Consider the following 120,866-nt stretch of genomic DNA (forward strand, 5'->3'; position numbering starts at 1 on the left):
TTATGCAACTCCTCCCAATGGAGCAACAGGACGTTGAGCGTAATTGGATTGCAAATACCCCGGGCGGAGGAGAGGAAGTTCATTATAACTATTTCACCGCCTGGGCTAACGGCTCCTTTCTTGTATGGTTGGACGGCTGTGTACTTGGTTTGGGGCAATCACTACTGTGATTGATTGACTTAGGAACATCTCATACTCCTTAAAGTATCAAAAGTTCCTAAGTCAATCAATCAACAAAGTATTGAAACCAACCACACAGCTGCCTAGGGGCAAGTACAGCCGGTTTATCATTTGTCGCATGCCATTAATGAGTTAGGCAAAAATTCAAGTATATATTAAACGAATTGAAACAAAACTTAGAGTAATTGAACAAAACTGACTCAGTCTGCGTACTTCATAAATTTAAAACCGACCAAATGGCCGGGTGATAATGTTAACCGGATATGCATCCGGGCCAAAGAAAAAAAATAAATGTTGACTTACCCTACTCCTCGGTTGTTAAAGATACACAGATACACGGCACACACGCCAAAGAACACACTAATGGCATACTGCCACTGAAAAAAACTAAGTCTGCTCAGTCTGCTCGGGTTAAAGATACACATATACACGGCACACAGGCCGGAGAACACACTACTGAGTTTGCTCCGTCTAGGTTTGGCATGTTGGGAGGTTTGCTTCAGTCTGCTCGTGTTGGACCAAGTTAGGGTCAACCGGGGCTTGATCAGTCTGATCCCCCGCCTTCTCTTCTTCCTCGTCAGAGGTAACCTCAATGCCTTGTTCTAAGGTCTATTCCTTGAATGGAGGCGGTGCCTGCTCTTGCAAGACCTCAACATCATACACTATAGTGGCGTACTCGTACCTCAGGCGAAGATACTCAAAGTCAGAGTCTGGGTGAACAAGATCCCAAGCCAGCTTCAGGCGGGCCTCTGTATCCCTCTCATTCTCCGCCACCAGCCGGTTATGCTCCTTGGATATCTCCTCTTGATGAGAATTTCCCATTTGAACAATGTCAAGCTTGAGCCGGATGTTTTCGTTCCTGAGCTAGGTCTTCTCCTGGTCCGCCCCTTCCAAAGCCTTTAAATCAGACTGAGCATTTTTTAGTGCCAACTCTTTGGTGGCTTTGGTATTGGCTTCCTCCACTGCAGCCGTCAAAATCTTAATCAGCTCCTCCTATTTCAACTCCGCAACTTTAATCTCAATTTAACTCATGGTATTTTGATATTGAGCAGAGTTGAGAGCATTTTTGTCCCTCTAATTAGCATCATTTACCTCTTCCTGCTTCTTCCTAAACGGGGTCTTCAACCCATCTACCCTCACCATCGCATGTAGAATACAGTCGGTAAAAAGTGGGGTTAGAAGATAAGCATAAAGATTAAAAATACACTTAGGTCAAGCTTAGTTACCTCAGCCAGCAGGGCTAGGATCTGGTCAAAACTGACCAACTGCACTCCCAACACCTAAGCTTTCTCAAACTTGGTAATGGTCCTCAGCATCACTTGGCGAATTGCTGAACATCAGGCCGGCTGGAGGAGACATCTACACCATAAGAAGGATATGGTGAGAAAGCAGCATAGGCGGCACCTATATTGTGCTGGCTGCTGAGCAGTTCTCCAGATGAGATCGCTTGGGTTTTGACTCGCATAAAGTCAAGCGGCCATGGGAGTTGAAAGCAATCTTCCTTATCTTGATCCCTGGGTTGCGAGGTCCCACCCTCGTCAACCGCTGCAGTGCCGACTTCAGCATTGGGATGTATGCCACCCTTCGACGCCGTAGAGGTGTCCGACATTTTGCAAGCCTTCTCTAAGCTTTCACTCAGAGCCTTCAGTACAACCCGGGCCTTTCCTCCGGTTGTAGGCCTCGGATGGTCAGGTGCAGCTGCAGGGATAGATTGGGAGGGATTTTTCTTCCCTACCTTGGCCGGGGTTCTTCCCAATTTACCCCTAGACGGCGGCCGTTTGAACATTTTTTAGATAGAGCGGGGGATAGTTTTGCTCTCACTCTGCAAATAAGAGAAAAGGGTTATAACCGGCACAATGTAAAAAGAAAGGAAAGGTAGCCTCCAAATGGCAGGCAGACTTACCCCATCATCTTTGGCGTCTAACTCCTTTTTCCTCTTCTCTAACTGCTCCTTTCTGAGCAGGGCAGCTGACTTAGCTGGCGTCTTATTTGGATCCAACATTTTCAAAGTGTCCTATGTAGAAAAAAACCAGTTGTTAAAAGAAAAAAAAAAAAAGCAAGTATTGAGACGTTTGCAAAACGCGGCTGCATACGTTTTGAAAACATAGTGCTCAGGCGGAGAGAAACGCCTCGTCCTTTAGGAAGTTCGAATGGGGTACCCAGTTCTTTGGCACTATTATTTGGGTCCCATCGTCCAAAGGAGCAGTGGAAATCTTGAAGAACTTCGACTCCATTATTTGTTCCCAAGCATTGGGAGGAATGTGGGGGAGGGCACACTTCTTTCCGAGTAATACCGGATCCTTGTTATACCAACGTAAGGCCCGATTCATTGCCAAAGTGGGGGAAGAGATTAGATAAAACTTATCTTTCCAATTGGACAACTTAGACGGCTTATCCACGGTCATCATGTACTCTATATGCGTGGCTAGAGTGTACCACGCTCCCAAACCGCCTGGAGCCCAGCTCATGTAATGCATGTTAGCAAAAGCCTCAAAGCTTGGCTCAATATTCTGGAACTCACAGACGGCGATGTACCTCATGATATTTTAGGGGTGAGCTGCCAGACACCTAGCTCATACCCTTTCACGATTCTTCTTATTCCCCTTTGAAGGGAGAAACAGAGCCCGACTTTGATTGCCGACTCATAGCAGCCGAAATAATTGTCGGCATGATCAAGATTGTCCTCCCAAACCACTGTCGCCTCCACAAGCGGGACTCTTATCTCCCAATTCGACCCAACCGAGTATTTATCCTGAAATGCCTTGAAATTATTTTCCAAGGAAGCTACGTCCCTGGCGGTCATATGAGTTTCGGTAGGGTTGGACATAGACGGCGACTTAGCCGGCCCTTCAACTTCGTAGCCGGCTTCTGCCTGACCTGACCCAGAAGCTTCGGCCCCCAATCTTTGGGATGCCTCGTCATCGTCCCCTTGATTAGGGTCACTATGCATGGAGGCGGAGACAGACCCTTCGTCGTTTGACTCCCTTAATATCCCATCACTGGGAGTGGTTGGGGTACCCCTAGGCGAAGAACCTGATTGCTCACTTGATTCCCCATACTCCCCGTCTGGGGTTAACTTTATCAGCTGGCACTTCCAAAGTGCCCCTTCTCTTTTTTGGCTTAGTGGTCGTCTGTTCACACTTGCCATTGTGTCTTGCATAGACACAGAGACGGTGGAATTCAGGGATGAGAAAAGCAGGTCCATGCACCCAGAGACGGCACCCCTAATCCTAGACTCAGCCGTACAAGGAGACCGACTGACTACTGTCTTAGGCTGTGCCGTGTGTGTTGATGGTGAATCCATTTTATTTTGAAAAACTATATGCAAACGACAAAAGCTTGAAAGAGCTAAGAAAGGGAGAGGTGGTTACCTTGAAGAATTCTGAAAAAACTTCTCAGGCGGTGACCGATTGTGTCCATGAAACTACAGCCGAGAAGTTTTCTAGAATCAGCTACAGGCGGGGCAGAGCGTCTCTCTCTAGATTTTTAAGAAGTCAGATGAGAGATAGGAAGGGGGGTAACTTGCTATTCATAGAAGGTTAAAACGGGGGCAATTCCGTAATTTCCTTCACAGTAAAACGGTAATAACCGTTAGCTAATCAGCGGGTGGCGCCTGTTACAGGTGCCACGTGGCCTGCCACGTCACCCCTGTGAGGGGCAAATGTTTAGGTTAAAAATACCCTAGACACGTGGCCCAATCAGAGAGGGACACGTGTCCATTTTGGTTGAGTCCAACGTGGACTACTCCTTGGCTGAAACGTGTCAACCCTCAGATAACAGTTGGAATGACGGTCTTCAGGACCCAATTCCTAAGAACGCCGCAAAAAGGCGCAACCAACTAGGTCATCCTGACCTAATAAAGGGCACTTTTCCAATTGACCCTATAAATAGGGAGATTTCCCCCATTTTGGGGATACAATTCATTTATTAGAAACAGCCCTATATTCTCTAACATCAGAGAAAACACTTGATCTTTGAATCCGAGAAAATCTCACTTTTACCTTTTCCGCACCTTTTCATCTTCTACGACCAATACTAACTTGATCGTCGGAGGCGGAGCTCCTACCAACCGGAGTCTCCGTGTTTTGCAGGTACAGAGCGCGCGGGACCAATCTTGGTGACGTAACTCTCCCGAGGGACCAAAAACACCCAAAACAATTTTCATATTAATATATTACATACGTTCATTTAAATTTGATGCATGTTTATTTTCTTTGCATAATTTCATTACATGTTCATTGAAAGATGTTCATTTGCAATCTAATACAATATTAATTTTTGTACCTAAGCAAATTCATTTAGTTTATACTTGTTCATTCTCATATTAAAGGAGATATATTTGTTTCAATTTTTAATACTTGTTTTTATTGTGTTAAAGAAGGAAAAAAAATAATGTTATATTCTCTAATGTCAATTCAAGGAGTATTTTTGTGATAATCTTGCTTGCCCTGGCTGCCAGGGCAAGTCCGCCCTGGCAAGACGGAAGAAGGCTGAAACTAGTTTTCAAAAAAATGGAGAAATCTCATGTGCCCAGCAGACTGGGCAAACTCGCCCGGTCGGGCGCGAGAATCAATGTTTGGCTGGGCTTACTCGCCCAGTCGGGCGTGGCCTTGCCCGGTCGGGCACGTGGGATTACCGAGTTCTTAAGCATCTTTTAGCCTTCTTCTTGGATTCTTTTCTTATTCTCTTTTGATTTCTTGTAACCCCCACATTTAAGAAGATGATTATTGTTTTGGGTAATTTTTACCCAAGGCACGTGGGCCAACCAGGTGGTGACACGTGTCAGACCTAGATCAGTCCAAATTGGACTAATCCCCATTTCACACGTGTCATTCCCAGAATTTGGGAGAAAAGACGGCCTTCAGGGCCCAAATCTCGAGAAAATAGTAATTCGGCGCTGCCCATCAAAATTAGGTTAGAATGACCTAATCAAGGGAACATTTACCGATAACCCTATAAATAGGGAGATTCCCCCCATTTTGAAGACATCTACAAAATTATTACGGCATACCCTACATTCTCTCACATCAGAGAAAATACCTGATCTCGGAATCCTAGAAGATCTTACTTTTACCTTTACGCATTTGTTACATTCTCCAACGCGTTCTAACTTGATCATCAGAGGCGGAGCTCCTACTAACCGGAGTCTCCGTGTTTTGCAGGTATGGATTGCGTCGGACCAGTCTTCGAGCTGTAACTCTCCCGAGGGATAAAAACACCCAAAACATTTGGCGCCGTCTGTGGGGAAAGTACCTCAAAGATGGTTTAAGAGTCTGTACCACCGCCAGACCCCAACCGTCTTACGGTTAATGGGGAGGTCTTTACAGACCATGAAGACGACCACGATGTGGATGTCGAAACATATGTGGCCACTGACGGGTCACTCATTGCTAAACACATCCGTTCCAGAGACAAGCTGGAACGAGTCAACAATGAAGCTGGTACTAGCAAGCCTGCTGGACCACCGCCTGGTAACACCAAGGCGGTAGGAGGCCAGGGTCCAGTAACCCAAGACGAACTCATGAAATTCATGACAAGTTTCAAGGGTGAAATCAAGGACCTGATCAACAAGAGAACGGTTGGCTCTAACAAGGGTCAGTCGGCCAAGAAGACTCCTCAAGCTGAGAGGAGGAAGTCAGTTAGAGACAGGTAGCTTACTCCACATCCAAAGGATAAGGCTACACCTGCCATTGACTGGACCAAGATCCTTCTACCCTAGACGGGCAAAAGGAAGGTCATCCGAGCTGTTCAGCCGGATGGCAGCAAGAAAACCTTCTCCGATGCTCGACACATCATCGAGCACAACAGAAGCCAACAACTATCTGAGTTAGCCTCTACCTCGAGCTTTCCAGACAGCTTTAAAAATACATCCGCAAATAATTCCCAGTCCTTGCATGAGAGCCATACAGGCGGCAAGTCCGTCCATACTGGCCCTCAGATGATTGGGAGTGCCCCATACGTGCCTCAGATGCCATATGGGCAATACACCCCTCATTTCATGCAGCCGGCTCTCTTTAGAGGACAGGCGGCATATAATGTCCAACCCTTGCGTTCACCAAGGAGATAACCGAGGCGGCACAACCGGCCAAGGTTAAGAATGTTTTGGTTGGTGCCTAGGATGATACCTCCAACCTTAAGGACCATCTCATGGCCTACTCCAACCTTATGCACATGCAGGGGTTGGAGGATGCTATGTGGTGCCGATGTTTCCCAACTACCTTGAAGGGCATAGCCCAACAATGGTTCAGCGACCTGCTAGCTGGGTGCATTGATAGCTTCAGGAGGCTTGCCTTCCTGTTTGCCTCTAACTTCTCGATGAATATCCCTGCCAAGAAAACAAGTCTTGACTTGAGCACCATAAGGCAGGGACAAAGAGAAGGTCTTCAAGGGTTGTCTGACAAGGTAGCTTATACAAACTTTTTCAAGGGTCTGAAGGATGGGTCAACCTTTAAGTTTGACCTCGTCCGAAAGAGGGTCTTCACCCTCCAAGAGGCGTTGATAGAGGCGGAGAGCTTTATTCAAGATACCGACCTCTGCTCGTCCAACCATCAGTCAGACTCTAAGAAGTCTGACAAACAAAAAGAGAGTCAGTCTGCTCAGCCAACTCAGAAAGTTGAAGAGAGCAAAAAGAGAAAAGAAGTATGGGCGTTTGATGAGCATGATCAGCCGTCCAAAAAGAAAAAGAAAGAATTCAAACCGTACGTTCCGAGGTACGAGTTTAATAAAGACTGCCACTCCATCCTCATGGAGATAAAGGACCGGCTGACTATTGAGAAGCCGAATCCAATGAAGAGTTCCGTCTAGTCGTGGAACAAAAATAAATATTGTCACTTCCATGAGGAAGTCAGTCACGACTCCAACGACTGCTATAGTTTCAAGCGGATGTAAGACCGTCTGGCTGACAAGGGGGTGCTGAAGTCCTATGTCTTGAAGTCCAAAGCGACTGTCAAGATGAATCCGGGACAGTCGTTTAAGACTGTCCAGCCTACTATTAGTTCGGACACCAACAAGGATCCGGTCTACACCATAGCAGGTGGATTTTCCAGTGGTGGCCCGACCATCAGGGGCACCAAGGATCATCTGAAGAAAATGATCCACTTAGTTGATGATCGATAAGCGTCCACCAGTGGCACTTTCCCAAACGTCCTCATCACTGAGAAGGATCGGGGTAAAGTCCGCCGACTGCATGACGACCCGGTCGTCATTGAATGTAAGGTCGCCAACCAGCTAGTTGGTAAGATCCTTATTAACACTGGTAGCTCCTCTGACCTCATCAGCTACAAGTGTCTGTCCAAGCTGAATTATAAGCTGGACAATCTGCGCGACGTCTCCTATCCCCTTGTTGGCTTTGGGGGAAGGGTCGTGCCCCAATCGAGCAAATTGATTTACCCATCCGGCTGGGGCAGAAGGGTAAAGGGAGACATTTGATCGTCCGGTTTTTGGTGGTTGAAGAGCTGACCGCCTACAACATCATTCTGGGCCGACCCACTCTGAACGAGTGCAAGGCCGTCATCAACCTAGCTCTCATGTTACTAAAATATGAAAAGGATGATGGCTCTGTTGGCTCCCTGAACGGGGACCAAAAGACGGCAAGAGAGTGTTACCTATCTGTAGACACCCATTTGTGTCTCACCAAAACCAAACCCGGTGATGAATACTTTTCACGTCGAATCATAATCGAATGAAGTGAAAGTGTGGAAAGTCTAGTGTTGCGGTTAGTTTTTATTTCACTTCTTTCTCTCTGTTTTAGAAAACCTATTTTATGAAAATAGCCAATCCAGTTTAGTTTGGTCCATGGCAAGGGTCCAATAATAGTGTAGTTGGATTGGGCTCGAAAAGAGCTTTCCAATGATATATTATAAGCCCAATTCCGATGAATAATGAGGAAGTTATGGCCAAATTACTAATCTGGGCCCAGTTTGACCTTTATATGCGGCCCAATGATCTAGAGGAGGGTCTACTCTGATTCCTAATGCAATTAGGATTGATTATAGTCTTCTAGAATCTTTTAGAATGTTCTTTTGAATCCTAATGTGATTAGCATTAATAATTGAGTTTTATGAGTTTTATTTAGAATAAAAGAAGTGTTTTAAATGAAATTACAGTTTTACCCCTCGTACGCTTAATTTTATCAAAAATATGAAAACGTGTGAAAAAACTGTCTGCAGCGCCGCACCACAGGCTGTCGCCTACCAGTCGCGCGGCGACAGCGACAACGTCGTGTTTTATTCTTCTTGAAACTTTGATTCTTTTTTATCATATTCCGGCTGATTTTCGTTTTAAATAGCCTCCTTTAACCTCCGTTTTTAATTACCAACACTCATTAAGAATTTCTTGATACTCTCTCTCTCTCTTTCTAAACCAACTTTTCACAAACAAAATTCCGTATTCACAAGATCTAGACACACCTAGCCAAGTTCGAAGTTGCCTTCGCCCTAGACGTGAAAGGTTTGATATTTCTGAGGGTTTGGTCCCAAATCTCTATTTCAATTATTTAATTTAATTGTTTGATTTATTATTTTCCTTGAAGTTACTAACGTGTGTATTTTGTTATTAGAAAGAGATACGAGGCATCCAAGTAAGTACTTTAATTGTTTTATTGATATTTTGATATAGAAATCATGTTTAGGTTGTTATTTTGATTCCTAGTATCATGTTAGGATGTTTTTCCTAAGCTAGTATCTTGTTTAGGATAATTTCTAATATCAAGTATGATTAAAAGGATGCATCCTATTTTCTTTCCTAATATCATGTATCATGTTAGGGTTAAAGCTTTGATCTTTGATGCTTAGTGACATGCTAGGGTTTGTTATTAATCTTGTTAGTATCATGCCTAGGATCTTGCTATTAATATTATGCTTTAAAATGATTATTTTAATTATTATTGTTATTATGATTATGATTGTGATGATTGTTATTATGTTGCTTGATATTTTTTATTATTGTTATTTCTTGATCACGCCTTTTATGCATGTTTAAAGGGAATTTGTACTTGTAATCACGCTTAATAAGATAATTAATAATCTTGTTTAGGGTTAATTTGATTATAATTCAAGTGATCGCCAATAATAGTTTTGTTTGTGCATTAATATTCAACCAACATAGATAAACAAGTTTAGGGTAAATCTGTTGATTGTATGTTAGTCAGAAAGCGCACATGAATACGAGAAGAATAAAGTAGAGGCCTATTTTTAGGGCAGGTTCAATCTCTTTTAGGTTGGATTTGTACCTTCATCCCCGAACTTCCAGTCTTGGTTCCAGACCTATTGGAGTTGACGATCTCATGGATCGTTAAAGGGTGTAACCTTCACCCCGTGAACGGTTTACAAGTTCCTAAAACTTGTTGGCGACTCTTTTGCTCTAGCTTCCTTCCCTTTGGACGCCACCATGCTTAAGTGTATGATCACAGTGGGTTTCAAGTTTGGGGTAATGCTTGAAATATTCCCTACACTCTCAGACGTCAAACAAACGGTTGCTGCAGCCGGTCTGCCGAAGGAGCCAATAGACCTTGATGATATCAAGGACTCTGACCCAGGCCCACCAGCAGTCGAAAAGAAAAGAAAAGCTGATCAGCTGGTGGAGGTGAAGAAGGAGAAGATATAGCAATCACTGATCGGGGAACGGTCAGATGAGCTCCGATTCCATCCGGCTAGTGATCATATTGATATCTCTCTGGACGACAGCCGTCTAGAGCGAACTGTTAAGGTGGGGACGGCTGCCTTTGAAAGGTTGGGTGCAGACTTGCACCTCTTGCTGAAAGAATTCAAAGACATTTTTGCCTTTGAAGTGGAAGAGATGCCAGGCATCAGCCCGGATCTTGCTGTCCACAAACTCGAATGGTACATGGCGCATGTATGTAGATTACACTGACTTGAACAAGGCATGTCCAAAGGATAGTTACCCGCTTTCAAAGATCGACAGTCTGGTAGACTTTACAGCCGGGCATACCTTGATGAGTTTTATGGATTCCTACTCAGGCTTCCACCAGATACCCCTGTGGAAAAAAGATCAAGAGAAGACGGCCTTCGTCACTGATCAGGGGTTATTCTGTTATACGGTGATGTTGTTTGGCTTGAAGAATGTGCCGGCTACTTTCTAACGTATGATTAATACAGTCTTCATTAATCAGATTGAGAAGAATGTACAGACGTACATTGATGACATGATAGTCAAATCCAAGCAACAGACGGATCACCTTGCTGATCTCCTAGAAACTTCCACCACACTCAGGCAGCATAAGGTCATGTTAAATCCCAAAAAATGCATTTTTGGTGTTGAGTCTGGGAAGTTTCTGGGATTCTTGATTGATCAAAAGGGGATAGAGGTTAACCCCGAAAAGATACAGGTGGTAATTGACATGAAGTTACCCCGCACTATCAAGGAAGTTCAGAAGCTCACCGGTTGCCTGGCGGCATTGGGGAGATTCCTCAACTGGTCAGGTGACAAATGCCTTTACTTCTTCCAAGCAATCAGGAAGAAGACTAGATTTGAATGGGGGGATGATGCTGAGGCAGCCTTTCAAAAATTGAAAGAACATTTACACTCTTTTCCAAGGCTTGTTAGCCCTCTGACCAAGGAGACGCTTTACATGTACTTAGCCATCTCAAATCATGTCCTCAGTGCCATTCTCCTTGCTGAGAGAGACGGCATTTAGCTCCCGGTCTATTTCATTAGCCATGTACTCAGAAACGCTGAACTACGGTACCCCATGGTTGAAAATTTTGGTCTCGCCCTTTACATGGTGTTGAGAAGTTGAAACCTTACTTCTTGGCATACCCGGTTGTGGTCTACACAGACCAACCTCTCAAGGGCCAATGACAACCTTGGATTCATTCGGTAGGATGCTTAAATAGGCATCAAAATGCAAAGTCTTGAAATCACTTACGAACCAAGAAAGGCAGTGAAGGGTCAGGCGTTTGCCGACTTCATTGTTGAAATGACAAGGCCGGTTGTTCCGGACAATTCTGATCAGGTTTGGAAAGTGTATGTAGACGGGAGCTCTACTATGAACGGCTGTGGTGCAGGAATAATCTGTCAGTCCCCCGAAGGGGAAAAATTTGAGTATGCACTACGGTTCAAGTTCCAAGCCTCAAATAACGAGGAAGAATACGAAGCCTTGCTGGCCGGCATCCGCATGTGCAAGGCGGCAGGGGCAACAAAAATTGACGCCTACTCTGACTCTCAGCTGGTAGTTAGCCAATACCATGGTGACTATGAAGCCACCCATCCGGCAATGATCAAGTACCTTCAGGCGGTCAAAACTGAAGCTGGGACACTTGAAGAGTTTAATCTAAGTCAAGTGCCTAGATCTGAAAACAATCAGGCGGATGCACTCTCAAAATTGGCATCCTCCGCCTCCAGTGATGCGCCTCGGTCAGTCTTCTGGTAAGTTATGGAAAACGAAGTATCGCTGAAGAAGAGCCCATTGGAGTACTTGATCGAAGCTTTACTTGGATGGATGGCATCCGGGCATATTTGGCAGACGGCGCGCTTTCTGATTCACCCCAGAAGGCAGCCGTATTAAAGAAACGTGCTGCAAACTTTGAGATGAGAAATAGAGAGCTCTTCAAGGCGGGTTTCCTAAAACCTCAGTTGAAGTGTGTTACCCCAGAAAAGGTGAAAGATTTTCTCGAAGAGCTGCACGGGGGATACTGCGCCTCTCACATAGGCGGAAGATCTCTAGCTGTCAAGACCAGGCGGCAAGGTTACTTCTAGCCCACTCTTGAGTCAGACGCCATGGAGATGGTCAAAAAATGTGACAAGTGCCAAAGATTTGGCAAGATTATCCATCAGCCAGCAGCTGACCTGACAGCAATCCACAGCCCAGTCCTGTTTGCTAAATGGGGCATGGACATTTTAGGTCCTTATACGCCTGCACCAGGCGGAAAGTGCTATATTCTAGTGGTTATGGATTATTTCACCTTGTAGGTGGAGGCAGAGGCGGTTAAGAGCATCAAGACAAAGGATGTCATCTCCTTCATTTGGAAGAACATCATCACCCGGTATGGGGTATCTATGTCTATGGTGTTTGATAATGGCCCTTAGTTTGAAACGCCTCAGCTCAAGACTTGGTTGGTAGATCAAGGGATCTCACATTGTTTTGCATCAGTCGGCCGACCCCAAGAAAATGGCCAAGTTGAAGCCTTTAACAAACTCATCTCAGACGGCATTAAAAAGAAAATTGAAAGAGTCGGTGGTTTATGGGCTGAAGAATTAATTCATGTCTTATGGGCCATCCGGACAACTAAGGGGCAACTGGTGAAACCCCATTTCTCATGGTATACGGTGCTGAAGCCGTCTTGCCCATCGAGCATTATGAGCCGACTCTAAGAGTCATGCTATACGATAAAGAAGCAAACTGGGAGGCCATGCGACTAGCATTGGACTCACTCCCGGAACGCAGGGGAAATGCCGCCTTGCGTCATGAGATTTACCGTCTGAGAATGACCCGTGCCTACAACAAAAGAGAACACAAACGGACCTTGAAAGTTAGGGACTTTGTGTTACGGAAAATGGAGGTAGCCAGTAGCGCTAATGAGCATGGAAAGCTAACTCCTAATTGGGAAGGCCCCTACTGGATCTATGAAGAAGTGAGAGACGGCACCTACCGCCTGGAAACTCCAGACGGCAGGCGGCTGCTTAGACCTTGGAATGTAGACAACTTGAAAAAGTACTACTTCTGAGACTTATAAATTTTTGTAAATAAAAAGCCTCTCAATGAAAATTTGCTTTTTGTTTTCAATTCTACTATTTAATACGTGCGCAATGTTTAAAGTACCGCATGTGCAATGCACAAACGGTTGATCATCACAATTCTAAAATTAAACTAAGTTAAAAACTTAGTGGCTAAATTAATGTTCAAAAAACATGAGGCCAATGGCCGGATGAGACTTATTTTATAAATTCGTCTGCTCCAACATGTGTATGGCGTCCGGCGACGCCCATCCGGGTGGAATCGTTGAAAAGAGTATCTCCCTTCCAGGTAACAAAGTGCTCTATCAGCTCATACAGACGGCAAAGATTAAACGACCTAATTGGTCAACTCATAGCCGTCTAACCAAAATAATCTAAAGAACGACTAAGCTCACGAAACCGGATGTCTAACGATATCAGTCGGTTGCCGACTGAAGTTCTAACTTAGATTATTTCTCGAAATTATACAAGTCTACCCAATGGGGCAAAAAGACATCGGCTATAATTGGATTACAGATACCCTAGGCGGAGAAAAAGAAGTTAAGTACAACCATCTTACCGCCTGGGCTGGCTGCTACCCGCTTGAATGCTTGGACGGCTGTGTATTTGGTTTGGGGCAATCACTATTGTGATTGATTGACTTTGGAACATCTCATACTCTTTAGTTCCCAAGACAATCAATTATCAAGGTACTAAAACCAATCACACAGCCGCCTAGGGGCAAGTACAGCCGGGTTGCTATCTGTCGCATGCTCTTAAAGAGTTAGGCAAAAATTCAAGTATATATGTGCAAAATTTAAGTGCAAAAACTGAAACAAAATTTGAATCAAAACCGACTCAGTCGGTACTTTCATAAATATAACCCGGCTATAAGAAGCCGGGAGGAAATGTTAAATCGGATTACCATCCGGATAAAGGAAAATTAAGATTGCTAATTCAAACACACAAATACTCGGCACGCAAGCCGGAAAAGCAAACGGCTTTAAGCCAGACTAAAGACAGAAAAACCTAATTATTGTGCGGAGTCGGGACATCCTCCCCTGTTTGTTCAGGCGGTGGTTGAGTAGAGTTCACTTGAGCATCTTCTTATTTCTGCTCTTGCTCACCTCTGCCTGCAGCCTGAGTTGGCTCCTCTTCAACCTCCCGGTTAGCCCAAGCATGGAATGTCCCCGGGTCGGGTTTGCCCTCAACCTTGGCATTAATGACTTCATCAACATACTGATAAGCTAAGGCCCAGAGACCATACTCCTACCCCGAGCATAGGGTGTCCCATGACAGCTTCATGCGATCCATGCTGTCGGACTCGTTCTCTTCAACGATCCGCTCCTGTTCGCCCGCCAGGGTCACCTTGAAATTCACTTGAGCCTAGGCCATCTCATTCTTCAGGCGGTTGACATCCGAGCGGAGTTCTGTGTTCTCCTGGTCAACCGCCTCAAGCGCCTTGAGGTCCGACTGTGCCTTTTTCAGCGCAGCCTCAAAGTCAGAGGCCTTTTTCTTAGCAGTCTCCAACTCAGCCGTCAAGCGCCTGATATTTTCCGCTTGTTTCAGTTCAAATGCTTTAGACTCAAGTTCATTTATTGTATTTGAATAGAGAGCAACGTCTCTGGAGTCTTACGCCGCTTTATTCGCTCGCTTTACCTCAGTCTTCTTGCGCTGCTATGGTCTCTTCAACCCATCCACCCTCTAAATGGCCTATGATCACAAGTGGAGTGTTAAGAGCCCAAACGGGAAAATACTTGATGAAATTTTGATTTGAAGGGTCATACCTCAGACAGGAGGGCTGTAATCCGTTCAAGATTGAACGCCTCAATGCCCGGGATGGCGTCCTTCTCTTTCTTGGGGACTGCCCCAAGCATGGACTTGGCGTACTGTTGTACATCCGGCTACCGGGGGGAATCTGCATCACAACCAAGATTGGGTGAGTAAGTTATGCATAAGTGGCACCGATCTGCAAACGGCTCCCTGATGAACCCTCCGAAGTCTGCTATGAGTGAGACTTCACCCGTATGGGCCAGGGCAGCACAAACGGTGATCTGAAAGAACTAGCCATACCTTGCTCAATTATCTGTAAGCAGTCATCACCCACAGCCGTGGTAGAATTGCAAGCCGCCTTGGGCTTTTCATCCGCCTGAGGCGCCGCCGCCGCGCCAAACTTCTTGCATAGGTCAATCCCTAGGCCGAAGCCCTGCAGGGTGATGCTCTTCCCCCCGATGTTGAGACGGGTCTTCCCAACCGGTAGTTCAAGAGCCGTCTGAATCTATGACACCTTTTGAGACTTAAAAGAACTGTCGACAGTCTCATCCGGCTTGATCAGCTTTTGGAAGGATCGAGGAACATCCTACAAGACAAATGATTCAGTGAGTATACAGCCGGCAATGAGCCGTTCCTGGTAGAAGACTAAAAAGAAACTTGAAGTAAACAGGTCAAACGGTGAATACCTGACCCTTGGCGGCAATTTCCTTCCTTTGTTTTTCCGCCTTGTCCTTGCGAATTTGTGCTACAGACCTTCTGGGGGTTTTTTCTTCAAAAACCATATTCCTGCCCGTTTGTGTAAATCAAACGCCTGTTAGAACATACATAACAGATATAACATTAAGGGTTTAACGCAGCATAAGTACAGCCGGATACACATGGGACATACGCCTATCAAACATTGTACTAAGACCGCAGGCGGACAAAAACGCCTTGTCTCTCAGCCAGACATGCCTAGGAATCCAATTTTTGGGGACGCTTATAACTTCCCCGGTTGAAAGATAGTCGGTTGTAAGCTCAAAGAATCCCGCCTCTATGATTCTCTCATAGTCCTCGTCTGGGATGGCAGGGAATTTACACTTCTGACCTAGGAGGTCTGGCTTCCTATTATACCGCCTGTACTAGCGGTTCTCTCTATCCTTGGAGGAAGACACCAAATAGAAGCGCTCCTTCCAATTATCCCACTTAGACAGCTTGTCTAAGGTCATTTGGTACTTAGGATATGTGGTAAGAGTGTACCACGCTCTCCATCCGCCTAGGCTTCGACTGAGGTAATGCATGTGTGCAAAAGCCTCCCAGCCGGGGTGGAGCCCTTGCCATTCACAAGCGGCTATATACCCCAAAATGGTGACCCAAGAATTTGGAGTCAACTGCCAAACACCCAAGCCATATCCCCGGAGGATGGCCTTAATTGCATCGTGAAGAGGGAAGCGGAGACCGGCTAGGAAAGCCGCCTCATAGCTACCAAAGTACCGGTTGGTGTTCACTTGTTTGTCTTCCCAAGCAATAGTGCCTAATTCAGGCGGTACCCGGATGTCAAATCCGTCTCCTAAAGGGTACTTAAGCTTAAAATCGTCTAAGCCCTCCTCCATTGCAGCTCTATCTTTGGCTGACACGTGGATCTCAGCTGGGTTGTTCTTCTCCTTCCAGTTTTTGAATTCTTTTTCCTCACTGTTCTCAAGTAGAGAAAGATCATCATCATCATCACTAATATCCTCAGAGCTAGACCCTGAGGCGTGATTTCCCGCATCTCTTCTCTAGAAAACCTTTTCGCCGTCTGACCCTGAGGCAGACGCAGTTTCCTCCCCGTCTTCATTTTCGGAGCCAACTTCTTCAGACCCAGCATTGGAGGCGGCCTCCCCAACGTCTCTATCCTCATTTTCATCAAAAATCCCGTCACTTGGGGTCCTAGGGATCCCAGACGGGGAGTATTCCCCCGAATCAACTTGCATCTCTTCACCCTCAACCGGGGTTACCTCTTTAGACGGTACTTCTAATGTACCGTCTCTCCTTCGCCGTCTGGTGGCTGTTTGTTTGGTTCTAGCCATTATTTCCTGCACAGACACAGAGACGATCATTTTAGGGATGTACAAAATTGCTCCATGCACCCAAAGCCAGCACCCCCAGTCCTAGACTCAGCTGTACCAAGAGACCGGCTGACTACTGACCTAGGCTGTGCCGTGTGTGTTGGTGATGAGTCCATTTATTGAATGAAAGCATACAAACGGAAAAACTAAGAATGAGCTGAAGGGGGTAGAGACGGTACCTTTGAATCTGACTCTGAAAGGAGTCAAGCGTTGATCGGCTGTAGCAAATGGGTTGAAGGTGATCTTACTTGTTTGTAGCACAAGCGGTTGCTAAACCGGCTAGGACAGGCGGAGAAGAAAAGGAGTTTGTGTTTTAACACAAACGGTGTTCAAAGCTTCTCTCTCTAGAATTCTTTGACTTTCTCTCTCTAAAAGGTTTTGGAAACGTCCAAAAAGAGGGGGGGTAAAACCTGTATTTATAGAAGGGTAAATACAGGGATATTTTCGTAATTTTCCCGAAATGTGAAAATTAAAAATTCACATTAAAAAAAATGGTGGCTGAGTTACACGTGTCACAGATGTCACTTGGCGTGTCACGTCACATCTGTAAGGGGCAAATGTTTTGGGTAATTTTTATTTAAGCCACGTAAGCCAACCAGGTGGTGACATGTGTCAGACCTAGATTAGTCCAAATTGGACCAATCCCCATTTAACACGTGTCATTCCCATAATTTGGGAGGAAAGGCGGCCTTTAGGGCCCAAATCTCGAGAAAGCAGTAATTCGGCGCTGCCCATCAAAATTAGGTCAGAATGACCTAATCAAGGGCACATTTACCGATAACCCTATAAATAGGGAGATTCCCCCCATTTTGAAGACATCTACAAAATTATTACGGCATACCCTACATTCTCTCACATCAGAGAAAATACCTGATCTCAGAATCCTAGAAGATCTTACTTTTACCTTTACGCATTTTTTACATTCTCCAACGCGTTCTAACTTGATCATCGGAGGCGGAGCTCCTACTAACCGGAGTCTCCGTGTTTGCAGGTACGGACCGCGCTGGACAAGTCTTCGAGCTGTTACTATCTCGAGGGACAAAAACACCCAAAACAATTATGGTAATTAAATCTTCATCTTTATTCTTATTTATTCACCCCTCATTGATGCTTGAGATTCTTCTATGATCTTCCATGTTCTTCCATCCTTCTCTATAAATGGAAGATTCATTTTCTTATTTTATCCTCTTGAAAATACATCAAACACAATAACTAAACACAATCTCTATTGGGCAACCTTCCACCCAAAAATGCCTTTGAGTGGAAGTGGTGTGTTAACATTAGGGAACATGCCAACGAATACAATTGAGCACCGCGGTTGCGTCGGAATTTCGTTTTCAAGTCAGTGAATTTGTTTCACGACACACCGTACTCTTCTTCTTTTGTGAGATCAATTTTTCGGTCTTACTTAATATATTTTATACTATTTGTTCTACACTACTCTATTTCTTACAACAATTTGAAAACGAAATTATGTCTATTGCTAATAGTATTTTGAAGTCTCTTCCTGACCTCTCTAAGTTGGAACCTCTTGATGGTAACAACTATAAGAGATGGTCACAAAAGTTACTAATATTTTTTGAACAAGTGGAACTAGATTATGTATTGAATGAAGATGTCATTGAAATTGTAACACCCCCAAATCTCCCTCTACGGAAATACTAGTATAATATGTATAGTTATACCGTAGAGATAGACTTAGGCGTATTACCATCGCGTGATTACGCAACGTTACCAAACTTACTAAATAAAACCAATACTTTGCAGCGGAAACTTCAATACTCTTTTATTAAATACAACCATAAATAGTAACCATTGTCATGAGTACTCATAATTAAAGCACAAGAACCGACATTCCTAATCTAGATGAAGACATTCTCGGGACTCCAAATGCTCACATATTGACTTCACCTGAAATTAGTCAACACTGCTTACCATTAAGGTAAACAGGGCGAACCAAAACAAATAGGAAATACGTATTAGCAAAATATGCTAAATACGATAAGTGCAACATAATTAAATTCAATTTATTAGAAAACATGCTTTTTGTAGGGAATATTTCAAGCCATTAACCCCAAGCTTGAACCCCACTGTGATCATACACTTAAGCATGGTGGCGTCCAAAGGGAAGGAAGCTAGAGCAAAAGAGTCGCCAACAAGTTTTAGGAACTTGTAAACTGTTCACAAGGTGAAGATTACACCCCTTAACGATCCATGAGATCGTCAACTCCAAAAGGTCTTGAACCAAATAGGGTTCGGGGAGGAAGGTACAAATCCAACCTAAAAGAGATTGAACCTGCCCTAAATAGGCCTCTCATTCTTCTGGTATTCATGTGCGTTTTCTAACTAACATGCAAACAATAGGTTAACCCTAAACCTGTTTATCTATGTTTGTTGAATTTAATGCACAAATAAAACTATTATTGGTGACCACTTGAATTATAATCAAATTAGCCCTAAACAAGATTATTAATTATCTTATTAAGCGTGATTACAAGTACAAATTCCCTTTAAACTTGCAAGAGAGGGCATGATCAAGCAATAACAATAATAAGCATCAAGCAACATAATAACAATCATCACAATCATAATCATCATTATAATCAATCATAATAATCATAATCATAATAATCATAATCATGTTAAAGCATAATAATAGCAAGATCCTAGGCATGATACTAACAAGATTAATAACAAATCCTAGCATGTCACTAAACAATAAAAATGAAAGCTTTAGCCCTAACATGATACTAACATGATATTAGAAAAGAGTAAAAGGCACCCTAAACATGATACTAGAAAGCAATAATAACATCCTAAGCATGATACTAGGAATTAAACAAATTTAAACATGCTTTCTACAAGAATAGAGCAACAAGATTACATATTTTGATGCCTCGTATCTCTTTCTAATAACAAAATACACGCGTTAGTAAATTCAAGGAAAATAATAAAATCAAACAATTAAATAAAATAATTGAAATAGAGATTTGGGACCAAACCCTCAGAAATTATAACCTTTCACGTCTAGGGCGAAGGCAACTTCGAACTTGGCTAGGTGTGTCTAGATCTCGTGAATGCGGAATTTTGTAAGAGGGAAGGTTTAGAAAAATAATAGAGAGAGAAAGCTTCTAGCTTTAGAGAGAGAAAGATGATTGTTGAAGATGAGAATTGATGAATAAAAACGGAGGTTCATGACCCTATTTATAAGAAAACAGTCCGGAAATAAGTAGAATTTGATAAGGAATAAAACTCCACTCTGTCGCTGCAAAACCGACCTTGTCACCAGGCGACAGGGTTTGTCGCGTGGCTACAAGGCTTGTCGTGTGGCGACAGGCCTGTCGTTTGGCGACAGCCTGGATTCCTACGCGCTTTCAAACATGGAGTCCACATATGAATCAAAATTGATTTGTAAAGTCTGTATGAAAACTGAAATCGTATTTTTCATAAAATAATATTTTATTCCAAATAAAACTTTATCAAAATAATTATCAATTCTAATCCTATTAGGATTAAAGAGAACCTTCTAAAGAATTTTAGAATTAATTCCAATAACTTTAGGAATAATAATTAACATTGGGCCCTCCCCTAGATCATTGGGCCACATGTAAAGATCAAACCGGGCCCAGTTTAGTATTTTGGCCATAACTTCCTCATTATTCATCGGAATTGGGCTTATAATATATCGTTGGAAAGCTCTTTGTAAGCCCCATCCAAGTACACTATTATTTGACCCTTGTCATGGAACAAACTAAACTAGATTGGCTGTTTTCATAAAATAGAGTTGTTTTTGAAAACAGAAAGAAAGAATTTTAATAAAAACTAACCGCAACACTTGACCTTTCACACTTTCACCTCATTCGATAATCATTCGACGCAAAAGGTATTCATCATTGGGTTTGGTTTTGGGGAGACACGTTTGGGTGTCTACACTTTTGAAATCAATTCCAATAATTAAACCAATAATTACAATCCATGATTCAAAACCAATTCCAATAATTCAACCATTCCAATATAATACATTTTTTATCAAATGCAACGACTAAATAATGGCTAATGCAACGGCTACATACATAGCCGTTGCATCAGCATAATCTATTGCAATGGATGCTTCATACTATAATGATAGATGGGCCTAATGCCACGGCTACAAGAATGCCGTTGCAACAGGGTAGTTTGATCACTCTAATGCATCGGCTACCGAGAATTTGAGATATATGAAAATTTCACATAGGCGCCTTAAATTCATCAAACTTTCCTCCTATTATTTGTTCCCCTAAAATCTAGGGTAAAACCCTTCACGTTTTCCGAAACAATGAATCGGCGCCGTTTCTCTTTCTCTAGCTCCTCATTCCCACTCAACCTCCCACATTTCATCGCCTCTCCTCTACCTCTTCTGTACGCCGATGAAGAAGCCCAAGTCCCACTCTTTGTCTCTCGACTCCGTCCAAGTCATGGAATTTCCAATACGAAGCCGACGACGAAGCTGCCATTAAAATTGTTGTTGTAGAGAAGACAAAGAAACCCAAGTCCCTACTCCGTCGCCGATGAAGATGCCAACCACACTGGCTCTTTACTCATCTCTCGACTATTGATGAGTTATCACGATTTCTTGCGGTGTTACCAAGAAATTTTCCGGCTCTCATGAAGATTTTAAAAGGTTTCTCTCTATTATACTTCTTGATTTTGTTAACTGTGGTATTGGAATTGTTATGGTTTTTGAAATTTGCAATTAAATTGAAATTATCTAAACTGAAACATGTGATTTTTGTTAGATTGTTAGCGGTAGAGCGAAAAAATTAAATTGAGGGATGAAATTAGGTTTTTGTTTCCTGATCTGAGTGTTGCTTAATTTGGAGGGAAATTTGTTGAATTTATAATTTTTCAGTCAGTTATTAGTTCTAGGACTAATATGATTTGAAGTGCCCAAGAGTAATAGTCAACTGATTGCTTTTTATCTTCTTCTATTTGTGTTTAATCCTCTATAACTCTCTTGATTATTGTTACATCATGCTTGCCTGTGGTAGTGGGAACAAAAATTAGGCACTGATTATCATGAACCAATGCATAATTTATGTTAGTGTCCGCCTAACTAAATAGGCACACACCATCATGAGCTAATATGTAATTTCAGGTTTTGGCAAGAGTATGGTTTTCTTAAGGAGCTTAGGCCTTGACATGATTAACCTCCTAGAAAATGTTTCTATAGAATCTAGCAATCAAGTTGTGATTATCAAGAATTCAACTCATCTGATATGAACAAGTAATTTTATATTATATTTAATCAATCAAACAAAATGGAGTGATTTCTTTGAGGTTGATGTTTTAATTTTTAATTACCTACAAGTCTTGGTAAGCATGATGTATCTCGAAAATAATTCAGTCTAAATATTTTAATATCTATCTATTGTTTATGACATTAGAGAAAGGGAGTGAGTTTTTAAGAAAAAAGAAACCTACTTTGTATGTGATTATGTGTAGGCTTCCTATAACTATTCTAATGATGCTTATTTTAAGATAAGTTTCCAAAGTTTGTATATGTTAGTGACTTGAGTAATTGTCATGCAATAATAAGCTCTGTTTAATGTGATGATTTATTAGACCCTAGCCTTATCTTACACAATATTACCTGATGGCTTTGTACATATATTATTCATTGTGAGAGGTACATAGCCTATATAGGTGCCTTGCATGTTATTCATTTACCTTGAATGCTGCTGACCATTTCTCCATTCCCTATTCTGCTGGTCAACTATATTGTTGCAAGAGGTACAATTTATATATCTAGGAAGCAAATTGTTTTTTAGCATTTTTTCGAAAGATTTTGGAGAAATAAAGTTGTAGATCAGCTTTGGCTTTGGATGTTTGTGCCACATACAATTTTTTCAGCATTCTTGCAATTGGTAATACTTACCATTGATGCATGTGGTAATGATGATGGAAAAGTTCAGTAATTTTATCTATACTAGTCTTCCTCAACAAGTACTTCTCTAGAACCTAGTGGTATCATCCCTCTTTTCTACACTCCTAGGTGTAACAGTTCTAACACGATAGCAAGGCCTTTGATCTTAGTATTAGCATTAAAATGCTAGCAGGTTAGCTGTTTTTAGAGTAAAGCAGTTTTCACTTTCATCTGTCCAAATAATTTACTATATATAGGTAGAGTTTTGCATTTTGCTTCTGATAAGCTTGTATATTACGGGTGACCAACTAGCTATGGCTAAGGAAGGAGGTCGTCTTTTGTGTATAGGAAGAAATGTATCACTATTGGAAGAAATCCCTTTCACTACTTGACAAATGCTCTTGTGGGAATCAAAATTGAAGCATTTTAATTAAAATACTCCTGTTTAATACTCTTTCATTAGTCTTGGATTCATATTTCCTTTTATATAGGGGACTGATAATGCTCTCATTAGTGTTGGATTCATATTTGATTTTTTATGTATTGCCTACTATATTCCTCTAATAAATTGTGATGCAGTAATATAAGTTGATAGCTCTTGTAGTGCATTTTGGTGCAGCAAGATAGCATGCTCAGATTAAGAGCAGGGAATGAAATTTAGTGCCAGCCATTCAGAATTCAAGGTAGTGTTGGTTTATTGCTTAATCTAGTGCCACATCATCTCATTGTCCAAAACAAGAAACTAACTAAATTTCGTGCAACAATTAATCAGGTAACAAAATTTAATTTCTCTTTATTCTGTCTAGCTTTTTTTGTATGATATTGCCTTAATTCTATTGTAGCTGTTGTTGAACTGTTGCTTCTATTGTTGAAATTTCGTTGAACTGTTTCTTCTATTAATCTATTGCTTTATTGCTTAATTATCCTACAAATTTATACCTGCAAATTAAAGAACCTTACATCTAAGAATTTTATCTTGGACATAAAACCTAAGCATCACCATTATCTTAACCCGAGTTGGACTGTGTTTCCCTGCTGCTTATCAATCACAATATCTTAACCCGACTTGGACTAGGGACCTTACTGTTGGAGTTGAGTTGTCTTTTTTTTTTTTTCTTCTGAGTGCTCGATTCTTCTATAATCCCATTTTGATTTGTTTGTGTATTTTGTTTATCAGGGGATTTAGATCCATTGGATATGTGTAAACAGTGCTAGAGGTGGATACTTAAGCTGAAGAAGATGCTTCCCAAATTGTTCTCGAATTACTTTACTTGAGAAATTGGAAAAGCAAGCGAAAGAACTGATAATGCGGTCCAAAGAATTTCTGAAATATTGTTTGGGGGACAAAATGATTTAGTTTTAACTTTTAATTGTTTTTTCTTAGTTTAACTAGTGATAATTGAATTTTGTAATTTTCCTTATAGATAACAATGTATAAACTTTTTATTTATATTAATAAAATTCTAACTATTTTTTTTTATAATTCTGATTTTTATTGTATTATTATTATTATTATTATTATTGGCATTAGGTATATAGAACCGTGGCATTAGGGTATATGCATAGTGGCATTAGGTATAGGAAACCGTGGCATTAGGTATTATAACTAATGCCACGACAATAATGTTGTTGCATCAGGTATTGATCTAATGCAACGGATCATTGATGCATGCCGTGGCGTTAGGTGTCATATGCCGTTGCATTAGACCTATTGCAACGCTAGCAGATGCCATGGTACATAGCCGTTGCATTAGGCCTAATGCCACGGATTTTGACGCCTTATACAACGGATTTGGGAGTTGTAATAGGTCAAAAATGTAGTAGTGTATATAACTTAATAATAATTAATTTAATAAAACCAATTCCTTTAAATCCAATTCCTTTAAGTATCTAAATTCCTCACCCAAGTGTGCACACCCCCAAGCTAGTCTCCTTATATTGCAAGACTATTCTTGAGGAAAGACTCGGTCGTGCAAAGTCCAAAGTCTTATCAAACCAAATCCCCATAATGGGATTACTAACATGCTTATAAAGTTTTAATAATAATTATTCAATAAAACCTTTTGTATAATTCCAATATAATTCAAACTCCTTTTTATTAAATTCCACATGATTTCAAAATCAAACCTTAAAAAAATGATTTCAAAATTAAACCTTAAGAACATGATTAACAATTTAATTAATCAAGACATGATATAAAGTCAACCCTTAATTTATTTATTAAAACTAATCCTTTAAACATACTTTTATTTCATAACCCACAACTCCATAAAAATAATATCAAGATCAATTTATTAAAACACACATTAAAGTAATGCTTTATTTCATAAATCATAATTCAAATCAATTTAATTCAATCACCACTAAAAATCATATAAAACATGTTATTCAAACCAATCACTTTCGAAGGTAACTAGCCACCTAAACGTACCTCGATCCTTGCTTAGCAAAACCACACAAAAGAACTCTGGAACCTTGATTGAACACACCCTACAAATAAATATTTCCTTCGTTTCTTTATAGTTGCAACAATTCCCTAAAATGGAAATGTCACAACAGTTGCAACACACATAAAAGGAAGGTTTTTATGGTGAAAATTGTACTATTATATTTAATTAAAGCACATGACCCACTTTATTATAGTTCTAACAACCTTTTAACCCCATTTTAACTGTATTATAACATGTGAGGTCCACTTTTCTTAAATGCCGTGATAAAGTGTATGTTGCAACTATACAGAAACGGTGGAAGTATAACCTTAATCAATATAAGGTTAACAAATAATCACAACAATTAAATTAAAACCCCCCAACTATATGTACATGAACCTTTTAAATTATTTTCTCATAAACATTATTAAAAATCTGATTTTATTTAATTAAAACTAGTCATAATAATTTTTATTAATCCCCCATAATAATTATAATTAATTAAATAAGAGAAGAGAAGATGAAATGATAGAAAACCAAAAGAAAAAAGGAGGAGAGTGGCGGCAAGGGTGGCTGCCGGTGGTGGTTGGCGGTGGTAGGGGCGCCGGAGGTGGCTGGCGGCGGTAGGGGGCACCGGAGGTGGTGGTGGTGTACGGTGGAGGTGGTGGTGTGCAAGGAGAAGAAAGAAAAAGAAGAGAAAAATAAGAAAAGAGAATTAGAGAGATTTAATTAAGAGAATTTGTGTGAGTGTTTGGTCATAAAATAAAGGGGTATTTATAGGCTGATATGGGCATGAATTATGGTAGGAAAATGTAGGGAGAATTATGGCAAGAAAAGTTATGGAAATACTTGGAGAAGTGAATAAATAAATATGGAAAGTTTTGATATTAAGATGATTGTGCATAATAAAAATATGGAAGGTGTGTTGTCATGAAAAATAATATGGTAAGGGAGGTTACTTGGATAATAATCAAAGGAAATAAAGGGTAAGAAAATAAGATGATCAAATATTTAGGATATGAAAAAATAGAATTAAGGAAAATGAGAGATTTTAAGGAGATAATTAAAAATAAAAATTACCAAAATAATTCTCCCAAAAATCACCCAAGAGAGCCAAAAATATTGAGCTTCCTTAGCTCCAATTTTCGGACCTCTTTATAGTAATTTAAGAAGTTATTTTGCTAGTTTTTAGGAATTAAAAATAATTATGTAGATAATATTTATTGTATAAAATAATTAATTAAATAAATACCAATTATTCACCAATAAATTAAAATAAGTAAGAAAATTAGATTTTCTATACATAGAAAACCCGAAATTCTTAGCTATTATTTGGAAGTTTCGGACCTCTTTAATTAATTACTAAAATATAGTTTTTGCTTTAGTTAAAATATCCGAAATATATAAATAATCCGGTTTTTAAAATAAAATAAATGGATAATAAATCTTATCCAAAATCTAAAAATAATAATTAGGTTTCAAAATATTTTTGGCGCCAAAATTCAAATATCATTTTGGCTCCAAAATTCAAATAGTAAATTAATTTACTAAAATACCGTTTTATAAAATAATAATTAATTAATTAATTAGGAAAATACGTATGAAAATACAGGGTATTATAGAAATATTGGAGAAGGTGGAGGAAGCTACCAAAACCGCAACGGATCCTATTCCGGCGGCCATCACGAAAACTTTGAAGAAGAAGAAGGAAAAGGACAACAAGCTTGTTGGTGGTCATCTTCTCAACCATATGAACAATACTTTGTTGATAATTTCATTACTAGCTTAAGTTGATTTTTGCTTAATGATCAATCAAACTTTATATATAATACAAAATTTGGGATAAGAGATTTATTTACATAAAGAAAACTTAGTGATTTTTTCCCCTTGTTAAATGTTTTGTTAATAACATCTCTGAAGCACTAAAAAAAAAAAAACGAAAAAACAAAAACGGAAGGAGTATATACTAATTATCAATTTATCATATTATGAACCAATAAAACAAGTAGTCTTACATATTGATCATCAAATTACACCTTTTCCATGAGACTAGGAGGTTTAATAAAGAAGTTACTTACTTTAGATGTTAAGCACTGTTGGAAATATTGTTTTTTGGGACAATTGTGAGTGATATCTCCGTGACCCCGTGTGTATGTCTTTTTGACCAAACCACGTATATCTCCGTGATCCCGTCTTTATCGATGAACATTTCATTGCTAAAAGTAATTTTTGGTAAGCAAAGTGGCTTATTGCGAAATTCTTAAGAAAGTCATAGTGGTGGAAAAAATTCTTTACAAATTAACAAACCAATTACTATCTATTAGGCTCACTAGTCACTACACAACTGCTGCATAACCTGCTATATGCACCTTACGCGTCTTAGTAACTTCTGCTCATTGACATACTAATCTGAAAAAAGGATTATAAAGACACCACTAAACTATTTCAAACATTTGGAGCGAACCTAGCAATTGAAAAATAGATATTGGTGGCTTTTTGGTTCACTGACACACACACTAAGCAGAGATTAGTAGCACTTACAATAGATATTTCTTTGGTCTGATCTGTAGTCTATTCGTAGTAGAAAGTCATAGGATGAATCTGATTTTTGGAACAGAAAATATCTAGACCTCTTACACCAAAGGTTGGTACTGTATATTTTAGGCAAGTCACATCTTGGATGGAGTAATACATTTTCGATTTGTATTGCTCTTAATTTTTGTAAAATCTTATGCTTTAGTGCTTTGATGTTTTCAGTGGAAATCATACAACTGAATCTATTGCTGGGCTGTCATTAACAGCATGATGGAGATAACAAATGTTTCTGAATATGATAAGCTGGCAAAAGAGAGACTACCGAAGATGATATATGATTATTATGCATCAGGTGCTGAAGATGAATGGACGCTAGAAGAAAACAGAAATGCCTTTTCGAGGATTTTGTATGTGTTTCTCTTTCATGTAGTGTAGTAACCTTTATGGTCACTTGAATGTTTCCGTATCCTTTGTCATTTGACCAGTTTCAATTTTCAATTCAAGTATACTTTTTGTATCATTTGCAACTATAACTTACAGCTTTCATGTGCTAGGATATATTACAAACATTAGCAAATCGTTATTGTTAAACAACCGCATAGAAGATACTATATATTTGGCTAACTATTGCAATTTACTTATTTATTACACCCAATGGAATTCAGGTTCCGGCCTCGCATCCTCATTGATGTAAGTCATATTGACATTTCAACAACTGTCTTGGGTTTCAAGATTCCCATGCCAATCATGATTGCTCCTTCAGCTATGCAAAAAATGGCTCACCCCGAAGGTAAAAATTCAAGTCCTTGATGTTCTTCTTAATGTTCAAGTATTCTACTTTGATATGTCAATCTATGTTTTGGTTTATTGATGCTCATATGAAATAAACTAATGCAAGTCATACTAAATGTATCCTCAATCTGCGATTTGGTATATTGCTACTTTTGTTTTCAGGATTAGCTGTCAAAATTAATGCAAGGCCAGCAGAAACCTGCTGTTTTATAGCCTGTAGGCTTTAGGAATACATTGATTTATGACCTGAAATTAAAAAGCTCAATCAACTTGATATTTTATTTTAATTTAAAAGCAGTATTGGATCAATGCTTTGAATCAAATGCTCTAAACTAGATGCTCTATCATATATGAATATGATTTTGAAGATGATACTTTAATTAATAGTATTCACAGTCTGACACTCGTGAATACTCTAGTCTCACAGTCTCATGAGCCACATTTTATATTAGTTCCTTCTTTTTAAGTATATAATGTGGCATGTACCTGCATAAGGTGCATATATCTGACACCCCCCAGGGCATCCTCACCATGCTATTATTGTTTCTACTATGACATTCATTTTCTCAGTTTCCTCCTGAATAGTGGAGTGTTTAATTTCTTTGTCTAAGCTTGCTGTATAGATACTCTATGCTGAATTGAGTAACTGGAAGTACCTCCTTTTTTGAAGCGATCATTTTCTTGCAGGAGAATTTGCAACAGCGAGGGCAGCATCTGCTGCTGGCACAATTATGGTTTTGACTCACATTTCTTCCCCTATTTTTCCTCTTTTTCTGACCTTAAGTATCAAATTCATTCTTTGATTTGCATGTGCGATTATTTGATCCAGGCATTGTCTACAATGGCCACATCTAGTGTTGAAGAAGTTGCCTCAACTGGACCTGGAATTCGATTTTTCCAGCTTTATGTGAGTAGAAGTACAAAATAAATTGTAATTTAGTAACTCCAGCATTTTTTTCCTCCATCTTAAATTAATCTCCTGGCAGATAATTTTCCTTAATAATGTGTATTCTCCAAATCATATATGCTTATTAAGTATCAAAAACCTGTTTTCTGAATTTCTGGATTTTAAGTCCTCTTAAGTTTTAAGTTTTTGCCAAGGATTCATAATCTTAATATTCTTTTCATCATGTACATTGTGACAATCTGGACGTATATCAGAATGTCATCAAAATCCTTCTCTCTTTTTCAGCTGCTAGCCCTGATGTAATATGACTAATATCTTGTATTTTATTTTGTATAAATCACACCATAACATTGATACAAACTTGTATCTCCAACTTTGGGTTCATGGTGAAGAATATTTTCAGTGCAAAAATGCAAATATATTAAAGTCTTAATTTCTGAGTCTGTATGTAAAATTTGTCTTTAAGATTTTTCCAAAACAGTGGTCAGGCTGATGATGATTGCGTATATCCAATTAATCAAGGTAATGAAAGACAGAAGTGTTGTCGCACAGCTGGTTAAACGAGCGGAGAAGGCTGGTTTTAAAGCTATTGTTCTCACAGTTGATACACCCAGGATAGGTAGAAGGGAGGCAGATATCAAGAACAGGTAATTACATAATTTCTAGGAAAATTTGACATTTGCTATCGGCGAAATCACCTTGCTTCACATTTACTACCGGTTTAATTTTTTATTTTATTTTACTACCACCCAAATCCCAAAGTTATAGTTATTGCTACCACTTAACGGATTCCGTTAAGTGGGACCCATTATTTCATTAATTAATAATTTAATTTATTAAAAAAAAAAAAAAAAAAAACTTGTTTGAAAAAATTCCCAGCCACCTCCCCCTCCCCGTCAGCCACCATCCCTCCTCCATGTGCTGGCTTTCGTCGTTCGTGCCGACGCCTAAATGCTCCCCCGACGCCGGCGAACTCCACCTCCACCATTTCCCAAAGTCCACGCTACCTGAAACCACCCCCGAAACCATCCTGAACGGGTGAATTCGAAACCCTAAAACCCGTTTAGGGTGGTTTCGGGGAATGGGTTTAAGGTATTGGTGCTGATTTTTGGGTGGGGGAAAGGGAGGGGGGGTCAGTTCAGGTTGGGGAAAGGGGAAAGAGGCCGTTTCCGGCTGGGGGGAAAGGGAAACAAATTTTTGGGTGGGTTGTGGCTGGTGATCTCGGGGAGAAGCCGAGAGTTTCGGGTCAGGATGAGGGATCGCGACGGAGGGCATTGAGGGGGGATTCCATGCGCAGCCGCTGTTTGCGTCTGTCGCGTCCTCTTCGAGTGGATGGTACCGTTTTTGCAGTGGTGTGGTGGTGTGGGTTGGACAGGTTGATCATGGTGGTTTTGGGGCAGCGTTGATGGGGGAAAGGGATGGGTGAGGTCGCCGGCGCCGGAGGATCGTTTACGCACCGGCGTTGATGAGGAAATGGAGGTTGGAGTTGGACGGTGGCAATGAGGGTGGTTGAAGATGGAGCGGTGGCTGAAAGGTGGCAGTGAGGTGGCTGGACGGTGGTTGGACCCCACTAATGGAAATGGTATGGCATAAGGCAAAAGGTAGTAATATCTAAAATTTTGGGATTTGGGTGGTAGTAAGATAAAATAAAAAATTAAACCGGTAGTTTATGTGAAGCAAGGTGCTTTCGCCGGTAGCAAATGTCAAAATTTTCTAATTTCTATTGTCTTTTTGCTTTATTTTCTTCAGTGAAAGGAGAAAATTGTTAATGCTATATTAAGTTCACTTCTATGAATAGTAAGAGTAAACAGTTGAGTATGATCTTACAGTTAATATCCCTTGCAGATTTATTCTCCCACAACACTTGACATTAAAGAACTTTGAGGGGCTGGATCTTGGTAAGATTAATCGGGTGAGTGAAAGTAAGACATCAAAGCAGACTACTGGTAACTTTTCAAGTGATTCAAAATAACAGTCCCATTCTTTTTCTGGAATGAACTTGCAGACAGATAACTCTGGATTAGCCTCATATTTTTCTTATCAAGTTGATCGGTCATTGAATTGGAAGGTAAATAACAAAATAATTTACCCTTTTGTTTTGCTCTTTGCAGTGCAGATTGTTTTATGTGTTATCTTTCCCTGTGAACACCTTTTGCAGGATGTAAAGTGGCTTCAGACCATCACCAAGTTGCCAATTTTGCTGAAAGGAGTGCTAACTGCTGAGGATGGTAAGTAAAGTGTATTTGTAAATAATTCGTACGGGAGACATGATTTCTATAATATCGTGTTTGTAAGGCCTTTATGTCAGTAAATTATCTTGTCTGCAGCGAGACTGGCAGTGCAAGCAGGTGCAGCAGGAATCATCGTCTCCAACCATGGAGCTCGACAACTTGATTTTGTGCCTGCAACCATCATGGCTTTGGAAGAGGTATTCAAACTTAACCTCCATGCACTTGATAAATCTGAATATCTTTAGATCTGGATTTTTTTTCACTTTGCTTCTGATTTGGAAAAGCTCCTTTTGAATTATGTAATAAGTTTTTGATAACCTACACTAACCGATAAGCAATTAATGGTGGGAAAGGGATTTCTAACTTTACTAAAAAAAATTGTTGCACGGACGCACATTTTTCTCTGCATCCCTCTTATTTCTTTATTTGTGGAGAGTATTTGCACAGAAGATTTTCTAAAATCGAGTGCAGGCATGTTTTTCCACTTCAAAGCTCCCCAACTAAATTAATTAACTCCCAAAAATCTGCCACTTCATATTAGTGCTATCTCTCATCGTTCCCACAAGCATAGATTAGAATCAATAAGCTGGTTGTGCTTAACTCTCTAATATTAATAAAGTTGTAAAAATGAATGTTTTAAGTATATTTGTCATTTCACATGTTCAAATGACATCAGAACTACAGATTATCAGGTAATTATACCGAACACTTTTGTGTACATAACTGATACAACTAACCAGCCAATGCATGATTTCTAGTACAAAACGTCTAATGCAGCTATCTAACCAGCCAATGCAACCATCTACTCGCTAATTACAAAATAAGGCCATTAGTACAGTTTGACCATCATGTCTATCAATGTAGCAGAAAATCATTGAAGCTCTGAATAAGGAAAGAATCATATTTGTATTATAAATATAAGAGTACTTGATATTGTGGTACGTTGTGGCATACCTGCATATATTCCTCATTGTTGCATATGGCAGATTGTGAAAGCTGTGGAGTGTCAAATTCCTGTTTTCTTGGATGGTGGTGTTCGTCGTGGCACAGATGTTTTCAAAGCATTAGCACTTGGAGCTTCTGGAGTATTTGTAAGTGACTTTTTTTATTATCTTAGTATTCAAGTTTCCAGTAACTTGGATCAATAGTAAAATGTGCTGCAGACATTATTGATTTTCACATATATCAGTTGATTGAAAATGCTGTCAATGAAATAGGCTTGTGAAACTAGTACCTGCACTTTGAGTATTATAACTCAGAACACCTACTAGTAGTTATCATCCAAATTCAGAAGTTCATAAACTCTCTTTAATTTGTTTCCAGATTGGAAGGCCGGTAGTTTTTTCATTAGCAGTTCATGGAGAAGCTGGTGTGCGAAAAGTGCTCCAAATGCTCCGTGATGAGTTTGAGCTCGCCATGGCGTTAAGTGGTTGTCGAACAGTTGAGGAAATTACTCGTAACCATGTCATGATGGACACCGAAACTCCAAGAATCTCTTCCAATCTATAAGTCGCTTGAAGTATAATCAGCGACTTTTGTAAGCTAGGATTTCAGGATCAAGACTCCCATTCAGAATTTCAGATGTACAAGGATTCTAGACTTAATTTATAAATAAAGGTTGCACAGCAAAATAATGTAACGATAACAAGAATTAATTGGTGACCATGTTCAATCTTTTTACTACTGTGCAATTTTGTAAGTTGATAAGTTTGAATTTTCGTGAGTATGCAATTTTGAATCGACAAAGTATCTTATCTATATGCAAGTAATGCAACACCTTTACCAAAAAGTTGGGGGAATTATATAAAGTTTGGTAGTGGAAACAACACAAATTAGTAGACTTCGTACAAGTGAATATATTTGGTTTTTTTTTTTTTTTTTTTTTTTTTTTTATGAAAGAGTAAGAGCATTGAACATTAGGAGATCCTCCCTATTAGAGAAACATCTAATTAAATTTCCAAACACAAATTTTTAATTAAGTCGGACTTTTATTAAATTACTGTATAATGGGTTAATAAAAGTATCCTACAAGTATTTAAAGTTACTTTTATATTCTACAAAGATTACAATTTCCCTAACATAAATTTTACGCCTAAAAAACACTTATAATGTATTAGAATAATCACATTAGCCTTAGTAGCATATAGACCGATAGATATTATAGTTATGATAATATTTGTCGCAGATTAGGATAATATTTGTATCCTTATCATACTAAGATTACGAGTCTTGTAAAACTCTATATATATTGATCAATGGTACACGCTCCACATTGAGGAGCTTCCCGAAATCTAACATGGTATCAGGCATAACGCAAAATGTGTTTCAATGCATTATAATGAGATTCATGGGGACGGATCATGCATAAAAAGACACACCTATTGTACCACATAGGCAATATTTGGCCTTGTGAAAGTTAGATACTAAAGAGCATCTGCTAAACTGCGATACAAAATAGGATCCCGAAAGGGTGGTCCTGCATCTGCACTAAGTTTGAACTTAGTGTCAACTGGAGTAGCTGCAGGTTTACAAGAGCCCTAACCAGCACGCTCTATAATCTCCTGTGCATACTTAAACTGTGAAAGTAGCAAATAAGAGGGAGTACGGGTCACCGTAATCCCTAAGAAATAGTTCAAAGGCCCCAAATCTGACACAGGGAACTTAGGGCATGTTCACTTCAGCTTAATTTCAGTTCAATTCATTTCAGCTCCTAATTTCCTTTTCTCATAACATATTCATTTCAGCTCTATCAGTTCAATTCAGTTCAGTTCCAATCAATGCAGTTCAGCTCATTTCAATAAATGTGAACAGGCCCTTAGTTTGTAACTAAGAAATAATTCATGCTCGTAACTTGTCAATAGAGGTGGCTAATATAAAATCATCAACATAAAAAAGCAAATATGCCATATCATCACCTTGTCGGAGAATAAAAAGTGAGTTATCACTCTTTTTTTTTTTTTTTTTTTTTTTTTTAAAGAAAAAGTGAGTTATCACTTTAGGCAATGACAACCCCCATTTTAATTACATAATTCGCACGTCGTTGGTACCAATCTCGAGGATCTTGTTTTAAACCATACAGAGCCTTACGAAGCTGACAAACATAATTGGGGAACCGCCTATCAATGAACCCCGGAGGTTGATGTATATAAACAGTTTCCAGCAATTCACCATGTAAGAAAGCATTTTTGACATCTAATTGATGAATGGACTACTTCATAGCCATAGCTAAAACAAAAAATTCTCTATCTTAATGTGGGAAGCTAAACGTCGCCCTCGAATATCTAACTAACGCCCGCAAAATAAAATAAAATAACAAATTTACCCTTAATTTATCAAAAAAATTACCCCCATACTCTCACTCCTTGTTCACTCTCTTAAACATAATTCTCTCCCTAAACAACAACAACCACCACCACCTCTTCATACTACCCACCACCATCATCACCACCTCCTCCTCTTTTAACCACCAACTCCTTTTACCTCCGGTTTCACGATCTACACAGCCGCAGTAATGACGAAGAAGGACAAAGGGAGGTCGATCGCCGGAGAAAAGGTTTGTTTTATTTTTTTATTTTTTGAAATCGCAGGCAAATGCCCGGTTTTTTCGGACGTCCTAGGCTCAAATGCCCAGTTTTTTAGAACAACCGCACGATTGTTCGCACGAATTAGGCGTTTGAGCCTAGGACGTTCGAAAAAACTAGGCATTTTCCTGGGTTTTAATTTTTTTTAAATTCATTTTTTTTTTATTTTTCGCTATTGTTGTTTATTATTATTGTTTTTTAAAAAAAAAAATTCACAACTTCGTTAGTTTGTTTATAGTTTAGATTTGTACTAATTTGTGTTTTTTTTTTGTTGCAAATCGAAACTCAAGAAAACGCCTAGGATTTTCAAAAATCCTAGGCTGAAACGCCAATTTTTTTTTTTGAAACATTCTAGGATATTCGAAAAAACTAGGCATTTCAGCTTGGGGTTTTCGAAAATCCTAGGCGTTTTCCTGGGTTTCAAATTTTTATAAAAAAATTATCGCAACGTACCGAGTCCATACGGTTTCAAATTTAAAAAATTTGTTTGATTTTAAAAATCACGGTGGTTGGAATGGTTGACTGATGAGCGTTGGTGGCCGTTGACCATTAGAGAGAACGGTTAAAATTTTTGTGTACGGTAAAAGTGTGAAATTGAGGTAAATTTAATTAGTTTTATAATCATTATTATAAGGATAAATACGTTATTTTATTTTATTTTGCGGACGTTAGTTAGATATTCGAGGGCGATATTTAACAACCCCCATCTTAATATATCAACCAAAAATTTGGTCTAAATCAATTTTGTACATTTTTTCTTAACTTTTCCGCATAACAATTGAAAATTAATCTTAAAATTATATGCACATTGACTTATACTTCTAAAAAATGTTCAATAACTACCTTATTGTGAATTCAATAATCATCACAAAAAAAAAAATAAAAAAATAAAAAAATTAAATGTACAATACATTTTCTGTGCGACAAACCACCAGTATAGCTATTTGCAAAAGAACAAAATAACTCCAATAACACTGACGGAATAACCCTTATAACACTAACGGGGTTACCTCAATACAATAAATGGACAACCCCTATAAAACTAATAAAATAACTCCTATAATAGCTGGATACATAGTGTGGCCAGCCACATATAAGAATTAATTACCATATAAAATTTAACTTTTCGTATTTAAAATATAATTTTTGTTATTAAATTTTTTCTAATATCATTCTGTAAAATATATATCTAGTGCATTGGACGGGCACACTCTAGTAGGTAATATATGCTCAGTATATCGATGGAGACATAATATTCTTGAACACTAGAAATTATAGTACTAACCCATATCATGAAACAAATATGGGCCATATCACATAAAATTGTCCACTACATCATCACACATTCACACCGGCCTACATACTCCATCAATCGATCAAGAAAGGTAGTTAGGTAATCTTACCAAAGGAACCAAAAAATTACTAGAACATAGGAGTGTCAATTCAGATAATCGAATCGGGTCTAATATGATCAAGATCGGGTAAAAATTTAAAGTTAACTCATACTAAATTGTTATGTCCACGCGAGTCCAAATTTAAATCGGATATTTTTTCGAATCGGTTTCGGATCAGGTCGGGTTACGTAGAGCATTCGAAGCCTCTTAATTGGTAAACCCTTTGAAAGGGCAAAAAGGGGTTGCTAAAAACCAACAAGTCAATCTATTTTGTCAATTACTAAATAGTATCTAATTTGCTTGGACTAAACAAGTTCTTAACTTCAAATTAAAGATGGTAAGGAGATGTAGCTTGGATCCGATGCTTTCGCTTTTCGAGAAATTGTCTCAACGATCTCGAAAGGCCGGTTTGTGGCAATCTTTGAGATTGTTGCGATGCGATTGTAACGTTGAGATCTGCTCTTCCTGTTGTGGCCGGAGATTTACACATTCCTTCTGCTGTTTTTCCGCTTGCTAGATTTATTACACATTTTGCCTGAATAATAGACACAAATCTAGTTAGCTCATTTTAGAGATGAAATTACGTGGTAATACTTTTGAAACATATTGTTCACATTGATAGGTTTTCTAGATCACTTCATAATGTCACCTATTATAGAAAGAATGAAATAATTTCTATGCGAGAGGAGCATAAAAAAATGCAAAGTGTGTCGTACACCCAACTAACTAACCCAAAGTTTTATTTGATAATTAAATAAAAATCAATCATCAAAATGAGAACAAAATGTTTATATATAGGCATGTATGTCGTACACCTGACTATATAACAATCTCTCCACCTATAATTATTGATATTGACATACGTTCATGTAACAAGAGTATACTCTCACAATGGGTGTGACTAAATTACTTTTTGTATGCCAAAATCATTTCCGAAATTTCTTTTTACCTTCCCTTTGTCTCAAGATCATAGGCCCACATAATTAATGTAATGTTACTCCCACGATCTCTTTTCCATAATTAATTATTTCTTCAGTTCTTACTTTATAGCACTATTTGGACTTTGATTTCACTCTATTCACGTATTCTCTTTGGACCATCTATGTAGTTCATTAATAAGGAAAATTATAGTGAGAGCTTGTCAGATTTATTCCAATGTATACTTTCAAATAAAATACAGTTATATCAACGTTTTATAAATATTTTTATACAAAAGACAAATAAATTAATTGATGCCATACAGTATCTTGTTAATTATTTTTATTACTTGTATGTATAAGATCAAAAGATAATTAAAAATAATATCAAAAATACAAAAGTTCATATAAATAATAATATAGTTTTAGACCCTCTTAAATTTTTATTGTTGAACTGAAATTATTTTTACCGAACTAAATATATTTTTACTGATTCTCTATTAAATTTCTTCTTTAAAATAATTTATTTTTACCGATCAAACTGAAATTATTTTCACTTCATTTAACTTATTTCTACTAAATAAAAATTATTTTTGCTAAAGTGAAATTACGAACGAATTATAAAGTACTCTCTCTTTCACGAGGTTCTTCTTGATTGCATTTAAAGATTTGACCATGCATATCTTTAAACTTATATCTAGAGGTGTCAATTTGAGTACCTAAGTCGAGTTTGGAGAGGTCAAGTCTATATTAAAGTTAAATTGGGCCAAATTATTTTGTCCCTTTAAGTCGAAATCTGAAGCGAATTTTTATTTAAAGATCCGGTCATCTTTTGACACACCTACTTATATGGTTACATCTACAAGTATAAAATCACAAAATGTACGAAGTATTTCTAATTTCAAGATCACATTAAAAAGAATATAACAATGTTTTGAGTACGTATTAATGTTTTCCATTATACAAGTTTGTAAATTTTTGGGACTCTTGCCACATGAATTGAAGAGTATATCATGGAACAACATGAGAACAATTATACACAAGATCTCACATGATAAAGAATTTCATTACTTGTTGCATGGAATATCTAATTAAATTCATGAAATTAAATTACTCTTTTATCATATGAAATACTTATATTGCATGCTTCAAAAATAAATAAATAAATAAATATTTATATTGCATAATAAGCAACCCGATCCAACCCTCAGAGTGTGTACACCGAATTTACACCATGCAATTGAAAATATTCCAATTAGAATATTCAAACAAGAATCAAACTTCATTTAACTAATAAAACCCCATTCTTTAAAAAAATAAAATAAACATAACAACCCCATTAATTTTTTTTGTATAAAAACATGAAAAAACAGATAAAAAGAATGGTAACATAAAATAAAAAATAAATAAAATAAAATACCTGAGCTTCAGTAACATCACAAACACAGATCTTTCCATTATAAAAAATGGTCATTTGTCCTTCCTTCAAATTATCTCCAATAGAACCTCTGTTAATTAAAAACAATTAGTTAAGTAAAGCACATAATTAATCAATAATCACATTTTACATCTATCTTCTAGAGAGAGAAAATATAAGACAAAGAGAGAGAAAGTGCATACGTGGAGATCGTAGAAGCGGTAGAAGAGATAGACGTGGAAGAAGGTGATAGGCCAAGCTCAAGATTACAATCCATTCTAATTTAACTTTATAAATATCTTGATTAAAATTTGTTTAGAGTATAATTTTAGAGTGAGAAAGAAGGAAAAATGAGGAGTGAATATAAATGGAAAAGAGGTTGAAAGTTAGGCAGAGTTATATATTATAAAAAAACATGTGGGAGAATGGAAGGTTTAGAGAAAAGAGCACGTGAAAAATGAAGGCAAGTCTGGCTACAAAACACAACACTTGTTTGCTTTGTTGCATGTTTATTCACACACGTGCCATCACTTGTCGACATGCAGTGCCCTCGTATGCATCATTTTTTGACACGCACTTAACGTTTATGGATTTCAAAAATTCGAAAATTTAGACTTTTTTTTTAGGGAATAAGAAATTTACTTTAAAAGGCATGCCAACTAGAAGTGTTAGTTGGGGTAACCTGGAGTTTCGGTTGACCTACAACAATTCGGATATGTTCGGATCAAGGTTACTCTTTTAAGTTTTAACCCACTTTGATTTGGGTAAATTGTGGGTCAAGGTCTGTCGAATTAGGTTTGGGTCAACTTTAAATCGGTCCTATTTGATTTGGGTAAATTCAGATCAGGTTTAAAATAGATTTGACCAGGATAATTTTGGGTCAGATGACTTTGGGTTAGGTTGATTTCAATTCGATTAAGTTTAGTTTGATTAAGATAAGGTTGATTTAGTATTGGTTCAATTCTAATTTCTTTGCTTGCTTGTGTTGACCGTGTATATTGATATGCTTGGTTGATTGCCTTAACCATGAAAATAAATTTTTGGTAGGAGATTAGACCAATTTAGCTAGCTTGAAAGAGTAATTATAGTACAATCGGAACCCTCAATTGATCCCCAATGTTGTTATCTTATTTAGATGGTTTTGGTTTGTTATTGACTTGATTAATATGTACTTTCACAAGGTCATTTTTATCCTATTGGTATTGTTTGCTTTTTATAGTTTTTCCACTGTAACTCATAAGTCAAAACCCATACAAGAATCAGACTTGTCATAAATTATGTGTCTATGATCTTCTTAGTCCTTATGGGATCGTCCCTTGTCCCTTGTTCGCTTGCCCTTTCTACCCAATAGAGAGATTAAGTTATGTTTTTGTTCTTGATACCACAATTTTACACTCTCATTTTTCATAATTATCTTGCAATTAGTAGATTTTAAGAGCATTATAAAACATTAGTATGTAAAAGGTTTTTTTTTTTTTAAAGACTTTAAAGACGATGAATAGAACAAAATTTAAATATGATTGGAGAAAAATAGACAATATTTTGGAGATAGAGAATTCAGAGATGAGAAATTGAGTTTCGAATATTCCAAGTTCTAAACACATAAAAATTGTGTGTTCAGGATGTGGTTAATAATCTAGGCTATTAAAAATCCCTCAAAAAAAATCTAGCCTATTAAAAAATCTCCTAAATAACTAATACATTGGCCTAGATATATTTCCAGTAACAAATAAAAGTGCACTCCATTTTCAATAACTTTGCATTTTTGCAACTACTTATTAGTGATCGATCATTTGTGTAATAATACAATTGTTCAAGCTATCTTGGATCTTGCTCTTCTTTTCTTGCAAAAGTAATATCCCTTCAAAGCAGAGGAGGATCTTCCCAGGGGCCATTCGGGGCCTAGACCCGGAGAAATGATATTTTTTTTTTTTTCTTCTTATGGGTAGTTAATGAACTTAAATAATCTTATTTTACTCATAAAATATTGGGATATAGTGGTTAATTTTAAGTAATAAGAGGTAAAATATTCAAATTCCGACCCCTCTTATATTTTTGGCTAAGATGATCTACCACTGGTTCAAAGCAATACCTTCTTTAATTTTAGCCATCCAGCATATATATTGTCGAAACATATATTTAATGAACATTATGATGATTTATTACTCCATTCCAAAAAAAAAAAAAAAATTTTTATTACTAATATTAAACATATTTCTTGGGGTAATTTCAATTTTCCAATCCAATAAAATTTCATTTACTTATGAACAACTACATCAATCCTTCGATACATTCATTCTTGACTTCAATATCGAGAATTAAATCAATAAGTGGACTGTATAACTCACAGGACCATCAACTCAAAACCAATAAGAGATAAAGTCATTTTAGATATTAAATTTCTTATTTCATATTTTTTTTTTTAAAAAAAAAATCCTAAAAGGACACTAAAATTCATTAATTAAAGTCATACAACATCTACAATTGATATATAACGATAATGAAAACAGATTTAACAAAATCAAACAATGAATTAATCGGAGAAGTGCTAAGAATTCAAATACATAGATATAACAATTCGGCATATTCTCGATTCGTTGTTTCATACAATTTTTTGAGTGGATCCGTCAACGCTTCAATATTTTGTGAGGAAAAAATTTCTTGTTGTGATGATTTTGTAACCTAAATTTGAGCAATAATCAATCATAGCCCCGTAAAATTGGAGACCCTATCAAACGCAAATAACACCTTGTCTTTCAAAGGAGCTCGAAAAACCTTTTCATTCAAAGGAGATCGAAAAAACCTTATATTTTGAAGGAGATAAACCCTTTCTTTCGAGGGAGATATTATTATAACCTAAGAATTAAAAGAAAATTAAAAGAAACAAATAATTGGGGCTTTTCACCGGTGACATCCGATGAAAATCCCTTCAAAATTTACAATGGAGGCTGGTTTAGGAGGGAGAAGAGAGAGAAAGGAGGCTAGGGTTTTTTCTTAGAAAGTTGAATCTACGAGTATATCCTTATTTTCATCTTTTAGATAAGCTTGGAAGATATGCTTAGCTTAGTACGTATTCCGTATATCTTACTTTTTTCCCAACAAAAAATAGAGGTCATAGATATTAAAATGGTACTTAAATAACGTTCAACACTCAACAAATTGACACTTTTTAATTTTTATTTTTAATTTTTTAAAATAATGTAGTTGGCATTCTTTATCATACTAAGTAACACAAGCTACTCATCATGATCTATTTAAAGAAAAAAAAAAAAAAAACTTTAGCTAAAGCAACAAAATATTTAAGCTTTACTTTCAAAATGACGGCACTAAGCAAATTATTATATATCTAATACTAAAAGAAGAATATTATTAACACATTATTTAAAATTTTCAAAATGGGACAAGTCATATAAGTAATTATTAAGTGTAAACAACTTTGTCACAAAATTCTTTTTCACAAAACAAAGTCGGCAAATATAATATAAAAAAGAATGAAGTTTATACTTTAATACGCATGACAAAATACTATGTCTATTATTTGGTATCAAATTTGGTATGGTTTGATTCAATAATTTAGACAAATTGATCGCTTTTGGAAAGTTAGTAACATAAATAAATTGTCAAATTTCATACACACTTTTTTCATGAAATCCAAAGTGACTTGCTTTGTTCCCATCGTAAACTATGATTCATGTTCATATAATTGACATTTTTCATGTGTTTTGGAGGTGAGACATTACCAAATTGTGGGGTTTTCATTATTTTGGCCTACCAAATGTTTGTTTATTGGATTATCGTTTTCCATTGAGCTTATAACTGATTGTCTTCTTTATTAGCTGTCGACTTCAAAGCAACAACTGATGAGTATAAGATTAAAAGACATGTGAAAAATTTAAAACACATACTCGTTTTAAATTTCTATCATCTTACAAATAATTGTTCGGACTTGAAGTGATGTTATTGTTGCATTATTGGGTGGCTAATTGCTTCGTTTTAAAAACACAATACTGTACTTTAAGTTCTTTATTTTTTTTATTTTTTTGTTTGTTTCAAAATTTCTTCATAGTTTAAATTTATTTTATACTAGAATTTCATAATTAATACATTTGAACACTGAAAATGTACGTATTATCAGCCTTATCATCTCTGCATCAATTTGGTTGATTAGATAACAGAAACTTTGTATCTGATATTGAAAATCATGTTTTAATTGTAATTTCGCACCAGAGGAGCATGGAAGTTGTTTTATCAAATCTCTCCTGGATGAAAAATGGCATCAAGCACAACTCATGGAGCATCTTGAAATGGAGGCACACTCAAAGCCTCTAGAAGAAAGTTGGTTCATGAGTCCTATAACTAACCCAAACGAGATAGATCATCTAACTCGTTCTGGGCGAGTTTATCAAACACAACCAAATGGATCTTCGACCACTCAAAATCAAGTTCAAAATCCAATACCACCTCCGCCTGAGGTGGAAGATCCATTGGTCAAACAACTTCGCCAATCTAAGGCGAATGTTAGCATTTGGGAACTCCTAAGTACTTCTAAAGAACATAGGAATTCTCTTATGAATGCTCTAATGGCTTTGTCTGTAAGTACAGACACAACTCCACAGGACCTCGTAAGCTTGATTACTAGCGAGAAATCCGACAAATCAATCACTTTCACTAGTGATGATTTTCCTTCAAAAAACACTACCCACAACAATGCATTATACTTAACTGTGGGGTGCAAGGGATTCAACATCCCTCTTACTTTAGTGGACAATGGGTCTTCCGTAAATGTGTGCCCATTACGAACTGCAAAATACTTAGGCCTTAATCTAGAAAAAAGATTTTCAATCAACAACACAAAGTATTAGGGCCTATGACAATTCAAGGAGATCGGTGTATGGAACTGTCAAGCTACCAATTAAAATAGACCCAATACAAAAGATGGTTGAATTTCATGTCATGGACATTAAACCTACATTAAACCATCTTCTTGGACGTCCTTGGATACATGAGCTTGGGGCGATACCATCCTCGCTCCATCAAATGATTAGGTTGAACTACCAAGGTCTTCCTATGATTATACATGCTTCCCCTCTCAAAATAGTAATAAATGATCAATCATTTCTGGAAATAAACCATGATAATGATGAAGAGGACATGTGGGGATTCGCCACAGAGGCAATTTGCACACTAGAAATGGAGGAAAGCCTTGAGGAACCGTTCAAGCTTGATCCATATTCACCCCAATAGTAAACAACATCTTATTCAAGAGTAATTACTTTCCGAGGATGCCTTTGGAATTAGGAATAAAGAAATCTCTTTTACTTCCTATCATAAAGAAAAGCTTCTATTTTGGATTGGGATATAAACCAACCAAAGAATAACTCGAGTCTCACGATGCTAAGATCAAAGCACGTAGAGACAACAATAAGAAAGGGATAATCACTTTACTCCCATCCTACAATCAAACCCTTAATGGTCAATTCATTAGGGAGGGAGAGGATTACCCATGCTATGACTTTCCAACCATTAGTTCTAGAAGGTATCAAGAAGCCTGGATTCGAAATATGCCACGACTGCTACTTCTTGAATGACGATTTCAAAATCGTTCAATCAAAACACCCAACTCCAAGGTGCTATGATGGGCAAGCATTCAAGTTGCTATTTGGATTAGAGCAAAACCATGTTGCTACAATGACTAATCAGAACGCCATCCAAGATGAAGCTTTTGACCCAACCTCGTTGATCACCCCTTTTAATGAAACTTTCGAGCATGGATGGAGGAAGACTTTCAAGTGGGTTAACTATAAAGGTGAGAAGCTGGAGATCACCACAGGAGAAGGGGAGATGTTTGAATAATCTGATGATGAGTTTAGTCTAGACTTTAAGGAAGCTGAAAGTTTAGGCGTTGTGGCCATTACTGAGTCTTTATTTTCTAGTTCTAAGGATGAAGATCCCAAAAAGGATTCTTCTCTTAATGTACTTTCTTTTTATTTCAATAATATGAGCTATATTTCCGAGTATATGCCTTCTCTTGAATCTTTTGAATGCTATAACAATCAATCTAATGAAGATGATAATATTAACAAATAAAATGAATTAATGAATGAGCGAGAACAAAAGAATCCTATAATTGAAGAAACTGAAACCATTAATATAGGAACTAACGAAAATAAAAAAGAAGTCAAAATTGGCTTAACTTTAAATCCGAAAGAGCGATCAATCCTCATATCGATGCTTAAAGAATTCGAAGACGTATTCGCTTGGTCATACAAGGACATGCCTAGAATAGATAGGGAAATTGCGAACTATACCATTCCCTTGAACCCTACTGCTAAACCAGTAAAGCAAAAACTTCGACGAATGAAACCTAGTGTCGCTTTGAAATAAAAGAAGAAGTACAAAAGCAATTAGACGCAGGCTTCATTTGCGTATGTAATTACCCAGAATGGGTAGCAAACATCGTCCCAATCCATCAAAAGGATGGACGAGTTCACATGTGTGTCAACTTTAGGGACCTTAACAAGGCTAGCCCTAAAGATGATTTTCCTCTACCTCATATTGACATATTGGTAGATAACACGGTTGAACATGCGATGTTACAACCAAATTATAATGGCAAAAAAAGACAAAGGAAAGACATGCTTTATTACCCCTTAGGGTACATATTGCTACAGAGTCATGTCATTTGGTCTAAAAAATGCAGGAGCTACGTACCAAAGAACGGCTACGACTCTCTTGCATGATATGATGCATAAAGAAATAGAAGTGTATGTGGATGATATGATCGTGAAGTCCAAAGATAGAATGGGACACATAAAAGCTTTACGCAAATTCTTCACTCGCATAAAAGAATATAAAATGCTTGAATCCACAAAAATGCGCCTTTGGAGTAACTTCCGGCAAGATACTCGGATACGTAGTAAGCACACGTGGTATTGAGATCGATCATTCTAAAATAAAGGCAATTGTTGATATGCCTCCCCCTAAAACATAAAAAGAAATTAGGGGGTTCCTTGGTAAACTACAGTACATTAGTCAATTTATCAATAAGTTGACGATGACTTGTGAGCCAATATTTAAAAAACTGAAAAAAGAGGAAAAACATGAATGGGACGATCAATGCCAAGAGGCCTTTAAGAAAATAAAAAACTATCTCAAAAGTCCACCAATTTTAGCACCACCAGTACCCAAATTACCTCTTAGGCAATACATCACAGTTACAGATACAACCACAGGAGCCATGTTAACACAAGAGGTAGAAAAAGTAAAAAATTCATCCAATATGAAACAAAATATAGCACCTTGGAAAAAACAAGTCTAGCATTAGTGTGGGCAACTAAAAACTACGACATTATATGCTACCCCACACCACTCATGTGATTTCGCAACAAAATCCGATAAAGTATTTGTTTGAACAACCACCTATACAAGGAAGAATATCCAAGTGGTTGGTAATGTTGGCCGAATTCGAACTAAAATATATTCCTGAAAAATCAATAAAGGGAAAAGTAATATCCGATTTTCTGGCTCAACATCCTATTCAAACAAGTCATGCAGAAACTACTCATCTTCCGGATGAAAAAATTCTCATGACACAAGATGACAAGTGGGTAATGTACTTCGACGATGCATCCAATCAAAAAGGATGTGGTGTAGGAGTGTTACTCATAAGTCCAGAGGGAGCACATACTCCAATCTCTGTCAAACTAGACTTTGAGGTTACTAATAATGCCGAAGAATATGAAGCGTGCATTATTGGACTAGAAGCAGCAGCTAGCATAGGTGTGCAAAAATTAGAGGTATATGGAGATTCCAGTTTGATAATAAATCATATACTTAAAAAATGGAAAATAAAGAACTCCACAATGATATTATACCAAGCACACCTATAGCAACTCATCGAGCATTTTGAATATATTGACTTCATATATCTCCCAAGGGATGAGAATCAATTTGCGAATGCGTTAGCAAAATTAGCCTCAATGATCAACATTCCAGATCACTTAAATATGATGCCATTATGCGTTGATAGAAAAGAAGAACCAGCTTATTGTAACGCAATAGAGGAAATAAATGACATCGAGGGAGACAATCCTTGGTATGATCATATCCTCCAATACATTACTCATGGCACATATCATGAAAATACTTCATCTAAAGACCAGCGAGCTTTGAGAACACTCGCAGCCCAATATGTTTATTAAATGGTCAATTATACAAAAAGGGACTTAATGGTCAAAGCTTATTGTGTATAGACCAACCCGAATCCACACGCCTTTTGTAGAATACTCACAAAGGTGTTTGTGGACCTCACATGAATGGAAAAATGCTTGCTAAAATAATCTCACGACACAGGTACTTTTGGTCCACTATGGAACATGATTGCATACAATATGTCAAGAAATGTCCAGAGTGCCAAATTTTCACTAATTTACAACACCTTCCATCATCCGAACTATATAACCTAACTTCCCCTTGGCCTTTCTCGACTTGGGGAATTGACATAATTGGTAAAGTTTCTCCAATAGGAGCAAGAGGACACGAGTACGTACTAGTAGTCATTGATTACTTTACTAAGTGGATTGAGGTCGCTTCTTACGTTAACATCACTTCTAAACATGTCGCAAAGTTTCTCGAACGAAACATATTTTGTAGATATTGAGTTCCACACGAACTATTTAGTGACAATAGATCTCAATTTAAAGCAGAAGTTAAGACCCTCTTAGCTCGTTATAAAGTAAAACATCATCACTCATCTCCATATAGACCTCAAATGAACGGAGCTGTAGAGTCGACAAATAAAAACATAAAGTCATCATTAAGAAAATGGCAGAAAATTATAAGGACTGGCAGAACAAACTACACATCACCCTTTGGGGTTATAGAACATCCATACGAACATAAATAGGGGTAACTCCATACTCCTTGGTTTTCGGAATGGACGTAGTTCAACCAGTTGAACTAGAAATACCATCCCTACGCATCGTACTCGAAAGTAAGCTACCGGAAGTTGAATGGGTACGAGCGAGGTATGAAGAGCTTTTATTTCTCGATGAACGACGATTAAAAGCTTTCATACTGTACAAGTCTAGCAACGACGCATCGCACGACACTTTAACAAAAGGGTACAACCCCGAAATATTAAAGGTGACTTTGTACTAAAAGAGGTTAGGGGTCCACCAACTGATTCGATAGGGAAATTCAAACCTAATTGGATAGGACCATACCGCATAATTGAAATTCTATCAGGAGGAGCTGTTAGATTGATGGATATTGGTGGCGATGAAATTCGCCAATTAATAAACATTGATCGACTTAAAAAATATTACATATAAAAATCCGGATAAACTCGTTCATTCATTAACAATCATGTCTCTTAGCATTCAAATAAAGATTTTAAGTGTATGCGCTTTACCAAATCACACGGTAAAGCTCATAACACTTGGCGGGGGTAATTAAAAAAAAAAAAAAAAAAAAAAAAAAAAAAAAAAAAAAACATACCCTTCAAAGTGTTCAGATTTTTCGAACATTACGAAAAACTCTTCACACTTGGGGGGGTAATAATATGATTAAATTTTTTTAAAAAAAACACTCGTAGCACAGGTGTCGTGCGCAACTACATTAGTTGAGCGCGACAGGCACGCGCAACCTTCGACGTTGCGCGCGCCACCTGATGACGAACTACGAACCCAGAATTTTACGCTTGAATAAAATTTCAATTTTTAATAACGATAAAATAAGGGCGTTTTTCAAACAATATGTATACTCGGAAAACAATAAAATTAAACTTTGATTTAAGTTATTAAACAAAGTTTAATTAATTTTTCATTTAATTCCTACAAGTAGGATTAAAGAAAAATTACAAAAAAATAATAATATAATTTTTTGCAAAGAACTACGCAAAGACCTGATTTCGTAATACGAATACGTAGACAATCTTTATGATTTGGTCATATAAAAAAAAGAGCTCATTTTTACTCCAATCAAAATAAAAAAAAAAAAACATTATAGAATTAGATAATAATTAATTAAAAAAACATAGTAGTGATTACACTTTATTCAAAATAAAATTATTCTTAAGCTACTAATATTGTGTAACACTCTAAGGTTTTATTATTTCCTCAATCGTCACAGTTGATGGAGGAGTAGTTTCCATCGCATTACTTTCAACAGCCTTAGAGCTTTCCCCTTCGCCCTTCTTCTTAACCCAACCATTATTTTTCAACTTAGGAATTAGGGCCTTTTCAACTCTCTTTCCTTTGTCCTTAGAATTTGTTGGAAACTTTTTGCAAGTGTTCGATGAAGGTTCCTTAATCTTCACGCCTTGTTGCGCGGGTTTAGGAGGAGCCTTCCTTTTAGGTTCCCTTGAACGAGCCTTGGATGATGAGGAGATGTCTAACTTTCTTCTCACTCCTTTGTTTTGGCCATTAGGAGCAGTAGTAGTGGCCGAATGCGTCGAAGGCTTGGGTGGATTGCGAGCCGAGGCGGCTTGATTTTGTGATCGAGCCTTGTTTAACTCTCCTTTGTCTGTCGCATTCATCCAAACTTTATAAAAGGAAGATAGTACAATGCTCGCCGTAGGATTTTGCACTACCCACCTAGGAAGACTTGACCAATATTCCATCCAACGGAGAATTCGTTCAGGTTTAAAGATCACATCCTTAGGGGCATCACAATCCTGTGGGGGAATAACTTGTTTCATCCCATATTGTCTCATCACCCTGCAAGGAAAGATGTAAGTGGTAATAGAAAGGCCTAAAAACCTAATGTAGGGACAATTAAAACTATTCCCAATCATACTACTTATGTTCCACCAAGGAATCACGAAGCGTATGTTAGGAACCCCATGACAGAAAAAAGATGTCCATTCTTTTTCATTCTTATGTTTGTAAAGAATGCAACGACCAGGGAACGTTCTCACTCCGTTAGCCTCAAGATTTTGTGGTTGATCAACAATTCGCAAGCGATCCATGAGCCAAATCTGAAAAAAAAGAGAAAAAAAAATTTAATTTGCGATATTACACCAGCAGGTGGCGCACGCATCACAACTAGTCGCTCGCACCACTCACGCGCATCTCAGAAGATTGTGTTGGTCAGACCAGTGCAACTTTATGGTTGCGCTGATGTACGACGTACAAAAAAAAACGTACGTGTAATAGGAGTGGATTTCCCGTGAAGCCGTTCTCGTTAAGGTCTCCTCTAAGGTGATTCAGGCAAAGAAGAGTTTCCGCCAAAACTAAGGGAGCAGGTGAGTGACACCCCTTTATTTGCTCCACTATGGACACCATGGAATAATCTCCATACTCTTTACCTGTGCTAAGCAAACAATTGATAACAAGACAAAAACATAAATCAAGAATTTTAAAACGTTGTTTAGTCAAGTTGTCACGAGGGGTGACGAAGTGTTCAATAAATTGAATTAAATTCACGCCTTCTACTGTCCCAATATTGGCCATATCATTGTCATTCAAGCTAAAAAATCTTTGAAACATAGGTTTGGAATCTGACAAGTTAGGGGCATATGTCAAGGGGAGAGTATTTGCAGGGAAACCTAGTAGAGCCTCGAACTCGTTAGGTAATAGGAAAATTTCATCCCCTTTAAAGAGGAAAAGATGGTGGTTTGAGTCCCAATGATTAACTGCAGCATGGAGGAAATCAAAGTTTATATTAAGTTGCATATAACTTAATAGGGGGTCGAGGTGGTATATTTTAAAAGCTAATTTGTCCTCAGTTGAAAGGGAAGTGACCCATTGTTTCAAAAGTTTCTCAAAGGTTTTTATCATTGTTCAAACCAATAAAAAAAAAAAAAAAAAAAAAAAAAAAAAAAAAAGGAGAAGAGGAACGGGTAGAAAGAGAACAATAATTTTCCTGATAGTATTACTAACGAATGCATGTGAGATGATCAAAAGCCTACACGAAACTACGTTAAAATAGTCCCAAATGGGGCGATTTTTCGGCAATTTTCGGCCAAAGAAAAGTTCACCCGCAGGTGGCGCACGCATCTCATAAATTGCACGCGCCTGCTGCGCGCAACCTATCCACATGCACGCGACAGCCGCGCGCAACACATCCATTTGCGCGCGCCTTGTTATGTCGTGACATGTTGTTTAGTTTATTTCCGTATTTTGGACTACGAAATAGTGGAATATCAACGAAATCTTATGACTAATCCATACGCTTGCCTTTGTTAGTCTTGTTTCCTTTCTTTATTTTTTTTATTTTGTTTTTCTTTTTCTTTGTTTCTAACTTCCTTTTTATTTCTTTTATTTCCTTTTTATTTCCTTTTAATTTCTTTTTCTCCTTTCACCTTTTTTCCTTCCCTTTTTTGGTGTTTTCTTTTCGTTTTTCGTTTTTCTTTTCTTTTTTGTTATTTTTTCGAGGGGGTAAGTTGGGAACCCTTTCCCTCCCTCGGAAATTTTTTTTTTCGATTTAAAATACTTATGGAAATAAAAATATGATATATATACAAAAATGTGTGTCATATGTACAACAGTAAAAAAATATATAAACATGTACATTTTTCCATAAGCAAAAAAAATATATAAAATGGAAGTCAGGATGTTCGGCTACTCCCGAAAGGCTGCTGTACATCCTGCAAAATCCAAAACAAAGATTAATACAAAAAACGTGTAATAACTTTGATAAAAAAAACAAAAAAAAGGAGAAGCAAACAAACTTACTGCGACCATCCGATGATCACGGCATGACAAAGCCACGAGGGCTCTCCGATAAGCAGCTCGAAAAGCACGCATAGTCCTCACCATGCCATTCACGGTCTCTCACGGAACCTGTTCCAAAAAAAATATACAAGGACAGTTATCAAACAAATGTATATGATATATATAAAAAAAAATATACAAAATAAACATATCGACTCAACCGTCCCCGGTACAAATGGTATGTCCTTATCCTCCACCGCTGGAAGAATCTCATGAATTACCAACCCAAAAGCGTCGGTATACGTGATCTCCGCCGTGGGAGGCACCCAACTACCCAGCTCGACTCGCTGAAACTACGATAATAAAAGAGTCAAGAATCCGAAAATAAAAAAGTAAAATAGAGAATAAAAAATAATAAAGAATACTAACCGGAATGGAAGCTGGAAAAGGAGTCAAGCCTAGATGCAACAAACGTCGGGTAAGATACACCCGGCAACACCAGCTGCTTCGCTGGATAACCAAGGATCTCTTGAGCTCGATCCTCGATAGAAAGCAGGTCCGGACGCAGCATCCGGATCGGAGGATCCGCAAGAACCAAAGGCTCCTCGGACGAAGACTGCCAGAGAACACGCTCGCCTAAAAACCAAGCGTCTATCCTTTGGAGCACAGAGAATCGCTGATAACAGGCCCGGAAATGGCATCGAACCATGCCTGACCGGACAGCCTCAGGGACACCGACGATCAACTCCAAGGATGGAGATCGATCTACAAAACACAACCATATGAGAAAATCATTCTAAAAATATACATATATATGAACATGTATGTTATCAAAATACTCACCAACGCCCGAGTCGCCGAAAGAATCCTCAAGCAAAAGTCGCCGGCTGAAGTTGCGCGTTTCTTCCTAATCATGACCAAACGATGGCCGATAGGAAAACGAGCCTCCCCAAGTATCCTGGGGGCTAAGAAAGGCAGGTACGAGTACCCCTTAGCCTAAAAGAAAAGAGAGAAAATAATAAGATCAAAAGGCGAAAATGGTGATTAAGATAAAAAGATTAAGGAAAATACGCACCTCGAGGATACGACCGTGCCACTAAATGGAGATCCGAGGCACCTCAGTAGCTGCCGCGGAATCCATCACCCGGGTCGCCTTGCCCATAGCTGTAAGCATATGGGCATACGACTCCTTCGCCCAACTCAGATTACCTACTTGCCCCAAATCACTAAGGAAAATAAGTAACCCGATAGCGAAACGCTCTCCCCGATCACTCAAGATAGTGACGGAAAGAACGTGAGCAATATATATCCGAGCTAGCTGCTTAGGTGTACACTGCCGATCAACCTCGTCAGCCGACAGCTCGTCGACAAGAATCGAGTACGGACAAGACTGCGCGTACATATGAAGGGCCGCCGCAAGACGGTCCCCCACAAGGTCACGCAGTCTCTTGTCTGACCCCTTTACGGTCTCCATAACTACAGGCTTACCTCCGAAACGAAAGCCCGTAATTATAAAGAAATCGAAAGGGGTCACCATCATCTCTCCCCATGGAAAGTGGAAAGTGTTGGTGGAATCCCACTAAAACTCCAGCAACCCATGAAGGAAAGCTGACGATGCAGGCTGACTCGATAGATCCTGAAGAGCCACCAGCTGGGGGCTGATCCCCGAACGCTGCACTATGTCCTTTACCACATTGGTTAAACTCTCGAAACGACCTCTCAAATCGCCCGAGCCGTACAACTGCATGCTAGGCTCGCTCTAAAAAAAATATATATATACAAAAAATACGGTTACGACTTTGAAAAGAGAAGAAACGATGATAAAAGAGACGGAGACGCGAAAAGAACTCACTATGCCGCGCCAACTCCGAATCGAAACGTGATGGTTTGGGTCCCACTTAAGGACCTGAGGGTCCCAGTTGGGAGGAGCCTCCAAGAGACCACATCCTCTTGGCGACGTCAATCGGACCCGACGCGTCGCTCTCAAACCTCCTCACGAGGACGTGTCACCCTCTTTCGAGGGCGAATTGCTTCGTCAGGCACGGGTCCTCCTAGGTCCTCCTCAGCATCGACAAACGGAGGAGAATCCATGCTATAACAGATAAAGTTCCTTATTAGTTTATCTTTTTTTTCTAAAAGATTAATACACGTGTTCTAGACCCATTTTGGCAGCATAACAACTGCCAAGAGGGAAAAACACAAAAATCGAATTCCACCCACGCTTGGGAGCTACGATACCTGCAGGTAAACTCAGTAAATGGGGGCTTTTAACACCCACAAAAGCCATCCTATACCAGTTTCAACTAAAAGTATTCTAGAGATTATATTTCTAAGTCTCGAAGAATCAACTACTTTTAGACGAATAATCATAACAAAAACATAATTATCGTCTACCAAACAATCTTGAGGTTCGAACATGGCAAAAACAAGCTAAATGAAAACTTCGCGCCATTTTTTCAAATTCAAAATTTTCAAAACATGATTCATGAGAGTAATAGTAGTTCTAATACTATAATTTACTTCATAGTCAACAAGTATAACCAAAATGAGCAAGTAAAACAACAGATTCGAACTAAAATACAAAGAAAAAAGTCAAGAACGTACTTAAACAAAGAAGTGCTCGTACAAGGTTCAATACTCAACTATTTTTCATGAAATTTGTTGCAAAACACTCCTTATATATAGTATAACAACATGGAACAAACGATTTCAAGAACTATAGAGCAAAACGGAAACCCCTAAATTCGAATTTTGGGGTTTTACGGTTCGAAAATCACCCAAATTCAGCCAAAAAAGAACAAAAATTAGTGAAAACTTACATTAGATTATGGAAAACATGAATAGGGGATGAGATCTACTTCCTTTAGCTTCAAAAACAAAAGAAATTCGAGCTTTTTAGAGAGAGAAAGAAGCGAAAATGGCGAAGGAAGGAGAGAGAGAGCGAAAAGAAAAAACGCGCCCAACGATTTTCTTTTTGCTGATTTAAATGTCGTGCGCAACTTAATCAGTTGCGCGTGACAGCCCAGCGCAACTCAGAACGATGCGCTCGCCTGGCCAGCGCGACCCACTGAGTTGCGCGCAGATACTGGTCACTTAAAAAACCGGTATTGAGATTTTGATCCGTTTGATTTATTTTTAACGGTTTTTCTCGTTGTTAGACGTAATGGCGCGCAAATTATCAAAATCTTTTTAATTTCTTTGCATTTTGTAGTTTATTTTCTTCTTTGATAGTTTTTTGCATTATCCTGCATGCACACCGTGCTTTGTGCCTACCCTAAGCATACGTTTTGGACGTTTTTCGTGAGCGTGTCTTAAGACGTTCCGTAGTAGTACTTTACGTAAAAGCTCCCATAGACAGGTTTGTCATTTTACTGTACTGACTTTAGAAATGTCACGTTCTTTTCTTTCTTTTTGGCAGTCACAGCAAAAAGGATGGCGTTATCATATAGCGTAAAATTGTATGGCGTAGGTGTTGCGTAAAATTTCACCTCTTCCCAGCCAACGTGATCTACCTCTCTTAGCTAAAAGGTAGAATTTATTTAGGCGTTAGCCAAACGAGTCGACTGGCGTGCCGAACCATCGGACAAGGCACATTCTCGATTGGAAGCAAATACGGTAGTTAGTGAGCTTACTAGCTTACCAGACAGTTAGGATGTCCGTCCACCCCCTGTATAAAGAGCGACGTGCGATATCGCATCTATTTAGACATGTGCCCCCAGTCCTGAGACACGTATTTTCATCTTGTTGACAAAACTGCTGAGAGAGTTACCGATTTTCTTCCCTCTCACTGGATTTGGATACATGCCTCCAGTCCTAAGACATGTATTTCTATCTTGTGGACATCGAATACTGCATTTTGACAAGCGAGGGTCAAGGACTTTATTCATGTGTTAGGCTATGAATGCCGAAACACCTCCTCTTTTATCATCTTTTAAAACTTGTTAAAATCAGGCTAAAGTTTCAATGACATATCGAGGGACTTTAGACCAACGATGCTATAATTGAGAGGATATCATCCCCTTTAATCCTTTTTAAACCGATCTCTTCTCATGACTTGACATCACCCAGGACAGCCTTTACTTGTAAAAGCGTTCTACATTTGCAAAGGAACAATTTAGATTCTTTAGCATGTTAAGACTAGAAAATGCTTTTTCTAGCCTTAATAGCTACTTGTCTCAAACACTTAGCTAATCAAGGATAGTTTCGACATCCTTAACATTACTGAAAGATTCTCTATTCTTAGGGAACTTCGTAGAATGAGTCTCGGATTTATTTCCTTGACTACTTTGATCCTCGTCTATTCTAAGACTCGATCAAAGTGGGGGCTAACTGTAGACATCTACTTTTGGCCTCCTATCCCGGCAGGAAGTGCTATAACGATAAATAAAACATCTTTGTGTTGGATCAACGTGAAGAATGCTTATGGACATCTACTTTTGGCCTCCTGTCCGAACGTATCGAACCTTACGTTAAAGAATATGTTGCGACTCTTCCTAAATTGAAGAAACTTCAATTACATGGAGATTTTGATGTGCTGGCTAAAATCATTAGGGGTTGCCCATTATTGGAAGATTTAAATCCGTCGATAGGTTTTAGTAAGATTGAGCAATTTTTGGATTTATCGGCTCATAACATCAAGAGACTGGTTATAAAAATGTGTGTATATGATTTTCGAGCATATGATCTACCCCAACCAGGAGAAAACCTTGTAATTAATCTGTCAAAGCTCGAATAAATGACTTTACATGTTCCTCGTTTAGCACTTGTTCGTTTTGTTGGGTATTCTAGTGCATTAACAAAAGCAGATATTAATTTTTGAACTGAGAAAAATGATAACCTTAGTTGTATAGCAGGACTTGCGCAGTTGATTTCTGGAGTGAGATCTGTTGGAAGTTCTTGATATAAAACAAGAGTGTTGGGAAAAATAAGAGAGAGAGAGAGAGAAAAACAAATGAAAGGGGAAAAGTCCCACATTGATTGGGGAGGAAGGTTTTTCCTTGTTTTTATAATGTAGTGCTTTAGCACTACTTAGTTGAGTGAGTTGGAGGTGTGTGTTACTCCACACACACACGCGCGCGCGCGCGCCGAGCCGAGCCGGGTCGGGTCGGGCTCGGGCCTCGGGAGTTGGGGTCTTGGGGAATGCGATGCGCGGGCGTGGGTCCTTGTTATCTTTTTGGAGAAATTTTATTTCCCTTTTCTTTGTTAAACAGAATATTCCTTTTTTGTCTGTTGGGTTTATTCTTTTCTGACTGTTGTGAGAATTAATCAGCCATTAATTCCTTGATTGTAGCTAACTGATTAATTCCTTGTTTCTTGCCTCGGTTGTTGACTGACCAAATTAATCTGGTCGTTTTCTTGGCCAGATTCTTCCCACCTTTCATGCTTTTCGTTTTTCCTCTTCACCCTATAAATATTCGGTGGTTTTCTTAGCCAAAATACACAACACAATCAGTCTTCTCTCTTCTCTAAACTTATCTAAACACATGTTCTTTCTGTTCTGTTTTCTGGGCAAGTATTCTGAGTTCCAGTCGGGTTTGTGAGTGCACATAAACTCCGGCGCCGTGCTTATCCTGTAGGGCGACCGCAATTGTCTACTGCACCGGGAGGTAGCGCGGAATCGTCTTTTAGGTCAGTGGTTCTCCACGACGCGGCTATTGTCAGTTTGGTTCACGCATCAAGAGATAAGTTAATTCTGTTTTATTGCTTATTAGTATAACAATCTAAAAGACGACTATGGCTTCCAAATTCCTTGTTCCTGATATGTCTAAACTAGAACCTCTTGATGGAAAGAATTATAAACGTTGGGCTGTTAGGATGCATTTTTATTTGGAGCAGATTGATGTTGCATATGTTCTTGATGATATTGTTGAACCTGTTGATAAAGATGATTTGTCTGAATCTGAGATTAAGTTTTCTAAGGATGATAGAACTTGTAAGGGCATGTTGTTGCATTATATGTCGAATAGTCTTTTGGATATTTATATGGGTTTTTATCATGCTAAGGATATTTGGGATGCTTTAGAGAAAAAATATGGAACTGATGATGCTGGTACTAAACGTTATTGTGTTAGTAAGTGGTTAAGTTTTCAAGTTGTTGATGATAAGCCTATTATTGATCAGATTCATGCTTATGAGAGTATTTGTATTAACATGGTTGCTGAAGGTCTGTCTATTTGTGATACTACCCTTGCTATTGTTCTTATTGAGAAACTCCCTCCCTCTTGGAAGGATTTTCGTAACCAACTCATGCACAAAAAGAAAGACCTAACCTTAGAGGAACTTGCTGCCCACCTCAAAATTGAGGAGGAAAACCGTATCAAAGACAAAACCCCTTCTGTTTTTCCTTCCTCTTCTTCTGCCAAAGCCAACCTTGTTGAACCCAAATCAAACAACCAGTCCAAAGACAAAAACAGTAACCTTAAGCCTAATGGGAAAATTCAGAAGTACAAGTTTAAGGGAATCTGTTATGAGTGTGGTTATTGTTGCTGTTGTTTTAGAAGCTAACTTTACAGGTAATGCTGCTGAGTGGATTGTTGACACTGGAGCTACCAGGCACATCTGCGCCAACAAGGACATGTTCACTACCTATGACAAGGTTGAAGGTGAAAATGTCTTCATGGGCAACTCAGCTTCTGCTTCTATCCAAGGCAAAGGGAAGATCGTTTTCACTCTCACTTCTGGAAAATTGCTTACTCTCACTAATGTTTTGCATGTTCCAGAAATGCGCAGGAATTTAATTTCTGGCAGTTTGCTCATGAAAGCTGGACTGAAGCTCTCCTTTGATTCTGATAGATTAGTTCTTACTCGCAATGGGGAATTTGTGGGGAAGGGCTTTTGTAATGGGGGGCTTTTTACTCTTGATGTTAAAATTGACACTATGAATAAGAATGCTAGTACTTCTTCTGCTTATATTGCCGAGTCTATTGATTTATGGCATGCTAGATTAGGTCACGTTAATTTTGATTCTGTTAAAAGGCTTAAACACTTAAATTTGATTCCAAGTTTTTCTAAAACTGATTTTTCGAAATGTCAAGTTTGTGTTGAAGCCAAATTTACTAAGAAGCCATTTAAATCAGTAGATAGACAGACTGAAGTACTAGAACTTGTTCATAGTGACTTAGGTGATTTTAATAATCACGAAAGTAGAGGGGATAAAAAGTATTATATTACTTTTGTTGATGATTGTTCACGTTTTTGTATGGCTTATCTTCTCAGGTCTAAGGACGAAGCTGAGGAAATGTTCCTCAAATATAAAGCTGAGGTAGAAAACTAGTTGGACAAAAAGATCAAGAGGGTTAGGAGTGACAGGGGTGGTGAGTACAACCCTGACACTCTTAAGGCATTTTGTGAGCAACTTGGCATTATTCATGAGACGACGGCTCCCTATTCACCCGAACAAAACGGTATAGCTGAAAGGAAAAATAGAACTTTAAAGAATATGATGAATTCTATGCTTATTAGTTCTGGGCTTCCTAATAACATGTGGGGGGGAGGCTATTCTTTCTGCTTGTCATGTTTTGAACAGGGTTCCTCACAAGAAGCTTGACAAGACTCCATACGAAATATGGAAAGGTCGAGCGCCAAACCTGAAATACTTGAAAGTGTGGGGGTGCCTAGAAAAAGTAGGCATACCTAGCTTCAAGAGGGATAAGATTGGTCCCAAAACTGTTGATGCTATTTTTATTGGCTATGCTTATCAAAGTGCAGCTTATCGTTTCTTTGTTAAAGGTGCTAACAATTCTTATGCAGGTGGTCATATCATTGAAGCAAGAGATGCTGAGTTCTTTGAGAACATTTTTCCTTTGAAAATGTCTCCTTCTAATGATAGTGAATTGCATGCTAGTAGTTCTGTTAGTTTACCTATTGCTAATGCTCCTATTACTAACGATGATTCTGTTTTGGAGCCAAGGAGAAGCAAAAGGGCAAGAAAGGAAAATAGTTTTGGTCCTGATTTTATTACTTCTTATTTATCTGAATCTTCCTTAATTGATGATGATTTTGTGCATATTTTTGTTTTGGAAGATGATCCAAGAACCTATGATGAGGCAATGAGGTCAGTTGATGCTGTATTTTGGAAAGAAGCAATCGATAGTGAATTACAATCAATTCTCAATAATAACACTTGGGAATTGGTTGAACTTCCTAGAGGTTGTAAGCCCATTACTTGTAAATGGATCTTTCGGAAAAAATTAAAGGTCGATGGATCCATAGACAAGTATAAGGCAAGGATAGTGGTAAGGGGTTTTACTCAAAAGTTTAGCATTGATTATTTTGATACTTACTCCCCTGTTACTAAAATTGCAACCATTAGGACTTTAATTGCTCTTGCTTGCATTTTTGGTCTTGTTGTTCATCAAATGGATGTCAAAATTGCATTTTTGAATGGTGACTTGGATGAGGAGATTTACATGGTCCAACCTGAAGGGTTCGTTGTTCCAGGACAAGAGGAGAAGGTTTGTAAGTTAGTCAAGTCATTGTATGGGCTTAAACAAGCTCCAAAGCAATGGCATGACAAATTCGATAAGACTATGACTGGTAATGGTTTTCATGTTAATGAAGGTGACTCTTGTGTTTATTTTAAGCATGATAGTCATGGATGTGTAATTATTTGTCTTTATGTGGATGATATGTTGATTTTTGGGACTAACTTGGATCTTGTAAATGAGACAAAACAGCTTTTGAGTTCGAATTTTGAAATGAAAGACATGGGTGAGGCAGATGTGATTTTGGGAGTAAAAATCAAGAGGACTCCAAATGGCATCTGTCTTAATCAGTCACACTATGTTGAAAAACTTCTTAAAAAGTTTGACTCATTTAATGTCGATCCAGTTAAGACTCCCTATGACCCAAGTTTCCACTTAAAGAAAAATAATGGTAATCCAGTTAATCAGTCTGAATATGCTAGAATTATTGGTAGTGTTATGTTTCTTATGAACTACACTAGACCTGACATTGCTTATTCTGTTAGTAGGTTGAGCAGGTACACTCATAATCCAAGCAGTGATCATTGGATTGCTCTAAGGAGGTTGCTTAGGTACCTTAAGGGTACTATGGATTGGGGTTTGCACTACTCCAAATTTCCTGGAGTTTTGGAGGGTTTTTGTGATGCCAACTGGGTATCCGATAATGATGAAGTTAACTCCACTAGTGGCTATGTCTTCACCCTTGGGGGTGGAGCCGTATCCTGGAAATCTTGTAAGCAATCTTGTACTGCTATGTCTACTATGGAATCTGAGTTTATTGCTCTTGAATTGGCAGGTCATGAGGCAGAATGGTTGAGGAACATGCTTGCAGATATTCCACTGTGGGGGAAGCCAGCTCCTTCACTTGCACTTCATTGTGATTCGAAAGCTGCTATTGCTGTTGCACACAACCATGCCTATAATGGGAAGAAGAGACACATCCGTCTGAGGCATAAAGCCGTCAGAAATTTGTTGTCTGAAGGGGTGATATCACTGGACTATGTTAAGTCCGAAAAGAACATTGCGGATCCGTTAACTAAAGGCCTATGTAAAAAACTAGTTTTGGAAACATCGGAAGAGATGGGGCTAAAGCCCGTTGTATGAATTGTGAAATAATGAACTCCTACTCACTATGAGTTCAAAGGGGAACGTTATGTAATAATTCGGAAGCACATTTTTATTTTATTTGTCCATCTCTAGATGTTTGTTTTGTGCTTAGCTATATATGAGAAGGAGGTTGAGCATACGACTCTTAATGAACCCATATCCATATTTTTGGAGGTGTGTTGTAGCTCACACTTGATGGAGTTCACCTACTTAGGTGTGGAAGTGTGGCCGCTTCCTATGAGTATTTCGTGGGCTTATACTCTAGAGCACCTATGAGCATCCAGGCTGGACGTATGGCCAGTATAATGCGTCATCTTTATTCGCGGAATTTCAGAATATTATACATGTTCAATTGTGTGGCTCAAAGTGACAGGTCCCTAACTCCCTATTGAGTTCAAGACGAAGGTCACTTGTTAGGTGAGGGATCATAGCTTGATGTCCACTATGTGTTAATTCAAGTCGCGAGACATTGACACTTATGCAATTGTTTTGTTTTGCCCAGAATTCATTTTTCCTTTCTTTCTTTTTCATATATTCGAACCTGTGGGGGATTGTTGGAAGTTCTTGATATAAAACAAGAGTGTTGGGAAAAATAAGAGAGAGAGAGAGAAAAACAAATGAAAGGGGAAAAGTCCCACATTGATTGGGGAGGAAGGTTTTTCCTTGTTTTTATAATGTAGTGCTTTAGCACTACTTAGTTGAGTGAGTTGGAGGTGTGTGTTACTCCACACACACACGCACGCGCGCGCGCCGAGCCGAGCCGGGTCGGGTCGGGCTCGGGCCTCGGGACTTGGGGTCTTGGGGAATGCGATGCGCGGGCGTGGGTCCTTGTTATCTTTTTGGAGAAATTTTATTTCCCTTTTCTTTGTTAAACAGAATATTCCTTTTTTGTCTGTTGGGTTTATTCTTTTCTGACTGTTGTGAGAATTAATCAGCCATTAATTCCTTGATTGTAGCTGACTGATTAATTCCTTGTTTCTTGCCTCGGTTGTTGACTGACCAAATTAATCTGGTCGTTTTCTTGGCCAGATTCTTCCCACCTTTCATGCTTTTCGTTTTTCCTCTTCACCCTATAAATATTCGGTGGTTTTCTTAGCCAAAATACACAACACAATCAGTCTTCTCTCTTCTCTAAACTTATCTAAACACATGTTCTTTCTGTTCTGTTTTCTGGGCAAGTATTCTGAGTTCCAGTCGGGTTTGTGAGTGCACATTAACTCCGGCGCCGTGCTTATCCTGGAGGGCGACCGCAATTGTCTACTGCACCGGGAGGTAGCGCGGAATCGTCTTTTAGGTCAGTGGTTCTCCACGACGCGGCTATTGTCAGTTTGGTTCACGCATCAAGAGATAAGTTAATTCTGTTTTATTGCTTATTAGTATAACAAGATCCCCTAACCTAGATAACAATGCTTTGAAGGCTTTTAATAGCTTAGAGTATGACGGTGTTCCTATGTTTGATAAGTTATCCAATCTAAAAATTAGTGACTTTAGTGTGTATAGTATTAGTCATAGCTGGAATGATGTGGTGCTTTTACTACGATGCTGTCACTCTTTAGAGGTGCCCCGAGTAGAAATATCGAGAGAAAAAAGGGATGCACTCGAGCATTGGCCTTCTTGTTATAGCCCTTGCTGGACTCGGTTAAAGAGGATAGATATAAGATACAGACTCATGCTGATTTTGAGATGATAAAGTACATTTTGAAGTGCGGAAAAGTGTTGGAATTGCTATCGGTTCATGTTTCTATACAAGGTGATGAAGCAAAAGTCGTCTCAAGGCAAGAAAAGGTGTTGTGTAAGAAAATCTTCCGCCTCCATAATCCCTCAGGCTGTGAGATCAAATTCTGTGGTCAATATGTCTCCTCTTCAAGTAAGTAAGGACTTTTCCCTTGTCGTTGAAGTATTCGCTTGGCACCTTGGCTAAACACAAAGTAGTTTATCATTTGACGATCTAATGCCTGGGATGATCATACTCAATTCGTACCTAGTAGAATTTCAGTGTTCATGGGTAAATCTTTTGGTTCATCATTGTTACTTTTAACTATGTACTGAGGACGTTCTTTATATTGGCTATATTTATCATTTTATCTTGAACTTATATATCTTGGTTTGGTAAAATAGTTTGCTCAAGTAGTCTATCTGTTTCCTATGAAATGAGCCAAGGATTACTTGGTTACATTTAAGCTTCTTGTCAATCGAGACACTATTCTTGATGGTGCAGTGTAATGCTGCATACATCAATCTTTAGTATATTGATACAAATTCTAAACTGATAACTCTAATTTGTAACAAATTCATTTTTGGTAATGGCCTGATGCATTCAACTTCACCTTTTATTTTACACTATTCTCTTTAAATGATATACTTATGAAATCAGACGCGTTTGTGTCCTAGTCAGTTTGATGAAACACCTGTATTACTTTTACACTGTTTTGGTTAAGCTTGATACAATGCTTGTGAGCTGTAAGAATCTGCTGGATGAAGCAGCAATGCCTATTTTCTTTATCCATAATTTGAAGTAAGAACCACACAAAAAAAGTTGGAATCAACTGCATGCCAATCTTCTTTATCTGTAATTTGAGGTAAGCATATTGTCCATTATTTTTGGCTACGAGACTCACAGAATGAATGTTCTGTACAATTATAAAGCGTACTTAGCAGAGAAATGCTCTGTACTATTTTGCCTTTACAGAGGTGAAGTTCTGATTTCTCTGTACTAGCATCACTAGATTGATTAAGATTAAAGAGCATACCCTGATTACATAGAGTGTGAAATTTGTTTTTTTTTTTTTTTCACAATGATTGTTTGAGTTATTTCTGAAAAAATGGCTGTAAATTTTCCTTCACTTACCAAGTTTTTACTGGCTTGAATATAACTCAAGAAGACCATCTCCCTTGTAAGTTGCAGTGTCTTCTATGCTCGGCCCTTGAGCTAATTCTTTTCTATCAATCTCTTTTGGCTAACCGATTTAATATCAAGCCATATGCTATATTTACTGTCGATAGTTTTTTTTTTTTTTTTTTTTTTTTTGTACAGCCTGATTTCTCTAAAAGCTTGTACATTCCGTAGATAGTTTAAACTATTAGCTGTCTCTAGAAAGAGGATGGATGGGAAAATAAAAAATGCCTGCCAAAATATGGCAGAAGAGTTTGGAATGCAGAATTAGTATCACTGGTTAATTGGTTATTAGATGCATAGATTTTGAAGTACCAAGCGAAATTGTTTATCAAGAATCCTTTTTTGTTTTTTGGCTGATAAACGGAATCTTACAGTCTTGCCGCCTTTGGAAGGATACCAAGCAATGCCTTCTATGTAGAGATCGAATTTAGTGGACGAATAATTGACATCATTCCCTTGTACTAATGCCTGATTAGATATTTACATTGCAACATTAAGAAAGGATAGATGTCATTAAGAATGGAGGACTTATCTCTGAAACCATTAGAGCCTTGTCTCATTCATTCACTTGACTGGTGAAGCTCTGCCTTCAGATAAGCTGTTAGTCTGTTTCTGCAAGGCATGGGCACCACCAGATTGCAAAAATATTGACTTCCAGATTTGTAGAACCTGTCTTTAAGTTAATCGATCGATCCCATTTTTAATGGGACTTGTATGGTTGTTGATGTTTTCATTAGCATTCGGTCCAAAATAACCCAATATATATAATACAATGTAACTATGTAAGTGTTCAAGCAATCCAGGTTCTTTATATTCCTCAAAAGGCAGGGGTTAAGTTGAAACTCTGGATATGTTTTACAAAAATTCTCAACATGTCTGCTTCTTCTGGACTACGTTGGCTTCATTTATTCATTTCATCAATCATTTTATGTAGGTTAATCGTCATCTTTTGTCAAAAAATGAATATGAACCGGCCTAATATAGAGTGGATGAAACATTGTAGTATGTTTAGACTCTGGATGCATGGTAGGCGTTTTATAGATGGATACGAGCATAGATCACGATTCAAGATTTAGTCATTTAGACAATTAAACAATTACCTACCTAAGGCCTATTTATTATGATTTATGAAATACTTTGTTGTGAGCTATTAAATAAAAACCCTACATCAAAAAAACAAAAAAAAAAAAAAAAAAAGGGATCTTATAAGTGTACAGCTAAAAGAATTTTTTTTCTTTTTATTGTTTGTAGCCTGTTGGAGCCATAAAGGGTAGAAGGGCAGACTGAGGTGCAAAGGTGTGCTCTTTGGATACAAAAATGGGCAGTATGCGCGCCGAAGTAAAGTTGTGTTTATGCACCTGCAAGAACTGCTCTTGCCTAGTGCAACTCCACGAGCTGATCTTTGCCAGTGTTGAAATTATCTATGCATTGAAGTATTGAACAGAGTATGTTTCTGAAAACTTTCAATTTGAATCAGTTTGATGCTACCGTTCAGAAGTCGAATGCCTTTTTTTTTTTTTTTAGGCAAGGTCGAATGCCTATTTATCTAAAGGAAAAATAACCAAATTATGATCAACTAGTAGTATAAAAGCAGTAGTCCAGGATTTTCTTACCATTTATTATATTAATGTTAATAAAAATAAAATAAAAATAAAAAAATAAAATAAAACTTTGCAGCTAGTGTGCCTTTTAGTATTATTTATTTATAGAAGGTTTTTTTTTTCGAATTCCGGCATGATAGGGATAATCATTCAATTTTTGTATTAGTAGAAGGTTAAGGTATAAAAATTCTACAATATTATCATTTATTTATAGAAGATTAAGATTATAGGCGGAAGCTTAAGTAATTTTAGGCTTTTAGCAAGTGTAAATCTGTAAAAAAAACCTTACAAAAATGCAAAACCAAATACTGTAGCTTATGAACAGTAGCATGTGGTGCTATTACTTATGCGCCCCTGAATTCAATGAATTGCCAATTTTACCCTTTATTGTTTCTGTTTCTTTGGTGGCCTGGCTTTTGGCAGCTGTCTCAGCCAGTTGTCTTCTTTCTCTCTCTTAACTCTTAAGTCTTCTTCCTTCTTCTCCTCTCATTATCTTTCTCTCTCCTCCCGTTTCTCCTCTCACTCTCTATCTCCTCCATTAGAGCAGTTTCTGAGGTACAAAACCAAAAAATTTATGGTTTATTTCTGGAGTTCATCTCTTCGATTAGATTTTTTCTTTTATTTGACTGAATTAATTTTTGTTTATTTCTGGGTTTTTTACGCAGTTGAATTTTTTGGGTGGTTACAAAAATTCTTCCCCTTTTCTACGATCTAGATTTTTGTTTTTTATTTTTTTTATTTTCTGCCTTTTTGTTGTTTTAATTAGTGAGGATTTGGGAGATTGATGATTTTCATCAAGTTTTTTTTTTCTTCGTAATGCAGGTTCAGGTGATGGTAATTTGTGCGTGAAAAATAACTTCCTCAGCTTCAATGGACAAAAAAATAATCAGTGAAACCAATAATCAGTTCCGCCCCCATTTGCGGCTCCCTTCCCTACAACAAAGGCCTCCTCCGAGTAGGTACCCAAAATCAGTAATTGGTACTATTCACAAGCTATTGGTGCCATTTACATGCATAGATACCCAAAATCAGTAATTGGTACTTGATTTATCTGTTTATTTTTTTTGAAGAAGTCTTTGGTTAATTATGGGTTATTGATTAAGGAATTATGGGTTATGTATTAAGGAATTATGGGTTAATTATGCCGAAATTTTGTTACTAGCATTTGGCAGAGTTGAATTTAATTTGAGTATGGAAGCAATTGATTAACACTTACCTAGCATAAATTATTTGCTTAGGAATTATTTTGTGGGTATTACCTTTTTTTTTTTTTTTTTTGGTATTTCTCAGTGTTGGCTTCTAGTTATGCCTAGGAATTATTTTTATTTCAAGTATAGTTGTTCTAATTGCATGCTATTATAATAATTTTAAAAACATATACATGTTTAATTTTTCACGCTTATTATATGTGATTTCTATTTAAAGTTGATGCAATTGAGTTAGTCTTAGTATTGAACCTTAATTTTATGAGCTTGGAGAATTTATGCTCTATTTAATAAAAATGAAAAAAATTTAATAATTTGAATATAGCACCTCGTATTAACAGGATTGAACATTTAAAGATACAAAATTGAATATTTACATATATAAATATGAACATACATTTTACATGTAAATTAAAACCAGAAAATTATAAGATGACGTCATTATGATAGAAGGGGGTCAGACAGAGCTACCTACATAGGGGTATAGGTAAAGATTTGTATGTTTAGGCTAGGTAAATAAGCCAAATCTCATTAGAATGAATCCTATAAGGTCATACTATGAGGTATATATTGAACATAAGAGGAAAAGCACATAAGAGGAAGTACCAAAGAACATATGAACATCATATTTGTTGATCTCTTTGGTTGCTACAAAAAACTTAACAATGAAGAAAAAAATCATTCGTTTTGAACTTTAATCGAGTTGATTTGACCTGCTAACCTAATCTATTACCAACCTGAACTCAACCCACATCCGAATTTGGTCGATTTAAACTTAACTCAATATCGATTAAACCCAAACTGAACTTAAGGTGACACCAATTTGGCCCTAGTTGAACTCAAATCGATAGTAGTTTGACCCGAGTAGAACTCAACCCAACCTAAAATTGACCTGATAAATGCTTGATTCAATCTGATATGTTTTAAACTGACTTGATATTGACCCAACTTGATTATAATCCAACCTGATTTTTACCCTACAAAATTGCAAACTAAACTTAATTTTAAACACAACCTATTACTAACCTTTCTTTAATTTATTGAAACATAATTACTCCCATTCATGTTATTGTTTCTTTAATAGTACCCGACCATATGCGGCTATCATCTACTAATCTGTCATTAGTTCATTACATATTGTTTAACTTATATAACTAGCTATGACAAGTCATTGATAATTTGATTTTAATTTGGCTTTAAGTATTAATGACATGATCGAAAAATGACACTTGGATGACCTGGTAGTGACTCAATAATAACAATGTACTCCTTCTGTTTTTATTTTTAAGTGTCCCCATTAGGGTGTGTGCGGCATTTTAGGCAAAATAGTAAAATAATGTATTAGTGGGTATAGTTAGGAATAAAAAATTTGGAAAAGTATGAAATAAAGATAAAAGAGTACTAATGTGAGTGGAAGAAATATTACCTAGTATGAAATAATGGTGGAGTCAAAAGAAACATAAAGAAATAATATATTCCGTATAATGTAAGTGGATTTTTAAATTGAAAAATTGTCCGGAATAATCCCACCTTTGGGGCATTCGCTATAATCCCGGTTTTGGGTTATTTTTAATTATCCCACCTTTAATGCCAATCTTCTTTAAATGGTCCCAACCGGTAAGTTAATGTATTATGGCAAGTTACCTGACACGCGGCCACGTGCGATTGGTTTAAAAAAATATAAAAAATTAATAATTAGAAAGAAAAAATAAAAAAAAAACAATTAAATATTTAAAACTACCCCACCAGCTGCTCAAGCTACCTTCCCCCCGCATGACTCCATGGCCACCCACTCCCACCAGCCCGAACTCATGCCTCCCCCCGGCGCCGGAGCGCCGCACCAACTGCCATCCCTTCTCCCCCTTGAACCGTCGAATTTCTTCCCCTTGAACGAACCACCAATTTGATTTAAAAAATCTTTCCCCATCCCGATAGATCCCGACCTTCCTCCCCTTCCTCATCACGTTTCCGGCTCCCCCACTTGCCTTGTCCTTTTTCCAGCCCTATCCCCTTTCCCTCGCCCCGAATTCAGCCCCCTACCTTCTCACGCTTCGGTTTCAACCTCCGTTCCTACACCTTTATTTCGATCGGTAATTGTCGTGGTGGTTTATTGGCGATGAAAGAGGGTAGGGGAGGTCGGCGAACGACGATGTGGAGCTAAGGTCTGGTCGCGGTGGGTTTGCCAACTCTATGCTTCATCTGGGCCGATGGTTTGGGCAAGGAGGTGGCTGAGGTGGTGGTGGAGCTAGTATGGTTTTAATTTATTTTTTTTTAGAAAAAAAGTTAAAAATAGTTAATTAACAGCTAATTACTAATAATCATTTCTTAAACAAAATTAAAATTAAAACTTGTTTTTTTTACCAATCAAGTGTTGACATGTATAAATTAAATTTTTGTAAAAAATGTTTACCTACTCCACCAGTTTCGAGTAAAATGGGACCATTAAAAAAGATCGGAGGGTAAAGATGGGATTATGTAAAAATAACTCAAAGGTAGGATTATTTTTAGCGGACGCTCCAAAGGTGGGATTATTCTGGGCAATTTTTCCTTTAAAATTTGGTAATGAGACACTTAAAAAACGAAGGGAGTAATAACTTAATAATTACACTGGTTTAAAATAACCTTTATTTGAATGTTGAATTTGGATAATAACCTGAGCCAAATTCAGCCAAACCTAAAAAAAGATTTGGAATGAAATTGACCAATACTCGTATACTAATCATATTAACCTTATCGTAACCATATTGAACCGAATTGAGGGGGTGTTTGGTATGGGTTTATTATAGGGAAGGAAATGAAATTAGATTACCGTTTCCGTTTGAATCTGTTTGGTTAATCACTAAAGTAACAATATCCGTTTTTTGGTGGTAATCCATTCCACCACTTTATTTCCGGTGTATACGTTACTTTCTTCTAACCTAAAAAATCATCACTCTACCTTCTTCTCTCTCCTCTCATTCCATAATTCTCCAAAAAATTCCCAAATTTGATCGAGCAAATCTCCGGATTTTCGCTCAATTTTCTCAATTTTCCTACCTCAAATTTTCTCAAATCAACAATCTTAACACACAGGTTTGTTATGTATCAATTTTTTTGTTAAGGAAACCCTAGATTTTGAATTAGTGTTGAAATTAATGTTAAATTTGTATAATTTTGATTTAGATTTTGATTGTTTGTATTTTTTTTATCTTGAAATGCATGGATTGCTATTTAATTTCCCTATTTTCGATTTCATAATTACCTGTCATTTCTCTTGTTCAATTTCTAGGGTTCATAGTCTTAATATGATATCAATTTCGTCGCTTTTTGGTTTGAATTCTCTACTTGCATGTTCGATTGGAATTTTCTTTTCTCTTTCTTAGGGTTTATATTTCTCAACTTTCGTTGATTTTATGCTGAATTTATTGGTATATATTGCTATTATATCCTGTAATTGTTGTGGTTAATTGGTTTAGGGTTTAACCAATGGGTGCCCTGTTAAGAATTCTACTCCTGTTAACAGTCATAATGCTTCTTCTGGTACTAAGCGGGTTGTTCCTATTGCTAACTGATGATTGTTGCTGCTCTTCTTTTTTTTTTTTTTTTTGGGACAGATTGCTGCTCTTCTTCATGATACTGCTGTTGGCCCTAATTTGATAATTGTTGCTAACAGTCATATAATTTCTATTGTTGCGTTTATTTGCTGGTTATATTGTGTTGTTCTCCTAATTTTTTCCCATGATTTTGGTTTACTTTTGGTGGGTTGATTGTATAGTTGGGGATTTTTCTGGATTTTAAGTGCATTAGGAAGTTGCTTATTTAGAATTTTGATTTGGGTTGGTTATTTTGCTTGTTAATTTGCAGCCTTGGCCCTTCTGCTTGCTTCTGATGTCGTGTCTTCAACTGATGCCCCCCTCCCTTATGCAGCTCATCTACTTCTGCCCCCCTTTTGCTGCTACCTTGTTGCTTCCCCCTTCCCTTCTGCTATTCCCCTGCTGCTGCCCCTCTCCTTTCTGTTGCTTTTTAATAATATTATGAAATATGGGTAGTATGGAGAAATCTGGTGCTTTTGTGTTGTTTTTTTTATGTGCGTGTGTGGTTCAGTTTGTAAGCTAGGTTGTCGACTTGTTAATATGGTTTTTTTTTTTGTTGCTTTGTTGTAGTGGGAGATGCAAGTGAGTCGTTCGTTGATGCTATGGAAGATATGGACCGAGAGATTGCTCTAATTTTTGCTGTTTGACTCCAGATTATTGGGTGTTTGGTATGATTATTGTGTGCTGCTACTATTTTGAGGCAGATTGTTAATGTTGTTCATGTTTGTCATTTCATGGGTGTGACGTATAGGGATATAGTGATTGATATTTTCATTAAAGGAGACTGAATTTGTGAGTTTTGATGATCCTGCTTTTATAGATTTGAAACTGAATGAAAATACTAGTATGTCATCATCAGATCATTCAAAGGTGCCAGATCTTGCTGCTATGAAATGCAGAAAGAATAACAAGTTTTGGAAATGGTTTTTCAGGCCTCAAAATAGTTCTGCTAAATTTGATGATCATGATTTTAAGTCTTGAATAATTTGTGTTCTTCATGTAAATCATTTATTTATTTCCTAGTTTCTATATTCTATATCCTTCAACAATCAACTGGTTTTGTTTTATATCATTAATTCTCCTGTTTCATCTTGTGAATGCATGCTTGTTCTGTGCAAGAATTTCATGAACTTAGTTTTTTCATATTTCACTTATTACATAGTTAGATTGCATTGCTAAATTGTCTACAGCTTGCAGTTCAGGTAGGTGAGCAACTGTGCAGGTGCTGAGCAAGGATAGTTTACTTTTATGTTATTATTGAATACTTGAATATATAGTTTGAATCATACAGCAGAGAGATTATTCTGAATCTGAACTCTTAACTCTGAACAAATAGTTTAGTTCAGAAACTAGTATATGCATAAAATGTATTAATCTAGTTGTATTATCTCTTATATGGCAGACTCATAAGAAAGCTAAGGGGTTGTTTGGAGTTCCATTCATTCACTATGAAACTCGTGAAACTCTTGCGGTGATATACGCAAAAGACAAAGCTATCGGAGATGCAAGTGAGTCGTTTGTTGATGCTATAGAAGATATGGATCAAGAGATTGATAAGCAACCATTGAATGTCGAGAGTGATGAAGAAGATGATGTGAATTCTACTCATTCTACAAGTCAATCCAGAAAACGTCCCATGAAGAAGTAGAAAGTTTTGTCCTAAGTTGTTATTGGAGATAATGTTTCAATGGTTTTTGAATGCTTTTTTTATTATTTATTTTTTTAATTTGAAAATACTAGAATGTCAATGCTTTTGTAATCAATAATTTATGTGACTCTGCCTATATCTAGCCTATGATATATTATGGTAATCAGTTCAAAATATATATATATATATATATATATATATATATATATATATATATATATATATATATATATATATATATATATATATATATATATATATATATATATATATATATATATATGTATGTATATTATGGTAATTAGTGTTACTCTACATTGTATAATGTATAATGTATAGCAAAAGTTAGCCAAGATAACAAAAAATAAAAGGAAAGTTATTTGTTTCCAAATTATTTATGCCAAACAAGAGGAAAGGGATTGGTTATAATTGTTTACGTTTCCTTATTAATACCAAACAACTAGTAAGGGTAACACTATATACTACCCTTTCCCCTCCTAATTTATTTCCATTCCCTTACATTTATTAATTTGTTACCAAACGCCCCCTTAGACTTAGAATGTATTGTGGTTATGATGATCTACGTAGTAGTAGTTGGAATGATGTGGTGCTTTTACTACAATGTTGTCCTTCTTTAGAGGTGCTCCAATTAGAAATTTGGAATCACCTAAACAAAAGGGAGGCACCCAAGCATTGGCTTTCTTGTTGCAGCCCTCTCTGGAGTCGGTTAAAGAGGATAGATATAAGATATATTAGTGAGACTGAAGCTGATGTTGAGATGATAAAGTACATTTTGAATTGCGGAAAAGTGTTGGAATTGCTATCTGTTCATGTTTCTATACAAGGTGATAAAGCAAAAGTCTCAAGGCAAGAAAATGTGTTGTGTGAGAAAATCTTTCGCCTTCATAATCCCACGGGTTGTGAGATCAAATTCTGTGGTCAATATGTCTCCTCTTCGAGTAAGAACTTCATTCCTTGTCGTTGACGTCGTAGTATTCGCTTGGCTCCTTGGTTAAACACAAAGTAGTTTATCAGTTGACGATCTAATTCCTGGGATCGATGATCATCCTCAACGCATACCTAGTAGAATTTCAGTGTTCATGGCTAAATCTTTTGGTTCATCAGGTGATAGTTTAAAATATGTAGTGAGGACGTTCTTTATCTTGGCTATGTTTATCAGTTTCTCTTTACCTTATATCTTGGTTTGGTAAAATAATTTGTTCAAGTGAGCAAGGGATTTCTTATTAGTTTCATTTCGGCTCTTTGTCAATCGAGAAACTATTCTTAATGGTGCAGTATGATGCTGCATATCTCAATCTTTAGCATATTGACGTGAAATCTGAGCTGATAACTCTGCTTTCATTTTTTTAAAGGCCTGATGCATTCAACATCACCTTTTATTTTACACTATTCGTGGTGGAGTAAGTTTAAATTAAATGATAGAGTTATGAAATCAGACGCGTTTGTGTCATAATCAATTTCATGAAACACACTGCAATACTTTACACTGTATTTAAAGGCCGGGCTGCTTTATCTATTCATGGGTTTCCATGAATTTTAAATGTTTTTTTAGCTTGATATGAATATATGATGCTTGTGAGTTGTGAGAATATGCTAGAATTAAACAGCAATTTTGTAATTAGTAATGCATCAAAGATGTTAAATAGTAATGCATCAATGATGTTTAAAGTAAAAACCACACAAAAAAGTTGGAATCGACTGCATTAATTAGTTATGCATCTGCTAGAATTAAACTTGATATTCACAATGATTGTTTGAGTTGTTTCTGAAAAAATGGTTAAAAATCTGCTAGAATTGATGAGTATTTCTTGTTCTGATTTTGTCTGTTTAGCGTTTACTGCCACTTCTTTCTTGGCCCCTTGAATGAAAATTCTTTATTAAAGAGAATTCTGAACATTTCTGCATCTTCAAACTGTCTTGGCTAAGTTGGCTTCATTACTCTATAGAAAGCAAGGATCTATTAACCTCAAACTGAATAATTTCAGCAATTTTCGGCTGATAAAATTACAAGTACAACTCTCAAGGACTGGCTTTTATTAAGACTGACTGTTCATATTGTTTATCGCAGAGTGTTCTCATTTGGCTTGCTCAAATTGACTTGTGTAAAACTTTAATTAAATTGTGTCTTAAGTTGTTCAATTACTCGTGTTGGCAAAAGATTATTACTTAAAGCACCTATACTTTTCAGTGGAAGTGCTGGCCAATTACCAGATGTATAACACCTTTGGTGTCTCTGACTACATCACAAGACCAAGCAAAGTATATCGCAAGCATGTAATTAGAGGAGGACAATTAAGAGTAATAATATGGGTGTAATGTGATTTTAGCACATAGCAGAATTGTTATTCAAATCAATCAGTATATGAAGGTTAAGTGTTTGAATACAGACTCTTGGATTAATAAAAGTAAAATCATCCGCCTTCATAAACAGGTTGTGAGATTAAATTCTCTGGTCGATATGTCTCCTCTTCAAGTAAGAACTTCATTCCTTTTTTTTCAAAGTATTTGTCAGCGCCTTGCCTAAACAGAAAGTAGTTTATCATCTGATGATCTTGGTGATTAATGCCTGGGAAGATCATACTCAATTCATACCTAATAGATTCATTGTTTATGTGTAAATCTTTTGGTTAGTTTGGGACATTCTGTTCTTTTAGTTAATGTGTTAATTTAAGAATAAATTTATACTATATAGTGATGACATTCTTTATTTTGGCTATATTTATCTTTTTTACTTTACCTTATTATCTTGGCTTGGTAAAATAATTTGTTTAACAAGTCTCCTTTGTTTCCTATGAAGTGAGGGATTTCTTGGCATCATTTGTTGGTGCAGTGTGATTCTGCATACATCAATGTTTAGCATAATTTTATTTTTACTGAACTTAAATTATTTTTGCTGAACTTAAATTATTTTTACTGATTTTCTATTATAATTATTCTTTAAGAAAACTAAATTTTACTGAACTGAACTTATTTTTACTGAACTGAAATTATTTTTACTGAACTGAAATTAATTTTACTAAACTTAACTTATTTTTATTGAACTGAAATTATTTTTACCAAACTTATTTTTTTTAAGGTGAAATGAACAGGGCCGTAATTTTGTCAGCTAAATACAGAAGGAAATACTAGAGCCTTATGCTCCCTTTCTGTAAATTTGTTGCACTGGTTTGCATTTTGAATTATTTGGTGTTACAGAGTACTTTTGATTATTTTTGTTTGATTCACTTCAGTTTTTTTCCAACAAGTAGACAATAGTTGTATTAGTACAGAACAATCCATCTGTTATTCATGATATGAGCAATGACATTGTTCATTTTCTTCCAACAAGTAGACAATAGCTGTATTAGCCTTGCAGGATAATGACTTTAAACATGTCGTAGGATTAAGTATAGAAAAGAAGTACAATCAACTGATAGTTAACAAATTGCTGAAAAAGTTGTACATCATCACATCTCAAAACTCGATCAAACTCTACATTAATGAATTCCAAAACTTTACAAAGAATATAAATATAATCCTCTAAAAGGTCAATGAACAACAAAAAAAATCAGCTAGCAGATACATTCTTCTTTAATCTTCTAAATGCTAATAGGCTAATAGTATCTTAATTTGTCTAATTTAGATAGTATGGAGATGTAGCTTTGATCCTATGCCTTCGCTTTTCAAGAAATTGTCGCAAAGATTTCTTCATTGAAAGACCATTTTGTGTTTGACTACATAATTGCTCATATTGTAACTTTGGTGAAATTTGGTCTGCTCCGCCTGTTGCCGGAGATATACACGTTCCTTCTCCCATTTTTTGACTTGCTCGATTTATTATACATCTTGCCTGTACAATACGTTAAACACGAATTTAGTTAAATCATTCTAAAAATAATTATTACTTTTTACTCATCCATTCATATATCAGAGCAGGCTCTTTTAATAGTTTCTGAGTTTATTAAAAATACTACCTTGTTTCATATTATTGTGTAACAATGGGTATTTTTGTGAGATATAAAAAGTCCAATCATTACACATAAAACAGAGGTAGTAGATAACTATATAAAAATTACCTGAGCTTCAGTAACATCACAAACGCAGATTGTTCCATTATAGAATATGGTCAATTGTTCACGCTTTGAATCATCAACGTTAGATCCCCTGTTCAGATAAATCACAATGACATAAATTAAACACATCCATTTAAAGTAAAAGACAAAGAAAGAGAGAAGATAAGATACATACGTTGAGAATGTAGTAGAAGAAGATGAGAGACCAAGCTCCAAATTACAATCCATCTTTTAATTTGTTTCTAATTTAATAAATAATTTCAATCCAATTTATATGCAGAAAGAAAAAAAGAGGGAGAAAGAGTTTGAATAAAAATGAAAAGTTATGATTTATAAATGTTGAAATATATGACAAGTTTAATGAGGACTGAAAAAAGAAAGGCGGTTGCAAATTGGATTAACTTTATTTATATAAAGATGCGAGAAAAGCAGGAGTTTGAGACTTAAGAGTTGTTGAGAAGAGATTTTATAATAAAAGAAGCCGCAGCTTAAGTAAGATGATGGGGTTGGGAAATTAAATGTGGAAAATAAACACGTGAAAAATGATGGATTATGAATATTAGGATTATGCATGTTGTGCGGCACACCGAATTCACTCTGCATATACAACATTACAGATTTTGTTTTGTCGACTATTACGGCGGTACTACCTTATTAGCTGTCGTCTCGTTGACATACGGTATTACTCCTTCCGTGTTTTTAATAAGTAATACACTTTAACCAATATATGATTTAAGGCAATTTAATTGATTTAAATAAAATAAGAGGTAAATGAGGTAGTTGGAATATTAAAAAATTATAAAAGAAAAATAGTAGAGTTCATAGTTTATTGAAAGGTAATGAATATGAGAAGAAAGATATAATAAAAAGGATAGTAATGGGTTAAGGTGGGCACCATGAAAGGAGAGATATAATATTTAAATGTAGTATTTTACCAAAAACGAAAGTGTGACACTTATTAAAACACGAAGGGAGTATCACAGTTTAGTTTTTTTTTATTTTTTTTATTTTTTTTTATTTTTAGGAATGTTAGGTTATATATATATATATATATATATATATATATATATATATATATATATATATATATCAATGCACGTTTTATATCATTAATTATACTTTACTGAAAGTTACATTATAAAATACTATTAATATTTTGAACATGATGGATCTAATTAGACTACTGCATCGATTAAAAAACTTGTGTGAATTATGTAGAACTAGATTAGATCCCGAGCCATGCACGATTTTTCACACTTTGTTACGGAATATCAATTTAAAATTATATTTAAATATAAAAACTAATGTGATCCAAAATCTATTTTTATTTTATTTCAAATCAAGCAACTTAAAATATATTTTTCATCTTTTATGACTACATATTATATTTTTTATTCAAACTTTCTTTGGGTTTGAACCTTGATGACATATTTATTTTATTCTTTTATTTCACATTTGATAATTTCCATTGACTAATTAGGATAGGTTCAGAAATATATATATTCATGATTTTTTTTTTATAAATAATCATTATACAATTAAAAAGTAATTAAATATATAGGAATTTAAAATATGGTTAGATATCTAAGTAGGTAAATATAAGTATTATTTTTTGATTTTTTTCCTAAATTTTGGAAGAAAATATTTTGCATATATTATATATCTATTTTTCAAAAAGTTTTTTTTTTAAAAAAAAAATATACAAAGGACACACCAAAAATTGACACGTGTCATTGCTGGTGTGTCTTTTAGTATATAGTTATTGATTGATTGATTGATTGATTTCAAACGTGATGATTTTGGAATTGAAAAAAATATTAAGCACGGAGTATATCTCTTTTATTTAAGTCGAGTGTGAGGTGCTACTTTTTTTTTAACACTAAGGACCTGTTCTCTACGGCTTATTTTCAGTTCAGTTCAGCTCCAATCAATTCTGTTCAGTTCTGTTCCTAATTTCTTTCTGTCATAATATATTTAGTTCAGTTCAGTTCATTTCAGTTAATCAGCACAGGCCTTAGCTTTTATATGTAGCTAGTCACATGGTGTGGACAGCCAAGGTAGCCAATAGGCCCAGCTGACTCATATATATATATATATATATATATATATATATATATATATATATATATATATATATATATATATATATATATATATATATATATATATATATATATATATATATATATTATATATATATAATAATAATAATAATAATAATAAATACTTCACCTATTCACCTTTTTCCCCGTAAAAACCTCAATTTCCATACAAAAACCCAAAAAATCTTCCCTTTCAAAACTCAATCTTTGTCTCTTTGACTTTTGACTTTTAATTTCTAAAACAAAATTAAATTTCCTCAGTAATTATCTCTTCTAAAGACTAATTTACCTAATATAATTATCTACAATTCACTTGATTCTTTAACTATTTTTTTTGGCAAAATTGAAGGAACAATTTATACTTTATCGGAATCAATTACGATGACGATTCAATCGATATTAACAGACATTTTAATTTATATATCAATTTCAAGATAAAGCCTTTCCCACAAAAAGGTTTTGGTTTGTTGTTTTATTGAAGTATTATTAAAAGGGTTGTTAAACACCGCCCTCAAATCTCCGAGTAACGCCCACAAAATAACCTAAATTTACAAACTTACCCTTACCCTTACCCATTTCACTCCACTCCAAAAGCTTTCAAAATTTTCAGCTAAATTACAAAACAATAAAAAAAAATTGATGAAAATCAAAGAATGTGAATAATTAATTTTCTTACAAAACAACGATTAGGGGAAAACAAAATCAAAGATCAGAAGAGATTGGGTTTGTAAGCAAGCTTCCCCCCACTTTCATCCTATTTTCAGGAGAGAGAAGATTTCAAAGAGTATTTTGCTTCTTCCCAATACTACTACCACCACCTCCTCCCTTTACTTACAGAATCACCACCACCCACACTTCAAAAACATCCCAAACTGTAGATTCGCATCACCGTGCGCGAAAATGTCGATGCAGTTTAAGGGGAAGGCCGTTATGGAGGACGCCGGCACGCCAAAAGATTTTTTTATTTTTTTTTTTTGTTTTTCTGAAAAGGGTGAAAACGCCCAATTATTTCGAAATCTCTGGGTGAAAACACCCAGAAATTTCGAACCACCGATGGAGGTTCGTAATTTTTAGGCGTTTCATGTGGAACCGCCCAAAAATTTCAAGCCACCATCCAAGAGTCGAAATTTCTAGACGTTTCCTACTCTGTTGTGCGAACATAATGGGCATTTTGCCCAGAATCTATTTTTTTTTACTCCCAGAATTATTTTGTAGAGAGAAAATGAAAGAGAGATTACAGACGCGAAACGGATGAACAATGCCTTCCAATCTCCAATGCCTGAATTTGAAAATCAAAAATTGGGAAAACTCAACATCATCGTATTACATTGAATATTGTTAGTGTTACTGTGTTAGTAATAATATTATTATTATTGATTATTGTATTACAGTATTATTGTGGTTGTTAGTAATAGTATTATTATTATTAGTATTGTCTTTATTATTGATTATTGTTTGTTGTAATTGATTTTGAAAGTTATGGTTGTGAACTTGTGATCGATGGTTGTTGCTTGCCTCGTTGGTGGCTGGTGACCACTAGAGAAGTAGAGAGGATAGTCAAAATATTTGATTAGTTTTATAACAAGGGTAGAAATGTATTTTTAGGTTTTAAATGCGGGCGTTAGTTGAAGATTTGAGGGCGACGTTTAGCTTTCCACATTATTAAACTTAGTAATATGAATATATTGGCTTTATAATTTGTAGTACTGTACTTAAAAAAATAAAAATAAATAAAAAAATCATTTTATAATATAATATTTAAAACCTTTCAAAAACAATCCTTTAGAAAATTTAAAGGCCCAATTTTTATAGTTAGAACAGGGCCACCAAATTGCTGGAGACAACCATGGCAGCCACCATAGGATTACTTGGTTAGTGTTATAAAGGTTACTTAGTTAGGGTAGAATTTGTTATGTACACAGGAATGTACCGTACACCCGGGTCATTTGCTCATTTAATCAACAAATGTGCAAATAATTATTTGTTCATTTGTTGATTAAATGAGCAAATGACCCGAGGTGTATAAAACAGACTTTCCAATTAGGGTTATAAGGATTACTTAGTATTATAGGGGTTATTCTGCCAGTGTTGTAGGAGTTGCTCCATTTTTTACAAGCGATCTCAAGGTGTGACTAACCGCACAAAAAATACTTTTTTTTTTTTTAAACATAACACCACCTTCCCTAGCAAAATTTTAATATTGGAGTAAATCAAAATTTATTCACGTATAATTTAATAAAATGTATGGTAATAGCAACCATTGAAGACTCAAAGCTAAACCGACATTGAGATTCAAGTTCTCAATACAATGCATAGAGCATCATTGGTGCAAGTCATTCACTACATTTACAGAAGATTCAGAAAAGCAATTTATATTCAAGGCATGGTATGCATTATTACTTTTCAAACTATTATTACTTTTCAAACTTGTATCCATCTCAAAGTTTAATAGCTCTAAGTTCAATTCATATTTAAACCAAGCAAAAAAACAGACATGACTAAAAAAAAAAGTGCTTTTTAAGATGATCCTAAAGATTTCGACGGCATTTAGACCCTGTATCTATAAACAATGTTTGGAACTGCTACAGATGATAAATCCAACTAAAACTATTTTGCATAGCTGCCAATTCTAAGAAAAAAAACTCTGCATAATCATAATTGTTCCTAATAGAAGCCCCTAACCTTTATGCTTCTGCTGTAGATTTGTAAGGATATACTAAGTATATATTAAGCACAAACATTACATTGCTAGAAACACAACTTTAGGTTTACAATCGCGCTTAGAAATAGTTGTGCTGCATATGAACTACTGAATTTGAGGCTTATAAGACCAAAAGTTAGCACCTTTGAAGCTATGTGCAGTTCAGTTTATCGTTACATACTGTATCATTAATCCTTCCCCTGTCCTTCAAACCCACCCGGTAAAATCCATCCTCCATTCTCCACACTGCCCTTCCAAATAACCCTGCACCCTACTTGCTTTGTTTTTGGAATAAAATCTGGATGGTCATAGACTCATAGGTTACCACGAGGCTTTGATGTATAATCGAAGAGCATACATGTGAATTATATAATAAACCTGACCAAAGAGTATGTTAAGAATTACAAGCAAAAGTTACCATGTACATGAAAACTTACAACTTTTGCTCATACCTCATTACATGCCATTTCATCAAGTTTCTTATGTTTGATATGCTCACCAATAGTGTCCGAACAATGTCTTCAATGATCTAGATTCATCTCCAATATCCTTTTCAACCGCAGCATAACATAAAGTTTCACACTTTCACTCTCCTCCAACTCGGCTAAACAGGGTTGAGTTTAGTTGCTTATCCTTCCCACCTACACATGATTGCAGCACAAGATTAAAATAGAATAACTACAAACGCAAATTATTTTTAAAAATGGCATCTCCTATTTAGAGCTACTCAACTTCTAAGCTACGTAAATGATACAGTAAAGATAAAATGTGGTACCTTGTAGCAGTTATGACCAAGGCCATTTTGCATCAGTCCAACTAAATTGATGATCTATAACATTTCTGTCTTCTCTGGGGCACAAACTTGTTTCAAAGTCCCCTGCCTTGCAGCAATTTAACTTCTTGTCACGTGATACAGCTTCCTCTCTATAAGCTGGATTATTATACCTAGGATGTTGGACGAATGAAACACTTTTCCACCAAAGCTTAAGAGCCTAGCACATGAAGAGAGTAAAGGAAAAACATACACTTGTTAGATCATACACACTAGAGCATTTTACTCCCGGTTAATGCTATTTTTATTTTACCTGAATGTTCATTTAAGAGATTTTAAAGCAGATGGCCAATGTATGAGACTTTAAAACTTTAAAAATCAATAATATGATCATACTTCATCAAAAGAATGATTTATTCAGATAATGTGTGAGCTGGAACGAGAATAGAAATAAAAATGCCAGATATGTGTAATTTGAATTCGCAAATCTATCTCAAAGTTTAAATAACTACATTTGATCCTGCCAGAGTGCCAGTAAATGAACAATCCTACATGGACTTTTGATAATGTGGGTCCACTGGAATGTTACATACATTACCACTTATATCACAGTACCACTAGCAGAATACTTGTGTAAACTATGGCATAAAACACTTGGGAACTGCGAAACATTAAGAAATATGACTTGAGTTTCAAAAAGGGTGCTTTGAGTTTTTGACTTTTCAAAATCAGTTTAAACACAAAATTTTACTTGTAGTACAGGCTTTCGACGCTTACACATCTTACACAACCTAAAAAAGCTTTAGGCTGATGGGCAAGCTCCCTCCTGTCGCAACAGTGCGGGCATCAGAGCATAACTTAGGATATGAAACTATACTGTCTCATTGAGTCCTTTGTTATTCTCTAGTCCTCCCTACAATATCATGGATTTGTGATTGATCTCTTTAATCCCTAATCACTAAGATGTTTCTATTTCATGGTTTATATAACTCTTATGGTTTTAAAGCCACAATATGTTGGGATTTTATAGTAGACAACTTTAATAACTAATTAAAGTTAAAAGATTATGGAAACTGGAAGGTCTAGAAGATAAGGAAAAATTATGAAGCAGTATACTAAGGTCATCATCTCACTCTGAAGTAATAAGAAGGTTTCCTTCATTCTGATTATCACCTTCCCTTAATAGTGTTGACTGGCAAAGGGCTAGATAAATGATGTATCATAGATGCATGTATGCGTTGGGCAGGCCAGTGTTTGTATGCTAATTTCATTCGAAGCAAGTTCTTTTTCTAGATATCGTATCTCAATGATACTGAGCTTGCTTCCTGAAATCAAACTTATAAAAGACAAACACAGAAGTTATGAGGCACTCTTTACAAAAATAGACATATATTGATGAGGTCGTCAAAAGTTTGATTATTCAAAGATGAAAGGGCATTGATGCTCTTATGGATAAAGAGGACAAGATACACAACAAAATGATTCTGACAGCATGTTGTATGTATGTATGTATTGGTGCGTACACAACAAAATGTTTCCTACATCACAAGATTCATAGGCTGCTACTAGAATAACTTGAAAATAATCAATGGAAAGGCATAAAGAAAGTCCAGACATATATCAAAAAGCCCATGAAGAATTTGGAGTTTCTTGAATACTGGAGATGTGGATCATAGTTGATGATGATTTTCCTGATGAATATCTACCAGATTGTACACTCCCTCTTGGAGGTTGAGTACTCTACTTGAATGGTGTGAAGAGGTAAAGAAGAGTCATTTACATGGTCCAAAGTTTTTAGCTTCTCACAAAGCTACAAATTATGTTTCATTATTGAAAAAATTATACATAGATGTTCAATTAGTGGAGTTTGTTAGTAGGTCTCTCAAGATATGTATTCAGTGATACTGATAACACGGTTTATAAATATTGAAAATAATAATTTGACTTCATACACTAGAAGTCAATAGCTTAAGTATATGGCAGAACCTTTCATGGAACTCTGCTAATCATGAAAACAATCATACTAATTTATTTATCTTCTGTACTAAAAGATTTTGATAAGCTTGTATCTAGTTCTATCTTTCTTGTGTCATACATGTTTGTAGTCTGTACAAGGAGGTTAAAACTCTTATGCAATGAACCAATGATTTAACTAAGGTATAAGTAGACAGATTCAGGTGTTCTGCACACTTTAAAGTAAGCTTGTATTGCTCTTGCACCTTGGAGCTACTCCTCTGTTTCCAACGTTTGGAGCCTTTTAAGAATTTAAATTTGTTTTTCATCTCTAAATAAGTTTACAGATGATGTTGGTACTATTTCTCATGGTCCTTTGTACATACTCGGGATAATGCTATAATGGACCCATATTATGTTGACTGTAGGACAAACTCAACCTCAATTTGGCATTTGCATTAAAAAAATTACTTAAGATTCATTGTTTACGAGGTTTCAGCATGACTTAGATATGGCCTAGGCTATTGCTCAAGCTCTACCATCTAAAAAACATTTTGTCAGCATGAGTCTACTATGTGTCAATGTCAGCCAAACTGTCATTTGTTTCAGACTCAAGGAATGCTTGATTCCTTCAGCAAATATTTTGATCTCAACACCCAATTTGTTAACAATAATTTCCACAACGGACCTATGTTACGTGAAAGGCCTAAAGTAAGATTAGAGCAATCACAGTAAGTGGTAACAATGAGCTAACTCCATTTGTGCCCATCAAGCTTATGAGCTAAGGTGACTAATTCCGTTTCATCAGGGAAGCTCCATTCACCAATGCTGGGTTCCGTAGATACCCAGAAAAGCTAAAGCCCATTCTACAGCTTGTTAATAATCCAAGCCCAATTAACTGCTAAGCCAAAGCTTCAGTCACTTTCAATCAAATGTGTCGGACTATAGTTATTCTTCCAAATGATGTTCTTAGATACTAGGAAGGTTGAAATATCTAATTCTGAAATCAATTTAGTACTTCCTCTGCCAGACCCAAGCAAATCATGACTGGACCACTACGATTCAAAGTGTATCTTGAAAAACATAAATAGTAATGCAAAAAATATCCTTAAACAACTCGAGCAATAGGATTAGGTTGAATGGCTCAAATTAGAAGAAGAAAAAAATGTTGCTTCCCTTGGAAAATTATCACTTACATGCCAATATATCCAAACTGCAACTTTGTGCGGCATCAACCAGAAGAACAATAATTGATCAGCTTCCTTTGAGGAACTCACTCTTTGCACTCTTAATATAGCACAAAAATGTTCACCAAGATCCGGGTGATGAACAGAGATAACAACTGACAAATCATTTCCAGGTGCTGTTGCCTTGATTTTCCAACTCCCTTGCATGTCCTGCATGATTTCTTATTAGTCATTTATTTTCTTATCAGTTCTAGTATGAGGAATCCAGCTGATGACACCAAATAGTCGAAAGTATATCTTTAAAGAAATTGAGTAGAATAGCTACAGTTTACTGTTTGGTAAGTGAGTCACCATCAGCACAGAAATAACAAAATCATCTGCAATGCTGAGATACAACAGCTAAAACTTATGCATTCCTAAAAGACCTCAAGCTAATGCAACAGCAACAGATTTTTTCAAGTATCATGATACTGATTTATAATTGATTCTGCTCTTCAGACAAATACTACGGTATACTACTGCATATGAATGAGACATCAAAATAAAACAAATACCCAATCATAAATTTAAGTTTTAAACATTCAAAGAGCTCCATTGAGTTTATTAAGTTCAGGAGACATTAATCCTTCGAGTCCAGAGATATAGCTCTGCCAATGCACATCATCAAGAACAAACTGTTGAGTAAAAGGTCTACTCATACAGCACATCATCGATTAATTAACCTATCTCCCACAAAACTTTTTCTCATTAACAGACAAACTCATCCAAGGGTTCATTATACAAGAATAATAATCAAATTATACAGCAATTATTGATTTGTAACAAGCACATTCCATATATATTGTACAGAACATAAAGTATTATCTTTAAGAAATTCATATAAAAGCCAATAGTCTTACCTACAACACAATAGTCCATTCAATTGTAAGAAATGAATAAATCAAGATGTCAGTAAGCAGTAACCTCCTCTAATATTTATCTCAGGGTTTATTTAGAAAAAGTGGTTCCAAGAAGGTGACTCACAATGAACAGCAGGAATCTGAAAGAGGTTCCAAATGCCTGCCCATTTTTATTTTTGAAAAGTCAAGGAATAGTTTATTTCTCCACCCTATATGGGCTACAATGCTACATTTTAGGCTATAGTTTTCTTAACACTTGGGGACCCTAACAGATGGTGCTTCAACCTATACTCTCACTACTGTAAGGAATTTCTCATGTTTGTGCGAAAGATTATTGTCCCGCATTGGAGATTGGTAGGAAGGTAACTAGCATATAACTTTGTGGGCTAATCCTGCTATATTTTGATAGTAATAGAGTATGATAGTTCTTGTCTAAATGCAAGGACCTCTATCTAAGTATTATAGAAACATGTGCATATCTCTTGAGTCTTGGCAAATAAAATGAATGATGTTTTGCACACTTACGAATTAAGGGAATGTCATACCATGAAAGGGCTAACATGTAATGCTTTTGCAACCACGTCCGAGCTTGGATTAAAAACAAATGTTACTCTTTCTCCCCAAGGTGTATTAGTTACCTAGACAAAAAACAAATTTATCAATATCACAGTAAAATTGAAACCTGATAAACTATATTGAAAGAATCAAAAGAGTAATGCATAAAGAATTTGAAAGGTGATTCGATCTCAGCAATCATCTAATAAAACAGTTGTATTTGAGATTGATTCATTACCTCAGCAATACACTTCTTCAAGTTAGTAGAAGAGTTTTCTTGGTCATAGCAGTAGTATAAACTCAACGGATTCTGTTCATATCCCACACTAGGCGGTATTGTTAAGAGAAATCTGCAAAATAAAGGCACTGTATTTCAGAAATTTATACATAAATTAGGCCTAATATTCTTTAAATTTTCTAAATTGATGTTTTAAAAGAAAATTGTTGGCATATTGAAGAGTTTTTCATCCAAGACTCCAAAAACAGCTGAGTTTTTATAGAATGAATGTAGATACAAGTTATGAACAACAAACTACTTCCTCCATATTGAAGCTACTGAATATGCCTTACAGTATCCTCCTTGAATAACAGAATATGCCACGTCAGCTCAGATGGTTATAACTGATTGTTTCTGGAAGCTTCACTTACATAACAGATTTAGTCACAAGTTTGTTATGATTGCTGATGTAATAAGCTAGTATATAAGCTTGTATTCTGAGCTCACACTGATGTAATGCTCATAATTCTGTTTTCCTCTCTCTAATCAATAGATTTCTCTCTTTCTTTCTCTCTCTAAAATTCTTGTTCAACAAGTTTCTGCAAACTTCATCATGGTATCAGAGCCGAAATCGGTCATTTTCTGAGTATTTTGATCATCTTCCGCAACGTTTTCAGGCATTTTCTTCTTCCTTGATCATCTTCTTGATTCGATTTTTTGTGTTTTCATTGCCTGTTTCTGTTTTTCTTCATTGAATTCTTCATATCTGCTTCTGTTTTTGTTGGATTTCTGCTTCATTCTTCAATATGGAAGGCCAGTCACACAGTTTCTCTCTTAATTCGAATCCTGCTAGTGTTTATTTTCTGCATCCTTCTGAAAATCCTGCTTATCCTCTGGTTTCTGTTAAATTCAATGGTGATTGTTACAATGAGTGGCAACGTGGTATGATCATTGCATTTGCTGCTAAAAATAAGCTCGGCTTCATAGATGGAACTCTTCCTAAACCTCCAGCATCAAATCTGCTTGAATGTCAGGCTTGGGACAGGTGTAATGCCATGATTATTGCTTATATTCTCAATTCTCTTGATCCTGGTATAGCCAGGAGTGTTTTGTATTTTAACACTGCTCGAGAAATCTGGAAGGATCTTGAGGATTGATATTCTCAGAGTTCAGTAGCTTCAATATTGGTGATTTAAGGAAGTGATTAGACTATATAAACGAACGAAAAAGGCTATAAAACGTAAACCGCAATAACTTATCACTTTTCTTTCATATTGGTGGTATAATTTTATCAATTAATTCGTTCGTTTACCTAGTCTAATATTTTCATCAAAGTGCGTGCCAAATTAGTACTCCATATATCAGAAAATCACACTGACAATTTTCAAAAGTAAAATAAACAAATAAACAAATTGACAACAAATACTTAAATCGAAAACCGCGGTAAAATGCAAATGAGAAGAATGAGTGAGTAGTTTAAACTTACACGGGGCCAGTAGTCCCGGCAATGTTTCGAGCCTCGTCAGCTGATAAATGGTTAGAAGACGGCGAAAGAGGCGAGACATCAAGATGAATGAGTGCATAACGAACGTTGTATTTAAAAGAGTGGTGGACAGGACGGCGGCGTTCGTGCCAAACAACTCCTTCGTAAAGAATGATGCCGTCGTCGTCGGAAGGTAATGCCCGACGGAGGAGGAGGCGGAAGGGAAGGAGGAGTGAAAGAGCAAAGGAGATGATGGAATTCCAAATGATGGAGCCTAAGAAATAGAGTAACTCCATTTTTATGAAATTGTGGCAAGTTTTTTTGGTTTTAGGCGGGGAGTTTTGCTGGTTTCGGTGGATTGGGTTGAACTAATGATTCTACCCAAGATGAGTGGTGAGTGGTGATAAGCAAGTCCACGTATGTTTATTACTCCCTCCGTTTTTTTTTTATTTGCATCACTTGAGAATGCACAAAGTTTTAGGAGAGCAATAAAATATTGTGAGTGGTCGAATAAATTATTATAATAAATAAAAGTGAGATGGTGATCATGAAAGAGAAGGTATGTGAAAAAAGATAGGTATTTTTATTATTTAAGTGGGGACCATGGAAGAGAGAGAAATGATAAAATAATTTGAGTGGGGTTTAAAGTAAGAGAGAGAAATGATAAAATATAGTATAAAGTTACTAAATATAGAAATGATACATTTAAAAAAAAAAAAAAAAAAAAAAAAAAAAAAAAAAAAACCCACAAAAGGAAAGTGATGCAAAAAAAAAAAAACGGAGGGAGTATTACTCTCAACTAGTGTGTTATCCGAGCTTTGTTCCGAATGGTACTTTGAATACATCTTTGTGTTTTTTTAAGTGTTTACTTAGGGTCTGTTCTCATTTACTGAATTGAGCTGAGATGAACTGAATTGTTTATGAGATAAGGAAATTAGGAAATGAATTGAACTGAAAGTTGAAGAGAACAGGCCCTAAGATGGACATATAATTTTAGACAAATTAATTGACTTAAGTAAAATAAGAGGTGAGCGGTAATAGTGGGTTTTGATGGGATCATGAGAGGAGTGAAATATATATATATATATATATATATATATGTATGTATACTTGGAAATGCTTAAGTTTTAAGAGAGTAATGTTTTTTTTTTTTTTTGGCAATGGTGAAAATAGGATACAGATATCACCCAAATCTCCTCAAGTTAACTACTAGGAGATGGGCTTTGGCAACACTAGTTCTAGCAACCTTAATGCAAAAAAACAAAGTCTCTTTTACTCGCTTCACGAACTATGTTCTTAGCTATGTTTTTTAATTCCTCCTCCGCGCTTGAGGGGTGTTGCAGTGCCTTCACAGCAGCCATAGAGTCCGTTTTATCACAACATTTGGATACGCTTCCGGGACTTCCTTAATTACATTTAGAATTGCTAATAATTCTGCCTGATCTGAGGTAGAAGCAAAAACCCTTGCCGCTTTTTGAAGGTGCTGATGTCTGCTTGTTTCTGCTATCCACGCTGTTGCCGCTTCCCAAGATACCTTGTCGTTCTTTCTTCTTTCTTCCAAGCTGCGTCTACACAAACTGAGAGGAAGGCCCTTCCAGTTGCCTCCCTGTGCTCAGAAGGTCACCTTGGGGTTACCATGGGTGTAATTCCCCTTAGGCGAGCTGTCCTCATTCTTGAATTTGATTGCTTGATTCCATCTTTTGACGTGCGACTGTATTGAATCCATCACTGAGATTGGATTAACACTCACGCCCCTAAATATGATTCCAAATCGCCCATAATGTCACCACGAACAAGGTGATATGGAACGCCCCAGATTTTTTGTCCTGCATGAAGAAGCTCAGAAAGTTAGTGACCCAATCCCTGCAAGATAGAAAACCAGGGTTAGCTGATAAATTGCCCAACGGAAAAGCCTTCCAGATCCTCTGAGTTACTTCACAAATTCGAAAGAGGTGATTCATGGACTCCTGTTCTGTTTTGCAGAGGGAGCAGAGGTTGTCTTTTGTAATCCCTCTCTTACTCAAATTGTCCCTAGTGGGAATAATATTTTGAGCAATTCTCCATACGAACATTTTCCACTTCGGCAGGAGGTCACACTTCCAGAAGGTTTTCCAGAAATTGGTCTTTAAATGAGTCCATGATCGAGCACCCTCCTTATTGATAAGATACCAGTAGCCTGACTTGGCATTAAAGTCCCCTCTTTTGTCAAGTGTCCAAGTGAACTCATCTAGGAGAGTAATGTAATATTGTGAGTTGGTGAATAAATTATTATAGTAAAAAGTAAGATGATGACTATGAAAGCAAAAGTATGTGAGAGAGGATATATATTTTTATTATTTAAGTGGGGGCCATGGAAGAGAGAGATTTGATCAAATAATTTGAGTGGGGTTTAAATTAAGAGAGAGAAATGATAAAACATATTACAAAATTACCAAATATTGAAGGAATGCATTTAACAAAAAAATTATTCTTAAATGAAAGTGAAGCAAATAATAATAATAATAATAAAATGGAAGGAGTATTAAAATGTACTTCCTCCGTTTTTTAATAGTTGCAACACACACTTTTTCACGGTATTTAAGAAATGTGGGGTTCACATGATATAATCACTAGTAGAAATGGAGATGCCCACCGGTTCAAAACCCCCATTTGCCACCGGTTTTGAACCGGTGGGCATTTGAGGGATGCCAAAAATAAAAAAAATGCCACTGGTTCAAAACCGATGGCAATTATGTGATTTGGCACCGGTTAACCGGTGGCATTTCTTTATTTTTGACACCGGTTAACCGGTGGCAATTATGCAATAAAAAAATAAAAAAAAATTCATTTTTTTCAATTAAAAATCAGGAGACACTTAAATATAATCATAATATACATAAATTACATATATATTCATCAATAAATTGTTAATTTACAATTAAAAAAAAATCGTCCTTTGAATTGCTTGAAAAAAATAACAAAAAATTAAAACAAAATTGTAAATTAACAAAAAAATTAAATCTGAAAAATTAAAACAAAAAAAACCACCCACGACCCAACACCCAGAACCCATGACCACGAACGAGCCACCCCACCACCCACCTAAAACCACCCCACCACCCACCTAAAACGACCGAACCTCCCCACCAACCACCTAAAATGACCGAACCACCCCACTACCCACCTAAAACCACCACCTCCGCAAATAACAACCCAAAAATTAACAAAAACAGAAAAAATCGAAAAAAAAAACACACACATACCTTCATTCGACCACACAAAACATTGAAATCGGGTTTACGAGGCCAAATTCGACCATGAAAACTCTAAATCTAGAGTTTTCATGGTCGAATTCGACCTGAAAACCTATATTTTCATCACGAGGAGGGCGACGGTGGTGTTGTCGGAGGGCTTTGAGTGTTGGCAACGATGGTTAGTAGTGGTGGTGGTGGTGGGGTTTGAGGGGAAAGAAGAGGACGGCGATGAGAGAGGAGATAGAGGGGTGAGACGAGAGAGCATGAGAAGGATGGAGAGGAGAGAAAAGGAGAGAGGAGAGAAAAGGAGAGAGGCCGGAGAGAGAAATGAGGGGTAGGGTTAGGGTTTTATAAAGGGGGGTGTTTTTTTTATAATAAAAGGGCACCGGTTCAAACCGGTGGGATTATTATTTTTCCCACCGGTTTTGTTTGAACCGGTGCCAATACCCTCCCCTCAAAATCCCACCCATTTTTCCCCATATTTTCCCCATCGGTTTTTAAAAACCGGTGGCCTTAGCTCGGTGCCAATCTCCATTTTTCTACTAGTGAATACACTTTAAAATAGGGTGAGTGGTTGTTAAGAGTGTAATATAGTGGGTCATGTGCTTTAAATAAGGGAAATAATATATTTTTCCCCCAAATAACTTTCCATTTAAGGTGTGTTGCAAGTATTGTGACATTTCCATTTTAGGAAGTGTAGCAAGTATTAAAAAAACGAAGGAAGTAATATTTTTTTTCCAAAAAAGAAGTGTATCATTATTAAAACATGGCCACATTTGGTAAGTGTACACTTATTGAAACACGAAGTGAGTAATTTCTTTTTTATATTAGACGCTTAAAAAGACTTTTTAATTTTTTTTTTAATTTTGAGTAAATTAGAATACAACTAGGTTAGGTCTCGTGCCACACACGGTAATTTTTAATAATTGTTTCATATTAGCACTACATTTAGATATAAAATAAAAATTTGTCTAAAATATTATGTTGAATTTATGAAAGCATGTTAGCCAATATATTTTCTTTAAAAATACCTTTGGGTAATACATACCTCTATGTGCACCTGGTGAATATAAAAGGTGATAATTGGCAGCTAGCAAGACATGATTTTAAAATACGCATTTGTTAATATGCATATATGTTTGTATATATTTGATTTCAGTAATATATTGCATTGGTATCATTTATTAACCAAATAAATTTCTTAAAATGTATGACATTACAAATTATGTTGAGAATCTTTTTTTTTTTTTTTTCGGAAAATTTTCTTTGGTGAACTCATACTTTTTAATTTTCTTAGTGGTAAACAAAGAAAAAAATTATTATCATTGGTAAACTTTAATTAATTATAATTATTCAATGGTGAACTTAATGATATTATAAGCTTAACTCTAGTTAACTAAAGGCTTAATGACTAATTTAACCCTAATAACTTTTCTCCCAAAGTTTTCAACCCAGAAAGTATTGCCCAACAACCAGAACCACCACCCACTCAAATCGCCCTAAACCCTAACTCAGCCACAAACACCACCGTCGACTTCCCTACACACCATCGGCGGATAGCCCCACCGCCGCAAGCCCAACCAAGCCGCCGGTATACTCCATCGCCCCACCAGCCCTATCCCTTGATAACTCCATCGCCCTTACCACCACTGTCGCCTAACCACAACAATTTCACGCCACCACCACTTACCATAGCAGCATCATGACCACTGACACCGAACTCACCTTAGCCCAATCTGAGACGCCGCAACCCCGAAATAACTTGGCTAGAACCGGCACCCTAGCCTAACCCGAGACGTCGCAACCCCGAAATGACCCTCCCTGACTCTTCGCCCTTAAAACAGCCGAAAGCAAAATTGTGATCTTCCACGCAATTCAGTTCAACTTCAAACCCCACCGCCAAATTCATCGGCGACACTGCCTCAAACGCCCTTTCCTCATCTTCTCCACCACATAATTCTTCTTCATTTCTTGCAATTTTCAATCAATTTACGCTAATTCACCAGCCCTCGATTAGTCAATTTCGACCCGATTTCAATGGTTGGTACAAGGGTAGGGGAAAGGGGTCGATTTCGCGATAGTTTGTGCGGCGGGCTGAAGGAGTTTGAAGGGCTGGGTTTTTTTTGCGATGGTTTGAAGGGTTTGGGGTGGTTTTCGAGGAGGGGAAAGGGGAAGGAGAAATGCGGCAGGAGTGGGGGAGGCTGGCGCACCGACGAGGGAGGGCTAGATGCCAGCGCCAGTGTGGTGGGGGTGGGGGGGAGGTGGCTGCCAGTGGTGATTGGGTGGGAGCTTAGGTAAGGATTAAGGAGGAAGAAAGAGAGGAGGAAGAAGATGATGATAGGTTGTTTTAAGTTAGGGCATTTTAGGAATTTTAATTTTTTTATAAAAAAAAATATTAACCATGGTTAAGAAATTACATCAAATCATCATTAATGTTACCATTGGATTAGTAAAGATAATTAGGGTTTACCAATGATAATAATTTTTTTCTTTGTTTACCACTGAGAAAATTAAAAAGTATGAGTTCACCAAAGAGAATTTCCCTTTTTTTTTTGCTTAAAATTTAAAGTTGTTATTTTTTTTTGGAAGGATACCTCTAATCTTTTATTTTAAATAATTTTTATAATATTTTATATTCAAATTACTTTTGTGGAGCTTCAATTCTAATATATAATTAAATAAAAATAATAAAAAAAATATAGAATCCTTGTTGTAATATTTGACACAAATTCTATAAAAAAAAATCTAATTTATTTTTTACTTATGTTTATATATGTTACAATATATTATGGAAATATACATCAAATCTTTTATAATCTTTTATATATGTATAAATTTCTTATCTTTTATTTATGTATTGTATAAGATTTGTTTCCAAAATATTTTCTTTTAAAAAATAAAAAAAAAAACTAAAGGCACACCAGATGATGACATGTATCATTGTTGATGTGTATTTTAATATATAGTTATTGATTGATTAATGATTGATGACAAGAATAAATTATTTTGGATTTTTTTTTTATTCTACATTTTAATACTTGTATGTATGTATATATAAATGTGAATTAGTAGAGCATGATTTATTTCTAGCTAAAATGGTAATACATGTAGTTTTCATTCAACAAGGTTTTTGTTGAATGATGATGTGACGTAATATTGGTGTAAGCAGGGGCACACGTGATTGTTGAATGATGATATGGCATGATATTGGTGTAAGAAGGGGTATACGTGGCACATAGACTGTTTTAAGAATGCCTTTTAATATATAGTACAAATGCGGGTGTCTAATTGATGCTTGATTTGGCATTAGGTCAAATTCAATCCTACATCAAAAACTCCATTAATTAAATAGTGAGAATTAATCCCCTTACATAGAATATTATTTTTCATATAATAACCCAATAAAACATACTGGTCGTTGATGGGTTGATGTTGCAAACTCTAAACCCTTTCAGCAAATCTTCCAAATTTCATTGATTAAGCTTGAAACCTTAAATTAGAAAGAGACAAAGAGAGGTGTCTTATTTCAATCAATATTGTGGTGTGAATTTCAAGGGGAAAAAAAAAATACTCCTGTTGAATAGGAAATAACCATAAAACAAAAAAGGAAAGTAGGAGAAAGAAAGAGGTATAGATAAAGTGATTACTCCTTTTGTTTGATAATATTAGTAAAAGGGAGATTTTTGGAATAAAGTACATTGAGACCATTAAAATACATTAAGACCATCCTTTTTTGGAATAAAATACACTTATGCCATTAAAATATATTAAGACCATTTTTTGGAGGATTAAAATTGAGGGTAATATGTGAAAATAAAGAATATATGTGAGAGATGAAAATTAAAATAAAGTAGGATTATCTTTTAAAAAGTCCAAAAAAGAAAGTGGGACTAACATTCTGAAGAAGGGAGGGGATTATAGAAGAGAATAGGGTTATAACTTATTGGAATGAGAGAGTGTTAAAGACAATAATGGCAGATTTAGAAAAAATATTTAACGAGATTAAAATACATTTAATAAATTTTAGGAAAAATTGATTTTAATAATCCCACCTTTGGCCGGTTCGCTGTTAATAATCCTACCTTTGGATTTTTTACTAATAATTCCACCTTTATAGGGCATCTTCTTTTATTGGTCCTTCACCTGTTTGTAACCGGTTTTGATAGGTTAAGATGTTACGTGTCACTTTATAATTGGTTGATTTTCTTTTTAAAAAATAAAAAAAATTAAAAATTAAAACATAAAAACAAAAAACCAGCACATTCCAACCCCACGCTACCATCCCCAATCCTCCCGGCAGCCCTCTTTCCCCACCCCTTTCACCCTTCCGGTAACCCCTCCTCACCCACACCGCCGGAACCCCCATTCCCATCACCACCTAGCGAAAACCGGCCCCTCATTCCCTTAAAAAATTAGATTCATACTGCAATTTTGATTTGTAAAACTGCTGTAAAGTTCCATTTTACTAGTTATAATTTGATTTTTTTATTGTTCTTCTTCATTTGTTTTTACGCTGATTTTAGAAGATTAGTCATCTTAGATCTACCTAATTTCAATCATTTCTTTGTATATACAGTATATTTTAGCTCGAAAATCTGAAAATTAGTACGGAGTAAATGAAAAATCTTTGATTTTCAACTCAATTTCAGTTTCAATTGAGTTTTTTGAGCTCCATTAATGGAGGTTTTAACGATTGCGCAATTTGCGAGTCTACCGAGTAGCGTGTGTTCAATCAATTCTCATTCATCCAGGGCTGTTCGACGTCGGGAAAGGGAAGAGAGATGACTGGAGGTGGGGAAAAGAGGAAGGGGCTGTTAGTGTGGGAAGAGCTGGTTCCGGCCGCGTGGTTGGGGAGGAGGGGCTGCCGGAGGGGTGGGTGTTGGGGTGGCCGTGGGGATTGGGGCTGTTGGGGTGGGCTGGGTTTTTTAAAATTTTTCATTTTTAAGTTTTTGTTTTGTATACAATTTTTGACCAATTACTTAGTGACACTTGTTCGTTACTTAAATAAAAAGAAAAAAGAGTACCTAATGTATAGGTTACCGGTCAAAAGGGTCAAATAAAAGAAGATGCCTTATAAAGATGGGATTATTAGATAATAATCTAAAGGTGGGATTATTAACAGCGAATCGGACAAAGGTAAGATTATTAAAATCAAATTTTCCTAAATTTTAATGGGGTCATCATTTGATTAAAAATATAAGCTATTTTTATAGGAAAAAAAATTAATTTGATAAGTTTTTTTTTTATTATTATTATTTTTTATTTTTTATATTTTTAATATTTAAGTGGGGCCAAGGAGCCCACTAAAAGCCCTTGCATCCGCCACTAGACCGAAAGGCATAATGGAGGCTACTTGATGCCAATGTGTTTGAAAGGTGAAAATAAAACCCCACCCTCGTTATCTTAGCAAAATACCAAAAAAAAAAAAACCTAAGGTTTAGCTAGCGGGTACTCATCTAACTCAAGGGTGGCCCATGACACGCCCCAACAGCCACAGGCCAGCACCCTTATTTTTTTTACCGGGTTGGGTAAGACCCATTAATTTTGAAAAAAAGAAAAAAATAACAGCCTTAAATTTAGCGGGTTGCAGGTCGAAAGAACCGGTTTGAGTACTCTGTACTTTGGAACACCCTCACTTACACACAGGCAAAACTTTAAGGCGCAATGCAAGAGTTACCAATTTGCATAGAATAGTGGACATCCAAAAGTGAAACTAACTGTGGATTGTGAAGTAGTTGTTGGTTTGTTTGTGGAATTTACTCCTCCCATCTCTCCTTATATTCACATCATCCGAAAGTGTAAATCCAAGACATTGTTGCTCATACGAATAGGAATTCATAATTGAACATTGTTAAAGAGAAGTTAATAATCGTGTTGATGTCTCTTCTAATCAGAAGTTATCATATTTGAAGTAGTCCCTAGATATTTTCATGTCATTTTATTGGAGGACCTAGGTAGAGTGGATGGCTTGTCTTAAAATGGTCTTGAAAATTATATCTTAGTTTAATATTTTTTTTAATTGCTTTCTTTGTTGTTTTACTTTCTTGTTTTTGATTTGTTTGTTTCTTTAAGTCTAGCTTTCCTTTGTTTTGTGGCTTGCCCCTCAGCTTCACCAAAAATAAAACCTACGGAGTACTACTTTGCTTTGCTACAAAATGGCTCGGGATTCTGATTAATAAAACAAATATTCTAGATTAGTGTATTAACCACTCATTATTCCCTAATAATTTACTGAATGAATAAAGTATTATGTTGTGTTAGGCCCTATTATATTTACTTTTTTTTTTCCTTCTAAATAAACAGAAATTATATTTATTAAATAAAAATTATTTTTACTGAATTTAAATGATTTTTTACTAAACTAAAATATATTTCAGAGCGTTTTCTATGTGGTTGGCCACATCGTGTTGCCCGATGACACACACCAAAACACTTCTAAATGGGTAATCTCTAAGGATTGAGTAACCCCTGACCGATCGAGTAATCATTGACTAAGTAACCCATGACCGACTGCGTAACCTCTAATCGATCGAGTAACTCTAGACCTAATAAGCCCTGGCCGACCGAGTAACCCATGGCTGACTGAGTAACTCTATACCTAATAACCCTTAACCGACTGAGTAATCCCTCACCAATTGAGTAACCCTTGACCGACTAAGTAACCCCTGAATAAAGTAACCCTGACCACACGGTGTGTGCAGCCACATATGAAACTTTGAATTATTCTAAACTTAATACAAATTACTCCCTCAGTCCCATAATGTCTTGCTTAACCAAAAACACTGTAATTAAGGAGAATGGTGGAAGTAGGGGAATATTCTATTGAAAAGATAAAAAGTAGAGAATATTGTATGAAAAAAAGAAAAAGTAAGTAATGATTTTCTGGGTATATGTGTATTTTGTGTGGGAAAGATAAAAAAAAAATAAGTAATGATTATATGTTATATTTAGAAATAGGCACAATATTTTGGGACACTAAAAAATGAATACAGGCACAAAATTATGGGACAGAAAGAGTACTATTTAGTCTATTTTAAGTTATTTTTATTAAAAAAAAGTTACTATATATCTATAAATCTTGCGTAAATAATAATCGCTAATGTCATCACTGTCTATGTATCACTCTCATATTAAATTTTTTTCCCGCCTAAATGCAAGGATGATTTAAATTTGTTTTTTCCTTTGTTTTTTAGCTACCCTATTTAACATTACATTAAGAAAAAAAAAATTATACGGCTTCTACCTTAAAAATACCACTTTATCATTCTTATCTTAGGAAAGTGAACTAATTTTTAGTGACACAATAATAAATAACCTCTTACACTCCGACTTCCGTCCTTTCCAATATGGTTTCATCTTTCCTTGGGTAGCAAAGATTTCCATTATCTCATTTCCTTAAATTTTAAGTATTTCAATGTGCTCCATTTACTCAATTCTTAGCCTTTATTTTTATTTTTATTTATTATTTATTTACTTGTATTTTTTATGAAATTTTGTCAGAAAAAATCATTTATGACAACTTTTTTGTTGGAAAAAACCTTATAAATTAGTTTTGGCAACTAGAAACCAGATTGTAAAGTTTTTTGTTGTTGAGGACAACCTGAAATATCTAAGCACTCAATTTACCACTAATTTCCCATTAATTCTTCTAGTTACTCTTAACTATCACTAAACTATTCAATAATTAAGTTAATTTATAAAATAAAACAAAAAAAAAGAACAAAAACCACCATCACCACCACTAGCCAGCCACCCTTTCCTTCTCACCCTTGATATGTCTATTTTATATAATGATTTACCCTCGTCCCTTGGTCATAATTAGGAGTATTTTTGGCTCTTTAGAGCCACTTTTATTACTTGTGTGCTTTCTAGTGTTTTCGTAGTTTTGGTAGCGTTTTGTAGGAAATTGCATATTTGGAGCTTTTTCCCGGGATTATTTGGAGCAACTACGAGCATTGGAGGAGCACGACCATCTTTCATAGCCCAAGGCCGGTTATAGTTATCAAACCGGTGATTAAGGGCTCGACATAGGAGAAGTTGAGGCATTGGACCGAGTATTAAATCCTCGAAGAGGAAATCCTGATTGGGCATACAATTGAAGCCCAATCGAAGTCCTAAGATGGTGCCCAAGTAGCCTTGCCCGGTCATGTATCCTCGCCCTAAGGCGCGCCCGACCGGGTGGAGTGGAAGAACAAAGGAGACTCCTTGCCCTGTCTCGCGCCCGGCCGGGCACGAGAGATGCACTCAGGATGAAAAAGGGGGGCCCGGGCGGACGGTGCTTCGCCCGACCGGGCGCGTGTCTTGAAGCTTGATTCCGACGATTTTCTTACTTAGATTTTAATTAGGATTTTTATATTTTGTATAAATATGTTTTAGTTGCTTTGGTACAATTATCTCTCTTTCATTAGTTTAATTTTCTCTTAAGCTCAAACTTCTCTCTTGTTTCTCTCTCTACAACTCTTGATTTAATTCAGTTCATTATTTCCGTTAACTTTGGTAACAATTTCTTCCCTTTTTATTTCAGTAATTTATTTGTTTTTGTTCATCATGTTTTGCTTATTGCTTTGATTAGTTTAGATTTAATTATGTGTGAGTAGATTATTTTCTAAGGTTGTGGGGATCCATAAATAATATAAAGGGGTAATTTATTATTGTTGATTTGTCAATGCTTGATTAATTTCCTATTGATTGATTTAATGCTATGCAATTAGATTAGGCCTGGTTTAATTGTATGAGTTTTGCAATATTGATTCGAGATTCGACATATGAGAATTGATGTTTAGGCTTAGTTTCAATAGGCAGGTTAATTTATAAATGGTTAAGTCAAGATTCGAAAGATGTGATTTAATACCTGTAAATTAATTCTGTGATTGTAATACGTAGCGAAAGACCTTTATGATCTGATTAATTAATGCATTGATTATTATGTTTTACCCTGGAATATTATTTATTGGTGAACCTATACCCTAGGCTTTTATTATTTGATTTTCTCCTAAAACTTTAATCTCCGTAGTTTAGTTCTTTTCATATTAAGAAATTGGTTACCTAATAATTTAGATTATTTAATTTAATTAGGAATAAATCGACTCGTTTTCCTGTAGTTCGACCCTTCTTCCCTATCTACTTTAGTTAGAGGATTTAGGAATTATTTTTGATAAGGTGATACGACTTTAGCCTGTCAAAATTTGGCGCCGTTGCCGGGGAAACGGTTTTATTTTTATTTCTGATTGTTTTCTTGTAGTCTAGATTATTCTCTCTCATCTTAGAGAACGCAAGTTCTTTGAGACAAATTTCTCATATTTGTTTGTTTAGTTCTGTGTTTATGCCCAAGGGTTCTAGATCTGGTTACATTCCATTCGATCCTGAAATCGAACGATCTTTTCATAGACAGAAGAACCTTTACAGACAGGTACGAGACACTTCCGAAGGTAATCCAACTTTGGAACCCCCATTTGATTCTAGCGATTCGGAAGTTTCTTCAGAACCTGAATCAGAGATGACGGCACCACCACCTCCTCCACCTCGCAAGCTTAGCGATTATTCGCAGCCGTCCCTGACGGATTTTCAACATCTTACTCCTAATTCGGCTCTTGATGGAGTGCAATTCGAGTTCAAGCCCCAATTCATCACGATGATTGGAAAAAAAAACAATTCAGTGGAATTAAGGGTGAAGGCCCTAATCTTCACATTGTAGATTTCTGTTAGTATTGCAATAATATCAGGCAAGCTGGGGTCACGTAAGACCAAAACAGGGAGATTCTTTTTCTCTTTTCTTTATGTGGTAAAGCTAAATTGTGGTATAATGGATTGAATAGAACTGCACTTGGTATTACTGACTGGGAAACTCTTGCTTTGAATTTCTATAATAAATATTACCCTGCAGAAAGAACAGCTTTACTGGGGAGTGCAATTCAAAACTTTGCCCAAGATCTAGATGAAACTCTATATGAGGCTTGGGAAAGGTTCAAGGATCTGCAGAGAGAGTGCCCCCATCATAATTTAGCACAGTGGCAGTTAATCCAAGCCTTTTACAATGGGATTAGAAATTCATCCAAAACAATTTTAGATTTCGCAGCTAATGGTAGATTTATGAATCTAAATGTAGATGATGCAGGTCAGGTTATTGAAGAGATGGTGATTCATAATTCCCAATACGGGAATCCTAGAGATTTTGCAAATAAAGGTAAACATAATGTCGATTCAGTATCCTTTTTGCAAGCTCAATTAACTTCTATTAGCCAAAAATTAGATAATCTTAGTATTGTTATTCCTTCTTCCATAGCTAATGTTTCTGCTGTTAATAATTCTAACGAAGCTTTTTGTGAAAATTGTGGAATTGTAGGACATTGGGAGCAAGATTATAGGAGCTCCATGGAGCAAGTTAATGCCTTCCAAACCTATAGGAAAAATAACCCATACTCCAACACTTATAATCCTGGCCTCCGGAACCACCCATATCTTTCCTACCGGAGTACCAATTTGCAAAACCCTCCACCTCCACAACAACCACAACAACAACCACCACCACAGCAGAAATATTACCATTCTAACTCTGGTCAGGAAACCCAATCACAACCCTCTTCATCTTCTGACCCTGCTTTGTCATAAATTAGAGCGATGTTATCAAATATGCAAAAGCACATGGAGAGTAGGGATGCGCAAATTGATTCGATCCTAACTCATAATAAAATTATGGATAATCAAATTGTGCAGATTTCATTTACCCTACAAACCCGTCGGTAGGGAGCCCTACCATCACTACCAATCCACCCTATGGATCATGTCAATGCAATTACTCTAAGGAGTGGTTCATACTATGATGGGCCTCCTATGCCCAAAGATGATGAACTTGTTGCTAATCCTGATTCTCTTGTACCAAGTGCTAATGCTACTAACCCTACAGGGCTACAAGAGAAAACTAATTCTTCTAATGTTTCTTTGCAGGGTAAAACTCAGGACAAAGTTGGAGATGTGCAGGACCTAGTCATCAAATTTCCATTCCTAAATAGACATTTGAAGAGTAAGTTTGATAAGCAATTTGGTAAGTTCTTGGAGGTTGTGAAAAATTTACAGGTAACAGTTCCTTTCACTGATTTAATCACTCAGGTTCTTGCATATGCTAAATTTGTGAAAGATATTTTGACTAGGAAAAGGGCCTTTGATGAGTTAGAAAATATAGCTTTTACAGAGGAATGTATGTAGGAGTTTATAGGTACTACGCAGCGGAAATAAACATGAATCATATTCATACAGTACCTAATCCAAGGATCTAATGCATAACACATAAAGAACAAATAATTGTACCTTTGAAGCGTGATTCCACGTGCGATCGAGCAAGAACAAAGGGAGATAAAGAACCCCAAGCGTGATTCCTCTACTTGGTCCACGGGCACAAGTTAAGACCTCCACTAATGCTAGTTAGTTGCAATTGAAACCTTCAATTGACCTTCTACGGAGAAGAGCGACAAACTAACCAATAACCACCACGAACCACCATCTATGGGCGGCGGCCATACATACGTGAGGGGAGAGAGAGAGCCGTGAGTAAGAGAGAGAATTAGGGTTTTGGGATTGGTTGCCTTGATGTCAAAATTCACTGTGTGTGAATTATGACTGCTTACTACAAACCCTAGGCATGGATCTTATTTATAGATCTCATCTCTAAATAAGAGCCCATGTCAAAAGCCCAAAACCTAATTCCAATCTAACTATGCTAGCCCAATCCAATTCATGATTAGTTAATTGCTCATGAGGCCCATTAATGGGCCTCTTACTTGCTTAACCCAATACCCTTGTGTGTGACCAATATAGGATCCATTCTAAAGGGCTTTGGACCATTTGACTAGCCCAAAGATCATCTCTCATAGTCTAGAAATAGAGGATGACGCCCCAATAGAATGAACTTATTATCTCCATAATAGTGATCCTTGATATATCTAGTAATTGCACTTTTCGAAGACATAATTCCTTCAATCTCCCACTTGTCTGAGACAAGTGCGCAATATTCAAATTCCTTAAGTCAATGTGTGTCGATTTGATAATATGATTGCATCTCATGTCGTGATCATATTAATCTACAAATCTTTCTTGAAATCTGAGTTAGAATTACAAAACAAATGGTTACAATGTAATCCATTTGAGCACGGCCATGCATTTTCTGAATTCTCCCTCTTCAAGGGGCCAAGACACATTCCTAATTAAATAGGTAGACTCAATCCAATCTTATGGCAACCAAAGCTCCCACTCAACTCATGAAGTAACCGGGAAACATCCTTTATAATCTCCAGTTACGGCCAGACATTTGAATGTACCACAGTTAAAACAATCATTGAATGAGATCAATGTTCCACTCATGTCAAAGGAATCCACTAATATATCCGGAAGCTCTATACTTGAACTTCAAAGTAGGTCTATAGTTCGATCATGCATCATTCATGCATATCCATGTGATTGACCGAGCAACACTACGCTCCTATAGCCCATGAAACTGCGCTATCCAATCAATCATAACATGCTAGTCCATTATTGGAAATCATTTATGTCCAGTTTAATGATTCCGAACTAGGAACTTAAATAATATATGAATTTAGTTCACCTGTGGGGTTTCATTCAAAAGGTCATCAACCTAGTGAGCCCATCAATTCATAATTATTTTGGACATTTTATTTAATCTTGAAACCACGATTAAATAAGATTGAAACTTTGTTTCAATTGATAAACATAATTCTGCAAGCTAATGTATTTACTTTTGTAATATGCTTTCTCAAAACATACACAACTAAAATTACATAACTTGATTCAATCAAAAAACCTTAGTATGACTCTCATACCTTGGTCATGGAAGGGGTTCAGTAAGTAGAGTTCATGAGACATTCTCATAAACATGAACTTTGCAATTTCTAAATCTTATAATCATTTTTATCTCCATACACTAAGAATTTTCCTTCGCCCTTTCGCAAGGAACTTAGGAATTTCTAATTTGTATTCCAACGTTACATTGGATTTCGATTGAAATCTATCATCACTTGTTCTTAAAACACGTGAATCAAATAGACGAGTATAGTCCATGGTATGCATGATGCATCCTTTGCAAATTGCATAAGGATCATCACTCAAAGTCTTAATTTCATCAATCCTTTCTCAAGGTATTGAATCATTAAGCAACGTGCCATGTCACAAGGGATTGAAACTCTTTTCAATATAATGTTGAACCTTATAAGAATCTTATCAATATAAGCTTCTTAACCAAAACTCAAACATCCTTCGAGACCTATCTATATAGATCTTGAATCCCAAATGTACCCATCTTCTTCTCCAAGGTTTTCATACAAAATGCATTAACCATTACTTGACTATTCAAGCAACAAATAATCGCTCTTTGTACTAGACCAAGAAGACTTCATAGCTCCCACTAAACATCTTGTACACACAAGACCTTTTCTTCATTTTACAAGAACATCAAACGATTTGATTAACTCGCAAAATTAAGAACATTAACTCCCTGATGCTAACTACAATCCATTATGGATCTTCTATGCATCCCTAGGATTATTGGATCTCCAAACTTTTGATTGTATCATATACAAATCTTATTTCATGAACAATTTCAAGAAAGTGTTTTGAAATCCATCTACCTAATCTTATAAGGTAAAAATCACTAAAATATCTTTAATAGATCTTTGCAACATGACTAATGTAAAGGTTTCATCGCAGTCATAGTCATACTAAGAATTTTTTGAATCCCTTAACAAGTCTTTGCTTTAGTTAGAAAACGTTTTTCTTTCTTGTCTGCTTTGCTTATATTGGGTTTCACCCAATTTAGGCAAATTACTCAATTGTCATACACTTGCTTACAGACTTAGGATCTATTTCAGATTTCCTGGTTTTAAACCACTTGGAGTCATAACTTGTCAAATCATCTTTATTACTTGCATAATCATAATGTTCCAAAATAAATATTTTAGAACTCTTAGTCAATATGAAATCATATTTCTTTGGCTAAGTTTTACATATGCTAGTCATCATTGTGGGTTTGATGCAACAATTGAAACTCATACAACAACTTTGTTTAGTTTTCAATGAGAAACGACAATAGAGGATGTGCACTTGGAATGTACTACCTTCGACACATGGTTATTAATCCCATTACACTTAATGAGACCACGCGTTGTCATTTGTAACATGAGGTGAATGATGCTCACATTGTTGCTTTTATTCGATAACTTCTCAAATTTCTTCGAGATTTTCGAAATCACTTTTCTTGAACTCTTTCAAGGCTCTCGAACTTTTCGAGATTCTTATGCTCCCACTTACCTTTTGAGGAGGCATTATTTATCATAGGGTGAACCAACCATGGTTTGAACCACGTTTTTTTGTTGCTTTTCTCAAACTCTTTTGAGATTTACACTACTCCCACTTGACCTTTTGGAACAATTTCCATAAGGGCACCTACTTGAGCAACAAACATTTTGTGCTAAGTATGGTTGTGTAGTAGTACCCCGTGCTCTATATAGGAATCGAACGTGCATCAAACGGTTTAATACATGTTTTATTCCTTGCTTTGTAGAAAGACTTAATAAGAACTTTTCTTATCCATATCACATATGAAGCCTTTGCTGCATTTGATTTGACGTATGTAGTTTGTTTAGTTTTGTAGCTTTTCTTAAAAGTATATCCCTTGAACAATGGTTGGAAGATAGGTAATTTACATCCATTATCAAATTATATCTCATATAGATTGATAGCTTCCTTCATAAACACTTCACAAGGTTTTCTTTCGGAGTTTGTTGTAAAACGATTTCACAACTCTTGGATGTTTATCAATGTCTTGGCTTAAATTCTCATTATTACGATCATATCGCAATATTTTGAATGTGTTGCCAAGTACATGTCTTGACTTAAATTTTCACAATTACAATCATATTGTAATGTAATCATTTTCTTGTCAAGTTGATATTGAACTTCATACTGAACATTTTGAACTTTTCAAAATCTTCACTCTTATGCTTCAACCAAGCACAAGTAGTGATCGTATCACAAATGAAGTTTCATTGTCCATCTCTAGTCTTTGAACCTTTGGTTTTCTTACATCGATATGTATTCGACCTCGAGTTCGCATCATCATTTCTCTAAATGGTGACTTAGTCATAATTTCTCTAGTTCTACTTGTAAAGTTGCAACTTTTGCTTCCAAACTTGTAGATTTTACTTGTGAAGTAGCAACATTTGCTTCTAAACTTGTAGATTTATTCCTCCTTTAGCTAATTTCTTCCTTTAGTTCAACCAAATTGTGCAATGAATGATCTAAACAAGACATCATATGTCCAAGAAGTAGCAATATGCTAAATCAATTTCTATAGTATACTTCTTAAATTGGAACATTTCCATTCTTTTACCTTCCAACTATATGAGGTAGTATCTAATCTATTGGAATTGGTCCATTTAATTTGAAACATTTGTTGTTCATAACAACTTTTAGCATGTAAGTAGTTCTAGGTTTGAGAAGTAGCAACTTGTTTGCATTTCTTTGCCTATAACTTCTTAATGCAATCCTCATATATTCCTAAACCTTTCCCGTTTGAGCCACCTAGAACATTTCTCTTAGGTTCAAAATGATACCTTGCTCAACTACTTTAAGCACTTTTCAGGATTCTGCTAAGTCTATTCTATCATTATTTATATTTGAGTTTAATTAAGCATTAAACTCTATATAAAGTAGATGAAGAATACGTCATTTGATCAACTTTTGATCATGGAGATTTCCAATCATTTTCTTACATTCAATCGTATTCAAGATAAGAGATTTTATTGGATTTTTATACTTGTCTTTTGGAGGATTTGTACCTCCCATCTCATTATATCCCTTGAAACATTTTTCAAAATGAAGATGTGTTGGTATTTTACTCAAACATTTTGAATAAAACCAACCTTAGACATGTGACATGAATTTCTAAAACTTGCGTTTTAGAACAATCTTAGCAAAATTGGAATATAGGTTTATGGATTATCTTTTAAACTTTTTGAGAACGTTTCTCAACTTTATTTTCAGTCGAGGAGATTATATATAAAAATAAAATTAGAACGACATGTTACTTATAAGTAAACGCAAAATTCAATTATGTTTAATAAAATTTAAAGTACCATAAGCGAATTAAATTGGTAACTTTAAAACACTCTATTCAATTTAAGTGATCCCAACTTGAATTAAGTGATTCCAAGATCCTTTATTTGTGCAATAATTAACCAGAGTGAGGCTCTGCAATCAACCATTACATTTTCAAGGTGAGTAAACTCTTTACTGATTACAACTCTTGTAATTCTTGGTTGAATAATTAACCATCGCATGTTTAATTATTACTCTTAGCTTCAAGGTTCTAAACGGTTTAGGTAACCTTGTTGAATATAACCAATTAAAAGTGTAGAACGTGATCTACCCCCACTTCCCCAAGATATATTATGACGCTCTGCTGAGGCCGACCCATCACAAACGATCAAGGTTTTCGTCGGATTTTTAATTGGAAAAGCTGCATCAATATTACTGGGATCTAGATTTATTATGTTGTGATTATATAGTGAACTCTAGCGCATCATCAAGCAACATAAATAAACCTAAATATGCATAAAATACTGAATGCATAAATGAGACATAGCATGGCCCCTAATCCTAAGAAAACTAATAAAGTAAATGCTCCCACTTGAATCATCATGGATCGCATCCACCTTGCTCCTTTGGGCCTTCACTTCATGGGCTTCTTGGATTAACTGCAACCTGTAATTCTACTCTATTCTATCTACTACTTAAATAAAATAAAATAAAATTACAAAATACTTTATCGGTTCGTAGACCGTAATAAGATTACAAAAATACATCACGATGCGCAGATCATATTTAGCAATCTACTGGGCCATACTAGTCATTATATAGCAATAAAACAACATCATATATTATAAAATTGCCACATAATAAATCACTCATCATGCTTTCCTAAACTACAACATCGAATGTTCACAATTAAGGAAACATGGCACCTAAATATCTCATATTTTAATTAATGTAATTAGATAATATCATATATTATTCATGATCATCAATAAAATATCATATATTCTAAATTAGTCATGAGATAGAATCAAATCTTATTTTAATCCTAAAAGATAAATCATATTTATCCTCAAAGATTATCCTAACAAAGTTAGGAAATTCTATCCTAATTACTAGCCAATCACAATATTTTAAATCAATTATATCCAAAAAATAATTATGGGATAATCACATTATTTAAATCAATATTTATCCTTTTGGAATATGCTCAGAATATTCTAACAAATCCTATCCAAAATTAACAACCTTAATTAAGGATAATTATCAAAAACCAACTTTTGAAATTTGATCTTATCTCCAAAATAAAATCAGATTTTATCTTGAAAATATTTAAAAAACAAAATAATTTAAATAAAAACATTTTTTTTTAAATTATTACTGCTGCCACGTCAGCCAGGGAGTAATCCCCAACCAACGAAGCAGCTGCTTCCCACAAAACCGCAACCGCAGCCAGGAGCAAAACCCAGCCACGGCGCAACTGCATAAGCAGCCTGACCGGAAGTTGCCGCCGATTCTCAGTGGGTTCCAATCGCCGGAGCCACCTTGTTCTTGCCTGAACTTTCGTCGTCATCCGAGGGCTGCTGTGGCAGCTAGGCCGAAGCCCAGCCATGAGCTGAACACGGGTTGCAGCTTGCGGCTGTGCAACAGTTGCACCGCCTGCTGCCGCCCGTCGCCACTAGCTGCCGCCCTCACTTCCCGCACCCTTTCCGACCTCCTGGGCAGCCACCGTGGCCCACCTGACGGTGGTTCGACCACCCAGCCACGGCTGCCCATCCCAAAAACTAATTCTTTCCTTTTTTTTTTGAGATATTTAATCTAATTAAACAACTTTTGCAAAATTAAATTAAATTAGGTCTTTTGAATTAAAACATAACTTTTATGCCTAATTCAATTTTGAAATCAAATTCATAATTCAATTTCAAATCTAGGGTTCATCATAAAATTAATTAAAATTTAATTTAACTTTTAAATTAAAACATTGATTATACCAAAAAACATATTTTATGTATAAAATCAATTCAATTAAATTTATGAAGCATAATATTTTCGAAATTCATCAAAATTAAGCACAAAAATCAAAAATTTTAGGGCTTTATTTCAATCAAAATTTTCGAAAAACTAGGGCTTAATTCGGATTTGTTGAGCAATTAAATCATATTTAATCATATTCCAAAAATTAAATCTCCATTTAATATAAAGATTGAACCATAATTAATTATTCTCCCTCCTAATTGAATTAAAATTGTGGATTATCAAAGAATTATTGGCAATATGCGTAAATGCAATAGGCTAACTGATACCACTGTAGGAGTTTATAGGTACTACGCAGCGGAAATAAACATGAATCATATTCATACAGTACCTAATCCAAGGATCTAATGCATAACACATAAAGAACAAATAATTGTACCTTTGAAGCGTGATTCCACGTGCGATCGAGCAAGAACAAAGGGAGATAAAGAACCCCAAGCGTGATTCCTCTACTTGGTCCACGGGCACAAGTTAAGACCTCCACTAATGCTAGTTAGTTGCAATTGAAACCTTCAATTGACCTTCTACGGAGAAGAGCGACAAACTAACCAATAACCACCACGATAACCACCACGAACCACCATCTATGGGCGGCGGCCGTACATACGTGAGGGGAGAGAGAGAGCCGTGAGTAAGAGAGAGAATTAGGGTTTTGGGATTGGTTGCCTTGATGTCAAAATTCACTGTGTGTGAATTATGACTGCTTACTACAAACCCTAGGCATGTATCTTATTTATAGATCTCATCTCTAAATAAGAGCCCATGTCAAAAGCCCAAAACCTAATTCCAATCTAACTATGCTAGCCCAATCCAATTCATGATTAGTTAATTGCTCATGAGGCCCATTAATGGGCCTCTTACTTGCTTAACCCAATACCCTTGTGTGTGACCAATATAGGATCCATTCTAAAGGGCTTTGGACCATTTGACTAGCCCAAAGATCATCCTTCATAGTCTAGCAATAGAGGATGACGCCCCAATAGAATGAACTTATTATCTCCATAATAGTGATCCTTAATATATCTAGTAATTGCACTTTTCGAAGACATAATTCCTTTAATGTAGTGCCTTATTGCAAAATAAATCCCCTCCTAAATTAAAGGATCCTGGTAGTTTTTCTATCCCTTGTCATATTGGTAATGTCTTCATTGATAAAGCATTATGTGATTTGGGTGCTAGTGTTAGTGTTATGCCATCGTCTGTGTGTTCTAAACTTAATATGGGTGATTTAAAAGTTACTAACATACTTTACAGATGGCAAATCGTTCTGTTAAATATCCTTTAGGTATTCTAGAGGATGTTCCTGTCAGAGTTGGTAAATTTTTTATCCCTGTAGATTTTGTTGTCTTAGACATGGTTGAGGATACACAAATCCCCATTATTTTAGACAGGCCTTTCCTCCACACTGCAGGAGCCATAGTTGATGTGAAAAATGGAAAACTAACCCATTCTGTTGGAGATGATAATATCACTTTTAATTTAGGGAAGGTTTTGAAAGGACCTATGCTTGAGGAAAATTGTTGTTTAATTGATGTGATTGATATAATGGATAATATTTGTGAAGAAAGTTTACCACAGGTGTTTTGGGTGTTTTTGTCCCTCGGGAAAGTTACGACTCGAAGACTGGTTGGGAAGCGCTTGTACCTGCAAAACAGCGGAAACTCCGGGTGGTTGGAGCTCCGCCTCCGACGATCAAGTTAGAATGTGATTGAGTAAGTAAAAAGTGCGGAAAAAGGTAAAAGTGAGATCTTCTCGGATTCCGAGATTAGGAGATTTCTCTGATATAAGAGAATGTCAGTGATATTGTAATAAATTCAATCTTCCCTACAAATGGGGGAAATCTCCCTATTTATAGGGTCCTTTTGGAAAAGTGTGCCCTTACGTAGGTCATTTGACCTAGATTTGGTGGGCTGCCGCTCTTTTGGCGGCTTTTTGGGAATTGGGCCTATGAAGGCCGCCATTTCCTTCTCTTGACAGTGAATTCCATGTGTCAAGCTGTTATTGGCTTCTTTGGAACCAATTACGGGTGGACACGTGTCCTGATTTAAGTGGTCCACGTGGCGGGGTAATTTTCCCCAAAACAACAGGTACTTGCAAGAGATCCTTGGAGGAAGTTCTTTGTGGAGAATTAACTACAAGTAATGCGAGTATTTGGAGTACAAAGGTGGACGCCATAGAAAAAGCTCTCGCAATTGAAGAACTTGATCCTATAGAGAGCAAGAAGGTAGTAAAATTAGTTCAGGAATCAAAACCTAGAGAGGTCAAGAAACCTGAACTAAAACCTCTCCCACAAACTTGATGAGCAGGAACTATACCCTGTGATCATTAGTACTGCACTTGATGACCCACAAACTTCCCAACTTTTAGAGGTTCTTCGAACCCACAAAAGGGCAATAGGGTACAGTATTGATGATCTCAAAGGTATTAGCCCTGATTTTTGTATGTACATGATACATCTAGAGGACAACTATAAGCCATGCATTCAACCCCAGAAGAGGTTGAACCCCAATATACAAGAAGTAGTCAAGAAAGAGGTTATGAAATTACTTGATGCAAGTATTATCTATCCTATTTCTGACTCAAAGTGGGTAAGTCCTATTCAGGTGGTACCTAACCCCAATATACAAGAGGTAGTCAAGAAAGAGGTTATGAAATTACTTGATGCAGGTATTATCTATCCTATTTCTGACTCAAAGTGGGTAAGTCCTATTCAGGTGGTTCCTAAAAAGGGTGTGATGACTGTTATAAAAAATGATAAAAATGAATTAATTCCCACTAGAACTGTTACAAGGTGGCATATGTGCATAGAATATCATAGATTAAATATCGCCACTAAAAAAGATAACTTCCCTCTCCCCTTTATTGATCAAATGCTTGAGAGGTTAGCTAATCATAAGTTCTTTTGCTATTTGGATGGGTATTCGAGATTTTTCCAAATTCCAATTCACCCTGAAGATCAGGAAAAGACTACATTTACATGCCCTTATGGTACTTTTGCTTATCGTAGAATGCCCTTCGGTTTGTGTAATGCCCTTTCCACCTTTTAACGTTGCATGATGAGTATCTTTTCTGATTTCATAGAGTCTATCATGGAAGTATTTATGGATGATTTTAGTGTGTATAGTTCTTCATTTGATGCATGTCTTATTAATCTCACTAAAATTTTGAAAAGATGTGAAGAATGCAATTTGGTTTTAAATTGGGAAAAGTGTCACTTTATGGTGACTGAGGGAGTAGTTATTGGTCATATTGTATCTGATAAGGGTATACAGGTAGATAAAGCTAAAGTTTCTGTGATTGAGCAATTACCTCCTCCAGTTAATGTTAAGGGGGTTAGAAGTTTCTTAGGTCATACAGGGTTTTATAGTCGCTTTATCAAAGATTTTTCTAAAATTGCTAAACCACTAACTCAGCTTTTACTCAAGGATGCCCCATTTATTTTTACTGATGAGTGTCTTGAGGCTTTTAACAGGATTAAGCGGGCTTTGATATCGGCACCTATCATATATGCTCCCGATTGGGACCTCCCTTTCGAGATCATGTGTGATGCCAGCGATTTTACATTAGGAGCCGTGTTAGGACAGAGAAAAAACAAGGTTTTGTATGCTATTTACTAAGCAAGCAAAACTTTAGATGAAGCCCAAGTCAACCATGCCACTGCGGAGAAGGAGTTTCTTGATGTGATTTATGCTTTAGAAAAATTTAGATCATATCTAGTTGGTTCTAAAGTTATTGTTTTTAATAACCATGCAGCTTTGAAATATTTAATAGCCAAGGCAAAATCAAAACCTAGGCTCCTCCGTTGGGTTCTCTTGCTCCAAGACTTTGATGTGGAGATTAAGGATAAGAAAGGCGTAGAGAACGTTGTGGCAGATCATTTGTCACGAATTAGGTATGATGAGGGTAAGGATTCTCTTCCTATAGATGATTCCTTCCTTGATGACCACTTGTATGCAGTCGTAGAGCAACATCCTTGGTATGCCGATTTTGGAAATTATTTGTTGGGCGGTACTCTACCTCCTGACTTGTCTTACCAACAGAAAATGAAATTCCTTTATGATGTTAAAAATTATTTTTGGGATGATCCTTTTTTGTTTCGTGAGTGTGCAGATGGATTATTTCGCAGGTGTATTCCCGAATGGGAAGTTTACGGTGTTCTTACTAGATGCCACAACTCACCTTATGGAGGACATCATAGTCCCACCAAAACGGTGGCTAAGATTAATGAGTTAGGATTCTACTGGCCTTCCATGTTCAAGGATGCTAACTCTTTTGTGCAGGCTTGTGACTCTGGTCAGAGGACTGGCAACATCTCGCGGCGGCATGAGATGCCTCAAACAGGTATATTGGAAGTTGAAATTTTCAATGTTTAGGGTGTTGATGACATGGGACCTTTTCCTTCTTCACGAAGGAATCGATATATACTTGTCGCCGTTGATTATGTATCCAAGTGGGTTGAAGCCATTGCCACACCTACCAATGATGCCAAGGTGGTCCATAGGCTTTTCAAGAAAATCATTTTTCCCAGATTTGGAGTACCTAAAGCGATAGTTAGTGATGGAGGATCTCACTTTCATGAGCGGAAGTTAGATACCCTTCTCAAAAACTATGGTGTATACCATAGGACAGGTTTAGCCTACCATCCCCAAACTAGTGGCCAAGTTGAAGTTTCTAACCGTGAGATCAAGGCCACTCTAGAGAAGGTGGTAGAAAAATCTAGGAAAGATTGGAATGATAAGTTGGATGACACCATTTGGGCGTATAGAACCGCATTTAAGACCCCAATTGGTACTACTCCCTATAGACATGTGTATGGTAAAGTATGTCACCTCCCGGTGGAATTAGAGTACAAGACATATTGGGCTATTAAAGAGCTCAATGTGGATGCTAAGCTAGCGGGAGAAAAGAGGCTCCTACAACTCAATCAATTAGATGAGTTTAGGTTGATGGCCTATGATAGTGCACGCGTCTACAAGGAGAAGACTAAGAGATGGCACGACAAGATGAACTTCCAAGAGAGTTCAAAGAGGGTGACAAAGTTTTGTTGTTCAACTCTAGACTTAAACTTTTCCCAGGAAAGTTGAGGTCAAGGTGATTGAGTCCTTTTACTGTCAAAAGGGAAAATAAATTCGGTTTTGTGGAATTTTACGATCATCATGGTAGTGAATTCAAGGTAAATGGTAAAAAACTCAAGTTATACCATGAAGGGGCTACGATTGGTGCAGTTGAATTACTTCACCTAAGCGATTTTGTTCCATCTTGATAAACATATGGTAAGAAGGTCGTGCGGGACCTAGATAAACCAGCGCTTTGCGGGAGGCAACCCGTATTTTCTTGATTTTTAGTTTATTTTTCTTTCTTTCTTTTTCTTATGAGAGGAGAGAGGAGGGAATTTAATGAGTTATAGAGTTTTTATACAGGTTTGGAGAAAAAGAGTTAGCCAAATTTGGAGTAACGAAGAAAGAAGTTTGAACTCCTCTTTGCTGGGACGGGCCTGACCGGGCGAAGCTTCGCCCAACCGGGCGCGAGAGGAAGCATTAAAAAAGAAGATTTTCGCCCAATCGGGCGAGATGGCGCCCAACCGGGCGAGATGTCGCCCGACCGGGCGCGAGAAGAGGTCTGATAAAGGAAAGTTTTCGCCCGACCAGAGTTGATGAGTACGGACTCTTTTATCGCCCAACCGGGCGCGAGAGGAGAAAAGATTAAAATGAAAATCGCCCCCGACTGGGCACGAGAGCGGTAACATACCTAGATTTAGATCGCCCGACTGGGCGCGACATAATGACCAGCCGAACTCCCTCTTTTCTTCTTCTTCTTTCTTCTTTCTTTCCTCCTTATTTAACTTTCCTCCATTCTTTCTCTCTCTAAAAACTTAAATTTTCTCTTCCTTTTCTCTAAGATCTCCCCTCCATTTCTCACCCAAATTCAAATTTTTTTACATATTTCTTCTCCTCTCCTCATCCTCTACATTTCTATACCACTTTTGTTTAATTTTAAACAAATTTTTCCAACACCAATTCTCAAACATGGCATCAAAGAGGTCAAGAACTCAAGGGGGGCGTGGTTCAAGCTCAAGCCAAGCCTATGATCCGGAATTACAACTCGAGGAGTGGCCAACGATCCGAATTACAACACAAACCCAATGAGAACGGCTCATCAAGCTCTATGAGCGCGAGGTAATTCCTTCTCAGTGGTTACACCGACCTTCCCTTAAGTCTCTAGGTTTATATGAACATGTTAGGTGATTCATGAATGATATAGGCATGAGAAAATTTGGTTATATGCACTATCCCACATACCGTGAATTAACATGTGAATTCTTGTCTTCTTTGAATGTTGTTAACTCTAAAAATGGTCCTAATTTGCATTTTAGGTTGAAAAATAGAAATATTAGTTTAACTTATATTGAATTTTGTAAATTATTTGATTTGGAATCAGAACTCCCCACCGCTTGGCATGAGGAATATAAAATGGAGGATATTTATCGTGTTCTAACTAGTTTATTGGCCCCAAATTCCCAACATGCTAGTGCCCAACCTATTCACCATCCCGTTCCAAAAATCTTTCAAAGATTTTTGGGCGCTTGTTTTTAGGTAGGTATGAACTGCACAACGCACATACCAATGAACTAGCTATCATAGGACACTATGTGTTTGGGTTCGGTAAATTGAACATAGGTAGGTATATCATCCACCATTTGAGTAGACATGCCACCGCTAGAACTACCACTAGGACCCCTATCCGATTAGGAGGCCTTATCACTAGGATAGCGGTTAAGAAGGCCGGGTTTAGTGAAACTAGGGCTGAGGGTTTCACTAACTGTGGGGGGGGGGATACTTTTATGACCACTAGGTATTTGCAGAGTTTGGATTGGATAGAGCTAGATTGTCAGCAAATCCCCCATTGGTGTGTTAGGATAGGAACAGACCCATTGCGTATCTTTCCCCTACATATCCCCGGGTTGACCGCATTTCCTCCCGAATAGGAGACATACACCTATGACCTTTCAGTTGCCCATGCCCAAGGGCTAGCACCACCACCACCCCATGTGCCATAGCCCGAGCATATGGCACCACTATCACCGCCTCACATACCACATCATGTACCTTCATCACCCCCTAGGCATGATCCCGAGACCGTTTGGGACATGTAGAGTATAGGACATGCCATAGGTCGTATTGAGGGGTTCTATGGGGAGTTTAGGCAGATGATTGGCTCCATAGACCAACGGTTAGGGTACATTGAGAGGAAGCAGGGTAGAACCTTTATATCCTATGGTTGATGACTATGCTCGTCGGGGTGCCATTCCCGACGATGCTCTTTACCTGATTGGTTTCAGGCACCACCTCAGGGATATATAGGTCCCACCTCTCATGGCATTTACACTGATTATTCGGCCTTTCATGGATATGGTCAGGACATTCCTTTTGGGGGGGGGGGCACCGGGGGGGACTTTTAACCCTAACTATTTTGGTGGTAGCTCTTATGGTGGTGCAGGTGGTAGCGGCAGAAGATTTGACCCGGTGGATGAGGATGAGGATTACCATGCTAGGCTAATTCCCGAGCCAATGAGGACATTATCTGATCTTGGCTTGGGGGAGATTTTTGGATTTAGGTATCTTTTTCTTCTTTATATTTTATTTTTGGTGTGTTTAGTATAGTTTATTGCTTTCTAGTATAGATTTTATTGCTTTGAAAAAATTGAAAAATACAAAAAAAATTAGAAAAAAAAAATACAAAAATACGATCCAATGAATGATAAATCATGCTTCCCTGTGCCCCATGCATATGAAAATTGTTTTGATTCTTGGTATATGACGATAAATATTGTGGATAGGCTAGCTATGATTTGATGTTTGATTTCTTGGATGCCTAAACATGAGTCAATTTTGTCCAACTACTTGTGAATATAGTGCTTGACTAGTTGATTTGGTAAGGAATGTGTTAGTTCCTGGTATGTCAATGAATTTGAGTATTGGTTTGCAACTTTGAGTAGTGTTTGTATGACTCATTATTATGCACATTGAGGAGGATGAAGGCATTTGTTCTTTTACGTAGCCTTCAGATGAATTTAAATACATTTGTTCCCTTCTTGCTACCCATGTTGTTGCCTTTATTATTTGTTGTTTATTAGCCACATTACAAGCCGATTTTTCCCCATTGGTTACTAGTCCCAAACTTGGCTTGGGGGAGCTATTAGTGAGTGAGGTGAGGGAGTTTGTAGTGTGCTTATTATCTGTACAATTTGGGTGGTTGTGAGAAGTTGTTTTGTTCTTGATTGTGTTTTATTTTTGATGGTATTGAAAGTTGAAATTCTTGAGAAAAAAATAAAGCATGATAGTGAAAAAAAAAGAGAAGTTCAAGGAAAAAAAGAAGAAAATAAGTGAACTTCAAAGAAAAAAAAAAGGCAAAAGGAAAAAATTGTTTGATGTTCAAATGTTCTAAGTAAAGGTTGAAAGAAAGAAAAAAAAAATGAGTTTCAATAAGAAAAAAATTCAAATTGAAAAGTTCAAGTTTGTTTATTCACTCAAGTTCTATAATACTATATTTTTATGAGTGAAATTGTAAGTATTGGGATTTGATATGATTGGAATATTTGTTTAGTGAATTTTTGGTGGAGTTGAGTTATGATGGGATTAGTTGGTCATTATTATTTTTGACCTTGGTTTTATTAGGATTATGGCTCCCTTAAGCATGGCTTTACTCTCACATTTTCCCAAAGTTATCCTACCTTTTACCCTAAGCCTTACATTACAAGCTTTAAAGATCTTCCGACCTTTGTGCATAGAGTTGTGTGAATGTGAAATTAGTTGCTTATCAATGTAAAGAATGATTTGATATATTTCGAGTCGACTATTTAGGTTGAGTGTATGTCTTTCAAACACACGAGTGTTGTGAGTTGGGAGGGCATTGTTCACATAAAGGGGTTGGGATGGAGAGCGATCAGATACATTTTATATCCGCCACATAAATGAGAATTGAGTGCGTGAGCACTAGTCTTGAATTCTATATGCTCTTGTGGTTTGCTCTATTTGACAATTGTTAGGGAGGATGAGTGATTGGATGGATTTGATTGGTTGATTTTGATGCATACTTGTTGGATTTGCCTTGAATTGGTTATGTTTGTTTTTGATCGATTTGGGGTAAAGTATGATTTATTTGTTCATTGATGAGCTCTTTTCTTTGGGACAAGCAAAGGTTTGGCTTGGGGGAGTTTGATATGTCTATTTTATATAGTGATTTAACCCCGTCCCTTGGTCATAATTAGGAGTATTTTTGGCTCTTTAGAGCCACTTTTATTACTAATGTGTGTTTTTTAGTGTTTTCGTAGTTTTAGTAGTGTTTTTGTAGGAAATTGCACATTTGGAGCTTTTTCCCGGGATTATTTGGAGCAACTATGAGCATTGGAGGAGCACGACCATCTTTCATAGCCCAAGGCCGGTTAGAGTTATCAAACCGGTGATTAAGGGCTCGACATAGGAGAAGCTGAGGCATTGGACCGAGTATTAAAGCCCCAAAGAGGAAATTCGGATTGGGCTTAGAATTGAAGCCCAATCGAAGTCCTAAGATGGTGCCCAAGTGGCCTTGCCCGGTCAGGTATCCTCGCCCTGAGGCGCGCCCGACCGGGCGGGGCGGAAGAACAAAGGAGACTCCTCGCCCTGTCTCGCACCCGGCCGGGTGCGAAAGATGCACTTAGGATCAAAAAGGCGGGCCTGGCAGGGCGGTGCTTCGCTCGACCGGGCGCGTGTCTTGAAGCTTGATTCCAACGATTTTTATGTTTTGTATAAATATGTTTTAGTTGCTTTGATACAATTATCTCTCTTTCATTAGTTTAATTTTCTCTTAAGCTCAAACTTCTCTCTTGTTTCTCTCTCTACGACTCTTGGTTTAATTCAATTCATTATTTCCGTTAACTTTGGTAACAATTTCTTCCTTTTTTATTTCAGTAATTTATTTGCTTTTGTTCATCATGTTTTGCTTAATTGCTTTGATTAGTTTAGATTTAATTATGTGTGATTAGATTATTTTCTAAGGTTGTGGGGATCCATAAATAATATAAAGGGGTAATTTATTATTGTTGATTGTCAATGCTTGATTAATTTCCTATTGATTGATTTAATGCTATGCAATTAGATTAGGCCTGGTTTAATTGTATGAGTTTTGCAATATTGATTCGAAATTCGACAGATGAGAATTGATGTTTAGGCTTAGTTTCAATAGGCAGGTTAATTTATAAATGGTTAAGTCAAGATTCGAAAGATGCGATTTAATACCTGTAAATTAATTCTGTGATTGTAATACGTAGCGAAAGACCTTTATGATCTGATTAATTAATGCATTGATTATTGTGTTTTACCCTGGAATATTATTTATTGGTGAACCTATACCCTAGGCTTTTATTATTTGATTTTCTCCTAAAACTTTAATCTCCGTAGTTTAGTTCTTTTCATATTAAGAAATTGGTTACCTAATAATTTAGATTATTTAATTTAATTAGGAATAAATCGACTCGTTTTCCTGTAGTTCGACCCTTCTTCCCTATCTACTTTAGTTAGAGGATTTAGGAATTATTTTTGATAAGGTGATACGACTTTAGTCTGTCAACCCTCCTGTGGCAGCAGCCCTTTCCCATATCCCCAGCCGCTGCCTTGAACCCTCCCCACCCCCACCCCCGCCAACTAACCTCCACCGCCGAACCGACCCCCTCCCTTTCCCCTCGCCACGACCACCCTCCTAAACCCTAATCCAAAAATTCCACCCAATAGAGTGGCTGTGAGGTTGTGGCTGCGACCAAAGTTGGTGCGGTGAGACTTGGACAGTGCCAGTGCTGATTAGTGAGCCGAACTGTTGATGGTTTGAAGAGGTTTATGATTTAATTGTGGTTGCTTATATTTTGCGAAGGAAGTAGGTTGTGATAATGTGTGATGTGTTGTTGCGGAGGGCTGGTCGAAGTAGGTGAGCTCGGCGGGCAGCAGCCAAGGTCGCAAACGCAGCGGTGGATTGGAGGTTGGTCGCCAAGAGTAGGGGTTATAAGCGGCGGCTCAAATAGGGAGGGGGGAGGGGAAGGGGTGGCTGGCTAGTGCCTAGTGGTGGGATGGTGGTGGTTTTTGTTTGTTTATTATTTATTTATATATTAATTTAATTATTAAATAGTTAAATGAGAGTTAAAAGTATAATAAGAAGAAATAAGAGGTTAACTAAGTGAATTAGGGGTTCTTGGTTGTCCTCAACATTTTTTTTACAATCTGGTTTCTAGTTGCCAAAAATTTTTTACAAGGCTTTTTTCAACAAATAAGTTGTTATAAATGATTTTTTTTTTTAAAAAAGAAATTTCCTATTTTTTTTTATTTTTATTATCATTTTTCTTTTATTATATAATCATTAATAACTATATACTAAAAGACACACCATCAATGACACGTGTCATGTTATGGTGTGTCTTTAGATTTTTTAAAATTTTTTTTTGGAAAAAATTCTATTTAAGAAACAAATTAAATCTTTCTACATATAAGTAAAAATTGCAGCAGCAGCAGCAGCAGCAGCAGCAGCAGCAGCAGCAGCAGCAGCAGCAACAGTAGTAGTAGTAGTAGTAGT

The 120,866-nt window shown here is 36.7% G+C and overlaps 3 protein-coding genes and 2 long non-coding RNA genes across 7 annotated transcripts; 2 read left to right on the forward strand and 3 right to left on the reverse strand.

Moving 5' to 3' along the window:
• Positions 1 to 27,783: 27,783 nt before the first annotated feature.
• Positions 27,784 to 33,191, forward strand: LOC145579177 (glycolate oxidase 1-like). The gene is made up of 11 exons (XM_081636433.1): positions 27,784 to 27,985; positions 28,244 to 28,368; positions 29,058 to 29,104; positions 29,200 to 29,277; positions 29,800 to 29,924; positions 31,123 to 31,189; positions 31,283 to 31,345; positions 31,436 to 31,505; positions 31,605 to 31,705; positions 32,495 to 32,599; positions 32,832 to 33,191. Exons 1-11 carry the CDS (start codon positions 27,846 to 27,848, stop codon positions 33,015 to 33,017), a joined length of 1,107 nt encoding a protein of 368 aa, XP_081492559.1. The 5' UTR covers positions 27,784 to 27,845; the 3' UTR covers positions 33,018 to 33,191.
• Positions 32,123 to 32,882, reverse strand: LOC145579178 (uncharacterized). Its single transcript, XR_014099077.1, has 2 exons — positions 32,743 to 32,882; positions 32,123 to 32,665 (listed from the first exon to the last, which is right to left on the reverse strand). It is a non-coding gene; the product is annotated as an uncharacterized LOC145579178 (long non-coding RNA).
• A 36,448-nt stretch (positions 33,192 to 69,639) lies between the features above and the next one.
• On the forward strand, positions 69,640 to 72,140 carry LOC145579179 (uncharacterized). Its single transcript, XR_014099078.1, has 3 exons — positions 69,640 to 69,816; positions 70,887 to 70,984; positions 71,719 to 72,140. It is a non-coding gene; the product is annotated as an uncharacterized LOC145579179 (long non-coding RNA).
• Positions 72,141 to 75,539: 3,399 nt separating this feature from the next.
• Positions 75,540 to 76,532, reverse strand: LOC145580210 (protein TIFY 5A-like). Its single transcript, XM_081637615.1, has 3 exons — positions 76,213 to 76,532; positions 76,041 to 76,128; positions 75,540 to 75,814 (listed from the first exon to the last, which is right to left on the reverse strand). Exons 1-3 carry the CDS (start codon positions 76,263 to 76,265, stop codon positions 75,599 to 75,601), a joined length of 357 nt encoding a protein of 118 aa, XP_081493741.1. The 5' UTR covers positions 76,266 to 76,532; the 3' UTR covers positions 75,540 to 75,598.
• Positions 76,533 to 80,640: 4,108 nt separating this feature from the next.
• LOC145580209 (uncharacterized) lies at positions 80,641 to 88,254 on the reverse strand. Of its 3 annotated transcripts, none has more exons than XR_014099335.1 (7): positions 87,910 to 88,254; positions 86,445 to 86,556; positions 86,197 to 86,289; positions 84,762 to 84,962; positions 81,616 to 81,832; positions 81,293 to 81,481; positions 80,641 to 81,138 (listed from the first exon to the last, which is right to left on the reverse strand). XR_014099335.1 is itself a non-coding variant. In XM_081637614.1 (6 exons), exons 1-5 carry the CDS (start codon positions 88,200 to 88,202, stop codon positions 81,626 to 81,628), a joined length of 906 nt encoding a protein of 301 aa, XP_081493740.1. In that variant the 5' UTR covers positions 88,203 to 88,254; the 3' UTR covers positions 80,641 to 81,481; positions 81,616 to 81,625. The 3 variants fall into 3 exon arrangements, 1 of the variants encoding a protein (XP_081493740.1); XR_014099334.1 differs by having other exon boundaries at positions 80,641 to 81,218; XM_081637614.1 differs by having other exon boundaries at positions 80,641 to 81,481.
• Positions 88,255 to 120,866: the final 32,612 nt, after the last annotated feature.

Source organism: Chenopodium album, chromosome 14, assembly GCF_948465745.1.
Source record: "Chenopodium album chromosome 14, dcCheAlbu1.1, whole genome shotgun sequence".
Classification (NCBI taxonomy): Eukaryota; Viridiplantae; Streptophyta; class Magnoliopsida; order Caryophyllales; family Amaranthaceae; genus Chenopodium; species Chenopodium album.

Coding starts and splice junctions, on each gene's coding strand:
- LOC145580210 (XM_081637615.1), bottom strand. CDS start 76,265: ATGGATTGTAATTTGGAGCTTGGTCTCTCATCTTCTTCTACTACATTC. Junction 76,129..76,212: donor TCTTCTACTACATTCTCAAC/GTATGTATCTTA, acceptor TTATCTGAACAG/GGGATCTAACGTTGATGATT. Junction 75,815..76,040: donor GTGATGTTACTGAAGCTCAG/GTAATTTTTATA, acceptor CGTATTGTACAG/GCAAGATGTATAATAAATCG.
- LOC145579177 (XM_081636433.1), top strand. CDS start 27,846: ATGATGGAGATAACAAATGTTTCTGAATATGATAAGCTGGCAAAAGAG. Junction 29,278..29,799: donor TTCGATTTTTCCAGCTTTAT/GTGAGTAGAAGT, acceptor CAATTAATCAAG/GTAATGAAAGACAGAAGTGT. Junction 32,600..32,831: donor TTGGAGCTTCTGGAGTATTT/GTAAGTGACTTT, acceptor ATTTGTTTCCAG/ATTGGAAGGCCGGTAGTTTT.
- LOC145580209 (XM_081637614.1), bottom strand. CDS start 88,202: ATGGAGTTACTCTATTTCTTAGGCTCCATCATTTGGAATTCCATCATC. Junction 86,290..86,444: donor TGAAGAAGTGTATTGCTGAG/GTAATGAATCAA, acceptor TTTTTTGTCTAG/GTAACTAATACACCTTGGGG. Junction 81,833..84,761: donor CAGTTTGGATATATTGGCAT/GTAAGTGATAAT, acceptor TTCATGTGCTAG/GCTCTTAAGCTTTGGTGGAA.